The 144,179-nt window shown below is 36.7% G+C and overlaps 4 protein-coding genes and 1 long non-coding RNA gene across 5 annotated transcripts; 4 read left to right on the top strand and 1 right to left on the bottom strand.

Annotated features, from left to right (window-relative positions):
• Positions 1 to 20,386: 20,386 nt before the first annotated feature.
• On the top strand, positions 20,387 to 28,379 carry LOC129752679 (mucin-2-like). The gene is made up of 2 exons (XM_055748446.1): positions 20,387 to 20,638; positions 26,124 to 28,379. The coding sequence occupies exons 1-2, from the start codon at positions 20,387 to 20,389 to the stop codon at positions 28,377 to 28,379; spliced, it is 2,508 nt and encodes an 835-aa protein (XP_055604421.1).
• A 6,274-nt stretch (positions 28,380 to 34,653) lies between these two features.
• On the top strand, positions 34,654 to 35,783 carry LOC129755934 (uncharacterized). Its single transcript, XR_008739354.1, has 3 exons — positions 34,654 to 34,827; positions 34,892 to 35,282; positions 35,344 to 35,783. It is a non-coding gene; the product is annotated as an uncharacterized LOC129755934 (long non-coding RNA).
• Positions 35,784 to 50,438: 14,655 nt separating this feature from the next.
• On the top strand, positions 50,439 to 101,431 carry LOC129755933 (mucin-2-like). Its single transcript, XM_055752639.1, has 6 exons — positions 50,439 to 50,649; positions 96,147 to 97,560; positions 97,635 to 97,824; positions 97,882 to 98,288; positions 98,349 to 99,764; positions 99,816 to 101,431. The coding sequence occupies exons 1-6, from the start codon at positions 50,647 to 50,649 to the stop codon at positions 101,063 to 101,065; spliced, it is 4,680 nt and encodes a 1,559-aa protein (XP_055608614.1). The 5' UTR covers positions 50,439 to 50,646; the 3' UTR covers positions 101,066 to 101,431.
• A 4,847-nt stretch (positions 101,432 to 106,278) lies between these two features.
• On the bottom strand, positions 106,279 to 107,084 carry LOC129752678 (nuclear pore complex protein Nup205-like). The gene is made up of 2 exons (XM_055748445.1): positions 106,761 to 107,084; positions 106,279 to 106,701 (listed from the first exon to the last, which is right to left on the bottom strand). The coding sequence occupies exons 1-2, from the start codon at positions 107,082 to 107,084 to the stop codon at positions 106,279 to 106,281; spliced, it is 747 nt and encodes a 248-aa protein (XP_055604420.1).
• Positions 107,085 to 111,121: 4,037 nt separating this feature from the next.
• On the top strand, positions 111,122 to 114,917 carry LOC129752677 (uncharacterized). Its single transcript, XM_055748444.1, has 2 exons — positions 111,122 to 112,409; positions 112,483 to 114,917. Exons 1-2 carry the CDS (start codon positions 111,122 to 111,124, stop codon positions 114,915 to 114,917), a joined length of 3,723 nt encoding a protein of 1,240 aa, XP_055604419.1.
• Positions 114,918 to 144,179: the final 29,262 nt, after the last annotated feature.

Genomic DNA, 144,179 nt, shown 5'->3' with positions numbered 1-144,179 from the left:
TTTAAAAACATGAAAAAACTGGACATGTACCAATTTTTTAATAAGTCATTATTGTGGTTGTACTCCATTTACCCGAAAACCATTGCCCAGAATGAAAAATCCCCAGATTTCCAATCGCCAGAAAGAACCATTCCCCAGAATTTTTTTCCCCAGACGAACCATTCCCCAGAAAAATTTTCGCCAGAATGTACCATTTCCCAGAAATTTTTTCACCAGAATGAACCATGTACCAGAAATTTTTTCGCCAAAAGGACCATTTCCCAGAAAATTGAAAACATTTATCCTTACTAGAAATTAATTAAAAAAAAAAAAGGAATTGTTACAGAAAAAAATGGGGTTTCATAACTTTATTCTTTCGCAACCAACGAGGATGAAGGGGCTGAGGCGGCACAAAGCCGCCGAAGCTCCCAAATCCGAGGAGGCCGCCGACCCGCCGTCGGAAGCGGCGGCCCTAAGACATTGGTCTAGGTCTGCCGGGGCTTCCTAGGTCTGCGTGAAAGCTAGGGGTGATCCCTTAGCCCCGTCCGCCACGCGACAGCGTGAAGGACAAAGCGTCTTTCAAGTTCGAACGCGCAGCGTGAGGAGTCGGATACCAAAACGGTTTTTTAAAGGACCATGGTAAGCATTGAATCAATTAAAGTACCCAAACCATAAACAAAGCACAATATTGGTTCTGAAATAAATTTAGTTGGAAAATTTCAAAGTCTTAGTTTCATTTAAAAAATCATTTTGAAAAAATTAATTTCGAATCATATGAAATATTCAAGAATTCATTAGAAAAAAAAAAACAAATAAAAATACTAGGGGAAAAAATCTGGGATTTGGCCATGCTGGTAAATGTTCCATTCTGGGGAAAAAAATTCTGGGAAAAAAAATTCTGGTAAATGGTGCATTCTGGGGAATTTTTTTCTGGGAAATGGTTCATTCTGGGGTTTGATTTCGGGTATTTGTCATTCTGGGAAAAATTCATTCTGGGCAATGGTTTTCGGGTAAATGGGATACAATCATTATTGTTTATGCTTCATGAAAAAATATTGACAGTTTGGTCTAAAAGTTCCAAACATATAGGGTTGATTTTTGAGAGAAAAATATGATATAGTCTTAACGTGATTCAAAACTTAGATTTTTTTTTTCAAATGTGTAAAAAATACGAGCGATAAAGTACTAAAAATCTAGTGTTTTAGCTCTTGCGGTTATGCAATTTTTGAAAAATAAAATGCTGTTAACACCAACGATATTTTTTTTTCGTAGAACAAAAGTTATTTTCAGAACTTTTGCGAATTTCTGAACGAAAAAATAATCGGGCTTTTAGATGGTTATAAAGATTGCATAATGTCTAATTTTTTAAAAGACTGTTTATTTAATTGTCATATAGTTAAGCTGGTTGGTTTTCGCTCTGTTGGGTTTATTTTCAGTTTCACAACGATCTTATTGTTTTTCTTGTGTATCTTTTATAAGAATTGTATCTATTTTTTAACTTGAAACTTGGTTTGTTATTTTGTTCACATTTTTTTAACACGATTAGGTTTTTTTTTTAATTTATGCCTATCCGTTATCTTTTTTTTTTTCAAATTGAAGGATTTTTTTTGAGAAATCAGATCTGAAAAGAAATCTGTATTGAAAAAATAATTTAACGCCAAAAACTATGTTTAATCATGCTCGTTATTGATTGTAATTAGGCTTTTCATTCATCATTACTAATTTGTAGCATTTAATTCAAATTTGGATTTTTTTTTCAACTGTGTTTGTTATAAGATATTGTCATCCAACAATAGTTTCAGGAGAGTCAGCACCAAACACCAGATGTGGCATGAAAATGTATGTATGTATGTCGGTTATCCATCATGGGTGCACGGATTCACAGCAGTTTCTGCTTAAGCATGTGCTCACATGCTTTCTTTAGATTAAATATTAAGTTCGGCAAATCTCCAATGCAACGCTTACACCATATCCGGACCCCATGGCTTTGTATGAACTGCTATTGAGTGAATGTATTGCGTGTGTTGATGTAAGTATATTTTAGAAGAACGAGTCAATCAAGCGAACTAATTCACTTAAGCGGGCCATAGACTACACAAATGGCCTGTACAAATTCGATGATTCCACGACGATTGTTTGATCTATGCTCGCCCACACACTATACAAACATATTTCACGCGAACACAAACGATTGCTGGTGAAAACAGCAACAGCAACAAAAAAAAAACCATCTCCACCCCGGCTGGGAGGATGCTTTGTACAAAATATTTCGATCCCGACCGAATTTACTCCAACCGTTTGGGCGCTCATTCAAGCAGTGCCATACACTATGCAAATCGTGTTTACAGCGACAAAATTTCATCGAATTTCATCGCATTTGTACAAATGTTGTGTAGTCTGTGGCCCGCTTTACAGGTATTCCGGCATCCGTGTATATACCTGGCCAGCTGGCAACTGATTGAACATTCTTATTACTTAGTCAATTATATGAGGAAAAACATCTTACCTGTCAGCCACCTATAGGATTTGAACCCAAAAGTTTTCTTGCCGATACCGAGAGTCGAACCCAGTACGCCTGGCATACCAAAACCAGACTTGCGTCAGCCTATCCGCTAGACCACATCGGCGCTTCCACCAGATGTGGTACGAAAATGCTCTTAGAGCAGTTTTGATTTTTTTTTTTCGGGTATATCCAGATGAGGTTCTGATTTCGGAAGCCAACCCTTGCCAAGCCTTGCTAGTTTTCAATTTATTTATAATGGTTTGAGCAACCACATGACAAGTTTTGACCTATGACCAACACTGATATATTATAAACATTTTTTTATGATTACTTTAACAGTAATATTTAATGTCTGGCAGCACTGTAGGACTGTAGTTTTGATTTTCAAAAAAATTACCTGTTTTATAGAATAAAAATGCAACATTGATGATACCAAACAATTGAGAAAAGTGGTTAAATAGTATCCGAGATTTTGATTTTACTGTTACCTTTCCATTGATTAAATATGAAAATATATGAAAAACTAAAAGCAAAGCTTAAATTCCTGTAACTTTTTTCACTTGCACAAAAATGCTTCAAAATGTTCTTCACAGTTGTTATTCAAGTTAAAATTTTGACGCACTAAAGTTTCTGTGGTTTTACAGTGTTGCCAGAATTTATTACGATAGAATTGAGGAGAGGTCGACAGAATAATTTGATGCGATTGTTATTCGGCAGTTCAGTCAATAAATTTCGAAAACGATTTCTTTAATTCAAAATAATCTTCAATAAATTCAACAAATTCAATAGTCGAAGATTTGATTTGAAATCATAGTTTCATTCAGCTAAGATGTTTTTAAAACCATTGATTATAAATGTATTTGATCTTTAATCTTAGATATTAACGTAGACATTTGATATTCTTACTTACATTCAGATCGTATCACGTTAAGTTTGGTTGCCTATGTGGAACTTATTGTCCACTATTTTGCCCAATTCTCCCAATTGTTTATTGTGTCGCACTGTGAATAATCGAGAAATTAATTTTCTTTATTTAAAACCTATTAAAAGTTCAAATATTAGGGTTTAAATTTTTAAAATTCTTACGATTGTTTTGAAATGACAATTTATATAGTCCGTTATATTTGGATGCCACGCAGTGAGACGTGCTAACGGTCGTAATTCTCTCAAAGTCTCACGTCTCATTGCTACACCGTCTGTAGGTTTAAGAGAGATCCAGAGCGCCGAAACTGGAAAACAAAATAAAATCACCTACCTAAACCGGGCCACAGACTACACAACATTTGTACAAATGCGATGAAATTCGATGAAATTTTGGCACTGCTTGAATGAGCGCCCAAACGGTTGGAGTAAAATTGGTCGGGATCGAAATATTTTGTACAAACCATCCTCCCAGCCGGTTTCTGGATGGTTTTTTTTGTTGCTGTTTTCGCCAGCAATCGTTTGTGTTCGCGTGAAAAATGTTTGTATAGTGTGTGGGCGAGCATAGATCAAACAATCGTCGTGGAATCATCGAATTTGTACAGGCCATTTGTGGAGTCTATGGCCCGCTTATATTTGCAACCACCAACCAGTGCATATCGCGTTATCTTCAACTCGTCCGAAACACCACCGCTGGGTAAAATAATAAGTTCCCCCAGAGTGGGAAAAGTAAAGTGGAGTGATAGTGATCCCCTCCTGAAGTTAGAAGCTAGAACTTTACAGTCCGCTAGCTAGTACGTTATCGAACAACGATTAACAAGATCTGATCGAAGTGGTATTATTTTGAAAATGGATACCAATATGGCTACCAAGAGATATGACGATATTGCAGCGGCTTGCTGGATATTTTCAACATTTTTCTCTGGATTATTTCTGTAGTGCTGTTTTTTGAGAGAGTGGAATATTGACTGAACTGCCGAATAACATCGCATTTATTACGATTTTTAGAAAATAAATTTCACTTTTTCCATACAAATTTTAAGGTCTTTTAGGTTCGCCTTTGAGTTATCTGAATTAGCTAAAACTTTTAATTATCATTGATTGGATCAAGATTGGGGGGTGGAAGGTAGGTTTCAACAAGTTGGGAAATAAGGGCCATCCTAATGTTCAAATTACAATAAAATCTTCCAAATCCTTGATCGATTATTCTAAATATTTGTTTACTTTGTTTTTTCAATAAAATTTTCATGCCTTCGGATACAAGATGTGACCCAATTTTATTAGCCAAAAGATACTTTTATATCAACAACATATTATTTAAGACGGTTATAAGGGTATATACGGACGATAGTATAAGGGTATATACGGGCGATAGTATTGGCGAAAAATTGGCCTCAGCCATAACCTCAAACTTTGATGAGCTGACGGCCTCACCAGTGATGCTAGGTGCGTTACTAAAATCAGTATTTGTTTGTTTTAAACTAATTATAATATATCTGAATTCATTAAATTTTTTAACAATCAACAGCTAAACGTTTGAATTCATTACGTGGCGTCTCTAAATAGATGAAGATAAGCCATCTTTCGCTAATGAATTTTCAAGGTGAATTTAAAACATCTGACATGTACTGCTCGGTAAATTAAAAAGAGTTGTTTCTAACTAGTAAACGAATGCAAAATAATTCACTGTTACAAAAAAAGCAAATTAATGAAAGCCACGTTTATGTTGACTATGAAAATAATAGCCTGCATGCTCGGATTATTTTCAATATATCCACATAATTCGCTACATCGTTTAAGTGTGCGATGCAGACAGTTGTTATTCAGTTCAGATAAATGTTGCGTTTAATTTCATATTCTAATAACAATCTACGGGAAAGTTGCAAATTCTTAATACTCATGAAAACGTTTTTCAATAAAAATGCAATTAAAAAAATATAATCATTTTCCAAATATCAATGCACTTGGCAGCCCTGAACACCCAAAAAAATCAAAACACGAGCATCTGTGTGTCGCTTTTCCACAGGGCGATTTTGTCGATATTAGTACCGCAAAATCGCGTTTATCGTGCGCCCTTCTCAAAAATTGATTCTGTTCTCCCATGGTTTGAGGTTAGGGCTGAGGCCTTCTGCTAAGGTGGTGTTCGTGTAAAACTGTCAATATATCCTAATTGGCGAAAAATAGGCCTCAGCCATAACCTCAAATTTTGATTTGCTGGCGGCCTCACCAGTGATGCTAGGTGCGTTACTAAAATGGGTATTTGCTTGTAAATGAATGAAGATATGCCATCTTTTGCTAATGAATTTTCAAGGTGAATTCAAAACAACTTATATATGTTTTATCTTATCTACTGTTTGGTGGATTAAAAAAGAGTTGTTTCTAACTTCTAAACGAATGCAAAGTCATTCATTGTTACAAACAAGTAAATTAATGAAGCCCCGTCTATGTTGACTTTGAAAATAATCGCCTACATGCTCTGATTATTTTAAACATATCAACATAATTCGCTACATCGTTTAAGTATCGATACAGTAAGTTGTTATTTGGTTTAGATAAATGATGCGTTTAATTTCACATTCGAATAGAAATCTACGGGAAAGTTGCAAATTCTCAGTACTGATGAAAATGTTTTTCAATAACAACGCAATTAAAAAAATGTAATCATTTTTCAAATATCAATACACTTGGCAGCCCTGAACACCCAAAATATCAAAACACGAACATCTGTGTATCGCTTTTCGAAAAGGCGAATTTGTCAATATTAGTACCGGGAAATCGCTTTTATCGTGCGCCCTTCTCAAAAATCGATTCTGTTCTCCCATGGTTTGAGGTTAGGGCTGAGGCCTCCTGCTAACGTGGTGTTCGTGTAGAACTGTCAATATATCCTAATAGGTGCATTTAACAGCCGGTTGAAATTGATTCTAATTCAAACAACGAATATTCTAACTTCCAAAGGAAAAAAGATTCCCAAAAAAAAATCTTAATGTGCATGTCAAGTAACTAAATTAACGTACTAGTAATCTGAAATGGTCAAACAAATTGTGCTTTTTATAACTCACCCCCCGTTTGGAGACCTGAGGTAAGCCGATGAAAGCCTGTTGAGCCAGAGATAGATTCAAAGGAAAACACGGACCAAACATGCCGGAGCAGGTCGCGTCTTCTTCAATTTATGGCCGTTTGTTGTGGGTTTTGTGCGTGTGTTGAAATGATCTGGTTTTAGTTTATCAATATGGAATAAATTTTTTTACCTCCCCCATTTCCATTGCTCTGCGGAATAATTGTGTGAACTGAATCATTAGTTTGTTTCTTTGCAAGTTTTTCAATCAAAACTGGTTTTATTCGAACAATTCGAAAAAGTTGTCTTTTTTAGATTACATATATTAAATAATATCATAACAGTTTTCTCATACTATTAAACACTCTTCTGATCTATTAAAATAAGATGATCTCCAGTAAGAAATACTGCTGGGAAATTTTATCTAGGCCAAGGCTTTCGTCCGATAAATATTGCTACGAGTCATTGAAGTTCACGCCCAAACCGTAAAGTACCAACCAACAAGTGTTTAAAGGTTTCCGCGCGTAATTTCAAATCACTTGGGCTGTTGGAAATGCTTGCCCACACAGTTCCTTACTTTCCTAAGTAGGCAAGTCAATGCGGATGGAGTCGTTCAACCTTTAGCGACATTCTTACTAGCGTTTCTAGGATGGTTTGGTTTATTGCTCTGGCAGAGATCGACTTAAGCGTATGAATAGGGGCATAGGAAAAACAACTTTAAAAATGTTTGATGAAAATTTCTCAATAGATTTCTTTCCGAATATACAATAATCATATGGTAAGCATGAATTTCTTGCAGATGCAAATTTTCTTATTAATATTCATTTTTTCGCCCATATCGTTGAGGCATTTACGACGGTGTGATTTTTGCTACTGAACTGATAAGGAAGCCAATGGCCGAGCCACTCTGGCAGCCGTTGTTGAATTGAAATTTTTCTTCTAATGTTTTCCGCCAAGGTCGAGCAAATATGTATTTTACGACCGTTTTTGGGCATCACAACTGCGGCAAAAATGAAAAAAGAACATAAAAATATGCCCAATGCAACCTAACGGCTTGACTTCGTTCGCCTAAGTCAAGTTTGTGTGGCTTATGTCATTTTGGCAAAAGATAAATATTGGCTCACCGTCGCCTAATCGATTTGAGCGCGCTCTTCTTCCACACAAAGTAGAGGGTACTGAATGTTGAAGAGTCCACCAGCTCGGATCGGATCGAAGCGCGGAGCAAAGGTCGAGTTTGTGCATGCGCCCTTTCGGGTGTTTGGGCACACCTTAAAATAAGTGCCTTCTTTAGCGGGCTTCTAAACTGTGATGGCCAATTGACTGTTTGGATGCTAATTATCGGTTGATATTTGATCGGGAGTGAGAAAAAAAAATCGACTCATCAAATGCTGCAGAAGCTACAAATCTTTCGAACGACTATTGTGTGATAATTCAATTAACAAGATCTGAAGAGTCTGAACACAACAAGTAACCAATTAATACCTGAGTAGTAAAACAGTCATTATACTGGTTTCGCAAGGGTTCGACTTTGTGATGATTGTTGCTTGGAAGATTCTGAAGAAGCCTGGCAGGAAAATAAATCAACTGTATTTTTTCAATGATTCGTTCTTAAGGTTGAACTAACTGTTAAGAAATGACTACTAACTGTTCCGATGGATATGTGTACAACTATTTACTCCATCTGCAACAATATTCAACGGGCCCGAGGTAAACCACCTAATGTTCCAGTGAGGGATGTGTTGGCTGCGGTAGACCTAGACTATATGTTCGAATTATACCTTTTTCTTAAATCTATCGATCTCCGCGTTTAAGTATCCTTTTCTTCTTTTTCCTTTTTCTGTTTTTGTCTATCGTAGTTCAAAATAATGAACAATGAACTCAATACTTGAATCCTTAAAACGGATAAATAGACAACAATGTGAAAAAAGCTCTGTAAATTAAACTTAAGAAACAGTTGTACAAAAAAATGGTCTCTCGGCTCCTTTAAACTATATGGTTAGGGCCGTTTCAAATAAACGAATTGTAAAAAAAACAATATTCAAAGCAACTGTCGGACTTATAAAAATAGCGTTATGCATTGAAAAAGGAAAACGAAATGTCTTGCAAAATTTGAGTAGGTTAAATGATCTTGCGGAACTATTTACTTTTCCTAAGATCTAGGCAATGCTTGTTTATGAATCTTATCGAATTGTTGAAAAAACACTTTCAAGCACAACAACATACAAGCTTCGTTTTTTTTTGCGAAAATTTATCAAATGAAATTATGTTTTAGAAGCTTTAAATACATACACCTTTTCACCAATCTTTGCTGACTTTAAATGTCAATATATGTAACCCTTAACCGTTGTGAACTTATTCTTAATGACTAAAATGGTAGAAAAACTCATAAAAAAGCATTAAGGGAGATAAGCGCATAACGAGCACCTAGGGCATAATAAGCACCTTTTTTCTACAAAAGTACTTATTTTCTTAAACAAATTTTCATGAGGATTTGTTTCGTACTACCTATAGTATTAATTTCTCACCAAAAAAGAAATATCCTTTTCATCTTTACAGAAATATTAAATAATAACCAGCTAGGTTCTCAAGTGACAAAAATATTATAATTTTCGAGAACCACCATATAAGCTTTTATGGCCTTCAAATCATATTGATCTAAAATGTACGCACTGCAACATGATTTACATATTGTTTCTCAATTTTCACTATTATAACATTTTTGATTTTTCACTTTAATCCATTTTAAAACACGTTTTTACTTAAATTTGTTGACTTAGGGCGAACAGGGCACTATGAGTAAGGGCAAGCTGAGCGTTTTCTGCCGTATAATCTAGCAAGGAATTCAACTCCATGACGTCAACTGAATAATAGAGCTACAGCTTGACTAGTTTCATCTGTCGATTTGGCCTATTGGTAAGGTGTCGGAGAGGTAATCAGTAGACTCGAGTTCGATTCCTGGTCGAGGGGATTTTTCATTTCACATACCATTCATGATTGATTTGTTTGATTGTTACATTATACGGCTAGTAGCATCATCTGTCAAACAAAACTCCAGAAACATAATGTATGAGCCTGTCATTGTTTATTGTTTATTGTTTATTGTTGCTTTTAAATCGTCTGACATAGTTGTCTTAATGATAAAACCTTATTTAAGGTTACATAAATAAATAAATTGCTCGAGCGATGATTTTTCAACTATTATTTCTCAATTCGTCTCTTAGATAAGATTCAATACGACGTTTAAAGGTTGTGGTACATACATTGAAGTCGAAATATAACAATCAAAATCATCAAATTCTACAGAAAAGTGTTGAAATAAAATTAGAAAAATGATTTCAAACTAATCTGAACTATATAAATTTGTCAATATTCGATTGAAATCGAATCGCTCGGCCCCCATAATTCGTCGTAATTTTGCGACAGGAATAGGAAACCGTTTTGCAAGAATTGGAATTAGACCGGTTCATTTTTACTATTTTTTGCTGACCACAGTCGGACTCATAGAGAATGAACATAATTGATTTCAAAGTAATCACAACACAATAAAGTAATTTTGTTTATTTTGAAGCTAGGAACTAGATGCGCTGGGAGATAAGTGCAAAAAGTCTTTTTATATTAATAAATTACTTGAATGTATTCAGCATTGCTTAGAATGCATGGTTTTAAATGAACATAGAATTGATGGCTTTTTTAGCTAAGGGGTTGGTGTTTTACAAATTATTTACTACCAGTACCGTGCATAATTTAATAGACGTTTGAGTGCACGCAAGAATACCTCCAACTTTACAAATTTCTATCGTTCAACTCCAATGACATTGTTTCTTCATAATTTTATATTTTAAGATTTGATTATTTTTGGTTCGATTATCTGATGAGACTAAACCTCTCTCAAGTATTTGAAACATTAGATACATCAATTATATGAAAATTAGACTTTTTCAACTTCTCTCATTCAAACTGCAATATCTTACATACGACCAAACGCTTTGCTCTACAGAATGTTCACTGAGAGATCCTTGAAAATTAAAACTTAAACTTCTCCAGTTTTGAGAAATTCTTTAAATGGGAATCAATAACTACTCGAGGAAAAAAAATCAATTCCTGGACCGATAACCTCGATTTCCATTGAATTTGAATTTGAAATGACAAGAGAATTTAGATGAATGAATCATTTAAACTTTGAAATGAGAGTTCACGAGTCTCTGATTTGGATCTCAATACAAGTTTGGATAAAAAAAATCGGAAGATATGATTTTTTGTACATAAAGTCGTTCAAAATAAAACAAAATCGAACCCCTTTTTTATGCTGATTCCTACCATATAATGCTTGCTTATGCTTATGCTTATGATACGTACACAGCCAGATCTTGTCAGCATCCCGGTGAATAGTGAAAATACATTCACTATTCATCTTATCAAGGCCGGGCCCACTGTGCAGTATTGGACGCAGAGACGACTGGAACCAGGGGAGGAAGAAACGTGGACAACAGTACCATACGTTCCCATGATTATTTGATATTCATTCGTTGGGAGCATAGATGCTAAGATATTTCTATGCTCCTTGGTGTTGGGCCTTGCGATTCTTCCTTCAGGGGATGGAAATGAGGTTTTTCTACATAAAGTCCAAAATTTAACAATACAATAATTAAAGAAATTCTTCTTTAACCATCATACACTGTTTAATTTTTAATCCCTGTACCTTCATCTCAGGTCATCGACCATGGTTATAGCGCCATTGCTCGCTTTTGGAAAGATTTGAAAGAGCAGAGAAATTATTAATACAGCGCCGAAATCCTTAGGATTTTTCCATTCTAAAAGATTTCAGCGCCAAGAATAATACATACACATATGGACATTGATATAATAGAAATATTTTTCTTCCTACATTTGTCATCATTAACAAAAATAGTTCCTAATTGATCATTGTTCATAAAAAGTTGAATAAAGAGCTAAAACATAGATATCGTTAAAATATCAAAAAATTCTTTGTTGAAAATTAATAATAATAAAATATGAAATGCACAATTGTTTCGAATTTACAAATGTGTTACGTAAATGAACAAAACGTTATTATTCACTTTACCCTACTTTACCGCTTAACATCTGATTTGTGGGCGACTATTCTACTGGTTGAAACTGCAATAAAATATTAATATTAACATATTAAACGCCATGTGCCAATCATGCTTTTCAAGGGATGAAGGTGAGCCGCGGCATGGCAATACGCTGAAAAAAGCTGTGATTAAATGATGCTGTTCATTTTTTTTTGTGAAAAGGTACATATATGGAAAACATTAAGTGCATTACAAGTTACAAATTAGAATAATAAACCAGCCTTCATTCGAGATGCTGAAAATAAAGATTTTTTTTAAGAATTTTAGCTGAGATTCACCTTTTAACTATCTCCATTAAATTACTATCCCTATTCGCCAATCTGCATCGTAGACATTTCGTAACATTATCCAAAAGTCGTTTTTTGAATAGAAAGGAGCTGGCAAAAAATGAATCGGATTTGCACTTTTTGAAGAATACCTAGTTATTTACACCCTATATAAAATATACAAGCAAAGCTGAGCATTTTTTCCATTAAATAACGTTATGATTTATTTTTGAGATTCTCACAGTAGGTATATCGGAAAAACAAATTCAGAAACGAATCAATGATTTTTTTTTCTTTTTTCAAAGATGTAGAAAGAGAAAAAAACCAATACTTTCATGCAAAAAACACGTAAGAAATAACTCAACAATATATTCAAAGCCGTTATTAGACAGTTTTATTAGCAGAGGCAGTGTATTGATTGATTGAATTGATGATTTTTAGATATAGTTATATGGTGTCCACCACAGATGTTGGAATATATTTTATTCCATGGTTTCCAAATATATACATAATTTTTTAATTATATTTAAATTTAGCATCCTAATACATCCAATAAAAGGTTGACGTGTATTTAGTTAATAATAAAATTTTCGATACAATAAGCAAAGATAAATATTATGGGTAAAACGAGTAAATATAATTTATGTATTGAAATTTTGAATTCTTATCAATGAAGCTGAAAGAAATTTTTTGTGAATACACAATTATTAAATGAAGCTAAAATAAAATACAATTAACGGACGATGCATAGTTCTTTCGTAATGTTGCTTTCAAAATACCAAACCGTTCAGGTTATGCTCGTTTACATCTTGTCGGCGGGTAAAGCTGAAAATTTTAAAACATTAAAAAAAATATAAAAAAAATATTTATGTCCAAAACTGGTAATGGCAATCGAAGATAGCTGAAAACACTGAAAAAGAATTTAAATAAATTAGGACTCAACTCTTTCAATAGTTATTTTCATGGAACATAGGGTCTTGATGTGTTTATCCTAGATGTTACTAATACTATTAATTTCATTTATGATAACATAGGGCATACAGTCAATTAATATGAAAATATTATAAGTATGAACATTTTAATATAGTAAACGTAGTATTTGATTTTGTATATGACGAGATAGATAAAGCATGTGATAGTTTTTTGAAAATGTTTTTAATTTTTATATTTCGAAAGGACGAAAAAAACACTGAACAAGATACAATAATGCTATATTGAACGGTCCTATCAATTAAATTGTCGTCATTAAGATCAATGCTTGTTACATGACTTTTTCACCCTTCTAAAATGATAAAACCAAGATATCCAAGATTTGTAAAATAGTCGAATAATTTTTAAACTTAAGCAAATCAAATAAACATTGGACCTATTATGGGTACAATTATAGGATTTTGTAAACACATGAAAAGAAAAATGTTACTATATACATGAGCAGGGCCGTAGGAAGAACCGACTCATGGGGGGGGTTTTGATGACTGATATTTACCTATGATTTTTTGTCCAACGAAAACGAACAAAAAAAATAAATCAAAATATGTTTGAAACTATATGATTATTCATTTTAAAATAATCATTAATAATTTGCGTATTAAATCGTAACCATAGAAAATTGGTCCTTTGCCTAAAGGGTGAGCTTATTTTTCTATAATGAAACCTTTAGAAACAAAATATGGAATTTGCCTTCATTGATGGTTAAAATTCTGAATTTGTTCAAGAGTCTGGTAGATCAGAGTTATTTGATTTGAGCATAAAATAAGTTCTTTTTTTTTTCGGATAAAATTTGCTTGATGCAAACTTGAACTAAATATCTGATTTTAATTTAAAATTTGGCTTTAAAAAAAACTACAATATTAAAAGTGTTAAACAATACACCGAGAAAATATAGAATTTCGTGCAGATTTTTTAGGAGCAGATCAGGTACATGTTTCTTTAACAGTTCCTTTCTTTTCTTTCAAATATATGTTCATAAAGAATCAATCCCATAATGATTTTATTTTAAATATAATTTATGATATTTCACTTAAAACAAAACTTTAATAATTAACTGAAAATGTACTTTATATTTGTAATTTTCAGCTGAATTCTGTGTACAAACTAATTCTGATTAGAAAAAAAATGAAATCTGGAAATTTAATTGACAAGCAAATTGACATGAACTTAAACATGTTCTCTTGAATTCCTCAACAATTTTATGTTTATTGAAAAACTTATTCACAAGCCAAATCTTTTTCTGAATTTTCTGCATTCAAAAATTGATTTTTGAATTTGTTTCCGAATTTCAATACGATTTCTAAAATGTACAAAACTATGATTTCCGAATCTTATTTTCAGATCAGAATTTTATGAGCCAATCCATCATTCATGAATCTTTTATTTGAACATTGTAGTGCTGGTTTAATCTTTATTCATTACTTCAAATATTTATTTTTAAATCTGTTTTGTAGATCTAAATTAAAAAGTGAATTTCGAATGATGAATCTGAATCTGAGTTTTCAATTTTGAATCACCACTTAGAAGCTTTAAATGTTAAAATTTTGTAAAAGAATAAAGTTTAAGAACTTCGAATTTGAATATAAAACAAAATTCTTCTTTTATTGGAAATGCATATGATTTTCGAAAAACATGATTCAAATTGTATATGAAATGCATTTGAACCAGGATTTCAAAGCAGCTTATCATTCCTAATTTGTTATGATCATTCGAAATCAAGAATCCTAAACATGATATAAAATTCGAAATACGTAAATATGTAGAAATACAAATTAGATTATGGGAATATGGAACCAGAACCTCCAAAATGGGTCAAATTTAAAATTTAATATTCAGACCTGAATTTCTATGATAAGGTTGCAGACTTCCCAATTTTAACCGGGTTGGCCTGGATATTTAATATTTTTTTTTGGAAAAGTCCGGTCCGACCCTGTTGCCTGGATTTCATTGGAATAGCCCAGATTTTGTCGGGGTTTATTCTCATTCTCATTCTTAAATCAAACTAAAAAAAATGTGTTGTAAATTTATTTTTACTTATGCGTTCAAAATTTTTGAAGCAAAATTTAAAAAAAAAATTATGAAAGGTTTTCTTTCTTGATTTTTGATAAGTTATTCCTAGGCTCTGAACAGAATAGCCCGGATATGTACGGATTTTGGTCGACAATTTTGAAATCAATTTCCCGGATTTTGCCAAGTTTTTATATAAAACAGCTCGGATTTTTCCGGCCTGGATACGTGCTGAAAAAAGTCTGGCAACCTTATTCGATGAACGAGTGAGAAGATTTAGAAAAAACTGAAGCAGGATTTTAAACTTGGGATGGGTTTTTGAGGTTTTGGCATTAGTTTTTAGTCTAGATTGTTGCTCTTCAATAATTTTGCTCTATTATCATAATTGGATTATGAATTAAAAATGTTAAGTGTAAAGTAGAATACCTCGCTTGATTTTTTGGATCCTCATGGGGGGGGGGGGGGGGTTTAACCCCCAAAACCCCCCCCGTTCCTACGGCCATGTACATGAGCATGTTTTACAAACAGATATTTTAACTTAAACGTTCGTTAAGCCTATTTTATCTAGTTGAATATTCACCAACAGATTCTATAAAATAGATCCTTGAATTTATTTTGGAGCAATTGCTTACCACTCAAAAAATTTCATTTCAATCATTCATTTACTGAAAGCTCTCAAATACTCAAATCTGAAACAGTTGAGGTTCTTTACTTTCACAAACTAAAGGTCATATTTAATCAGTTGTTTTGAATGCACAAACAGTAAAATGAAAAGATGGAAATAAACTCATTCTAAAAAATATCAACAATACAGCACGACACACCAAGGCGACCAAACAACCAAAATCTTGTTAAAATTCCTACTGATGGCACTGAACCTCATACCATACCTTACGGCAACCCAAATCTTGAAGTGTAATATCAATAAATAACATACTTCGCTGCCGAAATAATAAATATGTATAGGAAAAAGATACACATATGGTTTCAGATTAAAAGTTTTTATAGAGCTAACCTGCCAATGACCATCCGTCCATCTAGTGTGGCATAAAAAAAAACAAAAACATTTTCAACATAGCTCACTCCAGGCAATTCACAAGTAACCCGTATCCCATCTTGGCAGTTGGGCCTAATAAGAATCAATACAAAAGAATACTTAGCCTAGTTTTGTCCGTGCCATAATCCTTCGGATAACGTTCGAAAACTCCCGTCATGAACAAGCAAAACATTTAGCTGCTTATTCCCTCCGTTGTTTTTTTTTTATGCTGATTCCTACCATATAAGTTTTAAAACTTGACTCATGTTTGCTTCATATTTGATAAATTTTGACATATTACAGTTTGAATGAAAAAGTCGAAAAGTTTTATCGCTCGTAAAAAACTCGAATAGATGAGCTGAACCAGTCTAATGCGCATTACATGCATCAACGTGGAGTTGCTTTGTTTCGATACCCTTCGCTAGGGTTCCCACATGTATCAGAAAACACATGTTGACAAAACGCAAATGTGATTCTGCCTCCCCTCAAATGTCCTACTATTCAGTCTCATTACGTAGAAAAACATATAGTTCTATTAAAAATGTTGATGTTCTTTAAATATGGGTAGTTTCTGTGTAAATTTGTGCATTGTAATTTGTGTTAAATGTCTGTATGAATGTTATGAAATTTTATCTTACAGACAAATCCTGGATCATGGCAGCCCTGTCCGTTGGAGAGTGTGTTGGTAGAAAATACATTTGCAGGGTGGATTCAATTTGTAAGGTCTAATATTGTGCTGCCTGCAATTGCCTTAGCCAAGCAATGGTACCTAGCTACAATAACGCTACCTTGAGATTTCTTGGCAAGACCATTTTATTGTGATTTAGAGCTCATTCCAACTTGGCCGTTATTCTGCGCGGTTGATCCGTGCGAAGTAAATAATAGCATTTGCATGAACCGCAACCGCAAAATTTCAAATCTATACCTCATGAGGGAGGAATAGTTTGAGACAATTTCGGTATAATTGAATAGAAGGTATAATATTTTGCTGCCTGCAGATGCATTAGCCAAGCAATGGTAGACCTGTTTACAATAAAGCTATCCTAGTTTCATGGCTTATTGCGACTGGTTACTTGAAAGAACTTCTGCTGTTATCCTGTGCGGTTGATCCGTTCGATGTAAGCTAATGCCAATTGCATGAACCGCAACCGCAAAATTTTAAATGTATTTCTGAAGAGGGTGGAATAAATTGAGACAATTTCGGTCTCTTTGTACGACGGAATTAGGAACCTGGTACGACAATGAAGGAACTTGAATGAGGAAAATAAATCTCAAATTGACTAAAAAGTACATAATGGATTGATCTATTTCCTTCATAGTTTCATAAAACAGTATTAGAAATATAGTTCAATTACTAAACATCAGTTTTAAAACAACGTGGAAGGCAATTCTATCGAAATAATGAAAAAAGCTTCCTTAAGCCGTTGTCTTAGGGTCCTTTACCCTATGTAAGTTTTTGTATGGCATAAAAGTTTTTTCTCAAAATATGTGGTTTTGTGGATCGTTTTTTTTAAAGGAAATCATCGTTTTCAGAATGAAGAAAATGTATAAAAAATATCGGTTTGTCTACCACGCAAAAACCGTTATTTTGGTATTCGAAAAATGCACCGAAACCGGTAAAACCGGTTAGACCAACCTACAAATTATCCACCTCAAAAGTTAAATTTATCGACTGAATCATTTAAGTCACCTTAAATTAGGCATATTTTTTCTTAAACTTTAGTTGCAGATCGATGTTTCAATACTTAATATGCAAAAAACCTCGCGGGAATGAAAGGGTTAACAAGTAGAAATCGACATATGACCTAAAATAAGGCGAAAGTGCTAAATTTATATAAAACAGGTAAAAAAAAACATAATGATAAAATGTAAATTAAGATTGAGAAAAATAAAACAACATAAAACAAGATAAAAAGGTCAAACAAGATAGAGAAATAGTAAAACAAAATGAAACATGATAAAATAAGGTAAACCAGGATAAAATATGATAAAAGAAGATAAAACAAAACAACACAGATAAATAAGCAGAGGTAGAATACTATGTAAATAAAATAATATAGATTAACAAACAAAACAAGATAAACAAAATAAACATAATAAACAAGATAAACAAGAGAAACAAGAGAAACAAGATAAACAAGATGAACAAGATAAACATAATAAACAAGATAAACAAGACAAACAAGATAAAATAAGGTAAAACAGGATAAAACATATTTTAACTAGGTAAAACAAGTTAGAAAATGGCAAAACACGATAATAAATATATACCTATATAAATTTAAAAGAACTTATCATTTTAAGTAGGATAATACATACAAGTTATAAAAAAACAATTCAAAATGAAACAAGATAAATCAAACAAAACAATGGATCTTTTCTATTTGCATGCATGTTTTTGAAAGAAAGATCCCAAACTTTTGGCCGATACACCATACTAAGGGGTGATCTCAAACTTATGGACGATAACTTTATTGTCTATTTTTTAATCAAAAATACATACCTACATTTTTGCACAATTTTTTTTATTGTGTTTTGATAAGTAAAGAATAAGGATTCTCATGCAACTCAAATTTAGAAATTTAGTGCACCCTATCCCGAGATGATCGGTTTTGAATATTGAGTGCGATTTTTTGAAAATATTCTTTCTCTAGGTTCAGTTTAAGGTTCAAAACTGAAACATTATTTATGGGCAAAATACCTCCGAAACAGCTATTGATCATTATCTTTCAAATGAGGTCAGAAGATTCGCAATATGTCCTAAGACGGCTGAGATATGAACGATCAAAATATGCATGTTTTTTAGCGGGTAATCCCAAACTTTTGGCCGGCAGTGTAACACTATAGAATATTTGTACAGTATGTATTTCAAGTTAACAATTTTTTCAAAGACCACAAGTCATTTGGCTTTTGCGAAATATGTTAGAGAAGTTTTTTTTTCTGCGATTTAGTACGTAGAGTATAGAAATTTCATAGCAAAATATAGCATATTCAAACTAAAATCGAATCTCTAATATCTTTAACTATAATTCTGAATAAGTTGAAGACTTAAGACTATCAAAAAATTAAAAATGCTTTCCAGTGATGCCAAAAGTAATTTTGAGAGATCTATTTTATTCTATATTTAAATTATACAGAAGTTTTTTTTTATAATCACTATGCACATGAAACTAAAACATGTAATCCAAATCTGAATCGTTGTTCGATTTAAAAATAGTTTGCTTAATCTGTAACAGTTTTGTTTTAAAGATATTATTTTTTTCATGATTTAATTTGATCGTCTGATTTTTACTCGAAAATAATGTAATTTCCATCTTTGAATAGTCATGTAACCCAAATAAGAGCTCATAGATGAAAACTAAGATCAGATTCAAATTCTGGACATCAAATGTCTTCAAAATCATATTTGGTAGATTAAAAACGATGTTGCAGTGTTTTACGTTATTAATAATCGAAGTTGCGCGAATTGAGCAGATTGTCCTCCTCCAGCACAAAAACAACATATTTGGCTTTTGATCACTCCACCATTCCACGATTCCAGATCTAACCAAAAAAGAGCAACAACTTTGTAGGACTTTGGTAGTGGTTCTTTGAATATTTATGCATTCATTGTGTCAATCGTTATGTATCATTGACTAAATTTCAGCTTTCACAGATCGTCAGCCACCTCAAGTGCAAGATAACAATTTTTTACAATTTTTTCCTTGTTTATCTCCGGAACATCTAAACGAGACTTGGCAACAAAAATTTTCTGGCTGTAAGCTTGCCGGTGTTCCCTTAAGAGTTAATTTGAATGTTCTTTACGAAATTTCTCAAAATATTTTATGGCTACTTTTGGGTTCGGGACGAGGAATTTTCTTTCAAGTTTTATTTCGCCCATTAAATTGGCCACTTTTTGCCTTGTGCTGTTTGCTTCCTCGATCATAGTATTGAGAGGGTCTTTTGGCTTATCGTAAAAAGGCGCATTTAGCCCGCACGGTTTGAGGTTCGGCATTTTAGACAACACTTACAATAAAAACGTTTTCTTGAAAACCGAAGAAAATTTTAACATAAAAATTACTCCATTGTATAGAAAACAGATGCCTGCACACGTGTATATAGTTTTTGTACACATATTCGATGTGATATTTGATAAAATCAGTGTTCTGCTTAATAGGCGCATATAGCCCGCTCCTCCCCTAAATGCATTCCTCACACGGGCCCGTTGAAATCATGTCCCGAACCTTGTTGTCGTAGTCTTGCCTATCCAAAATCACTACAGCATTCCCCTTATCCGCTCGCGTGAAAATCACTTCGTGTTTCTTCAACTTGGCTATAACTTTTTCGGGGCCTACTATTTCAGATTTTGAACGGGGCTTTTTCTGTGCGGTTTTCGAAATGGGCGAAATAAAACTTGAAAGCAAATTCCTCGTCCCGAACCCAAAAGTAGCCTCATTGTATTGCCTCCCAAAAATCCATAAAAACCCAATCGCAATGCGGCCTATTTCTTCAAACATCTGCACACTAACCGAGAAAATGGCAGCGTGGTTGGTAGAAGAAATGCGGAAGTATCCAGTTAAGCACGGCAAGAGTGTTCTTAACTCTGTTGACTTAGTGGAACACTTGAAGGATTTCAAAGTGCGTCGAGGAGAGATTTTAGTCTCGTTTGATGTCTCCGCACTTTTTCCTAGCGTCCCTATATCGGACGCCTTACGCAACCTTCGCAGACACTTGGAGCGACGCCGAGCACCTCCAAACCAAATAGCAGCGTACGTCACCATAGCCGAGGTTTGTATGAATCAGAATTACTTCTTGTTTCGGGGTAAGTTCTACAAACGAACCTTCGGCCTCAGCATGGGAAGTAAATTATCTCCCCTACTGGCTGAACTTTTCATGAGTGACTTCGAAACAGATCTCGAAAAAAGAAACTTTTCCCTCGAGTTTGGTGACGTTATGTTGATGATATCTTCGCCACTGTAAAGGAACGGTATCTCCCGCAGACGCTTGAGATTTTGAACAACCAGCATAGCTCGATCAAATTCACCGTCGAAAAAGAAGTTGATGGGAAACTTCCTTTCCTTGATCTGTTAATTTCTAGAAAAGAAGATAATACAGTATAATTCGGAATTTATCGTAAACCCACGTCAACAGATCGCTACATTACGGTTGATTCAAACCACTTTGGTGCGCAAAAGCAAGCCGCCTTTCATTCGATGGCCCACCGTCTGTTCAACATACCAATGGAGAGCCACGAGTTTGAACAAGAAAAGCAAAAAATTTTGCTGGCTGGTGAATTGAACGGGTACGAGTTTGTCAGCAAAATCCTCCGAAAACATGAAAGAAAAAAGCTCCGTAGCAACGCAACCACATTCAAACCAGAAAGGGATGAATCCCAAAGAGTCAGCCTGCCGTACCACCCTCCACTGACAAACAGTATCCGTAAGATCCTCTCCAAACATGGTATGAAAGTGGCCTACAAAAGTTCTAACACTTTGAAAGATCGACTGGTTTCTCTTAAAGACCAAGTGCCACCGGAAGAGAGATCTGGAATTTATGAGATTCCATGTCAAAACTGCCCGGCCGTCTGTATTGGTCAAACCAGACGGAAATTCAGAACCAGAATTAAAGAGCACAAAAACGCAGTAGATAACAGCAGGAGCAACGAATCCAGAATCCAAAGCGTCACATTTAAACGCATGGGAATCCATGTTTATCACCACATCGGAAAGGCCACTTATGAACGAGGATGACGCTCCAATCATATCACCGCTTTTCAACCTGCTCAAGCCGAATTTTCAACAAACCGACCACCCTTCAACGAATACTATTGGATAGTATGAACATGTATTAGTGGTTTTCCTTCATCTAGTCAGTCGGACATCGTCCTGTAGATGGGCAACATCGAGCCCGAAACCGGTCGACAAAAAAAGGTAAATTTAATTCCTTTTTCCGTTAGTAAAAACGTTAAGTCTCGTGTCCTGTAATACGTCGTGTGTTATTTGTGTAGCATAAGTTTTTACGTTTAGCACAATCAGTAAAATGAGTAACTTTGAAAAATTCAGAAACAAAGGTAAGTCAAAATAACCAACTATAGAAACCGTCTATACGTCTGCGAATCTATATCTCAATATCCAAGGAAAGGGTTTTGTTAGTTGGGGAAAGGTAATAGATCAGAGTCCATTTTGGTGAATGGTGCGATCGAGTTTTCCTACACCTCCTCCTAGATTTTTTTTAAGGAAACTCCTATTTCTATTATTGAGGAATTGATAAAAAGTTTAAACGTATAAAATATGTGTTTAAATTTTTTTTAAACTAACTTGTTTTCCTAATTCTTGTTCCTGGTACACTAATGTGTTTTCAAAAACGACCCTTTAAATTGAAAATACTTCTATCAAACTTCGAAGAATATTTAAAAGGAGATATTTTAAATATAAAAGTTTTGTTATTGGATGAAGTGATTCTCCTTTTTGTTCCTTTTAATTTTTAATTTGTTGTGTAGGTTATGATAACTGAATAAGATCGTTTTTGGAAACTCATCAATGCAATTCAACTCTTTGCCTCATATAGATTTCACGATTGCACGGAGAAAACAAATCAATCAAAAAATTTGGTTATTCATCTCACATGAATCCTGTGAGACATTCACTCTCAAGTAGTGGATTAATATTTATGCTATACTTAAGATATGTTCACAATTCATTACGAAAAATAAAAAAAAGATGTTTCAAGATGAACCTTATTTTTTGAAATAATCGAATCAAATTAGCATTTCGGTGGCACTCCGTCAACATAAGTTCTTAAAGGCTCCTTAAAAAACTGTAATGAAACATATTTAAATGAATAAGTCAATAGTCAGATATTAGAAAGCTTATTGAGTTGTTATGTCCTGATATTAATAATTGATATATCTAAACAATCAATATTATATTAATACGAAATTTCACATATATGGCAGAATAAGAAACTGGAAGAAAACATAAGCGAAAATTTAACAATATGTTTCAAAACAATAAGTCAACAGATAATCAAGCTTTTGACTAAATTTTAACAAAACTACGTTCTCACTAAGAGGCACATTTTTTTTTAAAAATTTATCTACTTTTCTTTGAAGCAATTAATAGCTTTGAAACCTTAGGCGTCGTACACAAATTACGTAACGCAAAAAATCTAGAATTCAGACCCCCTCCCCCCCTAGGTAACAATAAGTAACGTTTGATAGGACCCCCCTTCTAAAGTTACGTAACGCTAAATACACCCCCCCCCCTATTCAATTTTAAAATTAAAAGTAAAAGTACACAAAGTAACGGGGGTTCTTATCTGGGCCCCCGTCAACGGTAATAATAACAATGGGCTTGATCTCTCCTTGATAACGCATGATCTTATCGAACTCTGGTAGTTCTCACGCCCTGTTAAAATCCAGTCCATTGGATAAAGCTGTTGATGAACAGTGTTTCCCTGAACGCACCTACTTAACCACCATTGACGTTTTCGTCAAAAAAAGTAATTTACAATTCTTTTCTTTGTGTTTTTTTTTCATTAATTTGTTACGTAACTGAACCAAGTACCCCCCTCCCCCCTATGTAACAGCAAGTAACGCAGACTCAACCCCCCTCCCCCCCTACATGCGTTACGTAATTTGTGTACGAGGCCTTATCGATCATATGAATAACAAATTTGCTTCGATTTGAGTGAAGAGCGAATGCGCAACATCTCTGTTTCGGGAATGCCGTATGTGAATTGTGGTGGCTGAATACAGGAAAAATATACCATTGTGAACTATTCATTAACTTTAGACGACTATGACTTTACACAGTGTATTTCCGATAGCACTGGAGATCAGGGACCAAAATAATAAATATAACTCAAGCGGCGATAATCTTTATAAATTAAATAAAAATACTTAGCTTCTTACCACGGCCCGCTTCTTCGGATATGTTCCGAAATGGAAGTCGTTAACCATAGTTTTCAGCATATATTGGCACTGTAGCCCCTGCTGTTTCCCGCTAGGTTCAGATTCTGGTTCTTTTCAGTGACGTTAACGGGTAGTAACGGCGTGACATCCCATTTTCTGCCCACTGTGGACAATTTACACCATAATTTTCTTCACATTTCAGCATTTTCACAAATCAAAACAAATTTTCACGAGACGAAAAAAAAAACACGTACGTCACCGGCAAGTCGACGCCTGCTCTCAAAAAAATTATGTTTTAAAACTTACAATATTTTAAATATAGTTTATTATTATTATATGAAAAACTTCATAGCAAAGGGTGCAAGAAAATGTTTACTACAACAGAATTGAGGTGAAACCGGACACCCATAGTCATTTAACACAACTTTCTACTATGATTGATAATGTGCTTGAGTTTTTTTTTATAATTATTTGAAATATTCAATTTATGACATACACGCAATCATCAGCTATGCGAAAATGAGGTGATTCCGTGTACCCATGGTGAAAAAATATTTCAATTTTATAAAAAAACCTTCTCGAATGAGTTATTGAACGATATCAGAAGAAAAATGCTAAAAATATTGTGTTATAAAAAAATCCCCTTCACCAGTCATTTTGACTGGTCACGGTCCGAATATTCAATTTGGAGATCTTTCTAGTGTTAGTATCATCAAAATTTGTCGAAACGGACACTTTTCGAAAAGCATTAGAGGATTAACGTGGTTTTCGGAAATAATAGCGATTTTTTCGCCGATTCTATTTACAAGGTTTGTTTCCTTCGTGCAAAAATGACCTTAGTGTTTTGAAATACTGAAATAAAATTTGATTCAAAAATCAATATTGAAATTTTCTAACAAGGAGATGCGTTAATTATCTAATTTTTTTTTTCAATTTATAATTTTATTTCTTTAACATTTTATTGTACTTGTAAAACTTGATGGATTTTTAACTGTTTAATATCGAAAAAATCCGTCATCGAGTTTGTTAGATTATTAAAAAAAATGGTGATAAATTTGGGCCGAACTTGAGTCGTCATTTAATTTCGGGTCATGTTTGAACGCATCTACTTTCTTATGAAACTTTCCTTTCAACATCGCCTTTAGTTTTGAATTTTTGTAGTAGGCCGCACTCCATCGTACCATCATTTTGAAAAGTCAAACCTAATCCAAATTGCAAAATATTTGGAAACTATGATCAAAGCGATTAACTAATGTAATTAAACTTGATCTTTAAATTCTTAAAAACGAATCGCATGGCACCTCATATCAAATCCACCACAACAAATAACAGATTCATATCGCCGCTAAGATGGGTCTAACGGTCTCCCCACGCTCAAGGTGCCGATCATAAACATTCTGATGTTGCGATCGCCCATTCAGTGTCTGATTCTGTTAAATGTCAACCATCCTTTCCTCAAAACGCGTGCTTGCCAGCATCGATTTGAAGATGCGAGCCCACTTCTGAACCGGTAGGTAGGCAAAGAAAGTTGTTGTCACCCATCTTTACTGAAAACAGTTTCAAAACATGCATATAGGTAGTAGGTTGATATTGGATTGACGATTGCTCTGAAAATGTCAGTGCATATGATTTTGTTTTCCAAACTGCATTCTACCGATCGTGATGATCGGTTCGCCTTGATGATCTATCGTCTTGCTAAATAATGGTTGGAGCTTCATTTTTCCGCTACGAGAGAACTGGTTTGATTAAGGTGCAAGAAATTAGACCATAAATTTCCATGTCATCCAACATATTAGTTTTAGGGGGACAAAAAATAAGATTGTCGCAACTTTGATAGCAAGAAATAGAACCTCTTTTGGAAAGATGCTCCGTTTTTTGGATACCGATTAGAGGTAATCTTCTATGAAACGCGCCGTCTAGAAGACGCCAGACAGATCGGGCTAGAATGTTCGTCCTTGTGCGGAACTTGGTGCGTTAGATGCGGAACGGTATCCGAAAAAGATGCAAATTTGAACGGTTTTCGGAAAGATTTTTTTCGTCCGCTAGAGGTTTTGGTGCTGGGGAGAATTTATTGAAACAGTTCGATTTAGATATTCTAAACATGTCTGCAAAGATCAGGGATATCGTCTTCGTTTCGGAAAAAGAGGCTGGGACTGTTTTTGAAGGACTCGTGTAGAATGAATAGAAGTATATATAAAAGAACTGGGTCAGTACGGTTATTCAGTCACAGTTCCGATTTCGGAAAAGTGTGTCGGCGATCCGGTGGATCCGGGGATAAAAAAGTGAAAAAAGGAATTAAAATGGTACATCAAGGTTTTAAATAAATAGAACAAGTTCTTAAAGTTAAATTGTATGTTTCAGAAAATCAAAATGTTGTGGTTGTCGATAGTACTATTGGGTGTAGTGAAAGCTACGTCGGTTCTAGGTCCAGATGGATACGAATCCTCCAAACCATCAGTGCCATTTTGTTCAGAAGGATCAAGTGATGGAAACTGTACTCCTGAATCTACGAACAACGACGTAGTGTCTTTGGTGTGTCCAGAAGGCGGAGTTTGGCCGGATTGTAATTCGGCTCCAGCGATAGTGACCCAGCCAACTGTCAGTTCAACTTCTTCTGATTCAGAGGCAGTTTGTGCAAACGGTGGTTTAGGACCAACCTGTGAAGTACCAAAACCTATTACACTGATCAGCTGTGCTAATGGAGGAGTTCCTCCATTTTGTTGCCCTAAAGGAACAGTCGGGCCATACTGTGAGATGCCAGGAAATGAACCACCTCCAACAATAAGTTGTGCTAACGGAGGAATTCCTCCTTTCTGCTGTGAAAATGGTGGTGTTGGACCAGAATGTGAAATTTCGATACCATTTGGTTGTGATAACGGTGGTATTCCTCCATATTGCTGTACAAATGGAGGAGATGGTCCAAACTGTGCTATCCAACAACCCACTAGCTATTGCCCGGGAGGTGGAGTTCCGCCTTACTGCTGCACAAATGGTGGTCAAGGACCTTTCTGTATAATTGTTCAGTCAGCCTTTGAATTCGCTCCCTCTATCGAAATTGTTTATCACCCCACTTTGTGTCCACATGGAGGAATCGGGCCTAACTGCCAACAGCCAAGTAATCCCCAGCTATTGGTACCTACATCTTGTCCATATGGTGGACAACCACCTTACTGCTGCACCAATGGTGGATCAGGACCAAATTGTGAACTTCCGTTTATACCTACTGCCCCTTCACAACCGCTCGTTTCTCCACCTTCCTCCGTTCCATTACAACCAATAGCTCCCCAACAGCCACTTCCGTTTATACCTACTGCCCCTTCACAACCACTCGTTTCTCCACCTTCCTCCGTTCCATTACAACCAATAGCTCCCCAACAACCACTTCCGTTTATACCTACTGCCCCTTCACAACCGCTTGTTTCTCCCCCTTCCTTCATTCCATCACAGCCAATAGCTCCCCAACAGCCACCAGTAGTTCCTTCATGTTCCAACGGCGGTAGTTTACCATTCTGTTGCACAAACGGTGCAGCTAATCCCACGTGCGAGATTCCCTCCGAACCTGTTATCGGTTGCACAAATGGCGGCGAAGGACTCAACTGCCTTCCAACTGGTTTATCAAACAACGAATACTTACCTCCCCATGAACACTCCAACGAATGCCAAAATGGAGGTCAACCACCTTACTGTTGCACAAATGGTGGTGAAGGTCCTGGTTGCTTCATTCAAACTCAACGACCTCCAACTACCACAACACCTCGGCCCACAACCACCACAACCCGTAGAACAACAACTACCCCTCGTCGAACAACAACTCGTCCAAGAACGACAACTACCCGCAGAACAACACCCTTCACAACTCGGAGAACCACAACAACCCGTAGGCCGACAACCACAACTCGTCGCACAACAAGACGACCCACCACAACCACCACCCGAAGACCTACAACAACCACCCGAAGAACCACCAGAACTACTCGTCGTCAGGACAACTACTTCACCACAACTCGGCCCACAACTCGTCCTACAACCAAGAGACCATGTCCCTTCGGAGGATTCCCCCCATATTGCTGTACCAACGGAGGTCAAGGACCTAACTGTATCATCGCAACAACACCTAAACCCAAACCTCCGTGTCCATTCGGAGGCGTTCCTCCATTCTGCTGCACCAACGGCGGTATCGGACCAACCTGTGTCGTCCCCACTCAACGACCCCCGAAGCCATCGAAACCATCGACCTCGTTCGTCTTTTCCACAACTCCAAAACCCAAACCACCCTGCCCATTCGGGGGCGTACCTCCCTTCTGCTGCACCAACGGTGGAATCGGACCCACTTGTGTAGTTCCAACTCAACGACCTCCGAGACCATCGAGACCATCAACTTCGTCCGTCTTTTCGGGATGTCCCGCCGGAGGAGTACCTCCCTATTGCTGTGCCAACGGTGGACAGGGAGCCAGCTGTAGCAATCCGAAACCTCCAACGACCTCGGCATCTTTTGGAATCGGTAGCAGTTTCTCCGGGGCGGATAACGGGTATCTTCCGCCGAAGCAGGAAAGTCAAAGCGGTGGACAGTCTCATGGATACAGCTACACGGCCGGCAATCCACCGTTTATTTTCTAAAGTTGTGATTTGTACATTTCAAGGTTATTTAATGATTTGTGCACTAGTATAAGAAAATATTATAGAATAAGCTTATGTTGTTGATGATTTTGGAAAACGATTAACCGAGGAATTGCAGGTTGAAGTAAACATATTTTTGGAGAAATGAAATTATATGTTTATCTGACAATTGCCATAGATTGCTCGGTTTAAATCTAAGGATGGAGTATGCATTTCGATTGATATTTAATGATCCAAGAAGCGGATATGTTTTTTTCGTTACAGAATAAAGCAGGTCTCTAGTCACATTTATATACTGTTTACTCTCATTTGTCTAAAAATCCGAAAAGATCCCATTTGCGTTGTACAGTACGGTTTTTTACACTGGTTCCGCGGTTTTTAATTGCGTTAAAAACCGTGTTAACTCCCGAAAATCGTGTTAAACCTGTGCTAACTTTTGAAAACTTTCTAAAACTAACTAAAGCTTAATTTTCCTCCACACACTGTTACGATGTTACTAATGGGTTTCGATAAAAATCATATCTCATTTAGTTCATTATTGGAATTAATTTCTTTTAACCAACAAAAGTGCTACAAGCGGCCGGTTTTGGAACCAGCCATTTTGATTCGGTTGTGAAGCTGTGCGTATCGGCTTTGATCTGATCAAAAATCAGAGAGCCGATGTCAGTACTGAAATTCAGTTCTACCACAGAGAACAGACGTACAAGCTAGCCCACGTAACTTGTGTAAAAGTTCCAACGCCCTTTTTGAGCCAATTTTTGTTTTTTGGCTGGGCCACCAGATGTCTCCAAACACACCAAAGTGAACTGTCAAAACAAAACTGAGAAAATAATACTAAAATGTGAAGGAGTTTTTAACAGGTCGTATGAGCTACTTGGCATGTTTAAAGAAAATCGCTTTGAGTTTCGTAACACATTCGTCCCGTAGCTTTAAAAATGAATTCTAAAATTTATCCGCTATTTTCTTCAAACTTGCAAGAAGAACTAAATTTTGAACAATGAGATGCAAATGAGATACGTGAATGAAACCTGCTTGGCATGCCTAGAATCAGTATTGCTGGGTGAAAATGATCGTCAAGAATGTCCTTATTTGACTGGACATAGCCGATGCTTCCTCTGACTTTGATAACCGTTCAAGAAATGCGAAAGCTTGATCCCAAAGTTGTCAGTTTTTCTCTGCGTCAGTAGTACTAAAATAAAAAATTAAAATTTTGCCGTGTTAAAAGTTACTCTAGTTGTATTTATCAAGCAATAAATGTAAGCCGTTCGTTTAACTGAGATATTGGTCACTTTATTCATGATTTCATATACGATTACGCCGTTTCGAAAACCGAGCCCTTTAAAAGTTGATTTGTAACTTTTAAACGGCGCAACAGATGGCACTGTTTCCAGTCAATTTTTAAAGTACTTTTCTGATGATAGCTTTTAAATGTTTACACACTTTTCTGAAGACTTTTTGTTCGAGCTTGTACGTCTGTTCTCTGTGGTTATACCTAGAAACATGCACTTGTGTGTGGGGGCAATGTTCGTGTAAATTTGAGGTTGATAGCCTCGATCACAAGACTCAAGCTTCTTTTCTCAAATCGATCGCTCACAATAAACGAAAATTACCGAGTTCGGTAATTTTTTTACCGAAATCCTAACATGTGTAATTCGTTAAACTGTTCGGTAATTTTTTCGGTAAAAAATTGATGAAAATCGGTAAATGTAGAATCGATTTACCGATGTTCGTTTATTTTTTACCGAAAAAATTACCGAACAGTTTAACGATTTACACATGTTAGGATTTCGGTAAAAAATTTACCGAACTCGGTAATTTTCATTTACTGTGCTGGATGAGGCAGACGAATCTGCAGTGTGAATAACAAATTTTGTTCTGAAGAACTATTCTGAGAAACTGAACTCATATCAGATCAGGAGACGTTTTTGCTTAAAAGGTTAAGACTCCGAGGAGTCCGGATGGTTCTGAGAAACTGGGATAGCGTTAAACCGCTATGCCCTTTTACACTTGCGAGAAATTTTAAGATCCTGATGAGTGTTGGTAATTTACACAGGTTACATTACTGAATGCTTTAAGGAGGTATGAACTTCAATCGAATGTTGGATTTGAATTTACTTTGAGGAGCAATGCATGCACTGTTCGGTTTTGGATGGTGATATTGGTACATCAATTTTGAGATGTGTTGAGGAAGAACAGAACAAGAACATTAAACTTGTTCTGATTTTAAACCCCTTCTGGTCAGTTGTGATTCCTTGTTCGATGATCCTCGTAGTGGGGGTCTTTCAACCCCAAATTATCATGAAGCATTTGAATTAAGAAATTGGTTGGCACGGATGCAATGGTAATTTTTGTCTAAATTCAAACATAAAGGGCGAACACGAAATTATAGCGACACATTCAACAGGGCATTACTTTTTTCCATTGGGTAAAAATCTACCAAGTTTTGCACACTTTCTCATTGATGTGCATTGTTTACATCCCTGTCAGGAACGTTCGCTCAATCGGGCCGATTGCAAAACAGACATGGCGGCACTCGAATTCTAGCGGCTAGAATTCGATCGGTTTTCGGTTCGATTTCCATCCGTCTGCTCGATTGCTCGAAAACAGACGATATTTTTCGCAGCGCTGCGATGAACAAAACGAAACACGAGCAGTTTTCAATCGCAGCAACCCGGGTACTTGTTTTGCTTTTGTGGCGTGATTAGTGTGAATTGTGTGTTTGTCCCCGTTCCTTTTTTGACATTTCCGCTGTTCCTGCTCAGAAATGCTTTGAGCGGTATAAACAGAAGAAGCCATATAATATTGAAAGCAAGGTATGTTTTTTTTATTGAATCCTAAATAATCAAGTTTTATTTACATCATTTTCTAGCAAACAGAAAACATCGACCCATGCAAACAAAGCTTCCAAGGAAATGTCCACACGGTACGGGCTCTGGTGGAATGTCATCCCGGATATCGTATCCGGATCCCGGACACGCTCAGAGGTGGTGGCTTCATTTGGATTACTTTTAATCAGTTTTCGGTGTGTTCTTTTCAAAGTGGAAAGCAAGGTGAGTACCGTTGTCACAATTATTTACTATTTGCTTATTAAACTGATATTTTTCAAGATTTAAATTTTAATTCTTTTGGATCCAATCTAGATCCAAATTTCTAAAATGTACACACCAACAATTTTCTAAAATTAAACGTGCCAGAAACGCTTCAGCACCTAATTATATTTTGATCTAATCCAGATTCAATCTAATTTTACATCACATTGAATCGAAACAACAAACAGATAAGGTCAAAAAAGTAAAAATGGAACATGGAACTCAAAATTATGCCTCGAACGATGTAAAATTGTATGCATAAAACACAATTTAGAGTTATAGATGTTAGTATGTAAAATTGACACAAGATGACATCTTGTTTTGCTCGCGCAAATGTTTACGTTTTTCGTATTTGTGTTTGCAAACCAAATATGTAAATTCGGTTCGCGATCGGGATCTTCCGCTGCAATTTTCAGTTTCCACGCGATTGAAATAAACGAATACCGCGGTGTCGATGCTACGATGTTACCCATTAGGATCCGGACTCTTTTTTTTTTTTTTTTTTATTAATTAATCTATCTGGTCTCTTGTTGCCATTGTTTGACCAAGCTTAGTGAGAACTTAAAAAAAAAACATTCAAACATTAAATATCAATCTTGGCCGACTCGATGAATTCTGCGATGCTTTTCATAATTTTCAAGTTCACGTTTTTCAGGATAGTCTGAAGATCGGGAATCATCCCTTCGGATATGATAGTTTGCCACATATTTCTGCGTTGACTAGGATCCGGACTCTTTTGATACCGTTCACCCCCAGGTGGTCAATAACCTTCCAAATGTTTTCCATAACGGCCTGGGTGGGTAGTATGATGGGAAAATTGTAGCAGAGATTGAAGAACTAACAATTTACAATGTTTCTCCAAAGCCTGCACCGATTGGTGTTGTTACTTGTTACCCTTTGCAATCAACCCCCGGAATTAAAAATGCGACGAAGAAACCAAATGTCGACTGATTGGAACCGACCGTTATTTGGAATAATCACGGACGTTTGTGTATCGTCTTCCACAATAAGGATCAGAAATTCAAGGTGAGTCGGGATTCAATTTAAAAAAACTGATGAGAAAATTCTAATTAAAATTTTTGTTTTTAGAAACACCTGATCCCGGCCTTCGTGATGGACTACTGCCAAATAAAGTCTGCTCTGGAGATGCTCGCGATCCAAGCACGCTTCGTAACCGGGTGTGACAAGCGCGTCCAATTATTCACATCCAAAAGCCTCGATGATAAAAGTCATCCGTTCCGGGTTTTGAAGAAAATGCGAGAAAAGCCCGGGGAAGTCGGTGGTAAGGGTTTCTAAGGTAAAGTTGAAATGTTTGTATTTTCTTTCGGCATACAAGAATAATATTTCGGAGACACTCACAGTTAGCTGAAAGTTGGTACCTTTAAACCAAAAAAGCACTAGATTTAGTAGTATTAGGTATATTTGAAAGAAAAGAAATTGATTGATAACAACCACAGAAATCGAGGCGCCAAGGACAGATGGGTGCAAGTGCCTCAATTGTCAATGCTGAGTGCCAAACTATTCTGCTTTTTACATTATTAGTGCAAATTTCGATTTGATAAACTAATTTTTGATTAAAAAAAACTGAAAATATTTAGGACGTAGAGAACATTTTTTTCTTAAAACTTACATTTGATTCCACTTGTAACTCTCTATCCATAAATAGCACTATTTCGTAACTGTAAGATTAGGATCGGGATTACAAACCTCTTAGATTCATCCCAAAAGTAGACACATTTTTAACGCCGTCAGTTTTATCTCAAATCAATAGCGCCTTTGTGTATACTAGGCAGGTATTGAGTAAACACTAAACAGGCTATACGAAGACGTATTCGTTTTAGATGGAGAACCAAAAAAAATTGATATATATATTTAATTGATTTATAAGAACAAAATACGCTATTGAAATATCATGATTTCACGAAACTACGGAAACTATTGTTTTAAATAATTCTGCAGCTCAAAGGAAACTTTTGAATTTCCAACTTCTAAGAGTAGTTCTAGAATGATTTGAAGTAAATTGATTCTATGAAATTTCAAATCAAGAATACATAATCAGGTACATAAGCTGAAAATATGTAACTAGATTAAGGTTTTGAAAGTTGAATGTCGTGAAGTATTATATCAAAACTGCTTATTATTCTTCCATATTCGCGTTTACCATTTTTGCATGTTTAAAGTTAAACTTTTAAATAACGATGGCTATTTAATTATTTTCATTGATAAATCATTTATCATAAATGTAATTCAGTATTCACGAAATTCAATAATCGCTTTAGCTAGGTAGAATACAGTTAAAAAATTACTATACATAATTATGTCTATTAAAATTGTCCTTAGTTCTAAGTCAAATTCTGTAAGGTTATCTAACTACACAGCAAAAAAAAGTTATATTCACACGACACCCAATTCCATAAACGATGTAAAACTTGCCCGGGTAATTGAAAATCAAACGGCGTTATGCGTCGAAAAACACGTGATTTTAAGCGAAAAGCAAAGTATACACGATTTTCAAGGTTTCTCACTTTATTATGACGGGTCGTCGACCGAGATTCATACGACAAAGCTAATACTAATAATTTTATAGACTAGATGTACCTAAATTCAAAGTTGGAGCTCAGTTTAGTGAAAAACAACAGCACGAATAGTTTAAATTCAATATGTATCGATTTTCAACGATTTTAGACAAAGCGGTATACCTAGGTGCAGACATTTTCATTTGTGAGCAAAAAAAAGGATATTTACATATTTATGTGAAATCCATCAATGATGTTTTAACCCTGGAGCCACGGACCAGCAACGATGTTGTGGTTAAAAATAATTCCACTGACGCATCATTCTGTACCTTCGTAATTATTTTGGATGCTATTTTAAGAATTCTTCCTAGTTTACTACGTTAACTACGTTAATTACTACCTCAAAAAAGGATCAGATGGCGCCTCTTTGTTTACTCTAGTATCTTTACCTAAAATAAAAAGCTCCAAAAGCTCACTTCAGAAAGGTAAGATAACTTTCAATTAGACGAATGTTTTTAAATCATGCAGTTTCAATCGTATCGTGTTGTTAAATTGCAATTAAATTGCAATAAATATTTAAACATGTTTTAAAGAAAACTTTTGCTTCAACTCATAGGATAATTCTTAGTTACGTCGTTTTCAAATATAAGGCTAGAATTTGAAAACCAAAACAAACACTTGCGGAGAAAACAAAAACCAGAATTGAGCTCCTCAATAATTATTGTTTTATTTAAATTACCTCTTCGAAAACAGTGAAAAGATACTTAAAATCTAAAAAAGACTGAAAAGTCCCTACGCTTTATTACCTTGGCCGGAGCTCGACGACTTTCAAAACCCGTGATGGTGAGTTTCACAGCAAAATTTAAGGTGTTTTATGATATCTTCATTCGTTTCAATGCGATTTCAGATGGATGAAAACGAATCAGTTTTCTCGAAATGGAACTTAGTTAAAACTATTAAATAGGTGTTTTAGGCTGCTAAACATTACCGGGAAAAGTTGTGCAAGTGGAAATTTTCTTCGTTATAAGCAATTGAGTTTCGATTCTGGAATCTCTGCCAAAATAATTCTCTACGCTGTTGCTCGTCAGTCATCGGAAGCAGTCGAATGCTTCTTCAACAGGTGGCTTTCGACAGAAGGTCTGGAACTGCTGCTGATAATCCCCATGAGACTGTCGTGCAGGACTATATGATTGAGAAAAATCGTCATAATGTCCGTTGGAAGCGAATCAAAATCTTTAGCAAACCCGAAAGATTATGCTGTGTTTGACGGTTGACCTGTTTGGAGCCCACTGCCACAGGTAAGATTTGATTAATTTGGTATTTATTGTTTTTAGAATTTTTGTTTTCCTATTTATGTAGGTTGACTTATAAAATTTCGGAACTAGGACAGAACGCATATTTTACCTGGAGAGTCGTTTAAATGGAAAAACGTTCTCGCTGGAACGCTTTTATGCATAAGAGTCAATAGCAATAACTTTGAATATTTCTCTATCTGCTGAACTGGTGGATGGTGAACTGGTCTATGTATTAAGGAAATTTGCAGCGGACACAGAATGGCTGTTAGCGAAAATGATAGTGTAATTGGAATGGATCGAAATGATAATTGATTATCATCAAGGATGTCTCTCTTGGATAAGGCAGATCATAAGTCAATGTCATACCGGTTGTTTTAACTAAGAAGTGAAGAATAGTTTAAAAGCTAAAATTCAAATTTGTATTGTAAAATTGTGTATTTGAAAAATAGTCAATTGCATAATAATGAACAGAAATAATAGTACAATATTTAGAAAGCTTTTTTGACCAGAAAAAAAAACAATATGTTTGATAGAATTATAAAAAAAATAAACAAATACTACATAACAATGAAACAGTAAATTAATTATTGTTTTCAAAACTAGTTATTTTATGATGAAGCGTTAAATCTTAAAAAAAAATTACAATTTGTAATATGAATTCATTTCATTCCTCATGGTGTAATTTTGTAAGTTTCAAGTAAAATCCAACGGTTTAATTTTTGCTATGTAAAGACGATCTCAATAAATCAAATTTATTAGGCTATTATTTAATATAAGCTATTATTCGAAGCCTGAAAAATTAAAGAAAAACAAATGAAAAAATAATTTGTAGTTTTTTGTTAAAAACCGAAAAACCTGAATGAATGGCAACCATGGTAATCGGTCAAGAAACGGTTTGAAAAACCGTTCGGTTTCGGTCTGAAATCGGTCCTTTTTCGCATGGACGCTATTGCAATCGGCCCAGAAATAGTTCCTAAAATCGTTCGGATTCGGTCCGAAATCGGTCCTTTTTTCGGATGGATGCTATGGCAATCGACCCAGAATCGGTTCGAAAAATCGTTCGGTTTCGGTCCGAAATCGGTCCTTTTTTTCGGATGGATACTATGGCAATCGGCCCAGAAACGGTTCGAAAAATCGTTCGGTTTCGGCCCGAAATCGGTCCTTTTTATCGGATGGACGCTATGGCAATCGGCCCAGAAACGGTTCGAAAACCAGTTGGTTTCGGTCCGAACTCAGTCATTTATTTCGGAGGGACAATGGTAATCGGCCCAAAAACGGTTCGTAAACCGTTCAGATTCGGTTGGAAAACGGTTCGCTTGTTTTGACATTTGATCTGCTCGAACTGGTTGAGAAAACTTATCGTCGTCCGAAAAAGTGTTTCATTTTCGCGCGATTTTCTACTAAAGTCGGCCCGATTTCTTATACGATTTCGGACCGATCGAGCAGATGTACGGACAAAAATCGGGCCGATTTCGGGCGATTTTTCCTGACTGGGATGTTGTCAAACTCGAAGTCGTGTTTTTCGATTCAACGAAAATGGAAGTGAACCAACGCAAGTCGAGAAAACAAATTCTTTCCAAACACCTGGAATTTTCTGACCTATCGCACCGGCAGTTGGGAAACATATTGAACATTCACCAATCAACCATCTCCAGAGTGTTGAAGCGGTTCCAGGAGCGATTGACGTTGGACCACGGCAAAGAAGCTGGAAGAAAACCGGGACCGAAGAACAAAAAGACGGAGGGAAAGGTGAAGCGAATGATTAAAGCACATCCCAATGTCTCAAGCCGTGATTTGCAAAGAAGAGAGCTGGACTACATACATACAAGGTACAACTCTCAAACCACGATGAGCGAGAACAATCGACGGCTAAAACTTAGGCACAGAAGCTCTATGAGAAGATTCTGACAAAATATGGCTGCTGTGTGATGGACGACGAAACATATATAGAAGCCAATTCCGGGGTTGGAGTTTTTCATCTGCAAGAGCAACTTCGAAGTGGACAACATATTTAAGAAGAAGAAAATGTCGAAGTTCGTCTCCAAATATCTCGTTTGGCAGGCCATTTGTCTTGCGGAATGAGGAGTGAGCCTTTCGTGACAAAGGGCACAGTAAATGGCGAGATCTACAAATCTGAGTGCCTCGAGAAGCACCTTTTTCCCTTCTTGCAGCAGCACGAAGCAGCTCTGCTATTTTGGCCAGATTTGGCATCATGCCACTATTCTAAAATTGTCGTGGAGTGGTATGAGACCAATTCTGTCCATTTTGTTACAAAGGACATGAATCTGTCAAACCGTTCGAACTGTGCCCGGAGGAGCAGTACTGGGCAATAATATAGCGGGAACTTTGGAAGAGCAAGAAGACATTCAAAGACGAGAATAACATGTTAAGAAAATGGAAAAAACTGAAAAACTGGTACCGGATGACACTGTTAAGACTTTGATGGAGGACATCGACCGAAAATACGTTCAATTTTGCACTGAAGGCTCCATGGACTAATTTTTCTTTAGATTTTTGAAGTAAATGTATATTTAAAACTATCCTGAAATTTTGGTTTGATTCTAAACATTTTAGGAAAATTGGCATGACATTTTCGGTGTTTATTTAAAAAATCAAATTAAATTTCTTTTTCAAGTTTAATTAGTATAAAATTCAGGAAAAATATTCAGTTAGGCTTCCGCTTTTCCAAATCCGAATTGCCGGGCCTTACGCTTTACCCCTGCCATCAGATTTTGTCCAGCCACCTTGTCCACCTTCTTCGCCGCAGAAAGCCAGTTTGCCTTGAACTGCTGCTTGTCCTTAGCAGTTTTTTTTTATCTTCTTTAGGTTCCGCTTGACAATAGCCCAGTATTTCTCAATTGGGCGGAGCTCTGGCGTGTTGGGAGGGTTCTTGTCCTTGGGAACCACCTGCACGTTGTTGGCGGCGTACCACTCCATGGCCTTTTTACCATAATGGCAAGATGCCAAATCCAGCCAAAACAGTACGGAACAACCGTGTTTCTTAAGGAAAGTCAGCAGACGTTTATTCAAACACTCTTTCACGTAAATTTTTTGGATGACAATGAAAATGCTGCTTTTCAAGCCACAGGTACAGATGACTTGCCAAACCAGATAATTCTTCGCGAACTTTGACAATTTCATGTGCTTGAAAATATCTGCTACCTTTCCCCTTCCTTTTGCCGTATAAAACTCCTGTCCGGAAGCTGCTTGTAGTCGACTTTGACGTAGGCTTCTTCGTCCATTTCCACGCAGTCAAACTTCGTCAGCATCGTCGTGTACAGCCTCCGGGATCGTGCTTTGGCCGTCGTATTTTGTTTATCATCGCGATTTGGAGTCACTACCTTCTTGTAAGTCGATAGTCCGGCTCGTTTTTTGGCTCGATGCACGGTTGTAGACGATACACCCAGCTTATTTGCGGCATCTCGGAGAGAGAGGTTAGAGGTGTTCGGGTTTTTTGAATGCAAATTTTGACCGTTTCACCTTTTAACGTCGATTTTCTTCTGGATCCTGTTCAAGATCACTTTGTAGAGTACTTTGAGGGTTGCACTCGGTCAGGTCTCCTTTCTTCGGGACCTTTACAAGGACACCCTGCATCCAGTCGGCCGGGAATGTTGCAGTATTCCAAATGTCAGCGAAAAGACGGTTCAACATTTGTGCTGACAAGGCAGGGTCGGCTTTGAGCATTTCAGCAGAAATGCAATCTATTCCAGGCGCTTTGTTGGATTTCATGTTCTTGATTGCCGCTTCTATTTCAGCCAGCGAGGTCGCTTCCGAGTTGACGCCATTTATGCGACTTACTGTTGGCGCCTCGAGCTGCCGGTTCTGTTGGCCATCGTTATTTGTGACTCGGAAAAGTTGTTCAAAATGCTCAGTCCAACGCTTGAGCTGATCTGTTCGATCTGTCAGCAGCTGACCTGCTCGGTCTTTCAGCGGCATTCTTACATTAGTCCTTGCACCACTGAGGCAGCGAGAAATATCATATAATAATCGGATATCTCCATTGGCGGCGGCTCTTTCCCCCTCTTCGGCTAAGGAGTTTGTCCAGGCTCTCTTGTCTCGTCTACAGGCTCGATTAACTGTCATTTCTAGTTCCGCATATCGTAAGCTGGCGGCTGCTTTGACTGACCCGGTACATGCCTGCTCAATTCCGACTTTCGCCTTTCTCCGATCATTGACCATCCTCCAGGTTTCATCCGACATCCATTCACTTCGTCTCCCACAAACTTTACCGAGAGTACCATGGCTCGTCGTGATAAAGGCATTCTTGATTTTACACCACTGTTCCGTCTGTCGGCAGTTCAGAGGCTCGAGATTCAAGCTGTTCAACGTATGACTTTTTGACCTCTGGATTCTCCAAACGGCGGACGTCGTATTGACATCCGACTTCCTCCTCTCGCGGCTGGACACGCGCGACTCTCAGTCGTATCTCACCAAGGACGAGGTGATGATCAGATGCAATGTCTGCGCTTCGTTTGTTGTGGACATCAAGAAGGCTCCATCTCCATTTTCGGCTGATGCAGATTAGACTGGCCCAAATTTGTATGGCATGATTTTTTCAACGCGGCACCTCCTGGGTTGGTGCATTTAGGTGAAAAAATGACTTTCTGAAAGTTTCAGGTCATTTGGAAGAAGCACGAGCTGGCGCAAAGGACTTGAAATTTGTATGGAGATTTTCGGCAAAATGTATGAAAAATCGACATACTTTCGCTCGTTGTGTTCTAAACTATTTTTCCAGTATGCTTGAAAGCTCAGAATTTCAGGAATTGTAATTCAAACAATGACAAACAAGTTTGTAGAAGATTGTGACGCGATACGAGTTGACTGTGATGAGTTATCCGCAACTGAATGTGTGATTTTTTTCGCATTTCATTGATATATCGTGAACGGTGTATGGGCTAATAATCGCACTAACTTGATCGCGTCGTCGCACAATGCAGCAATTTATAGTTTTTCAAACCTTTCTTGAATATTTTGCAAAGTTTTTTTGTTATAAAATAAGCTACAACTTTGCCGAAGACACAAACTTTCTATCTGTAATTCTCATTGTGTGACAATGCGATCAAGTTAGTACTATTAAACCACCTATGCACCGTTCACGATACATCGATAAAATGAGAAAAAAATCACACATTCAATTGCGTATAACTCATCACAGTCAACTCGTATTGCGTCACAATCTTCTAAAAACTTGTTTGTCATTGTTTGAACTACAATTCCTGAAATTCTGAGTTTTCAAGCATACTGGAAACATATTTTAGAACACAAAGAGTGAAAGTATGTCGATTTTTCATACATTTTGCCGAAAATCTCCATACAAATTTCAAGTCCTTTGCGCCAGCTCGTGCTTCTTCCAAATGATCTGAAACTTTCAGAAAGTCATTTTTTCACCTTAATGCACCAACCCAGGGGGTGCCACGTGGAATATAAGGATTTTTTTGTTATGGGCCAGTCTAATGCAGATGTGGTCAATTTTATTTTCTGTTCGGCCATCTCGGGATACCCAAGTGACCTTATGTGCTGGTCGATGGGGAAATAGCGATCCACCGATCACCATGTTGATGTTGCCACAAAACTCTACAAGCAGCTCTCCGTTTTCGCTCATCCGCCCTAGACCATGGCGCCCCATGATGCGCTCAAAGTCCCGATCTGTTGAATTGTTACAGAAACTGAGAGAAGAAATAACCAAATTGAAACTTTGGAAACGACTTTTAGCATGAAAACACGGACTAGAACTGGAACTTGGAATGTTTTGACCCTTGCCCAGCCAGGTAAGCTGGCTCAACTTGCTAGAGAAGCTAACCGCCTCAAGCTAGAGATATTGGGACTGAGCGAAATCCGTTGGCCTAACACTGGAAAACACAAGACACTGCCCGGGCAAGTATTGCTTTACTCCGGCATACGAGGAGAACACGCTACTCGGGAACGAGGAGTTGGTTTCAGGAGTTGGTGCATTAAAAAATTAGTAAAATGCAAAGAGGTGAAGAAGATTTTTCTGGAAAAGTTGACCGTCACCTAATAGTGAAAAGGTAATGCCAATTTTTTTTAAAAGAGTTTTTTTCGTGATGTTCTTTTTAGTTGAACATCTAAAGATTATAAAATTTTATAGATGGATGAAAAGTTTAAAGTAATGAAAGATTGTGAAAGTGAACGGGTAGAATTTAATTAGAAGCATTATCATCACATATTAAATTTTTGTTCAGCACGGGCTCACTACTATGAAGAGGTAGATACAGATAGAGTTGCATCTGATAACAAACTGAGAGGGCTACACATCGATAGATGTGTTTCTGAGTTAAAGGGAGCTAATCTGAGCGATCACATATCCTCTTTTTGTTCGCACTGCAAGTTTGCCGCCGGCCGTGGCCTAGAGGATAGCATTCAGATCTTCTAAGCCAAAGATCGTAAGATCGAATCTCGGTCACGGTATATACAGTACTCTGTCTGTGGGCTGGTGGTTTCAGCATTAGTAAGATGCCAGCCATAATACCCTTGAAAAATTATCGCCATAGAGTTAAGTAAGCTAGATCTCTTCGAAGAAGCATGAAGTTTCACTGAGTTACTATATGTGTGTGTTCGTTTTTTAAATTCTACCCTCTCATTTTCACCATCTTTCATTTCTTTCAATTTTCTATACATCTATAAAATTTCATAACCTTAAGATGTCCCTACTAAAAAGGACATCACTTTTCATTGATAATGCCGATAAATTAAGTAACAAACATACATTACGGTGATTAATCTCTCCATAAAGTTGTTTTTTTGTTTGTAACATAATCTAATTCCTTTTTAGATACCTATGGGCAATGAGCAGCAGCGGGCGTTATGATTCTATCGGTCGGACTTTTAACAATTTTTTTTTTGTTTCATGGTCATGGCATTTTACGACCCTCAGCAAGTCTTGGTCATGAGACTAAGAAAATCGGTTGCAATATATGCGTTTTATTAAAAAAAAAGCATTTTATTTAGAAACAGAAATAACAATGGAAGCCATCCTAGTGGATATTAAGTAGCCATTTTTGTGGCATCGCATAATCTGATGGTTGGCTTGATCGTATTTTCGGGTCAGAACCAAACAGTCATATGTATACTATACATTAGACTGGCCCAAATTTGTATGGGATGATTTTTACAACATTTTTTTCAACGCGGCACCCCCTAGAGTGGTGCTTTTAGGTGAAAAAATGACTTTCTGAAAGTTTCAAGTCATTTGGCTGAAGCACGAGCTGGCGCAAAGAACTTGAAAATTGTATGAAGATTTTCGGCACAATGTATGAAAAATCGACATACCTTCACTCTTTGTATTCTAAAATGTGTTTCCAGTATGCTAGAAAGCTCAGAATTTCAGGAATTGTAGTTCAAACAATGACAAACAAGTTTGTAAAAGATTGTGACGCGATACGAGTTGACTGTGATGAGTTACCCGCAATTGAATGTGTGATCTTTTTCGCATTTCATCGATATATCGTGAACGGTGTATAGGTGGATTATTAGTACTAACTTGATCGCATTGTCACACAGTGGGAATAACAGATAGAAAGTTTGTATCCTCGACAAAGTTGTAGCTCATTTGATAACAAATATCTTTGCAAAAAGTTAGAAGAAAGGTTTGAAAAACTATGAACTGCTGCATTGTGTGACGATGCTATCAAGTGAGTGCGATTATTAGCCCATACACCGTTCACGATATATCGAAGAAATGCGAAAAAATCACACATTCAATTGGGGATAACTTATCTCAGTTAGTTTGTATCGCGTAACAATCTTCTACAAACTTGTTTGTCATTGTTTGAACTACAATTCCTGAAATTCTGAGCTTTCTAGCATACTGGAAACACATTTTAGAATACAAAGAGTGAAGGTATGTCGATTTTTCATACATTTTGCCAAAAATCTTCATACAAATTTCAAGTCCTTTGCGCCAGCTCGTGCTTCGGTCAAATGACCTGAAACTTTCAGAAAGTCATTTTTTCCCCTAAAGGCACCATTCTAAGGGGTGCCGCGTGGAATATAAGGATTTTTTTGGTTATGGGCCAGTCTACTATACATAGATTGAGGAAGAATGACCTTAATGGGTTAAATGCCTATATAAAAAGGAAAAAAATGTATATTAACGTATGTTCTAGTAGACGCACAATTTAACTAAAATATTTATCGCTTTTTCTGCGTGAATGGCAATGATTCAAGGTAACTCAATTCCACTACATAACCTGCGATGAGTTATTCAGGGCTAGAAGTTGGTCATTTTTTAGTAACTTAGTCACTTTTTTCAGACTGGTCACCCAGATGTTATTTATTTTGAAATCTGTTCACTAAAGTCAAATTTTTTCAATGATAACTTTACAACTGGGCTAATTTTCAATCATTTTTGTCATGTCACTCGTGCCAATACACGCAATAAGTATTTATCAGATTTAACACTAGATTAGCGTCAATTTGACATGTTCCTTTTTTCCTTTCGATGGTGGAAAATTCACACGATCGCAATTTGATAAATGACTCTGACCCAGTAAGGAAGATGACTGTTTTGCCTTGATATATGACTCAAACTTGAACATTTTCTGGTTGGAAAAATTGAATTTAAACATAAATATATAGATATGTTCTTCCGTAAAACTAGTGTTAATAACCGCTAAATACGTAGCATATTTGCGCGACGTCGTTGCTGCGAACTTCGCAAAGCTTAAAGCATTATGAAAACTAATACTCACCACATTTGAGTGCTTTAAGCTCCCTAAAATATGTATATGTCATGTCATATACTATATCATGATGAAAACGAGTGCTGAATCTAAAAATAGCAAAAAGTATTAGAACATTTGAAAATGGCATGGCAGCTAACATTTACCGTGCTATTAATGTTTTTGGTTGAATTGAATGGAACATAAACTTGTGAAAGTGACTCAATCGAATCGAAAAATCAATTATTTTATCAAAGTTTGCATATTTTCAGACATTATTCTTTAAAAGATAGATTGGTATGAATTAATGATTTCAAAACCTGTTTCAGTTATCTCTCCAACTTAGTGCAGATTAGCTTATGAATTTTCTGTAGTGTTCTGAGGAACTTCTGAAATGTGTCCATAAAAAATTTAGACGCTTTTGTCAAACTTCATAAAAAAATTTAATTTTGCTTGATGTCTCATTATTATTAGCAAATATTCTTCAAGTTAGTTGTGAATTAACTTCTACGTAGAATATTATTGTGAAACTTCTGCGCTTTTCAATGTGATGTGAGCTATTCTCAATCTTGAATCAATGTGTTGTCACTTTTCTATGAGGATCTTCCAATTGTTGCGTCATGAATTTCTCTATTTATCTGTCAATTTTTTTCAATATTGATCCAAACTTAACCTAGAGCAGGGGTGAGCAACCGTTTTAAGCAACGGGCCACTTTTTTTTTTAAATTCTTTCGGCGGGCCGCATTAGAATAAAATTTAAGTAGGTAATAATAGTTTGCATAGATTTACGTATTTTTTTTATAATGACAATTTTTGGAAAACGATAAATAAAACGAATAACGAATTCATGTACTTGCATAAACATTAAGGTTTATCTTTCGATAATTTTAATTTTCAATGTTTTAATGTGATTTTAAATGTTAAGTGAATATTCTATTTTTTGCAAAAAGGGAACATCATTTGCGTCCCTTTTGTTTATTAAAATTGAAAAATTTGGTAAGTCTTTCTATAGTTCGTAAAAAGATTTATACCTTTTTCTAAAAAAACCTTTTTTTTCGAATCGATGTGATGGTATTTTTCGTGATCACTTTTACTTAAAATTTTCAAGGAGCTTAACTATAACGAATTTTTTCTGTGCCTATTTCGAAAAAAAAAATTTACAATTCATTTGACGTGAAGCTTCTTTTTTTTTTTTTCTTAAAACGGGTGTTTAAATAAGTAGTTCCGTATGAAATCATTGCACTAAGATGTTGGCAAGGTTTCAAAATTTAATAAAAAATCATAATATCACAGATTTTTAAACAGATTTTTCTATGTTACAGTTTACATTTTTGATTCAGAAAATATTTACAGATTTAATAACATTTAAATTTAATTAAAATACCTTTGGGATAGGCTTTTGAAGGCTGAATCATGGAAATCTTATGACTTAGGTAATGTGGATTGACAATTTTAAAGATAAAAAAATCTCCACTTAATAAATTTTTTGCATGATTTGCGTATGAATTTTTTAAAAATCACACAACACAAGGCAACAAAATTCACATTTTTTCGAGGTGCCAGGAATCTCAGAACTGATTTGGCTTATTCAGGGGCGCTGAATCCAAATATTACATTAGTTTTTTTTTGTCAGCTCTAGTTTTCGAGATAACTTTAAAAAATTGGTAAAAAATTAATTATTCAATTTGTGTACTTTTTGTGACAAAATTGTAAATACAAATACTTTTTGACTCAGTGATCAACTTTCCTGAAGCTACGAGCACCAATTTTGAATAAAAATTGAACTTAATTGAATCTTTGATATTTTAAAAACCATAAGATAAATCATTTTGTAGTCTTCAACAAAGTTGCTGATTAAATTTAAATTTTCAATATTAAATATTCAATAACTTTCTTTATTGATTCCAGAAGAAGTAGTTATCTTATTTTTGGAATTTCTGTAAATTGTAGAATTCAATATTTTGAAAGCGTGGAATCTCTATTACTACAATATCTTGGCAATATCTGAGTCCTTGATTAAATGAAGGGTAGAGAATTTATTGAAAATCAGCTTTTGGTTACTATGCAGGATTATATTGGTTTATCAGTTACGAAAGATCGATTTTACCCAAAATTGATAAATTTAAAAATTTTCACATGCCATATCACCGAAACTAGAAGTGATATACGAAATCTGAGAAATGGTTTGAATTCAGGACGAAAAAATCTGACAAAACCAGTTATTGAAACAAAGGCACCAAAAAAACGCAGTTCGCCTGTGTAATCGTTACAAACTTTTTGCGTTGAATCACAGAATTGCAGATATTGATATATTCAATAAATCAGAATTTCTGAGTCATGTCTATAAGAAATCTATAATCGTTCATCACAAATTTTCGTGATTTCCATCATTAATCAAGAACAAAAATATATCACTTCATCATAAAATTTTAACTTTGCTTAAAACGAAAAATAATGACTAAACTAACTCTTTTATTACGGTTTTCAAATAAATAATATTGCGTCTATGGCTTTAAAAGAACCCAATAAAAGTCTTAAATCCTACAAAAAAGTCAACAACCTGGATGGTTATGATGGGACAAATGCAACTGCAAATAAATGACGCGAATTACAAGTTATTAATATTTTTTTTTTATTAAGAAGGGATTCCTACTTTAGGATCATTAACAATCGATTGCAGAAAAAAATCGTAGAATAAGTTTAATTTGAGGTAAGCTTCGCGGGCCGCACAAACATATCTCGAGGGCCGCATGTGGTCCGCGGGCCGCGGGTTGCTCATCCCTGACCTAGAGTCTATTCTTTCAACCTTTCGTCAAAGATGTGCTAGTTTCTTATTTCAGTACATTTGTAGAATTTAACTTAACATGAGTCTTCTTCAACTGTGTTACTAGCTTTGAAGAAAATTTGATTTTGTAGGGTGAACTTGGAACATTTTTAAGTTTTTTTTTTCGAAGAAAATGGATAAACTCCAAGTTTCCATCGGGCTCAGTTGTCGTTGTCCTTCGGGTACGATCTTCTAGTACTCCCCCAATGGTGTTTCAAAACTTTAGGATTCTGGCCAACATATGCCTTTCTATTAGTGAGGCCAAGAGCCTTTTAAAAAACTTATTTTCAACAAGCAAAATTGTCTTGGAACTGTTCTATAGGAATATTTGATACCACTATTAAGTAACTTTTCGACTCGATCTAGCCACTATTTTTACCCTAGTTTTACTTAAAAGTTACTATTTTGCCCTACTTTTTTGCCTCATGGTCGCTTCTAGCCCTGGTTATTCATTTCAACATTTTTTTATTCTTTTTTTTTTTGTTTTTTACAAGATTTTAATCATTTAGGATGATTTATTCCTTAACAATGTTTTATTCAATTAAAATTTGAATTCCTTGTGAAAGCAAATTTTTCATTGGATGAAATTTAAATTGAAAATGAATTTGTTTTCATTTTGATCTCACTTTTTTACTTTATGGAAACAAATGAAAACTTAAAGATGCTTTATTATGCTGTCGTACATAATTCAACACCTTATAGTGGCATCATTCACCTATCAATGCTATACTTTGGTCTTGTTTTGCCATCGGCTTTCATAATATTGATGCTGTAATAAAACTTAATTTTGTACGATACTAAATAATAATATCATTTTGCAGTGTTCGGCATCGCTAACTGAAAAGTTAGCGGCGCTAATTAGATCGCTAACTCGGTTAAAGTTAGCGATCGCTAATCAAAACCGCTAAATGTTGCGTAAAATTTATCGATCTATAGGTAAGCGCTAATCGCTAATCGATAGTACAAAGTTTTGAAATAGATTAGCAAAACACAAATTTTGCGGCCATCTTTAATTATAATATTGACTTGAAAAATTGTTAAAGAATATCAATAGGAGCAGTTTTCGAACTTGTTTTGTAATATTTCTGGCCATATCAGTTGCGTCAGTTTATTTTAATATAAGTTAGCGTATTTGGTGGAAAATAAAAGAAAAAGCTTTTGAATCACATTTTTCAGAATATTCACCCGATTATCTTTTTTTTTACATCAGTTTATGCAAAGATTCTCTTTAAGTTTTGTTTTGTCCGAAATAATTTTTCATCTTTTTTGACAGTAATACAACTCAAAACATTGATTGATTCATTGACTTGTTTTGTTCTGGAAATTTCAATTTTTCACAACTTTTTCATCTCTTTTATATTCAAAGAAGGCTTATTCCTACACAGTAAATTTTTGCCTCGATTTCCAGCAAAAAAATTGCTGGAAACGATCAGCAATCCAATTTTTTGCTGGAAACCAGCAATCGGTTTTCTGATTGCTGGATTTTTCAGCATTCGGTTGTGTTTTTGTCATTTTTGCTGAAAACCCAGCAATCGGGTTTCAAATTGCTGGACTTTCCAGCAATTGATCTAGTTTGCTGGAAAATCAGCAATCGAGTTGTCAAATTGGAGTTTGTTTGTTTTCGTACGCTGAAATGGTGAGAATTTATGTCACAAACTTTGAATAGATTAATCAATTATTCTTATTTTCCTCTATATTGTAGCAAGCAACCATGGTTTTCAGACATCAAGTCAAGGGTGAGTTTTTATTGGATAGGTAGATATTTCATGAAAGATACTAATCCAAACTCTATTTCAGGTGGTCAACACTTTGGCACAAAGCTGCCGCCCCAGAGCAGAGCAGGTGCTGTTATAAAAAAATATATAGTTTTGGAAATAAATACCAACAGGAAATAATTCTTATTTATTGCTCATCATAGGCACAGCCAGTATTCAATATTCGAATTGAAATATAAATTTGATTCCAAATACAGCTGAATGTTTTTAAAAAAATAGCTGGTTTCCAGCAATCTGGATTGCTGATTTCCAGCAATTTGAATTGCTGGAATCCAGCATTAATGTTTGCTGATTTTTCCAGCGATTCAAATTGCTGGAAATTTTGCTGGAAAGTCAGCGGGACAAAAACCAGCAAAATTTTGCTGGTTTTCAGCAAAAAAAAATTGCTGTGTATGATTGCAGTCAAAATCGAGATCGAATAGCTTTCGAAATCAATCTTTAACGATAATTTGAATACCTGATTGGATTCAAAATTTTAAATTTGAATGAGGCTGAATTTATGATCTATAAGTCTATGGCCTAATTAACACTTTAAAGATGTAGCGTTTTTCAGTTAGCGGAACTAAAAATTAGCGGAACTTTCTTATCCGCTAGCTGAAGAAATATTTAGCGAGAAAATATATTCTCTAACCGAAAGTTAGCAGACTAATTAGCGATTAGCGGATTAGCGTTTTTGTGCCGGACACTGTCATTTTGGCATCGATAGCTCATTTTGGTTATTGTTTGCTATCGATTCGGGCATCAATGTCTGCTCGGGGAGCATAAGAGTGATAGAAATTTAATCCTCATAACAACTTGAGCCACTCTTGGATTTGATATTTTCTGATTGTGTTTAAGTTTAAGATTTTTTCTATCACGCTACATTTGATCCCGAACTCTCATTACATTAAAATTTCAATAAAAAAATATTACTTGTGCTGTTTTCATTTTTTCCAGAACGTCGAGACCGAAAACCTTTCTTCATCGGAAACAGGAAGCTCCACATAACAAACAAAAAAGCCCACACACAGCGCGATTCAATCCTACTTAATTGACGGGGCTGTCAGTAGCCGCCAATCAATCCGAACGGGGAAAAATTGGCGCCCAACTGATCGATTGCACTGTTGCTAATCCTCCAGAAGCAAGATGAAAGATGATCAATGAACTTCCATCTTCATCTTATGTTTGGAACTCCAACGAAAGCAGCACCTGTCTGCCTGTTGTCGATCGGCTGAACGTGTTCTCTTGCCGGCTGCCGGCGGCCAAATCTCATCACAAATTAATGAAGATGATCGGATTAGCATCCGAAAGTGGCGTGGCTTCCTACCTACCGAGTTGATGATCGAGGAACTTCTGTTGAATCAAGAAGCGTTGAGAGCTGGTCGACCGGCAAAAGTTTTGTTACTCTCGCATTGGGGGTTGTTTTGTGTTTGTTATCTTTCTTGAGCTTGAGAGCGGGGGTAGTTTGTTTACGTTTCAGGGGTGACTTCTCTCATTGGCTGATCTCGCTCTTGAAAGCTCGTTGATTCTGAGTTTCCGTTTGAGCTTTTGAGGCTAGGATGTGGATGGATGACTGAGGAGTTGTCTGCCGGCGTGTCTCTGAGAATGATCGAGCACGTGGTTTGTTTTTCTAAGATTGTGCCGATCGTGGGGGTTGCTGAGCGAAAATTCTCTGCTCTGCTTCTCTTTTTTGAGGGTTTTCTTCAATGGGGATCTAGACTGAAGATGATCCGTCCACCACCGACTAGGGGATGATCTCTGGAAAGGAAGCTGGGCGGTTTCGCGCGTTAGGAGGTTAAAAGGGGGTGATATTGCTAGCTAGCTTGGGCTTCTATAAGGAGCTGGTCCAAAATCATATAAATATATCGGCTCAATGGGCGGCTAGCCGCGAGTCTGTTGGTGATCGTCGATCGGGTGCAGTGCAGTTCATCAGAATTTCCTTAGAGGTTTAGAGATTGGGTTTTTCCTTAGAGAGTATCGCTTGCTCAAGTTCTTAAGTGTTGAGTGTTCTGAAGTGATAGAAAAATAATCGGAATAAGGACTGTCCTGAAGTGTGCTGAATTTGTGAATGTTCCAGAGGGTCGCTTAGTGAAAGCCAACGATCAGAGAAAATGGTGAGCTAATCAAAATATTACCTAATTTGTGGTGAACTTGAAAAATGAACTGTCCGTCAAAAGCGGCGGAAAGTAAAAGTGACATTCAACCTGGAGAGACGAACTCTTATGGACGCAGTATAATTTGTCGTGATTCAGGGGAGTGTTCCGAAGGTGAAAAATGAAGCCAATGAATTTGTGGACATTTTTGGAATTCACGCACCGCGAATCTCAGTGACATTTAAGGGGTGCAATTGTTCACTTTTTTTTTGGGACAAGCGAAAAATGACATGGATAAACAGTACTTATGGATTGCAGCGCCTTATTTATGCTAAGCAGCTTCCATCGTTGGGTGGGCAGATTGTGCCGTGGCGAATTTTTGTGTGTCATATGCCAGGTGACGATCGATCGATCGAGATAAGCCTGCCCGCCCCAAAGTGTGTCAGCAGAAGTACCGAGGTACGCCTTTTCAAAAAGGCCGAAGATGCAACAGCTTCGCAATAATTGAACGAACTTGCAAGGGACTGATGCGATGTGTCAATGAACAGCAACGGAGAATGATGAATGAACTACGATCCGATTGAAGCCCCGGGAATCGACGCCGGGTTCAGCGTTGTTAAGTTGTTTGAGGAAAGATCAGCGAGAGAGATATTGGCGGCCCCATCCCGCCGCCGTTGTGATCGATGTGTGATATTTTCACACGGGGAATGCAAATTGCTGTAATAGTTGGTACCTAGTACTATTATAGGTACCTATAGAGTGGATTTTACTTAAGTAACTGAATCGTTATAGTGAGGGTGGGTGATGTCATACGGACGACACACAAACGCATTGGCAAGGATTACCGCATGCATCGGAATGGAAAATGTCAAACTACAATACCTCGTCATTTGTTACGGGGAAGTAAAACGGAAGCTGATTCACTTCACGTTCTTGAAAGTGATAGTTTGAATGGGCGAGCTAAGGTATATTTAGAGTGGATATTTGTTCCGTCTTTTTCTGCAACCAGTGTCAATATTTCACGAGAAATTGAACTATTTGAAGTTTTCGTAAAAAAATCTAGAAATTGAGCCCCTTAGAGTAAAAATGATCAATTTTAAGTTTATAATGCCGTACAACCATACAATTTTAACCTTTGTTTTACGAAAGATTCAGATTTTGGGAATTTAAATCATTGAAAAAATGGGTAATCGCCCCGGGCTCCGTGTAGAAAAAAAATTGTTTGGTTTTCCAAATATCTAAAATTTAAATGATTATGTGATGAATTTTAATCGTTAGAAAAAAGTTTTCAACAAAAATTGTTGAAATAAATGTATGATGAATCTATGGACATTTTTTTTATTTTCGTAATAAAAACCTATCCTTAAGAAACTGGATTTAACTTGTTGCTTAGTTGTTTCAATTTTTTTCTTATAATAGGGGAAAGGTTTCTAAAATGGGCTTATCAGGTTAAATGATCCTACGGTCGTTTGACGAAATGGCTGACAAGACAACATATCTAATAAATGCATTTTGAGGGTAATACGCTTTGAACATAAGGCAAGAAAGAATTTTATGAATAAATCAACTCAAAAAAAATTAAAAATTCATACAAGGGTTTGATACCTTTTGATGTAATATTTTGACTTTTAAAAATTATACGTGAAGAAGCTCAAAACAAAAAGTTGGGTGGTTTTTGTTTCTTATTCAAATGAAACTTAGAAGCCAAACAAATTTAAGCTTTTATGATGATTTCATATTGATTGTAAAGTGGAATAACAGGGTGTTTCTATATGCCCCTATCATGTTTGTAAAATGCCGCTATCCTAAAATAACAGGTTAAATAGAAAAAAATACATAATCTTTATCATAAAATCTTCGAATTTAAGCTCTTGTTAACACTTTAACACGTTCGTCGCCACGCTCATTTTGGTAGTTTTACTAGCCGGGCCCAAAAAAATTTTCAGAGAGAGAAAGCAAAGAGGGAGAACTCCCATATTTGAAACGTTTGGCGAAGCTGAGCGATAAACTCAAGTATGAGAGCGTCACACGCTTTTTGATGTGACGGAGCCCCCCAGGAAATACACCCGTCACCCGAATATGGGTGCCGTGGCGACGAACGTGTTAAGAGAGAATTGAAGATCTCAACACAGATTTGATAAAGTTTTTCTTATGGATGGACTGCCTCCATAATATGGCAACCCTAACTTTTGTTTTATTCTGTAAAATAATAACAGAAGTAGATTTTTATAAAACTTCAGCTTTATCGTATGAAAGTTATCAGTTTCTAACACTTCCAATGAAATTGTACGAAAATATTGCCAAAAAACCGAAATTTTGCCTAAAACATAAATAGGCGCATTCAGCCCGCACGGTTTGAGGTTCGGCATTTTGACAACAGTTATAATAAAATCGATATCTAAAAAATGTAAGCAGATTTCAACATAAAAATTACTCCACTGTATAGAAAACAGATGTCTGCTCATGTGTATATAGTTTTTGTACACATATTCGATGCAATATTTCATTAAATCAGTCTGCTTAATAGGCGCATATAGCCCGCTCCTCCCCTACTGCTTTATTTTGATACCTTGATTTTTTGAATATTCTTAAAAAAATATCTACTAGTTTTCTCAGATGCTTCATAATCAACAAGTTAATTTAATTAAAAATGGTCATAAAACAAATTTTTAATCAAGTTTGATTTAGGAAATTAACTTCAGTACAAAATAAAATTTATAGAAAATTCAGACATATTAACTTAAATTTCAGACTGACTAAGAAAAAAAAATTTGGACAAAATTTGAATTATAAATTTTTTATTTAACTGGAAGTCGCAAAATTTTATACAAAAAGAAATCAGTACAAAAAAGTGTTTTTTTTTTAAATTCAAAAATTTGTTTCTTATATTTATATCAGTTCCCTGAAGAATTATTGAATTTGAATTCTAAATGATAACATAAAACAAAGCTCACACGTTTTGACCTTCAAGAAGCTCTTCCTACGGTTAAAATCTCAATTTATTTATTTTTATTATAACTGTTGAAATTTTGGATGAATAATTTGTGCTCAGAACTGCAGAATTCCAAAATGATTTATTTTTGAATATTAGAGGCAATTATTAATTTACCCTAATTGCCAATCGTCGCACAGATAAGCACACGATTTCAGCAGAATTCGCTCGATTTTTTGTCGATTGTATTCATACAGGTTTGGCCGACAAGATCCGAAAGTTCAAGTGTTCGAAACTGACATCAAAATTTAAAAAATCTTTAAAAACAGGTTGTTTGGGCCAAATGCTGCTCGGGAAAAAAATGATATCGTGCCTTATGTTGTTCCATTTTTTTCCAATTGTTTTACATCTAATATGCCTTCTAAAGGCTTAACCAACATACGGATTAAGAAGTTGGTATTTGGCACCGGAGCTTATTATGAGAACATCTAGTAGAAATGCCATCCAATTGGGAGTCGGCCTCTTTTGGAGGGGGTCATTCATACAAATCATCCAATGCACAGTAGAAAAATTAAGAATCGAAATCCCTTAAAATCGAAGCCACCGTTCTAAGAAACCGGCATTAAACTTATCTTCCGTGAAATTTTCTGGAACATTCAAATCTACTGTAAGATTTGACCGGAGCTATCTGAATAAAGTGTAACTTGACCTTTTTAACCCAGCAGTGAGCTTTTTTTTCCTTAATATGTCCAAGCAACATGAAATCAAATTTTATTGAAATTCCATCGTACTGAAAGGTTCTAACACTTGAAATATTTTATAAGGGACTTTTAAAAGATAGAAATATAATAAGTCGTGATTTGTGTTACCCCTATTTACCCGTATGAAGAAAATGAAAATTTATAAAATAGTTGATTTATGTTTCACTTCGATGTTTTTCGATTTTTTCAACTTGGTTTACAGTCAATAACGCCCAAAGTTTCAGATTTTTTGACTTATTTATGCTCAAGTGCAGTTTTGTATGGGAATTTACCATTTCAAAATGTTGATTGATTAATGTACCCTTTTCATAAAAGTGGGATTATTTGTAATCAATGTAACTCCTAAAGCATTTCATTAATCTTCATGAAAAATTAACATCAAATTGAAAAAATTTCCAAAAGAATTTCAGCTTAAAACTTTTTTGATCAAATTCAGTTTAATGAAATTATTACTGTTCTTTTCGATATCTGTGCTGCAGCTCAGGAATGTCAATCAAAGGGATCTTTGGTAACATTACTAAATTATGGTTTGGCACAAAATGCAGAGTTTTCAGCATAATCCTTGTTAAACTTGATCCTAAATCTGCAGTATGACAACAACAGATGCGTTTGACAATCAAAATGTTACCCTATTTAGAGTCTGTTTTGGGGTTAATTGTTTAATTTCAGGAACCACATTGATGTTCTGGTACTAAAAATTTGATTCGGAGCGATTGTAAGCGATTTGACAGCTGTTTCAGTCCTCTGGATTGAAAATGGCTATGATATCTACTCTTCCTGAACTCGGGGGACTGAGATGAAGGGAGAAAATACGTCAATGATCACACAATTTGTGCAGCCAATGAGTGAATTTGTGATAATTTGTGGCAATTTGTTAGAGAAAATGAGAAGGTTTGAGTTAAAATGAGAGAAACCAGTGCTCAGAAGATAATGAAAATGTGCTAATTGTTGCAATTTGTGAAGCAGTTGTGGAATTTTGATCATTACCATTCCAAATGCAGAGAATTCTCTCTCGATTTCAATCCCTTTTCTCAATGTTCCGTTGTGCATGGCTTTAGTACGACACGGAGGATCCAGTGTTGAATGGTTAGAAGCATTGGTCTTGGAGTTACCCTCAAATCCAAAAAAGTTCTGGAAATTTGTGAACTCCAAACGGAAGGAGTCCGGGCTTCCAGCTACACTCCAATTAAACAACCGTATTGCCAAGTCACCTGCTGAAAAATGCTATCTTTTTGCGACGCACTTCGCTAGTGTTTTTTCAGATAAGTCGCCATCTGCCAGTCAATCGAATGCTGCCGTAACACGACTACCTGTCGATGTGCTCGATCTGGATGTTTTTGCTGTTAGCGAGGAAATGGTTTCAGAAGCTATCATTAATTTGAAAAATTCGACTTCAGCCGGACAGGACGGAATACCGGCGTGCGTACTGAAAAATTGTCGCAATGTACTGGTGAAACCTCTTACGCGTATTTTTAATCAGTCTCTAGAACAGCAAAAATTCACTGCCATCTGGAAAAAATCAGTTATGTCCCCAGTATACAAAAAAGGTGACAAAAAAGATGTTCTTAACTACAGAGGTGTCACATCGCTAGCTGCCTGCTCGAAGGTATTTGAGAAGATCGTCAACAATGTCATGTTTTCAGCTTGCCGGAACTGGATCTCTGAGAACCAGCATGGATTTGTTCCTAAACGCTCGGTAACTTCAAACCTGATGGTTTTCACATCCTTCTGCATATCAAATATGGATGACGGCAAACAAATCGATGCGATACACAGTCCCCCCACAATCATTAGTCACTTAACGTATCCCCCCACCACAAAATGTTCATTTATTCGGGTGTTAGTAGACCAAATATCAAGCATTGCATGAATTTCAGTCATTAAATGCTTCATCTTCGAGTTCAAATATGTTTTTCATTGAAATCTTGTTTAAAAATAACATAATTTACCGAAACAGTCAACGTTTTTCAAAACCACAATTATAGGTCAATATTGAAGACCGTAACAATTATGAGGCAACACCCGAAAATCACCATGGAAATCATCATGTTTCTGGCAAACATTCAGGGGCATTCTTTGATAGTATAAATTCCAGGGGCATTTGGGTAGAGCTATAGCAACCAAGAAATGTTTTGCTTTGCTAGCAAAAAAGTGACCCATGATTGTGTGAAATTTGGTAGATGCTGTAACAATTATGGGTCAATTTTATTTTGCAAATTTTATTTAAATTTCACATTTCATTCGCTCTGTTTCATTTGTAAAATGTTAACTCGTCCTTTGTGCTTATATGAGACCCATTTATTTTGATGGAATTTTTGAAATACCCGCATAAGGGGCTTAACGGTTCAAGATGTCAACCTTATAACATTGGAAATTTGTGCGATAGTTCAACAGGTAATAGTTAACGTATATGACAAAAACTATTCAAACAGCAATTTTCTGTTATCAAGCGCACACTTAATATTTTTAATGCATTTTGATGGTACTATCAATAATTTAAAAAAATATAATATGGAATAGGGTGATTTGCCAATCGTTGTCCCCTAACCCATTGTTGCACAGCATGACTTAAATTGTCAATATTTCAGCTGTTTTTCAACTTTTCCTCAAAAATAATACCGAATCGTGTAATTCGGAATGTTTTCTGATGAAATGGGGCTTTTGTGATATTTTCTGCTGGTAAGTGTGTATCTTATGACAGTTTTGATTTTTCTTGTTTTTTTTCGCGCGGTTTTTGTGCTAATTGTTAACAAAAACCTTAACATTCCTTCTACGGCAAATAAGGTTTTACGTCAGAACAAAACATTTTTCGTATCAGTTTTCTATACGAAACGTTTGTTGGACAATTTTAACACCATGATTTTGAAAAAAAAATTATGATTCATACTTAACCAGAAAATATGTTGGATCGTGCAACAATTGGTCCGCTCAATATCCTCCTGCCCCATTGTTGTACATAATTCCGCTGTAAAATTTGTTTGGAAATTTCAAATTTATTAATTCGTAAACCTCCAATAACTTTGTTTGGTTGTTTTTACAGCTAAAAATAGCAATAAAAATTTTGGAAGCGATTGATTAAGTCCTGAATTATAACAACGTGTTTTGAATTAGTAAGGAGGCTTGTACGGAAAATCCAAATTTTCATTCGAAAACCATCAGAGATGTACTGAAAGTTAAAAAAACATTTATTTGTATATTTAAAATATTTCTTGGTTCTTGCAATGCATTGCATGTGAACAAAAACTAAACCTATCTTGTACCCTAGAAATGATATTCGTTGTAGTACAAGAAATTCAAAATAGGTAAATATTTTTTTTAAATTTTAGTGTTTTGACAGCTAATTTTAAAACTGGTTGACTAGCTGAAAATAAGAATCGCATTATACTGCTTTGCATAGCTAATAAGTTTGATGATTTAAAACTTTCGCAAAAACATGTCATGAAATTATTGAAAGCTTCAGAAAGCAAATCCTGCAATTTTACAATACTTTTCAATGGATCACAAATTTTTATTTCGAAATGCTTATTACTTTTTTCATGAAATATTTTGCTTCTTCTCATGCTGGCAAACAATTAATCTTAAGAATGGGAAAAACCAATAATTTGAAACAAAATTCATTTCGAACTTATTTGAATTTCTTGTATATGCGAAAAGTTCTTCTTGCATACAAATTGTCATACAAAACTGAACACGTTCATTGACTACATGCAACTAAAACAACTCAAATTGTGTATTGATATGGCATGTTTTTTTTTTTTTTTTGAATAAGTGGATATTTACGTCCACTTAGAATTTTCACATTTTTTGCCTCAATTTTGATTTTTAATAATTAATTCTATAATTCAAAGACACTTTATATATCCATAAGTATATTTCTTCTATTTTTTCAAATCTTAAAAATGAAGTTTAGACCATTTACTCAACATTTTATGTAAAGAATCTAAAAGCTGTTCTGAAAAATAATTGTTTCTCTTATCTCGTGACGACAAATCAAAAAGAATTTTATTCCATGTCATCAGCGATCCCCTTGATATTGTTATGAATATTGTCAGAATATTGCACAGGAGGAAAACTACGACCCTTAATCCCAAAAACTAGAAGTCGAAGGTTGGAAGACCCGAAATATTACTTATCTGACGTGCAATTTTCTCAGGAATTCGAATCTGCTGTCGAGTTGCCGTCACTGGAGATATCTATGTGAAGCTTTATTTGGCCCTTATCATCCAGAAAAATAAACAGTCATAGCTTTTGTAAAACTTAATTTAATTCAAAACAGTTTTTCAGCCGGAAAACTCTTGGGAAGCATTTCTATGTGATGTGATTGTTTCCTGAAGATTGATGAAATGCTACAGAGGTTACATTAATTGCAAATAAACTCACTTATATTAAAAAGATATTTAAATCAATTAGCTTTTCGAAAACAAAATTCTCATACAAAATTGTATATCATGAGCATAAATCAGTCAAACGATCTGAAACTTTGGGCGTGGTTGTGTCCATTTTCAAGTTTTAATTTGAGATTCATTATGTAAAAATCGATCGACTTCCAAGTGAGTCCTTAAACATTTGTTTTATAAAATCGCATCTTCTTCATAAGAGTAAAAGAGCGCCAAACAGATCACGTTCTCTAATCTTTTGACCTGTTAATAGCCACTTAAAAATTAAGCATTAAATACCTTTCAGTTCATTCTATGGGATTTTAAAGACATAAAATTTTATGTGTAGGACATTTAAAAAAAAGGCTCAACACTGGTCAAATTATGTTATTTAACCTCCACTCAAATGGCTTTGGGTAAATAAAGAGGTGGGTTTGAGTTTCTGAGAAAACTTCACATGTGATAGATGCTATTCCAGACACTCAAACCGGCGGCTTTGTGTTTTTTTTTTGGGCCCGAATTGGAATTGGAAAGTGCATTGGACTGTTTATATGGAACACCCCCCCCCCTCCCCCTCATAAGGGGCCGTCTAAAAATTAGATTGCATTTGAACTAGAAGTTCTCATAATAAGCTTCTGTTAAAAAAAATCAGCCTATTCGACCTCATGGTGACTGATTTTCAAAATGTGCAACCATTGGAAAAAATCGGACAACATTATGCACGACGCAAAATTTGCCTGTGCAACTATTGGGCAAAGACAAGCTGTTTTAAATGATTTTTTAAATTTTTATGTCACTTTTTTCAAACGCTTGAACCGTGGGATCTTGTTAACCAATCCTGTATGAGTGCATCGACAAAAAAAATCGAGTGAATTTGGTTGAAATGACTAAAATACAGCATAAATACCAAAATCATGTGCTTAGCTGTGCAACGATTGGCAAATCACCCTAATTTCAATCAGTTCACCAGCAATCAGCTGTTCAAAAACTCGGTGACTAATGATTGTGTGTGACCCATGATTGTGGGGGGACTGTATACCGATATTTCGGCGGCGTTTGATTCTGTAAACCACGATATTCTGCTGAAAAAACTGCATCGATTGGGGTTTTCCGAACGAATGTGCGCGTGGATTAGAAGCTACCTAACGGATCGCCGATTGGCTGTTAAAATTGGTTCTGCTGAATCCTCTGACTTTATTCCAAAGTCCGGGGTACCCCAAGGCAGCAATTTGGGTCCTTTACTGTTTACGCTGTTCTATAATGACATCAATTTGTTGCTCACTGGGTGTGGAGTTTTGCTGTATGCGGATGACTTAAAAATATTCCTAGTCATAAACAGTCAATCTGACTGCCTCGAGTTGCAACGCTTCTTAGACACAGTTGTGAACTGGTGCGCTAACAATTTACTTGTTTTGAGTTTTGCGAAATGCTGTATTATCACATTTGGGCGCAGGAAAAATCCCTTTGTGTATGATTACAATGTTATGGGCGAGCAGTTGCATCGTGTTGAGGAGATTAAGGATCTTGGCGTTTTGTTGGACAGTCAAATGACTTTTAAGCGGCATTACTCTAAGGTACTCGAGAAGGCTAACCGTATGCTGGGATTTATCATACGTCTGAGCAAAGAATTCACAGATCCGGTCTGCTTGCGAGCTCTGTATTGCTGTCTGGTGCGATCAATACTGGAATCCGCGAATCTTGTATGGTGGCCTTTTGAAGCCGCATGGACAGCACGTTTTGAAGCAATTCAACTTCGGTTCGTACGTTACGCTCTTCGAGAGCTACCTTGGGAGAATCCTTTGAATTTACCGCCCTACGCACAACGTTGTGCCCTGCTTGGACTTCATACGCTGTCGGATCGTCGTTCCATCGGTCAATCGCTGTTCGTGGCAAAAATTCTTCGGAACGAAATTGATTGCTCCTGGCTACTTTCTCGATGTAATATTTATGCGCCAGAACGAACTCTACGAAATAGAAACTGGTTATCTCTGGAACCGAGAAGTACGCGTTATGGAAGCAACGACCCTCTTCGTTCAGCAAAAATATGCTTCCTTAGTTATTATACTATCTTTGACTTTCATGTATCCACTTTAGCCTTTCGACGCCGTATTGAATCTGAATTAAGTGTTCAACAACGAAGTTGAGTAAAACTATCGTGCTTTGTACAACTAACATTAAGATGATCATTAAGACACCCATGTCAGATGATTTTATTTTATATAAATAAATAAATAAATAAATAACCCCTAAGAGGTCCTTCCAGTGACACAAGTTCAGAATTTTTCATGAAAAATTCCATAAACATTTTCGCGGTTTTTTGCTGAAGAATTTATTTGCGGACTCTCTTTGAGCAGTTGGTGATTGTGAAGTGGATTAGTTGTAAAAATTAAGGCATTAGCGAAGAGAACCCTGTTGAGAGTTTTAGTCGCGAGCATTATCGAATAAATGTTCAACTTTCTGAAAAAAATTTATGGAGGTCTAAAGAGGGTAGTTTTTTTCTTGTATTGTTTTCGTTTCAACCAGGTAGCCAAGATTCGGAAGAAGGTAAAAGTTGTTTGATTAATTCGATTTGATAATACAGACTCCGTTAGTTTTTTCGGCAACATTCGATTTTTTCAACATCCGATTTTGGTAAAGGTGCTAAAATCGAATGGTTTTTTGGAACGATAATACCTTATAGTTTTCGCTATAACAAGACTAATATAATTTAGACTAATACTTTACATTCGTTTAAATGGTGATAAAATACAACAACAAAACCAAAAGTGTTTAAAAATGACAAAAACGATGAAAATTATGTAAACCTAATTAAAAACAAATACAAACAAAACATTTAAATTTACAAATATAACTAAAAAATGATGAAGAATGAGAAAAACAGCAAACATGAAAAAAGCAAATAATTAAAACAAAAAGAGAGCCAAATGCATTGAAAATATGTTACAAAAAAAAAATAAAATCGAATAAAAAAAGGTCAAACCTAATAAAAAATTACGTAAATTATAATAAAAATATTTTTTTTCAGCAATGAATTAAAAAATAGTTGGGAAATTTTTTTCTATTTTGGCAACATAAAATGTTCGAGCGTGTTGCCAAAATTGAACGGGGTTTTTATGTAAGAAAGCTGTGAGTATTTTCAAAAAGTACGGGAACTTTATTGTCTGTCACCCTATATAAGAAGTGTATTCAAGAAAAAATACAACACTTTGTTTTGTGAATGACTTTTGAATGCATGGAGGGAAATTGATGCCTGGAAAGTTACCTGGTAAGGTAATGTTCACACATTAGACTGAGTCGATTTGGGGTCATTTTTGAATTTCTCAAACCCTGGGGTCTTGAAAGCTTCGTTTTGGCCCAAAACTCATCCATGATTTTTTGCAGAATTTTTAAGTAACGTTTACATGAGTAAATTTGAACTTTTAGGTTTGTATGGGAAAATTGAATATTTTGTACTGAAAAATCAACATCATTTTTGTTTCTTCTGTTGAACCGAGCCTGCTAATGATTTTTTTGCCAATTTATAAATTTCTTACAGGAAATTTTCCGCTGAACAACTTTGTCGAATATCATAACTTCGTATCTTTTTAGACAAAAAAGTTATTAGCTCATTAACAGGTGTATGTCTTTTGGCATTGATAAACAAGAAATTCAATTGACACCACTGCTGGGTGCCTAGCGAAGTATTGCAAGACCACTTTCCAAGCCATACTTCGTGGGGCACAAGCAGTGGTGTCAATTGAATTCATGGTTTATCAATCCAAAAAGACATACACCTGTTAAACAGCTAATAACTTTTTTGTCTAAAAATATACGAAGTTATGATATTCGACAAAGTTATTCAGCGGAAAATTTCCTGTAAGAAATTTATAATTTGGCACAAAAACCATTAGCAGGCTCGGTTCCACAGAAGAAACAAAAATGATGTTGACTTTTCAGTACAAAATATTCAATTTTCCCATACAAACCTAAAAGTTCAAATTTACTCATGTAAACGTTACTTAAAAATTCTGCAAAAAATCATGGATGAGTTTTGGACCAAAACGAAGCTTTTAAGACCCCAGGGTTTGAGAAACTCAAAAATTACCCCAAATCGACTCAGTCTATTCACACATGCCAACTTTTGTGAGGTTCTGTCAAGTGGTTTTTGAGACAGCGTCCTATGAAGAGTTTTTTCGACTTTCATTTTTGAACAACACCTGCGCCATGTGTAATACTTACTATGAAGCATCCTTTTTTTAAATCAATCCTATTTTTAATTGTGTTTTTTGTTTCCTGAAGCTGGACCTTCAAATTTTCAATTTGGTTAAGTTATAACAAATGTAGCCCATTGTCCTCCATCGGCACAAAAACAACATATTTGACTTTTTAACGCTCCACCACCGTTTTCATGTAATGGCACGATTGCACGAGTGCTTTTCAGAGTAATCGGTCGTATTTGGAGGCAGTCTTCTTTGTATTTCTTGCCATTCATCGTGTCAACCGTTTTGAAAGACTGAGTAATTTGCAGCTTCCACAGATCGTTAGCCCCCTCAAGCACTAGACATTACAGCCAGCAGTCTAAATATTTTGCGCACGATTTGACCACCGTATATTGTATATTTTACTCGTGTGCAGTTTTTCTACTTTGTAGATATGAAGTCAGGCCTATTTATGAGTCAGCTTGACGAACCAGTCAGAAAAATTTGACTTCTTTTTATCATTTCCTCTATTTAGATTTTCGGATCGATCTTGAAAAAATCTCTCACATTCCTCTCACTTCATGAAATCAATCATCTTCACTATTATGTAAATTTTTAGCTTGTTATTGAATTCTCTAGGCCATTCAGAATGATTTGCTATGTGAATATTGGTCGAATAGTTGATTTCCAGCTGCTTTGGGTCTTCCACTGGAACTTTTTTGTTTTTTTTCTCGATTCCGAAATTATGTCAATGATCTTCAGTATTGAACGCTGCACACAGGAGTATTTCACCCAAAAACCTGGCCAAAACTCATAATTTAAATTTCATTGGTTACTTTTATGTCAATGTTTATTTGATTCTTGAATAAATTTAGCACCATGTACCGGTCAGTTTTTTGACATCTTATTTGTTTATAAGCTGTTGTAGCTGTCCAAACTTTAGTATTTTTATGAGATAGAATTTTTCTACAAATCGTTGAATCAGCGCGACTACGTCATGTCAATGAATAAAATTTTCTTAAGTGACTAAAAATAAAAATTTGAAATGGAAAACTTCAATGGAGGGATATTTAATAATTTAAATTATAATAGACAAAATTCGATGACTATAGAGACAGTACGCAGTGCTTTGAAAATTCTTCTATTAATTTTTTGTTTTAAACGTTGATTTTTTTTTACAAATTAGTGTTTTTGTTTATGTTCCCAGCAAGTCCCGGCAAAATGTTTGATATCATTTGAAAATTGATAACTTCAGTAATCATGTGCAAAAGAAAAAACTCGCGCATTTTTGATATTTTCAAGTTTGAAGTTTAAAAATATTGATAGATTTTTTCCACAAAAAAGTCACCTAGGGCTTCGTTTTTTTTTGAATTAATGCTCATTAAAATTTATGTTCTTTTTCAAATATTTTCAAAAGTTATTTAACTTTCAAAAACAAATAAAAAAAATCTAGATTTTTTTGAATTTTACATTTTTTCTAACCTGGATTATCTATCATGTTATTTATAAATTAAGGGTTGCCTTTTTTTCGAATACACTCCTTATAAAAATGAATTTCTGTCGAAAACTGATCGAACAAATTGTACCAAATTCGGCTAGGGAGAGTAATTGGGATATGTTTCTATGAACAACTAGCTGACCCGGTGTGCTTTGCAACACCTTTCAAAAATTATTTGAATTTTTGGTACCAACTTGGTTATTAAAATTTCATTTATTTGCACAAAATTTTCAATTCTGTGTTTAAACCATTCAAACGGTTTTTCAAAAGAAAATTGTAACTTTTTTTTATATTTTTAATTTTTTTTTAACTCGTGTTTTAATCCTTTTGCTAAGTTTATAAATAATGCCAAAATATAATATTTTATTTTATATATGGAATCTTCGCTGTCCCTATTTAATGTGAAGAGGGTCTCAAACTATCATAAAAATATTTTTTGTAACAAAATAACGTCACAGGACACTTATTTTACCTATTCGTTCTCGAATTATTATTCAAATAGTGAGAGTGACCTCCTTTACCATTCCTATGCCCTGATGGAAGGAAGGGGGTCTCATAACATCAGAAAAAAACTTCTTGTATAAAAATACGATCTCATCTTATATATGGCTACATTCTCGATAAGTTCTCCAGATATTCAAAAAATTTGTGACCTGTACACAAATATACTCCCATGCAAATTTGCTCCATTTTCTCGATTAGTTATCGGAATATTGAAAAAAATGTATGAGTGACCCTCTTCCCACTTTTTATCAATCCACTGAATGGAGGGGGGAGTGCTAAACCACCGGAAAAACATTTCTTGTGCTCGAATACCCTCTCATTCCAAATTTGGATTCGTTTGCTTTATTAATTGTCGAGTTATGCTATAATTTTGTATCGGAACCCCTCTTCTTACCTATACCTTAACTGGAAGGAGGGGATCAAGGTCAAACATTCCGTGTATTCAAATATACTTCCATGCCAAATTCTGTTCCATTTGCTCGATTGTATAATTGTTCCCATGTAATATTTGGTTCGATTTGTAAGATAAGTTACTGGGTTATGCGAAACAATCGTATGTGAACTCACGTCTTCCTAACTGTATCCCCAATTGAAGGAGCAAATAAGCAATCAACCATTTTACGTATCCAAAAGCTTTCCCATGCCAAAGTTGTTTCCATTTGCCCCCCACTCTCCTTCCTATCACCCACTACTGTAAGGAGGCAGTAGGGAAAATGCTCACAGAACATTCCTTGTGCTTAAATACCCTCCCAAGAAAGTAGTAAGGAAACACCCTGTAAGGGAACACCCTCCTCCCTTAAGATTTTCCGACTGGAAGAACAGTGGGTTCTCAAACATTTTTCGTAATCGAATACCTTCCCACGCCAAATTTGGTTCCATTTGCATGATTAGTTTTCCAGTAATGCTGAAAATTTTAAAGGAGCCCCCTCCCAACTTTCTTTGTACTCACTGGAAAGAGGGAGGGGTACCAAATATTCATATAACTATTTATCGTACCCAAACACTCTTCCAAGCAAAATTGGGTTTCATTTGCTCGAATAGTTTTCAAGTTATGCAGTAAAAAAGGTATGAAAGCCCCCCTACTTCCTTCCTGTATCTCCACTGGAAGGAAGGAGAGGTCCATTTCTTTTATTCCACTACCCTCCTATGTCAAATTTGGTTCCATTAGCTTGATTAGTTCTTCAGTTATGTAAAAAAATGTATGGTAGGCCTCCTCCCCCCTTTCTATCTCTCCACTGAAAGGGGGAGGGGTTCCAAATATTCTTTGAAACATTCGTCGTACTCAAGTACCCACACATGCCAAGTTTGGTTTGATTTGCTTGATCAGTTCTCGAGTTATGAAAACTTATTACTTTTATATGAAAGACATCCTTCCCCCCTTCCAGGAAAAGGGAGGGGTCCAAACCATCATAGAAACCTTCTCCGGCCTCCAACACACTCATATGCCAAGTTTCACGCAAATCGGTTCAGTAGTTTTCGAGTTTATAGGGAACAGACAGACAGACAGACAGAAATTCATTTTTATATTTATAGACTGGAGCCCATCTTTTCTTCCAGCGTAGGACAGAAAGGGGGAAAAGAGCTGAGATAATGTTGTTTCAAAATAATCTGTTTCTTAAATGGAACCTTAATCCCGCACTTTGATTAAATATCATAACACCTGTATTAAATCGGCCACGATTCCCAGCTTAGATTTTACGAGCCCGCTTGACCCAGTTATGGAATCATCTGCCACATCACGAGTCTAGCCTGCAGCAGTCGAATCGAGAGTCGCCTGACTAGACGGTGATAATTTTTCAGACCAGATTCACTTTCCTTTACTCGGTGGACTGAGTTCTGGGTACTTTCGCAGATGGCTAGGTACCTACCTATACCTAACGACAAGCCTGCGGCCAATGAACAAAAGCAAAATCATTCAAGCTGCTTCTCAATCGATTGTTCGATAAGATGGTTCATTCTCACCCATTAATGTGAAGTATTTTTAACCCTTTGAAGCATTGATTAATCCCCTGGAAGACAATGATTCAAATAGTCTCTTATTTCTAGTTTTATTCGCGTATATTTAGATCATAATAAATTATGAGTCTTTGTGCCATATTCTTGGATGGATATTTTTTCCGAAAAATTTTCAGACCTATTTCAACCCAAAAAGCATCGTCATAGCTAAGAAACTTAATGTCGGTACATATTTTAAGCTTTTGGACGTTTTGTGTCATCTTTCGTTGTAAAAACAAGTAAAATAATTTACCCCCCATGACCATTTTAAGCTTTTGGACGTTTGTGTCATCTTTCGGTGTAAAAAAAATGTAAAATAATATACCACCCCACGACCATTCGAGGAGCTGGAAAGCTACTTAAGTACCATAACATCGTTGCATTCTTGTGGGGGAGGCTCTAGTAGGTAAGATGACTTCAAAGTTTTTGTACCGTAATTCTTACGTCCCAGCGTCAAATCACCGCGCTGCCGATAAATTGTCGTACTTTTTCAATTACCATCCATCTTCCCGACCACCCTCATCATTCACCGAACGAACGATCATTGGTTTTGGTTGATCGCTGGCTTTGACTCTTGGAGACTTCATTGAAGGAAAAAAAAAACAAAGGATCCCATACCCTGTTTCGACCGATATTGGGTGCCGATTGAGCAATATCTGGTGATTGATGAAGTGGTGACTCTCTGTGAGCACCGCGAAGAAGAAAAGTTCAAAGCGATCACGCGTCGTCTGTTGTTGTTTCAGGCGATTTGTGGCAAGTTCTGAGCGGGAAATTTTCGCTTTTGCTTTTATTGTTACCATCGATCGTTTGAGTCTCTCGGTTCAGGTAAATGTTACAAGATGGAAACCAAGCAAAACCTATGCAGGGGGATGCTGTGGGAAGGTTGAATGGGAAAATGTTGGTAATGGGACTAGGAGTCTCTAGGTTAAATAATATGTTTGTTTGGGATCGGTAATTTGTTAGGACCTAGTTTTGACCCAGCTGCTTAAGTCACGCTCCCTCCATTCAATTTGTAGTTCGTTTGTACCTCTGAAGATGATTTTGTATTTATTTGTTCTTTTTTTTTTCATATTTTCATGGTTTTAATTTTCTTGAAAACTTCTTCAAAAACTTTTGTTGAATTGTTTATTACAGCTACCGGAACATAAATCAAAAACTTCCTGGTGTTATCATGGTGAGGTCAATTAGTAGTTGTTTAGAATATCGGCATTTTTAATAGTTTTCTATAATACCAAGTAACAAAAGGGAAAGGAAACGATAAATTGATTCGTTCGATCGTGATGAACGTTCACAGCGATCATGGATTGTGGAACTAATAATTTTAATCGAAAATATAGATCCATAAGATAACATTATGATCATATCCTCATGATTGGTCATAGTCACATATTAATTTTCAAAGATATGATCATAAAACCAGTAGTGACTAGCATATAATAGAACTATTTTGACTGAGTCATCAATCTATTAACTTTATTCTGCGTCTAACAGCCATCATCAACGCTTAAAAAATAAATAAATTGATGTTTTCCCACTAAAGATACCATTAGACATGGGGACATGACGATATCCCTGACCTAGAAGATCGCTGCGCTGCTGCAAGACGACAACAATAAAGCCATCAGCATCCGTCCGTTTTTGGGGATGCAGCTTGAAGTTTGATGTCCGAAAATTAAATGTACATACATCCATAGCTACGTGTAGGAGCTCTGAGTACGTGCGCAAATAAAGTTGTTGAATTTTCGTGTACCCAACCCGTGATGGTCGAGTAGATCGAAGCGCTGTGTTTGATGGGTTTTTTTTAACTTTTTTTTTTTTTTAGTTTTTTTTTGAATGGTAGGGGAGATGAGGGCATAACGAGCACCCGAGGCATAATGAGAACTACGCTTTTCTACGAATGTGCGTATTTTCTTAAATAAATTTTCATGAGGATTTGTTTCGTACTTCCTATAGTATTAATTTTTCACAAAAAAAGGAACTTCCTTATCATCTTTACAGACATATTTAAAAAAACTAGCTTGGTTCTCAAGTTACGAAAATATTATAATTTTTGAGCACCACGAAATAAGCTCTTATGATCTTAAAATAACCTTGATCTATAATGTACGCACTGCAACATGATGTACACATTGTTTCTCTACGCAACCTTCAACTGATGATTATTAATCAATACTAAAAAACTTAAAAAATATGGAAATGGACAAAACATTCATAGCTTGGAATTCTTGCCTATGGAACCTGTTTTGTAATTCAAACTTAGTTAAACAATTTTCACTTTTGAACACTAAATTTCACATAAAAAAACAACTCAACTTTGCATTTAAAACAATAATATAAATGATGGAAAATGAGTCTGAATCACCATTTTAACTGCGACTGCAAAGTGAAGGTGATTAAATCAAATACCGTAGTAGTACCGCAGACGGGGGGAGGTTTGATTATTGCTTTTATTCATTTTTTAATATTTTAGAAAAATTGTAAAACATTTTCTGGGTAATGGACTATAAAGCATATTCCTGCAGGATGTTTTAACGACATCCCATATTCTTCAAAATAATTCTCGCGTGAGCTTTCATTACGTCGTATGAAACAAAATGTAAACAAATAGTTTCATTACATAAAATACAAAAACTGTCATAAACTAGTCTGTACATTTTTCCATTTAGAATATTTGTAGTCTGGACAACATTTTTTATATGTGAAATACAAATTTTTGGTGTTTTGATAGCTTTTGCAGCTGTTTTCTGTGAATGTTTTATACGACGTTATGAAAGCTCACGCAACAATTGTTTTGATTCTAATTAGCAAAGAAGGCAAACAACATCGATTACAATAATTTTTTGTTGAGTCCAAACTGCTTATGGCATTTTTTTTAATACATGTATGATCAAATGATGGACCTAGGATGTACTTTATTTGTAATCTAATTCTTATGTTTGCTACCTCAAGCGCAAGGTTAAAAATCAAAGTATCAAATTGAGTAATGTTTAACGTATACATGTGTTTTGTTATTTTCTCATGAATTTATAGGTAATCAATACCAACCGTTAGAAACCAAAAATCCTTAAATTAATTGAACCAATTGATCGTCAGTATTCATTTGCTGAATATTAACCAAACAAAGCTTTAGCTGATAGTAGTTTATCACTATAGCCTAACTCCTGTGTTCGTTGCAACACATCCATTAAAGGGAAATTCAAATAATATATTGTAGACAGGGCCGTAGGAAGAACCGGCTCATGGGCGGGGGGGGGGTTTTGATGACAATTTTTTTCCTTTAATATTTGTGCTTGAACAATGCATACACAAGTGAAAAAATGTACATGTACTTAGTACAAATGGTTCAATTTAAAGTTATTATGCATGAAAAGTTTTTAAAATTAGTCCTAGGAGATATTTTTTTTAAATGAAGCTTTTAAAAATATAGGTAGCTGTGATATAGTTCCGTTGGTAAATCAGTTGCCTTCTGAGCTGATGTCCGTGAGTTTGAGCCCGAGAGTAAACATTGAACACAGTTGTCCCAGAACTCCCAGATAAGTGATAAAAGTCACGAGTAGCACAATGATATAGAAACGATTATCATAATCGAAACAAAAAAAAAGGATTTTGAACGCTTCATTTAGAAAAAAAACTTTTTTATTTACTTACATTAGGGAGCTAATTCTTTTGAATCAAAAGCATAACCATTTTAAGCAGGGCTGAAAATGTATCAAATATTCAACAATAAAAGTAAAAAGTAAGGTTTACTGTTCAAATAAGGTTATTTTCTACTTTTGTAAACTCGATTTTAATTTAAGATTTTAGTTAGAACCTGTGATTTTAAAGAATGAAGAATCTGCAATAAATGTAAATAATGTTAAATAAATTTCCAGCTGAATTTTTACCTGAGGATAAAAAACAAGTTAAACAATTATCATTATTTTTTTTTAATATTTCAAAATTATAATCCTGTGATCCCGTAAAAATTTAAATCTAAATATTAAAAAAAACAGATTCTTTGAAATGAATCCAGATCTAATTTTTTATGTGTGATTTTCATCAGGTTTGTGTTTCCAAACTGACTTTGATTGAATTATTTTTAAAACCAAGAATTAAAGTTATGAAACAGCGATCTCTTCCAATTTGAATACTTAATGAAATTTAAACATTGATATTTTAATATTGATTATAAAACTTGAATTTGAGCTAAATCTGGATACAAACCTGGAATACTATTTTCTAGTCTGAATTCAGCATTTTGAACCAAAAATCAAAACCTTAATCTAAATTCCAGATAACAAATCCTATGAATTTGAAACCAAAAAGCGAAATTTGTATCAGAATCCTTAACCAGAAATCTTTTATTTGATTCTGAATTTATGGTTTTCAATATGATTTTATTCAATAATTTATTCGAAATTGAACGTGTAAATTTAAATAACATATTGAATGATGAAATTGCTTCACATTTTTCAATTCTGAACTTTCTTATGTTTCAACTTTGCATAAAAATTAAGGATAAATATATCAGACCCAAACCCAAACCCCATATTCCGAAATTTAAAAATTCATCATATTATAGATTGAAATGCATCACCAAGGTTCAAAGCAGGATTCTATACCAATCTGAAAATAAAGAACAATAAACTGGATACTTACTAGATTTTTTTCAGCAAGTATCCGGGCTGGGCAAATCAAGGCAATTTTATTTCAAAATTTTGCGAAATTAGGGCATATTGTTTCATAATTTTCTCAAAAAGCCGGCCAATATACAGGCGAATTTCGGAATTATTTCATTTAAATACAAAAAAAAAAAAAAAACTCGTGGAAAACTGTTTTCATTTAATTGAACCACATCAGCCGATTCAGAATCTTATTTAAGGTTTCCAATAAATCGTTTATGTATATTTTGACAAAATTCGTTTAAAAAAAATTTGGATGCAAGATAAATAACTCTTATGACTCAATTGAAATTTTCGTTTGATTTTGCAAATAGAGTGAGTAATTTTGGTCAAAATCCGGATTATCTGATAAGCTTAGTCTAACTTCATTGAGATTCAATATTTGGGACTGAATTACTATCAAAAATTGAGAAATTTTTTGAAAAATAGATGTAAATTGTGAACCTGGAATGAGATTTTAGTCGATATTATTATACTATAGTTACTCATGAATCATTTAAATTGTTCATCAAAATCTGATTAGAAATATCAAATTTGTCTTGGAATTTTTAGACCTTCATGGGGGGGGGGGGGGTTAACCCCCCAAACACCCCCCCCCCCCCCCCCCCCCGTTCCTACGACCATGATTGTAGATAACATTCTTTTCTCAATTACTAGTATTCTGTCTGCAAATTGATTTTTTTATGATTAAGATGAATGCAAAACGAAAACAATGGATTTCCGGGAATTCACCACCTCGTGGCACTCTTCCCTAAAAAAAACAAACATCAGAAAAGAAATCTCTTGAAATTCGTATGCAAGAAAAACAATCGTAGCAGCATCCTTTAAAATCTGTGGCCCCTGAGCCAGTCCGTCTTTTTACCGGTTGTGGCCGAATAAATAAAAAAAATCTCAAAGTAGCAGCCTTTAAAATCTGCGCTGTCTTCGTCAATCCATCTTTCACTTATGGTAAAACCATGAACAAACAATCGTAACAGCAGCCTTGAAAACCTGCGCTACTTTTGCCAATCCGCCTTTTTACCGATGACCGAATTATAAACAAACAATCATTGCAGCAGCCTTAACAATTTGCGCTCTTTGTGCTTATTCTACAAACTACGCCATTGCCGTGATTTTACGATTCTTACTAATCTCAATTCAGAGATTCACTCAGACACTTCTGTTTTTGACATTTCGCGATTCCGGTTTTGATTCCTTATTTTCCAACTCTACACGCTGAGGAAGCAAAGCAAACATTTGGGTCATCATTTCATTTTCATTCACACGGTTTAAGCCAGGCATGTCAAACTGGGGGTTTGGCGGTTTTGGTCAATGCGGCCCGCGTAGCCCCGTCTTTCACAAAATTCCCTACTACACAGAAGTACGTTAATATTATTTTATTTTTGGAAATGAAAGGTGAACCTGTTGAACATTTTTAAGCAGACGACTGGGTTCAGGATTTGGCATTTGACGTTGATCTCACTGGCCACCTGCAAGATTTGAACTTAAAGCTTCAAGGAAAAGAAAAAAAAATCATAACTACTTGAGTTGAAAGTTACGGTTATGGATCAACCAAATTTCCAAAGAAAACCTTATGCACTTCTCTACGTATCAAGAACTGAAAAGTACAAATGAGGCTGCATCATTTGATAAATACGTACTTCACCTAGAATCGTTACTAGATGAATTCAAAAGCCGCTTTCGTAACTTTAATTCATACGAGCAAGAATTTTCGTTGTTTGTATCTCTATTTTCGTTTGCTCCTAAAAACGCTGCAGATAATTTGCAACTAGAGTTCATAGAGCTGCAGTGCGATTCTTTATTTAAAGCGAAATACATTGAAGTGGCTGTACTAAAATTTTACAGTTATTTGCTTGAACGCTACGTTGAGTTACGTAAATTTGTTGCCAGAATTCTTGCTATGTTTGCAAGTAGCTATCTATGTGAACAGTTTTTTTTTTTTCAAAATGAAAGCTACAAAAACACCTCATCGTTCGAGATTATCTGATAAAAATTTATCATTAATAATGAAAGTGTCAGTGACAAATAAACTTCAACCTGACAATAGATATAGGGCTAGGTGGGGTAATTATGAACAAAGTAACTCAGTTTTTCATACTATCAGCACAAACAAGCAGCTCTTTAATTTTGGAATTCTGAAAAGTAACCAAAAATGAATGGCTGGTTCCCTTCTTTGTTTTAAGATTTTTTTTCTAATTTTTAAGTTGCAGCTTGTGGGCGTAAAACGCTTGTTCATAATTACCCCCTTGTCTATGAGTAATTATGAACACTGTAACGATTCTTGGTATGTGATGACTTTTGATATTGGCTTTATTCCTATTGCTTTGTATCCTTTATTCCTGTAGCATTGTACTGAGATTTGTTGATTTTTTAAATTTACTGTTAAAAATTGATTATATTATTTTAATGGCATTGCGGCGAAATGAACTTCTAAGGTAGAAATGTTTAAGTCATTAGGAAGAATATAGCTGGATAGATGAAGCGAGTGCGCTTCGTAGAGGAAGTGAAAAGGTGGTGAAGAATGTAAGCGGAGGGCAATTTGTGTAGAAAGCTCAAAACTGATCGGGTAAACTTTTGCTAGGCTCACTGACTGACTATGTAGAGGAGGCGAAGCAATCGCAGATCCTCTTCACAGTCAGCCTAGAGTGGCTTAGGTGTATTCTATACACACCTAAGCGAGCAAAAGAATACCCGACAGCCGCTTACAAGAGCAATCTGAAATGCGTGCAGAATCTAGCGATGTATGATTTTTCGGGCTCTCGCTTAGGTAGTTTGCTACTTTTGTTTTTCGCATCTTATCTACCTAGCGTGCCTTACTTTCTGGAAGTGTCGCAAGACATTTTTATTAACCCCATTTCCCACCCCCCTTTTTTGCCAATGAAATCTATGATTAAGATTTTTATCGCCGATATAATTATTGAAATGCGTGCGCTAGATTCTGCACGCATTTCAGATTGCTCTTGTAAGCGGCTGTCGGGTATTCTTTTGCTCGCTTAGGTGTGTATAGAATACACCTAAGCCACTCTAGGCTGACTGTGAAGAGGATCTGCGATTGCTTCGCCTCCTCTACATAGTCAGTCAGTGAGCCTAGCAAAAGTTTACCCGATCAGTTTTGAGCTTTCTACACAAATTGCCCTCCGCTTACATTCTTCACCACCTTTTCACTTCCTCTACGAAGCGCACTCGCTTCATCTATCCAGCTATATTCTTCCTAATGACTTAAACATTTCTACCTTAGAAGTTCATCTCGCCGCAATGCCATTAAAATAATATAATCAATAATTATATCGGCGATAAAAATCTTAATCATCTTAATCATTACTGTTAAAAAGTTATTGGCTATTTTCAGTTTTACATAGCTGGAAGGCATCTTTTCAAATAATCACAGATCCACAATTCTAAAAAAATATGAAGTAATATTTTAGGCTTATCTTGAAGGTTTGGATGGTTATCGTGATTTCGAAGATAAAAAGTAAATTTCAATCACACACCAATGCAGAGAAAACACGTGTTCATAATTACCCCGCATCTTGAAAAGCATGGGGTAAATATGAACACTTCTTTGTGCGTGGGTGGAAATTTTTTTCATCATAAAATCATATAACACCACATGGAGCATCAATTACCAAACGTAAAACTTTCAAAAACAACATTTCATCTCCATTCACATTGACGAGGGAGTCAATTTATATTATAAGACACGTCTGAAAACGATTTTTGTTTCTCAGAGACATTATTTTATTTTAATAATTCTAACTACAAAATTTATACAGTTAGGTTTGCAAGTTGTAACTGTAACTTATCAATAGAATGACAGACTATCACATTTGATCAGTTTTGAGTCCCTACTATGACCCTAACGGCGCTTACGGCGTTTGTTCATAATTACCCCACTTAGCCCTTATGCATTATAATTTAAGAATGTTAAACATTAAAAGCTTTCATAAAAATTTAACGCAAAATTTCATTCCAAGTCTACTTATAACCATATTCCATTTAATTGTATCTAATCTTCGCGAAACTAATATGTTATGTTTTCTAAATGATTTTGGCTGCGGCCCTCTACGTCATAGAAAATTTCTAATGCGGCCCGCACAATTAAACGAGTTTGACATGCCTGGTTTAAGCAATAGTTTTCAGCTCAATTTTAGGTTAAAAAAATAAAAAAGGAAATTAGTAGTTAAGAAATAAGATTTTATTAGTATAAAATAATGAAAAATCAATCATTTTGTTTGTTAAAAAAGAAATATTGAAATAAATTAATTTAATGTCATATCGTAAAATTTTAGAATAGCTAAGAAAAAAGTATGTTTACAGGAGAATTTTCCTATATTAGATTCTTCTGTTCCTGAATAGTGTAGTCGTACAACTATGTGCAATTATTTAAAGCTTCCGGTCGAAATAACACCAGAAACTTCCGGACAATCGATTCGGCACATTCGAATTCTTTAGAAGGTTCCACATTTGTACATTCGATGGGACTTTTTGTTTCAACCAGAAGCGCTAACCCGGAATGTTAAATGCAAAGTGGGTTGGTCCAGAAGAAATGAGTTGAAAAAAGGGTTTAAAAACATGTTGCAACATCTTGATAAAAAAACCATCTTTTCGAAATTTTAAGAATTTTCAACTTTCTGTTCATCCCTGGAGAGATAACATTCTAGAAACCAAAAAATGCGCTTAATTTAGTTCACAAAACGGGAATGGGGTTTTGGCTATCCTCAAACTGAGTTTTGAGTTAAATTTCTTGACCGTGCAGCTACACGAAAATTTTAGCCGCACCCCATTTCTCGTGCGTAAAATTTTGTGAACAGGACGTGCGAACTGTCACCATAAAAGGGGAACATTATTTCCAATTTCATGATATTTATTTATTTTTTTTATGAAAACAACAAAATCTTGCAGCAAAAACTATTCTTAGCAGTTTTTTTCGCTGATTTTTGGCATCCGGCATCCGGGTCGCGATAAGACCCCGTTCAGGACCTCCGTTGGTTAACATTCTAATGGTTAACATTCAATGGTACATCCTGTTTCCCAGACATACGCAATGCTCCAGAACGTCACTATCAGGAAGACTTAAGAGAGCCTAACTGGAAATCGGGAAACTATGCATTAGCTCGTTGCGCCTGTTCCGGAATATAGATTCAATACTTGATGTCTTTATCGAAGAACCTATAAAGATAGAAACGTGAAAAAAAAACATGAAATAATTGCTCCCAAATCAACAAACAATTGCTTCAATCCGTTTTTTTTTTCAGTCAAATTTTGTTCAATTGCGCAGTAGTGATATAAAAACAAAACTCACCTCTTAAGCCTTGGACACGATTTCTTCGAAACTAGGAAATCCAGATTCCAGATCTTCCTTGTCCGGGAGATATTTCCTTGGCAGATGAATTTTCTTAGCCATTTGTGTTGAGTTGATGCTGCGAAAACAATGGCGGACCACTCACTAAAGTAAAATGCTCTGATTTTCAACAATTTTTTTGGTTTTCCGCCAGAAATTAAAAAAATGGTTGAAATTCAACAGTTCATTACGGTTGAAAAATAATAATCGAAGTTCTCGGTAAAAAACCATAAAACAGTTAAAAAAAACTCGGAAATGGTTTTAAAAAAAATTGAGCGTGTGGTAGTATATTCAAAATGTGCTACGAGTGGACTTGTTCTTATGGAGTTTTTTTTAACGAAATATAGTAGCTCACTAAGCACGCCTTGACCGAGAAAAAAATTCCGCATAATATTTCTTACATCAGCACATTTTCTCCCGTTTGTAAAAAACTAGTTCGCTAACATTTCGACAGTTTTTAATCGATTATACTCCTGAAATGAATGAAACCACATACCTAACTAACTAAAAAAATGCTCCTTTTTTCCAAAAAGAACGTGTCATAAACTGACTCTCAAACCCTGGGGTCTAGAAAGCTTCGATTTGGTAACGTTCACATGATTAAATTTTAATTTTTTGGTTTTTATGGGTAAATTGAATATTTTGTTCTGAAAAATCAACATAATCGGCAGAACAACTCTGCTCAAGACCGTTCTTTAAAAAACAAAAACCCAACAAACATATTGGATCTCTAAATATGAAACTTGATATTTCCTCGAAGAGAATCTATCAACATAACACTATGTCAGGGGCGGTCCTAGAGTTGGCTCTTGGGGGGGGTGATTTTCCAAATTTTCAAAAATCAGTCAATATGAAGGAACGTAATATCTGGTGAAAAAACGATCATTTTGAAAAAGCGAAAAAATGGGGAGGGTGGCGAGGGTAGGGGGTGTTAGGGTTCCCACTTTCAAATGAGTACAGTTTGCACTGAACGAAATCAGATGCATTTCAAAAAATATGAAATGAGAGATGAATAATGATTAATGATATCTTTTAACCAACTTTTTCAATATTTATAGAACAACCCGAAAATCTTTAATATTCACAGCAAAAAAAAAAGTTAATTAAAAGAAAACTGTCATAATTTGTTTATCTGGTAGTTTGAAATTGTCACTTTCAAAGATCTTTAAAAAATTTCTTGTTATAAATGTCATTTTACAAATGCAAATTATACACACGTTGATGAGCTTTTGAATATTTTTTAGTGCTAGACCAAACAAAAAGTATAGTTTTGAGATAAGTTTTAGTTAACTATTGCTATGAACTACAAACTGATTAACGGTTATTAAATTTTTCATTGGAGTAATTTAATGAATAGTGATTTAAAAATTTCGTAGTATTATTTTCAATTTGGAAACACAATCCTCGTTCGAAATTCTGGTCTTTCGAATGTTAGCTTGATGGATTGCCGCGTTGCCGACTGATAAAGGAAAAGTTTTAATCCACAAGGGAAAAAATAAAACATTGGAAAACTGATTTTGGAAAAATTTTGCGTCCTTAACACGATTTTTTATTCATTACTCGATGAAGATTTAAGGGAAGAATGTTAATAAATGGTTAATTCCCAAAAAAACGATACAGATTTTGTTCCTAAAAAACAACGATTTGAAACAAATATATTTAATTTTTTTTTTAAATTCTATAATTTTGTCGTCCAGAAGTCACGGTAAATTACTCACAGTCTTCAGAAAAATTGATAATGAAGTTAGAACGTTTTTTTAAATCTTTTTGATACTGTACACTTTTGCTAGAAAGTGCACAAATTTTTTCAATAAATTATAATCTTGTATTTTCAAAAGTTTAATCGAAAAACAGAGCAGATAGGAAAAATACAAGATTGCATTCAGTACCCTTAAATAAGTCAAAGACAGTTTTCAAATTCCATGCACTTCGGAAAATGTGAATTTTGTTTCCTTGTGTTTTAATTGTGAATGCAGATTTTGAGTTTTGAAGATGAATTTGAATCTCTTTCTCAAAACACCAATTCCTTCATATTGAAACAGCTTTTATAAATAGTTTTCATTTCTTTTTGGCTCTAAAAACTCATAGGAAACGCAAAAATTTCAAACACTGCCCAAGTTTCTTCTTTTGATTTAATGTTGCTCTGGAATCTGTAGTGTTTAACGCATTAACGCATTAACTTGAATTTAGAAATCTTTAAAAAGTTTTTAAATCTTAAACTTTAACTATTAAAATTTAAAATTTTCATTTTCAATTTCTGTTTGGTAGTAAATAGTTGCATTTTTTTTACGGTTATCCATTATATGAATGCTTGATGTGATAGATTTTAAAGCAAATTAAACTAAATATGATCTTTTTTTTTTTTAATTTCTTAATATAGGTTATTTTGAAGTTTCATAATTCATATTTGAATGATGTAAAATCGAGGGGAAGACGAATTCGTGCAAGAGAATCTTTACTGTGATTCAAAAACTCAATTATTATTTTGCAATCTAATTAAGAATTCCTTGTAAACGCAAGTGGGAATAGTACTGCATTGGATTTGGGAATGATTTAGACATCACTTTGTGAAGATTTAAAATTGTCAATAAACCAACACTAAACAAAAGAAATTTATAATTGAATTTCAGATTCGTCTTAGCTATTTATATTGAAGTAGAGTTTTATTATAATATTTTGTCCCGATTCCTTCGGTTTTTAAGATATTTAGAATTACAAAGAAAAATCATAGTGAGCAACTTTCCGTTGCTGAATCTTCCTTAACAATGGATTTCATGAGGCCTTAATATGTCGTATATTACGATTGATTTTTTTTTGTGAAATATTGGTGTCAAACAGAAAGATTAGAAGGTACCAAAGACTGTCAATTCAAGTCACACGTTTCTAAAGTGTCTACTGGAAAACTGATCACTCCAATAATGGAGGATGTGACTTCAATTGAAATTTCTTACTAATAAGGCAATAAGATTTCTGAAAATTAACAATATTCACCCCCTATTTAACTGTTTCAAATTTGTCAATCCATTAAAATTCAAAACATAAAGAAGAATAAAGAAGCTCAGATTTTGAAACAAATACAAAAATTATCACAATTTGCTCATTTTGAAACAAATACATAATTTATCACAATTTGCTCACGAGGGATATTAGTGACAATTACCTTACTAAAATATTAAATAGATAAAAGGTTAGCAAGTTCAAAGTCAACACTTTAAGTAATTCAACAGAAGTTGATTGGAAAAATTCGGTTCAGAAAACTGCAAGTAACAGCTGCTTAAGTTTGGTAAACCGACTTTTCTTCAATTTTGAGCCTTTAAGTTAAAAGTAAACTTTTTCGATTATTAAACACCCCCACGGAGTGGAAAATTTTTGAAAATTCAAAAGCACATCTACTAGGGGAAGTTCAAAGTTTTTAAAGAAATTCGAGCGTTTACGGGTATTTTGTAACGGTTTTTTTTCCGCTTGGGGGGGGTGATCACCCCGATCACCCCCCACATAGGACCGCGCCTGCACTATGTCGTACATCCTTCGAGGATTTGATGGCTGGCATCTTACAAATGCTAACACCACCAACCAACAGAAAATGTCCTATGTATGCCGTGACCGAGATTCGATCTCATGACCGTTGGCTTAGAAGACTTGAAGGCTCATATATGTCACGGGCGGCGGCGTTACTTCGTATCTTGTTAGACAAAAAAGTTATTAGCTGTTGAGTAGGGGCATGTCTTTTGACATTGAAAAACAATAAATACAACTGACATCATTGCTGGTGCCTAGCGAGGTATTGCATGACAGACATGAGTATTTTGCTATCAACACTTTGCTAGGCAACAGTAGTGATGTCAGCTGAGTTTATTGTGTTTCATTGCCTGAAGGCATAACCCTACTCGAAAGCTCAAGTTTTTTTTGCCTAATAAGATACGAAGGTACAGTCTTCGACACAGTGGGTTTTTCAGAACATAATATTCAAGAACAGAATTGTCTTTGCAATCAAATTTCTTATTTTAAGTAACTTAATGGCTAAAGATTTTCCCAAAAACGGAGTTCATTTTTCGAACTTCTTGATTGATGTGTTCAACTCAAAACGAAAATTAAAAAAAAAGTAAGCTGAAATAGAAGTTCACAAAATTTTACATAATTTCCCCTTTCCTTTTTTTAATTTCTTTCAGGTTTTGGTCACTTAACTTCATCATTGTACTTTCATTGATTTTTGTTTTGTGATTTTTCTATAGTTTATTCCTTCCTATTTAAAATACAGTTTTTCTAAGGATGGCTAAAATTCAGCAAGCCGAAACGTAAAAAACTGTCTAAATTTATTCGTTAATCAGCTAATACTATTTATATTGAACTTGATTTTTTTTTCTTCTCTTAAATCGAATTAATGGTATTCCCTTTAATATTTTAACTTTTACACGGTAAGAATCTCAAAATTTTCATATTTGTTTAATTATTATTAGGTGAACATGTTCTTTTATGCCCCACCTAAGCGAATCGCTGATTTGCTATGTATTCAACGTACATTTTGTGTTTAAAACGAGTGCACTCGTTGAAGAAAAGTGTTTTTCACAAATGCTTATGATTTTTTATTACTCAAATTCATTTGCTTCAAAAACTTGACTTTCAAATACCATATTCAAAGCCCAAGAACAAATTTGTATTGCGAATACGCGCCGCTGAATATTTAATACGCGCCTAGCTGCCGAACATACCCGAAAGCAGCCGAAGACCAAAACACAATTATACTTACTTAATTACAGACAATTTGACAGAAAAGAAAATCAAAATAGACTAAACAAAATTAAAAAAAAAATGAAAAGTAAATTTTTTTTCTCTGAATTAACACTCAAAAAATAGTTGAAATCTTTTTGTTCACTTTTAATGAAAATTGGTCGATTTGAAAAATTAATGCATTTTTTCAGCATATTCCGATTGGCGCGATATAGCGAGCGCATGGGCCGTAATAATGGTATTTTAAGGAAAAATTCATACTTGCTAGCCATGGCCAATCACAGCATTTAGAACCAATTGGTAATATTTGCAGGGTTAGAGAGTTTCAGATTCTTCCAAAAACGAGTGGCGCGTACCAGCAACATGAACTTTCCCCCAACACAGAAATAACCATTCCAATTTCTCATTGCGTTGAAGTTTTTTTTTCTGGATTCCATGCCTTAATTGAAACGTCAAGTGTTCAAGTACTCAATAGAAACATTTATTATTCAAACTGCCAGTGTTCGGCACAAAAGCGCTAATCCGCTATTCGCTAGTTAGTCCGCTTACTTTTTGTTAGCGGTTTTATTTTGCCGCTAAGTTTGGATTGATTTATCGAATTAAAAAGTTCCGCTATTTTTTGGTTCCGCTAATTGAAGATCGCTAACTCCCATATATTTGTATCAATCTTTCAAATTCTTCGTGATAGAATATACTTTTTTTCATTAATCAAGTCAAAGTGACATTGTGCATCATTCTGATTGCTTGATTGGATTCATTGGAGAAATGCGTACTAGAATTAGAGAACAAATGTATTTAGTGTCATTTTTCTCTCTTTAAGCACTTTTTTTTAGCAACTTTTACAGAAGAAGATAACAATAATAAAGGTGTTAAACAATATAAAACTATTTTCAACATCTCTTCATCAGCATTTGTTTTCAAGTGGTTGAGCTATTTACTTTTCACAATACACTTTTTTAGAGATTTTACAGATCAGGTCATATAAGAATTAGATAAAATCACTATTGTAGCCTTCGTTTTAACTAAGTTCAAATAGAAATTGTATAAATGTTCACGTTTGACAAAGCTCTGCAAAATTGAAAAAGGGGAAAACAGGTTAAAGATTATAAATGAGGATTATGTAAAATAATGGCAAAACAAAAAAAAAAAAGGAATTGCTCAAAAGATTATTTGCAATAAAATTACTTACTATCTACTTTGCACAAAACCGATAAATAGAGTAAATTTTTAACCAAAATTTGAATTAAAAAAAAGAGAGATATAGCCCCCATTTTCCACATTCTGTTCTTTTGCTTTTTCTTTAATTGTTCGAAAATCGTTTGTATTAATTTATAGAACACAGAGACTCGTTAAAACTCCTATCTTTGACAGTTTTGGTTTGCTCATATAATTTTATGAAAATACGATCAATTTATCTAATTTTAAATTAAATACTTGAAAATTCATTAATCCCCCTTGGGGAGTTGGAAAAATCGAAAGGGGGAAGTGCGTGACTAAAGAAAAATTTGATATTTGTTGGTAAACAGTTAGCGATTAGCAATTAGCGCTTTAAGCTTAAAGCGATAACTTTTTTGGCACATTTAGCGTATTTAATTAGCGATCGCTAACTTTGTATGAGTTAGCGATTTAATTAGCGGCGCTAATTTTTCAGTTAACGATGCCGAAAACTGCAAACTGCTTATTACTTGATTATTATCTAATTTAATTTAAGGGGTTTTTAAATCATCATGGTCATTCCTCTTCCAAGATTGACCCTCAGATACAGCGTCAAGTACGTTTATTTATCAAAATGTCTGCAGCACGGGATCAGGCCTAGTAGATAAAGTACCGACGGTAGAGTAGAACCCGACCGAAGATGCTGGGGATCTCCTCATTCAAAATTTCGGAATCGTTCACCAGCCCGGTCGTCGTGCATGGTTTGGTTTGTCGATTACCAAGTTCGGCCAAAGTTTACTAACCAACCAGTCGGACAGGCATTTTAGGCAAAGAGAGGCCAAGAGGTGATGAGTTCAAACGTCGACCATGTGTCTACATGTTTTGTTTTTGAATGTTTTTATGCTTGCCCTGCTCAGACCCACACTGGAGTGATCGTGATCTTGTGGTCAAATCGCCCCTGGGGTCTCTCTAGAGATCTCCAACTGTATGTAGGAGGGTGAGCATTTTTTGTTTTTACTTTGAAGTCAATGGATTGGCCCGGGTGTGGTTTTAGGAGGTCTCCCAAACGGATTGATATTGTTTGGCCGTTTGATCGCCATCGTTTCGGTTGGACGAGTTAATGATCTGTAAAGTGGTTATGTTCTTAGGCGCCTAGCCTAAGAACGTATACAAATGAGATGTTTTCGGTTGTTTGGAAAACAATAACAGTTAGACGCAAGCGGAATGGGAAGTGCACTGAATAAAGACATTCGGAAGCACCACTGGAAACGATTGAAATTGTTCGCATTCGGTATGCAATGAATGGGGCATTAAACATACTTGTTTTATGAATTTGAAAAAAAAACTACCATGACGGAGGCCAATTCAATTTGTAATTTTTTTTTAAACTAAGGTCAAGGCATTTTTATAGTGATCTCAGAAGATCTAGTTTTTAAACTACGAATAAAATATCATCTAAATTAAAGGACAAATCTAGATGACTAACATTTTTTCATTGAGACATCACGGACCCCCACGGGAGTCATCTTCCCCTCAATCGAAGGAAATATTATTCAAATTTACGATTGATTGACGAGGTCATCGACTTTTTGCTTTCTTCTAAGATGCTAGCCTCTGTTTAAGATAAACGGCTTAGCAAAAAACCGGCTCAAATTTGACGTTCCGGCGCATAAATTACGCATTTTACGATGTCTAGTAGCGTCGTCGTTTGCTTCAAATGCTCGTAACTTGTGTTGACAATAAAGTTCATTGGTTTGACCATCATCAATCTGTCATCGATGGATGGCTGATCTGTATTGGGTAGTTTCGCATGTGTAGCCTTTTTTGAAGGTTGAATGGTTGTTTTTCGGAATCTATGCTAATTTACCTCTAAGCTGGAGGACTTGTTGCATCTTCTCGGATGCTGCTGAAATAAATTAACCGGTTTCGAAGGTCCTTCTCTGGGTAAACTGTGACATTTTCACGAACGGTACATCATAAAACTTTGATCCCAACGTCTGGGACTATAGATTAATTATCCAAAGAGCTGATTGATTTTTTTAGAGCTGAATTCAAGTCTTTAAAATTTTATTACATCAACAATTAATTATTTACATAATCCAAATCTGAGTAGAAGGATTGAGATATTCAGATTGACCATAAGATCTATTTCAATCTACAACAACCTTATTCATAAGTAAAATGCTGAACGGAAGCCATTTCGTTCAGAACTAATCGGAACCCATATCCTCATCTTCTGGTTCTCGACTTTGACCTTTTAAAAGCTTATGATCATTTTTTTTGCTGCGTTAGAGTCGTTCGAAGATGCTTGGATCATGTCCATTAACAACAATGTAGTAATAGGCAAGGTGGCTCTATGGAACGACATGATGGCATTCAATTCGTTACGGATAGTAACTAGGTAGCCTGTAGCAAGCTTGAACTCTCATTCAAGCTAGTATTGGGATTGTCTAAAAACTTGTGGAAAATACCTTTTTAAAATCAAAGAACAAATGTATTGAAATTCCATTGATTTCAAATCTGTCGATAAATGTTGATGGAAAAAAAAATTTTCAATTCCTCTTCATTTTTGTTGAGTAATTTTTGGGTTTGACAAAATTTGCCCGGATATTTCCCGGATTTTTGCTCATCAATTTTTTAAACGAATGCCCGGATTTTACCATGTTTTGATATAAAATTGCCGGGATTTGCCCGGCCTGGCTACGTGTTGAAAAAATTCTGGCAACCTTAACTTAGCCCCACTTCATGAAAGTTTCATGCATAATTACCATCGAATCATCCATTGGTCGCTGAGGAAATTGCCGATAAGAAGCCATCTTGTGCTACAGAGTAGATTGCGAATTATTATTCCAATACTCAATGGTTCCAGAACGATCAGTTGTTGGAAAAATATATTTTTGTAACACAATTTAAACATATATCATTATTTAATAATAAAATACTAGTCACGATCCAGAACCGCAGAAAAATCATAGCTTCACTTTCGAAATTTCGACAAGCTATAAAACGACCCTTTTTAAACGAACTCAAGCTTTTCGAAATAAGGGGTGATATTTACCCGTTAAAATGACAAATTTTTGACAAATCGTGAAGATTCTCATTAACGGGTAAATTTTACGCTTTTAAGTGGTAGCGTGTTGCACTTTTTTTGACAGTTTTCTGCGATGTCCGTGGAGACATCTCAGGCTCAACCAAAAAACATAAAATTGATTCCAAACGGGCCTAAGGACTACACAAGTTTTAAGGTTTAGCTTGAACATCTGTTCATCTGTGGTATTACGTTTAATATCATTTGATAATTAAATTTAAATTTATGAGTTGTTCAGCTCAGTGTTATAGAAAAAGTAAAGTAAATATCGATTAAACTCACATTTGATCCTTTTTTTACAATTTCTTTATTTGAAACGGCTCATACCTTTAGGCTTCAAGGAGCCAAAATCGATTTTGTTTGTTAACAATTGTTCTCTTAACTTAACACATTATGAGAGAAGAACGGAAGATAGAAAGGGAAATATGAAAATAAAAAAGTGTTGATACTTACGATTTCGGCGGATTCACATTGCTGCCGATTGCAGTAGAACCAAAACAATAGATCAATGATTGCTGATGACAGGTGCGGAATACTCGAATTGGATTTGTGGTAACATAACAGTGTTACCAGATATTCTGGGTAAGAATATCAAAGTTCGCATGGAGAAATGAGTACTTTCTCAGTTAGGGAATATAAGAAGTGGAAAGTGACAATTAGCTATCGCTAATTAATATACACCCAAAATTCAGCCTCTGTGCCAATGGCGTGTAGTCAATTTCATAGCATCATTGGTACAAGAAGATAACGCGATCGGTGCTGATTCGATTTGCTCCCACCGGCATTAATCTCCCAAGTTAACCGAATTGCGTATGTCTGAAAGAAACAAAATAAAAACGCTTTCACGTCCCTCCCTATCGCATCACAAGACGAAGAAGGATGGAAATAAATACCGGCCAACACCAGGCAGCCAGCGAACCAAGCACTGTGCGTGTGAATGTAGCAAAAGCAACAACAAAAACATCCTTCTAATTCAATCCCTTCAATCCACCGGCAAACAACCACGGCCGAGCTGTGCGTGTGTATGCAGTAAAAGCAACAAAAAAAAAACATTCCTTCAATTCAATTCGCCCTCAAACAACCACGGCTAAGCTGTGCGTGTGTATGTAGCAAAGCAACAAGAATATATTCCTTCAATTCACCGGCAAACAAGCACCGGCCAAGCTGCCCGGCTTTAGCAGCTGTGTATATGTAGCGTGTGTATGTAATAGCAGGCAGTAAGCAAAGCACAGTTCTCATTCAATGGGTTTCCCGTTTCCTCCACTCCCGTTCCCTTTCCCATTTCCATCACAAGACAAATGAATACCTTGAAAGGAGGCCAAACGCCGGGAAGCCACTGTCGTGCGTTTCTTTTGTGATTGATCGGTGGCAGAATGCCTATGACAAATATCCCTCTTCCTGCATGAAGCTCAAATAGTACACTGGTTAAGATGTCGGTCTGGCAAGATCATATGGTTGGTGATTTGAGTTCGATTCTCCCTACGGGCGCTGTGGTTTATATTTTTATTTTCTTGTTTCTGGGATGAATTATCCAATAGGAACGAAATCCCATAAAATGTTTTTCTTGTTTTGCTTGAATGTAGTGGTCATGCATCATTTTAGTTGGGAGCCGAGTCCTTATGCCAGTTACGGTTTTTCAAACATATCATCTTCGGCACAGTGCACATTTCAGCGCATTATCGGCACAGAGATGTTCCAAATAGGCATTGGATTTTTGCAACCTCTTCTATGGGTGTAGTTATATTCTACTGACTTCACAGACGAAACATAAATAAAGATAACTCTATTCCACCACTGAAACCTGGTTAGCAAGTACTCAAGTAGCCATCTCAGAGGGAACAACCAGCCAACGGACGAGCAAGAGGACCACCAGGGAAAGCCATCCAGCAGCCAGAGGACCGCCAGAGCAGAGACCAGCCAGCGAGATGTCCCAGGCCAGCCAGGAGGTTCCGCCAAAGGTCGAGTCCGGTGAGGTTCGCGGATCGAGAGGGTTACTCTCGATGTCGTCACGACCCGGTAAATTTGAATCAGCAGAGAGATAACTCAAATCGCCAGAGGGATCGTAACGATCTCTCTGGCGATTTTGCATCATCACATCGTTAGAGAGGAACACACCATACGCGTGCCTTGGGCGAGTGCCACGAATTAAGCTAAGACACGCCCTCCAGAGAAACACACGAACACAATCCGAATCGTGTTTGTATGTTTCCCTCCGAGACGCGTGTTCGCCTGCCTGAGAAGTCGACAGCTACGATTGAAAGCACACGCATTCGTATTTGTTGCCTCTAGGTATCTCGGCAGGACAAACCGAATGAAAATATTTGCGTTCTTGGAGTGTCGCCGGAGTTAACCGTTTTATTCTAAGTTCGGTGACTCAACTCTCAATTTTTTGCATGCTCTGTCGATTTCTGAGAGGACGCGCTTACTGGGGAGCCACGTTGCGGTTAGCAAGGGAGGAGTCCCAGGATCCACAACCGGGATGGTTCAGCGCGAAGGTCGGTAGGTCCACCGCAGTACAATTGGGTGGAACTTATAGCCGAGAGGGTTACTCTCGTGCTTTGGCTGTGCGCTGCGGTCAGCATACAAGAGCTGATCCAATCACAGCTGACCACCGGCGCGGAAGATCGTCAGCGCAGAGGCTATGAGATACTCCGGGTCAGCCAGATAGTGCCACTGGATTTCGAGGCTGCCAAGTCGGGTTCCGAGAGGGTTACTCTTGATGTTGTCACGAGCCACTCTGCGGTTACCAGCGTGAGTTCATTTCCGACGGCCGGGAGGAGGATTCTCAGGATCTGCAATCAAAATGAGCCAGCGTCGAAAGCTACAGATCCAGCCTGGATCGGAATTTGGAAGAAGCTGTTTGTCGAGATATGGGGCTATGCTTCAGTCAGCACGCGTGACCTCATACAAGCCAGCAGTTTAATATTTCTGTGGCTTTGGAGGTGATATTTTGGGCGATGGTTAGTTGCCAGCAACTTCAGCAACGCATTAGAGCCAGATCGGATACATGCTCCTGAACGTTGCTCTTCGGCTTTTTGAAGCGCTCGAAGCGTTGAAGCAGTGGAACGAAAGCCATGAAGCTGCAAGTCCAGAGGATTATTCTCGTTCCTGGTAGCTGCGCTGTGGTTAGCATGCGCAAGCTTTTATTCGACGGTTGGAAGATGTTTCGGGTGCTTCGGAGGAGGTGGTTTCGGCGACGGTTAGTCGCGAGCGCAGTCAACCAGTTTTTGCTGCGGATTCCAGTCGAGAGTGCAGATTCTTAAAGTCTTCGCGAAATGAAGGCTTTGAGAGAGAACGCGAAGAAAGTGGCAAGAAGTTGATGAAGCATCTGGACGTGAAGTATGCATTCATCACGAAGATCGTAAAAAGCGGTCAGCTTTTATTGAGACACATATCTACTGAGGATCAGCCAGCTGATGCGTTCACGAAGGCGTTACCGAGGGCGAGGCACAGCGAAGAAGTTCAGCATTCTCAATTTACGAATTGAGCGGAGGTGTTGAAACTTACGTTTTCCTTCCAGCGACCTAAACAGCAGCAACCGATTTCTGCTGTGAGCAGAACCAAAACATTGTTTGTTTTGGTTCCTCTAGCTATGTTCAATTCGCAATCGAGAACAATAGATCAATGATTGCTGATGACAGGTGATGATGATAAACGCGGTATTTATGTTTACATCATCACACGGTAAGGTGAGACTAACAAATTGGGTTCGTGGTAACACAACAGTGTTGTCAGATATTCTGGGTAAGGATATCAAAGTTCTCATTGAGAAATGAGTACTTTCCCGGTTAGGGAATATTTTTTTTTTTTTATTAGTTGATCACCCAGGTGGTAAATCCTTTTTACGGATTGCATTCCAAGGCACGGCGAGCCACCGCGTCCCCCCAGTTTGCTACTCTGGGTCCATGGGTGCAATTGGACGACTCATGATACTATGTACCTCTACGCCATAAAATCCACCTGGAGCCTCTTGCCATAATTCCCATGCAGACCTGCAACGAAGGCTATACCCGACATGGGAGACCATACTCGCGCAATGCGCTCCACTTCAAATACTCGTTTTTATACGTACTACACCAGCAATCATCGTCCACTCTTTGTCACGATTCACGACTCACGGGTTGGCAGTCCGTTCGCCGCTACTCGTGATTCGAGTCGCACACATTCTCGACTCTTCGAGACCCATCCTGAGGCCCATCCAATAGGCGCCACATATTACGGCACAAGGCCCCTCTGTCCATCGTGGGTCGGTCATATCCGCGAATCAGGGCTAGGACCACCCGACGCGCGAATTTGACCAACACTCGCTCGAACATTTGGTCGTCCCGCATATCGGGGTCGCGACTACCCGATACACGTTACGACCCCTCCTTCTTGCAACTGAGCACTGGTACCAAGGTGCCCAGTCACACCACGTTTTGTCACCCTCGGCACGCAGCCCGTCGCAGCTGACTGTACCAAGTGTGACGTGTAGTTCTCTTGGCCGTACATCTACAGGTGACAAGTCGGTAGACACGTTTCCACTCTGCACCACGGGGAGGTGGAACTACGTCGCAGAGCAAAGTTAGGGAATATAAGAAGTGGAAAGTGACAATAAGCTATCGCTAATTAATATAGTTGTATTCTACTGACCTCACAGACGAAACTGAATAAAGATAACGCTATCCCTCAACTGAAACCTGTGTTTTCAAGAAAAAGAATTATAGACGAAGATCGATAGCTTTTAGAAAAAGGTAGATTTCGAATATGTAGTCCTAATCTAGCACAGCTAGTACATCTCTCACTGGAACATGAGGTGGTTTTCCTCGGGCCCGAAGGGAGTCTATTAAATTACATTTGTTCCTTAATATTTCAAAACTCAAAGATTTAATACTTAAATTAGTCACCTTATAAGTATCTTATTCAATAGTTATCACTTTCAATTGTTATTGATAATTGAGCAGAAAATTTATTTTTATCATAAATCATTGATTTTAATGAAATTTCAAATATAAAATCATAGCTAAAAAAAAGCTTGTACAGAACTATTCAAATTATGACTTGCGTTCTGTAAAAATCAAGCACATTTATTGTTTCAATATGAGCTCCAAATCTAGCTGAATTTAGATCAATTCAAAGTTTTCCAATGTCAATTCAGAAAAATGAATTATCTTTGTTGCAAATCACCCATTTTTGAAGGACAGACTAAATTAAATGTCGGTTTTTGAAAACCACAAAAATCTCAATCCGATTGAAAAACTTTAAAATGGAATGGTTTTTAAAAATCGGATCAATAGTCATACTATATGCCATATTATATAGAATGCCCGGTTATATCCGGGTTTCCCCGGATATTTAGTACAAAATTATTTTTTTTTCTTCAAGGTTTTTTTTTCTTGATTTATGTTGAGTATTTCCTTGGTTTTGACAAAATTTGCCCGGATAAAGACCGGATATTTTGTAAACAATTCTGAAATCAAATGCCCGGATTTTGCCAGGTTTTAAAATGAAAATAGCCCGGATTTGTCCGGCCCGAATATGTGCAGAAAAAATTCTGGAAACCTCAGTCATATAGACCCTAACCGAGAAGGAAGGTTATCTATGTTTGCAAAATTTGTCAAAATGTGCAATGGTTTGCTTAAAATTTTTTAAACGACAGATTTTCAAAAATATCGCCATTGCAATTGGGTTTAACTAATTCATTAAGTTTATGAAGAATTTTTTTTTTCCTTAATACAAGTGATCGTTGCTAAGCATGTTATTTCTTGGATTCATTGAACCTTTTAAATTGTATGTATAAAAGAGTTGGACACTGTTGGGGCATTTGGAAGCACGCGCTCAGTCACTTCGACTTTGAACTTTCATAGCTTTTTACTCTGATAATAATTTTTATTCAATTTTTCTGCATAAGTTAGATCAACTATCCCACTATCATATCACAAAATTTGAGCTTTCTAATGTTTGTGTGGCTTGAGAAACAGTATTTCTAAGAAAATCAAATTTTTGGACTTTCATTATTTAAAATATCTTAGAAACTATGCTACACTTTTTATTGAAATGTTGCAGAGCGATTGTTGAAATATAAAGTTATAAAGTCTGAAGTTTTTGGAAAGTTCTATCGATAGGATCGAAAGTTTCGAAAGGTACAATATTTCAGACATGAACCTTAAGATGCAATTTCTATAGTAGAACTTTGGACGAATGTTTTCATTGGAAAATTATATTTTACAGGGCGACAAAAAAAGTCTGGTCACACTTTTTTGGGGTCGCCTGTAGCCTACACTTTGCATCTCTCTGGTGCCATCTATATGTCAAATGAAAGGGCTAACTTTGCTGCCCAAAGTGGCAGATTTTTGTTTCTGTGCAGTTTGTTTACATTGAGTTGTGAGCCATTGCAGAGTTAAGAACAGCTGTTATCGCTGCTCAGTTGGCGCGCTGATGACGGGATATTTTTTTCGGACAAAAAGCTGTTCGTTTTGGAGCAAACAGTCAATCGCCAAAATGATCGAGTTTGGAGTGTGAGCCTCCAGCAAGCTTCTATGGACAAGCTGAATGTTTCCGGTTCCAAAAAAAGACGTCAGTCTTGCTTCCAGCAAGATGGCTCCCATCCCACACCGCAAAGGTTGTTCAGGCGTAGTGTGAGGAAAACTTGACCGATTTCATTTCGAAGAATGAACGGCCTCCGTCGTCTCCGGATCTGAATCCAATGGATTATTTCATGTGGTGATACGTGAACGACTAAAAAATAACAAATTTAGAGCAATTCAAGCGAGTTATCACGAAATTCTGGGACGAGATGCCGATGGAGCACGTGCGCGCCGCTTGCGACGACTTTCCGAGACGTCTGAAGCTGGTTCGATTGGAGAAAGGTGGTGTAATTCCGAGATATTGTCTGTGAAGTATCTTTATGAGTTACTGAATAAAGCTATGAAAGCCAGATTCAGATTTTCTTCTTATTCTTTGAAATATTTTAATTTTCCTGTGTGACCGGACTTTTATGTCAGCCTGTAAATATTTTTCTTTGCCAGATAATTTATGGTGGATATGATTATGCTGCTGCCTGGACTTAGATTAAAATTAGATTCCTAGGGATCAAAAGAATTTTTATTCTCTTCACATTAATGAATATCAAATATTGTCAACATTCTTAATTTAAATATTCTTTATTCAAGGGTAATACGGTCAAAATTTGGTCAATATCAACTTGACGTATTTCTCCAATTTTGCATTTAAAATACCTGAACGCCCCTCATTTTGAAGGTGTGTGTGTAGAGTGTTGCTCCTATTTTGATTTTGGAATTCACTCTTCAGTTGTCAAAATGCCGTCGAAGAAAGAAGAGCAGCGTATCAAAATTTTGCTCGCGCATCGCGAAAAATCGAGCTACCAGGGACAGGAGTTTTATACGTCAAAAGGAAAGGGAAAGCTAGCAGATATTTTGAAGCACATGAAACTGTCAAAGTTCCCGAAGAAATATCTGTTTGGCAAGCCATCTGTACCTGCGGCATGAAAAGCAGCATTTTCATAGCTGCCAGGCCAGGACTGTCAACCAAGAAATTTACGTGAAAGAGTGTTTGAATATCTGCTGCCTTTCCTGAAGAAACACGGTTCTTCCGTACTGTTTTGGCCGGATTTGGCATCTTGCCATTTCGGTAAAAAGGCCATGGAGTGGTACGCCGCCAACAACGTGCAGGTGGTTCCCAAGGAAAAGAACCCTCCCAACACGCCAGAGCTCCGCCCAATTCAGAAATACTGGGCTATTGTCAAGTGGAACCTAAAGAAGACCAAAAAAACTGTTAAGGACGAGCAGCAGTTCAAGGCGAACTGGCTTTCTGTGGCGAAGAAGGTGGATAAGGTGGCTGTACAAAATCTGATGGCAGGGGTTAAGCGTAAGGCCCAGCAATTCGGATTTGTAAAAGCGGAAGCCCAACTGAATATTTTTCCTGAATTTTATACTAATTGTACTGGCAAAAGAAACTTAATTTGATTTTTTAAATAAACGATTTCACCGATTTACACGCGTTTTCCCTTGACCAAATTTTGACCGTATCACCCTTTATGTACGGATACGTTCTTATTTATTCTCATTAGAAACATATTAAAAATTAAACAACGGACATGATGATCATTGACTTTAATGTAAATTTGCATAAGTCATTAATATAACCAAAGTGGTTAACAAATTTTACACATGGTTTTTGATGTAAACTTGGGGTGAGCAGACGAAAAAAATTGCACTCTCACTGGGCAAGCCGATCTGAGGAGTTTTGTCATCCATGATAAACACAATCAATCAACAACGAATATTTTGAGCAAGTTTTAGAATAAAAATGAACGTTTATGGATGCCTTAAAAAGGCTTCAAATCTGCTGATAAGTCTCGATAAATGAATAACAATTCGAATGTTTTTCTTTTTGATTGTCATTGGAAAACTCCTCGCTTTTGCTAAAACTTGCCGATATTTCGCGGACTTAGGGTTGAAAAAGTCGAAATCAAATACTTGTATTTTGTGTAATTTTTTGTGTTTACCACCTTGGTGGAACTGATTTGTTTTAATTTCAAAACATGTTGTTGTCGCTGATTAATGTTCATTAATATCAGGTTTTTAGCCTTCAACTTTTACCCTGCATGCTAAATTTTAAACTGCAAATATGAAAAAAAAAATTGAAATTGTCGATAAAAATATATTTTCGAGTAGAAGAATGTCGACAAATACCCAGAGCGCCGATGTGGTCTAGTGGATAGGCTGGCGCGAGTCTGGTTTTGGTATGCCAGGCGTACTGGGTTCGATTCCCGGTATCGGCAAGAAAACTTTTGGGTTCGAATCCCATGAGTTGCCGACAGGTAAGATGTGTTTCCTCATATAACTGACTATATAATAAGAATGTTCAATCAGTTGCCAGCTGGCCAGGTATATACACGGATGCCGGAATACCTGTAAGTAAACTAGCCCACCTGATTGACTCGTTCTTCCAAAATAAACATACATCAACACAATACACTCACTCCATAACAGTTCACACGAAGCCATGAGGTCCGGGTATGATGAACGCGGTGCATTGGAGATTTGTCGAACTTAATAATCTAAAGAATGCATGTGAGCACATACTTAGGCAGAAACTGCGGTGAATCCGTGCACCCATGGTGGATAACCAACATACATACATACAGAAGAATGTCGACAAATACCCATTTCACCAAATTGACCAATTTTGCCTTGTCAAATTAGTTAATGTCCTCTATCAAATTTCACAACTTAATTAAAACTAAATATTTGCCAATAAATTTTATGTCCCATAGAGATGAATCGAACATAACAGTAGTCCCCAGCCACCTGTTGAGGCAGCCATGGGTCAGTCGTCAAATTAGCATTTAGATAAGGCAATTTCGCGCATTTCATCATGTCCATCCTCCCCTCGTGAAAGGAGTGGATGAGTTTGAGACGAGGAGCACGATCTTGGACGAAGACCACTGTCAAGGTCGCCAAGTTCCAAGTTCAAACGTAGACTCCGATTTGCGGAGCGCCTGAATGACGTTATGGGGGGTAGCAGGTAGATGATTCAAATTTGTCTAATACATATCGTCATCGTTTGTTGTCGATTCACTGAATTTAACAAACCAGATTGGGTGTGGGGTGTGTTGCATCGCCAATCGGATGTATTGCACCCTGCCAGCAGTGGCCATTAGGAAGGCGCGAACGGATGATGGGTCTATCATTTAACAGGATGACAGTCGGTAATTTACATACTAACTATATAGTGATGTCATTTTCGATAGTTTTCCATTGAAAGCAAATTAGACAAACGACAATAGGCATCAATCTTATTACCACCACTTGCTGTGAAGTTTGCAGTCCAAATAAGGAGTCCAGCTAGGCTAAACAACAAAAGTTAAGTAATAAGATGTGAACTGCTTTACAATAATCGCGTTTGCAGATGAAGTGAATAAGTCATAAGTTCGATAGTCAATAAAGTCGGCAGTTTCGTGTACTTTTTTGATTAATGGAATAAGAGTCACGGACGAGTGTCTTCAATTGTTTGGTCGCAATCTACGGAATTGTACGAATTTAGACATTCAATGTTCCATAACGTAAACTAATAATAATAAAAGCCCTAATGTCAAAAGTAATTCTAGAGCTTTTCCTAGGTTTTGGCAACAAAAATTATAACGTAAATTTATAAAGTTTGTTCGGTTCCTTTGAGTTACTATTGAACTGCAAAAAGAATCGATTGACTCTGCCAATAGTTTAAAAAAATGTTTTTTTTGTATTTTTTTTTCTACTCAGAGGTTTGTCATCATAAAATTTTGTTTTCTTCTATTCCAGCGGCTGCTAGTGCTAGTTCTAGCGCTAGCAACCTCCGGCTATGCGGAAATAACAACGCGGATAGGTCCGGATGGGTATGACTATCCCAAACCAAACATTCCTTTCCCGTCGCCGGAAAAGCCAGTTCAGCCCAGCACACCGAGACCTTGTCCATTCGGAGGCATTCCTCCGTACTGCTGTACCAATGGAGGCCAGGGGCCCAACTGTGTTGTTCCAACTCGACCGACTCCGGGACCTACAACACCTGCGCCTTGTCCATATGGTGGAGTCCCACCGTATTGTTGTACGAACGGAGGTCAAGGTCCCAATTGTGTAGTACCAACTCGACCAACTCCACCACCCGGATGTCCTAATGGTGGAGTTCCTCCGTACTGCTGTACCAATGGGGGTCAAGGTCCCAACTGCGTTGTTCCAACACGACCGACTCCAGGACCCACTACTCCAGCTCCTTGTCCGTTCGGAGGCATTCCTCCGTACTGCTGCACTAACGGAGGTCAGGGTCCTAACTGCATAGTCCCAACACGCCCTACTCCCGGACCAACAACGCCTGCCACATGTCCATATGGCGGTGTTCCTCCGTATTGTTGTACAAATGGAGGCCAAGGTCCAAACTGTGTAGTTCCAACACGTCCAACTCCAGGACCAACTATTCCAGTAGGATGTCCAAACGGTGGAATCCCTCCATATTGCTGTACTAACGGAGGTCAGGGTCCCAATTGCGTAGTTCCAACACGACCAACTCCAGGACCAACAACTCCTGCCCCATGCCCATTCGGTGGAATCCCCCCATACTGTTGCACAAACGGTGGTCAAGGACCCAACTGTGTGGTTCCAACACGTCCAACCCCAGGTCCAACCACTCCTACATGCCCATACGGCGGAATTCCACCATATTGCTGTACAAATGGCGGTCAAGGCCCCAATTGTGTAGTTCCAACTAGACCAACTCCTGGACCAACAACCCCAGCGCCATGCCCATTCGGAGGAATTCCACCATACTGTTGTACCAACGGAGGTCAGGGACCGAATTGTGTTGTACCAACCCGCCCAACTCCTGGTCCTACTACTCCGGCTCCATGTCCATTCGGAGGCGTTCCACCGTACTGTTGCACAAATGGAGGTCAAGGCCCTAATTGCGTGGTTCCAACACGTCCTACTCCTGGTCCAACAACACCTAAGCCTTGTCCTTTCGGTGGTATTCCTCCATACTGCTGTACAAATGGAGGTCAAGGCCCCAACTGCGTTGTGGCAACACGACCAACACCCGGACCAACTACTCCTGCGCCCTGTCCTTTCGGAGGCGTTCCACCGTACTGTTGCACAAATGGAGGTCAAGGCCCCAACTGTGTGGTGCCAACACGACCAACACCACGACCACCGACTCCCACGACGCCCAGACCTTGCCCTAACGGAGGTAGACTATCTTGAAAAAATTGCTTATACAGGAATAATTTTATTACTATTTTTTTTTTGAATTTTCTTCCTTAGGTGTGCCGCCGTATTGCTGCACAAATGGAGGATCCGGACCCAATTGCTACGTACCGGTGCCACCAGTTCCCCCACCAACCCGACCGCCACCACCTCGTCCTACTACTGGCGACAACGAATATCTTCCACCGTGCACGAATGGTGGCCAAGGACCGGATTGCGTTCTTCCTATAACGCCGCCACCAACCAGGTTAGTTATCCGTTTTCTTAGTAAAATTTCTTCCTACTAATAGTTTACCGAATTCAGACCCCCAACGAGGCCACCCACTAGCCCAACAGGTTGTCCATATGGCGGAGTTCCTCCTTACTGCTGTACCAACGGAGGACAGGGTCCCAATTGTGTTGTTCCGACGAGACCTACTCCTGCCCCAACAAGACCTACCGAAAGACCAAGCGGTACACCGTCGTTCTGTCAGAACGGAGGTGAACCACCGTACTGTTGCACCAATGGGGGTCAGGGACCGGATTGTGTCACTCCTACTCGACCACCTACTCGACCTCCCACACAACCCTCGGGTTGTCCTAATGGTGGAGTCCCACCGTACTGTTGTACCAATGGTGGATCTGGACCCAACTGCGTTGTACCCACTCGACCGCCAACAAAACCAACTCAAAACAACGAATATCTGCCTCCCTGCCCTAACGGTGGAGTTGGTAAGGAAGGAATATCGAAATTTGAAACCCTGTCAATTTAATGCATTCAAACAATTTCAGGCCCAACTTGCACAACTCAACCAGGACCAACACGTCCCCCAACAAGACCTCCAACGACTCCATCAGGCTGTGTTAATGGAGGAGTTCCTCCATATTGCTGCACAAATGGTGGACAAGGACCAGAATGTGTTGTCTCAATCAAACCAACACTGCCACCACGCCCTACTACTCCTACCTGTCCATACGGCGGTGTTCCTCCTTACTGTTGCACAAACGGTGGTCAAGGACCGAATTGTGTAGTTCCCACGAGGCCAACGCCAGGACCAACAACTCCAGCACCTTGCCCGTATGGAGGTGTCCCTCCATACTGCTGTACTAATGGAGGATCAGGCCCTAACTGCGTAGTTCCTACAAGACCAACTCCAGGACCAACAACTCCCTCAGGATGTCCGAACGGTGGAGTTCCCCCATACTGCTGTACAAACGGAGGGCAAGGACCGAATTGCGTAGTCCCTACAAGACCTACTCTACCACCACCAAGACCAACGACTCCAGCACCTTGTCCATATGGAGGAGTCCCACCGTATTGTTGTACTAATGGTGGACAAGGTCCAAACTGTGTTGTTCCCACAAGACCTACTCTTCCACCACCTCGACCAACTCAACCCGCGGGATGTCCCAATGGTGGAGTTCCTCCATACTGTTGTACAAACGGAGGTCAGGGTCCAAACTGTGTAGTTCCCACACGGCCAACTCCTGGACCAACAACTCCTGCACCTTGTCCGTTCGGCGGTATTCCACCATACTGTTGCACGAATGGAGGTCAGGGTCCAAATTGTGTAGTTCCTACCCGTCCAACTCCAGGACCAACAACACCTGCTCCCTGTCCTTACGGCGGGGTTCCACCTTACTGTTGTACTAATGGCGGACAAGGTCCAAACTGTGTTGTTCCCACAAGACCTACTCTTCCACCACCTCGACCAACTCAACCCGCGGGATGTCCCAATGGTGGAGTTCCTCCATACTGTTGCACCAATGGAGGTCAAGGACCTAGCTGCATAGTTCCAACACGGCCAACTCCTGGGCCAACAACTCCTGCTCCTTGTCCATTCGGAGGTATTCCTCCATACTGCTGTACAAACGGAGGTCAGGGTCCAAACTGTGTTGTTCCCACTCGACCAACTCCCGGACCCACAATACCTGCACCTTGTCCATATGGTGGAGTCCCACCATATTGTTGCACGAATGGAGGTCAAGGTCCCAATTGTGTGATACCAACACGACCAACTCCAGGACCTACAACGCCAGCAACTTGTCCGTTTGGAGGTGTTCCGCCTTATTGTTGCACAAATGGAGGACAAGGTCCAAACTGTGTAGTTCCAACTCGTCCAACTCCAGGGCCAACACGACCAACAATTCCATCACGTCCCACATCTGACAACGAGTATCTGCCACCTTGCTCCAATGGCGGTTACGGTAAGTTAACAATTAGATAATTTTGATCAATTATTGACGACATATTTGCAGGTCCCAGTTGCACTTCACCTACACCTGGACCAACCACGCCTACTGGATGTCCGAGCGGTGGAGTACCCCCGTACTGTTGCACTAACGGAGGTCAAGGGCCAAATTGCGTCGTACCCACAAGACCTCCACCGAGACCAACAACGCCGGCTCCATGCCCCTTCGGTGGAATACCACCTTACTGCTGTACTAACGGAGGGCAGGGACCAAACTGCGTAGTTCCAACTCGACCGACTCCGGGACCAACCACTCCCGCTGGATGTCCCAATGGTGGAGTTCCTCCTTACTGCTGTACAAATGGTGGACAAGGACCCAATTGCGTTGTGTCCACAAGGCCGCCTCCGAGACCAACAACTCCTGCTCCATGTCCGTTCGGAGGCATCCCACCATATTGCTGCACCAACGGAGGTCAAGGTCCCAACTGTGTGGTGCCTACTCGACCAACACCTGGACCAACGACGCCCGCTGGATGTCCAAATGGAGGAATTCCTCCATTCTGCTGTACCAATGGAGGTCAAGGCCCCAACTGTGTAGTACCAACCCGCCCAACTCCAGGACCAACATCTCCCTCAGGATGTCCAAACGGTGGAATACCCCCTTACTGTTGCACAAACGGTGGACAAGGACCTAACTGCGTTGTGCCGACGCGTCCACCTCCAAGACCTACAACGCCCGCTCCATGTCCTTATGGAGGTATTCCACCATATTGCTGTACTAATGGAGGTCAAGGCCCTAACTGCGTTGTTCCGACGCGTCCAACTCCAGGACCAACTACTCCAGCTGGATGTCCCAACGGAGGAATCCCTCCATTCTGCTGCACCAATGGAGGACAAGGTCCCAACTGCGTTGTGCCAACACAGCCTCCTCCACGCCCAACAACTCCTGCATCATGCCCCTATGGAGGAATACCACCTTTCTGCTGCACAAATGGCGGCCAGGGTCCCAACTGCATAGTCCCCACTAGACCACCTCCAAGTCCCACAACTCCCCAGCAATGTCCATTCGGAGGAATCCCACCTTACTGCTGTACCAACGGGGGTCAAGGTCCCAACTGCCTGGTTCCAACTCAACCTCCACGACCAACACTGCCTCCGGTGACCCGACCCCCGTCTCCCAGTTGTCCAGCGGGTGGAGTTCCGCCCTACTGTTGCACCAACGGAGGCCAGGGACCGAACTGTGAAGTGAAGCCATCTCATACGCTCGACGAAAATGGTTACCACTACGATCGTCCGAGTAAACCGTTCAACTTCTAGAGGGGAACTGGAGAAACCAAGCCAGAGCTATTTATTACATTGCCTCACCTACCATAAAATGTTCATAATAGGCCAATTGAATTCCAGCGAAAAGAGACAAACCCGTTCGTCATTTTGTGCATTTGTGTATAGTTATCTGAAAAGAAGCAAAAAAAAAAATTGGAAGCTTTCCATGATTGATGTAAAGTTAATTTTTATTAAAATGGGAGCTCTGTTTTACTTCCAGCAATACTCGTTAACGCTGTGCCCAAGCCCAAGGGTCTTCTAGGGGAGAGTGGAACAATGCGCTTAAATAGCGGCAATTGTTCTGAATTTAGAGACTAGCTAGCGATAAGTAAACTAAAAAATTTAATAAAAAAGATTAAGAATGAAATAAGTTGATTTTATTTACAATTTTGCGTATAAGTTTACTTAGACATTTGGGTGCACCAAAAAGAGGGTTATGTTCCGAAATCCAAATTTAGGGGGCTGAAATCATTCCTTGGTTTGCCAGAAAGTTCATCCCAAAATTCAGCTCATTTGGTTAATTCTAAGAAGGTCGCTCAACGAGCCTCAAGTTTTTTAACACCATTTGTTTCAGCGGAACTTCTACTTTCACGTAAGCTCATCCACCAGTCCTAAATTATGGAAAGTAGTGTAAATTTTGTATAGAAATCTATACAAAATTTACACTACTTTCCATAATTTAGGACTGAAAGAATCGCTTCCAAAATTTTTATTGTGTTAACAGTTTATCACCGCTGATTTATGATTTTTATTTAATGATTAATGGCATTTCGGTGAAGTATACATTCTAACAGGAAGAATAACGAATGAAAGTAATGAAAATTATAGACGCATAGATTAGATTAGGAAGCATGAAAGGTGTTGAAAAATGAGCTAAGAGCGTGTGTTGAGAAAACTTCTTGCCGTACAAGACCGATTAATTTTTTCGAAGTCTCGTAAACAATTACTTGCTGTTGAAAAAAAGCACTTAGAAACAAACGGTTTTTTTTCATGAATGTTCAACTTTTTTCCTTTGTTTACATATTTTTTTAAGTTTTAATTTTATTGTCATTTGGTGATATTTTTTTTATTTAGAAATACGAACATTTTCCATGAGTAAGTCTGCATGGGACTAATGGCCCTATCAAATAGATAAATTTGATGAATAAAGGCCATAGTGGGAGAGCCTAGGAAATTGTATGAAGGTAAAATTACACTTCTATTTTGAAGCTAGAAATATCTACCAATTTTTAACATTTTTGCCCCTAAATGTTTGCAAAGAAAACAAAGAAAAAGCAGTTTGGTCTTAACAAAACAAATCGATTTAATCGATGTTTTAAGCCTTCTTCGCTAAATGGCACCAAAATAATAAATATTATAAATATTTGGTTGTAGTCACTAATGCCGTATAATTATTCTGCATTCAATGATCATGCAATACTCCTTTCCTCAGAAAGTGCTACAAAAAAGTCACCCTTCTAAAAATATTCATGAATAGATGAAAATTGATCAACATTCCCCCAGTTTACAGTACTTTCTGTTTTGAACATTAGCCCAACATTGCCGAAATCACAGAAAAATCTCTAATCTCACATAATTTTGAACCAATTTTCTTCACAGAATCTGTGACACAGAACACAGAATTTTAGAAATATTCACAGATTTCACAAAATTTTAAAATTTTGAACGTTTTTTCAAAATTATTTTTTTTATGTCAATTCAAATTTTGGATAATTACACTAGTTTACAGCATTATTGAACTAAGTAAACCGAAGATTACTTTTCATGTGAAATCGGACGCTGATTCCGAAAATGAAATTAACCTTCCCATGCCGTTTTTTTTTTTTTATTTAATTAAAAAACCTTACAACTAATTTACATAATTATCCAGCCTGACATCCTAAGCTAACCTTTTTCTTTACACATACAATTAAAAGCAATTCAAACGATTTCCAAATTCTTTTTCAAACACTTCTCGATTCTCCCATCTCAAATTGCGCATTTCTCTTTTTAATTGGTACAATGAAGCATTCGGAAAAAATTTAAAGCAATGCGTCATTGCTTTGCTACAAAACCACAGAGCAGCCTTTTCGTTCTTATTATTCGAATCCACTTCTTTTAAGAGAAGATCTTCTAGATTATTAATTTTCATTTTACACCTTTTCCAGATCATTTCATCCAATCTGACACTTTTTTAGATTCTGTGCATTCAGCAAGCCTGTGATAATTATTATCAGCCATGGAGCACCTTTGACAATTGCCATTAACCAAATTTCCAACACCATAAGCAAAAAGCTTCTCTCGATTTGGTACAATATCGTTACAGAATACAAAAATCCTAGCTCGGTCCTCAGATGATAGATATTTTTGATGACAATTTTTCCAAACTATATCCCAGTTAATATGGGGATGATCTAATTTTACTTTTGGGACAATATTTTTTCTATTTAGTACAATATGACCCGAAGCGCACATTTAAAATCTCTTTATCATAATTCCAATATACTGAAGAACTTGGAATTTTGACAGACCAAGTATGTTCTATGAAAATAATGATCAAATTAACGTCAAAAAATTGAAATTTGAGTTTTGAAAATCAGTTTATTGGGAAATGAAATACAGCTAAGCAAAGCAAAAATTGGATATCGGTTTTTTAAAGTTAGATTTTTTTTCTACCGGAAGATCTGAGATAGCGGTCAAAACTTTCATTTGACCCCAACATATCTATCCACTGTCGGATAGATGGATTCTTGACAATTTCAAACATCAATGAAACACTTAAATACAGAAAAGCTGTCAAAAGTTATGAGCATCGAAAAAATAAAATTGATTTTTCGGACTTTTTACTTTCTGAACCAGTTTCTGATAACTTGGTAATACATATCGACTTTATTTTAAAATTTTGAGTAATAAGAACAAATTACCTACACAATGAATATAATATTATCAAAATCGGTTAACATTCACAGCCAGGAGAACGAAATCAAACTATAACTCAAATTTCCCCGAAACGGATATTTTGCGAACGGCATGGGAAGGTTAACTTAAATCTGAATAGGACAGTTTTTGAGTTATGCTCCAAATATGAAATTTTGGAAAAGTTTGAAAGTTTAATTCGAAATATCTTTCTTGCATATTGAAGGTTAATAAATTTGTCATCGATCATCTGAACTTGATTTTTGCGTATGATTAACAGTATTGTTGATATTAGTGACTTTATGATTATGACGGTTTTATGGTAAAGTTACCATAACTTCATCAATTTTCAACCGATTCTGATAAATAACCACTTGAAATCTTTGGTTTAAACTGATATTTAAGTTAAATAGAAAATCAGGTTAATTGATTTTTCTTAAATAAAATGTAAAATAGACGCTAATCGACCTGACTTTTGAATAAAATTGATTGAAAAAGCATTGCTGAAAACCGTCACATGATTTTTTGGTAAAATTACAGAAAGTTAAATTTTTTTTGTCAAAACATAGAAATTTTTCCGCCAACCTTGCATCAGCTTGCTTAATTTTCTTCACCAATCAATATCAACATGCGATCATTGCTAGCGGCTAGCTCTCTCGTAGAAATCAGGTAAGCTAATGCAGTAAAAATTTATATTTAGTGATTAAAACTAACAAACGACTTGAAAAAGATTGTTCACAAAATAATTTTGATTCAACTGCCAAATGCTTCAGAGTATCGACAAAAATATCGACTTAATTCTTTGGATACTTGTCTGCAGCAATGCACACAAGTTAAACTTGTACGACAGTCAGTTGTAAGCAAGAAAGCTCTTGCCTCGGTGTCTTTTTGAAGATCGACCGAACTTTCGTTGCTCGTTTGTCGAACTCGTTTTTTCTTCTCTCAAGCTTTTGAACTGGCTTTGAAACAACTTGTCAAAAAATCAGTAGGAATCCGTTTGAAATAGATTCGTTTTATCAAGATTTTTCATCGATGACCTTTTATTGCATACATAGGGCTTATATTTTCCACATTTAGAAATAAGATTCATATTTCAGTTTCCTAACTCAGATCCTTAATACAGTACCAAAAATTCGTCTCAATACTAACCAATCAGGTTAAATGCGAATTTTTAATAAAGGCATAATTGAGAACCTATATTATTATATTAAGCCACATTTTTTGTCATATTCATGCTATTTAACTACGAGTATACATAGATTTTTTGTTGAACCCATAATTTTGCTTACTCAACATCGATAACTACGTACAAATTAGCTTTTATGTGAAGTCGATTTGGCTGTAAAGATTTTTCAAGTGCATATCGCAAAAATAATTCAACAGATAGTTGATTTGGCTATTTTTTCTAGTCTACATAACAAAATCTAATAGTTAGTTCTCAAATATCACTGATATCCAAATATCATTGATATCCAAGACGAACAAGCAATATCTTTATTTGGTTTAAGAAAAAGTAAACGAAAAAGGAGGTTTTGCAGTTTTTTCTGGGAAAGTTAAGTCATCCAGTAGTGGAAAGGTACCTAATAGAACTAATTACTTTTCTAAGTTGCAGCGGCCGTACTTCGGATTCTCAGTCCGAAACAAAAATTGAGCTCCAGATTTCTGTCCCCAAACGCGTAAAAGAATAAATTATTTTATTTGGAAAACGGACATAACAATAGAGTTTTCCTGCTCAAATTCATTCATATTTCAAAACAACAATTTTCTTCATTCACGGTTACGGTTAAAACAGCCATCCTATTGGATTTAAAGTATCGTTAGTTTGGCCATATCCATTCTTGTGGCATCGCATAATCTCCCGGATCGGAAAAACGAACCGAAATCGGTTGGGTTTCGGTCGGTTCAACCCGTGAATCGGTTAGAAATCTTACGAGAAATCCCACCGAATTCGGACGGATTCAGTGCCCTGGTGAAACAACTTTCCTGACGACGATAAGTTTTTGCGAGTAAGCTGTCAAAACAACCGGGGCGTTTCAAGACGGAAATCGGTTAGATTTCCTACCAAAATATGATGGTTTTCCGATCAAAATTTGACAGTTTTCCGATCGAAATCGGACAAAAAATCCGAACGCTTTGCCCTGTTGTTTTTGTTGTTTTTCTGCCCTGATGTCAATTTTTGTTCGGATTCCAATTTTTTGGAAATAAAACAACATTATTTCTATGGATAATTTTAATAATTTTTTCTTGGCAATATATGTATACAATATTTAAAAAAAAATATTTATAATGCGCTAGAATTTTGTTCATGATTTTTATAAAATTTGCCCAATGGGGCAGATGATTGGCTGCTTCGAACGCCAAAAATTCGCCATCCTGTGATTTGAGAGCCCGGTACAGGATCTGTAACGCATGTAGGGAGGTCTCCTCGATATTTTTGCGTCCGGGGAATGGTGTGAAGGCTGGTGTGTTGACTTGTAGTAGGATGTGGAAACCGGGTGGGGAGTTTCCTTTACAATTGTCCCCCGTGGCAGTCCACTTTGAGCGGCCGAATTTCCTCGAACAACTCCAACGCTTGCCGATGATGTTTGGGTGGCCCAAGTGCTCGATTTTTCGTCAACACATCCAGTTCCAGGGGGACAGGTGATGATTAGTTCCCCCAAGGTATCGACGATCTTGTCAAGCAATCCATCGGCGACCAAACCATTCATGTAAGAGGTTATAACCTGGGTTATTTCCTGTGAATTTAAAAAATCATTTTAAATTTGCTATATTCGTTTTTTTTTTATATTATTACCTGTGACGCATTTGTGCACCAGCTAACACCGGTTCGCGCCTGGAAAAGCTCTTTCAAGCTGGCCACAAGTGACTTCCTTCCGGCATAATACAACACCGCGACCAAACTGCGCGGCAATCCCGGGTTGTTCGGCATCGGCTGCTGGGCCGTGGGTAGTTCAACGCATGAATTCTTTAGATTGACATAGTCAACAACCGACAGCAATGTCTCGATGTCGGCACAGTCTGCAAGCTTGTTGGGATCTCCCAAGAGTTGGCAGTTCTTGCCATCAACATTGATGAAGAAGGTATCGTTCTTGAGGATAACAGCCCGATCATACTGCATACTGCGTCGGAACATAATATTACATGGCTCATAGTTGCGTTTTTCGTCTTCGTTGATAGCGCCAGAAAGACAAACAGACAGCCAGCCACCCAGGTCCAAAGTTCTTCTAAATAACAGGTTACCTCATCCGCCATATTGGTTGGCAGATTTCCAGAATGATGACGTAGTTGTTATGAAAAATAGCGAGCATTGTATTGAATTCTACAGTTTTTCCATAAAAACATATTTTTGTTGCCAGTAACTTGTACGCCACTGATCTCAAATGCATAAATTCGACTTCCCAGATTTATGAGCTTCTTAAAAAAATACAATTTGGTTTGTGGTTCTGCATAAAATGCGAATTAGCCTCGGAAATATCTAAATTTTGGTGGAAATTGTAATTACTGGAAACTATTTCCAAGAATATTGTAAGCTTAAAAATGGAAAATATTGCAAGAGGACACGTCCAATAGTCCTAATAAATCATTTAACACGCAAATTTCGAGCTAATTATTATTAAAATATTTAATTGATAAATCATCTTTTCTCGTAACTATTTTCTTATTCGAGTTTTGGAATGATTCCAAGCCCTTTATTCAATATATTTCATACTGAAATCAATTGTTTCAACACTAACTTTAGTTCCTTAACAAAAATTACTGAACTTTTTTATGCAAATGACGAAAAACGTAGATTTATTTTTTTTCCTATGGAATCTATGAAGAATCTCATAACAACTACGTCATCATGCCCGGCGTGGGGGTACGTTCACGCATGATTACGGTACCCTATAATTCAAATACTCTGACCCAGGTCAGATCCGAGACACAGTTTTTCGATGGCTACTGGAACTATTTCTTTGGCGCCAGTTACTGTTGTTGCTGCTGCCGGTGCCGGTATTTCGATTGCTTGTGTGATGTTTCGAATGAGAGGAATAATGACCATCATTTCCAGTATTGCTGCCGGACCATTGATATGGTGCATTCGGTTGCATCGAAATTGTTTCGATCGTTTCGGGAAGCATAACCTCCCCGGAAATTTCTCCTATTGCTAAAACTTTTCCGATTTGCTCTAGTAGTGCTTCAGGACTTTTATCTGAATCGACACATTCGTCCGGTTCTAGCACCCCATCCGCTGCAGCTTTCGCCGGTGTAATGCTTTCGTTTTGACTAAAGTTACGAAGCTGTCGTCGAACTTCGGCCCGCAGCTTCTGACGGGCGTGAGTTTTCAGGGCAGTTTCATATTTGCTGTCTGGGTTGTTGATCATTTGCTTCAAACTGTATTTGTTCATCGTGGTCAATTGATTGATGAGCTTTCTAGTGATTTGTTCGGCACTACGCTCGATTGTCAGTAACGGTCGGATTCCTGTAGCAAAAGGATTCTCACGTTGTTCAGCCCGCGAAGCGTTAACGGGCTCACTGAGAGATCCATAAATGAAAGCTTGAAGCCAACGGCCAACGCCTTTCTCTGCGACGTTCCTCACATGAAACTTTCGGATTTAATTTTTGGTGCGCTCATTTTGGGTCAGCCGTGCTCGATCAGTAGCTCTTGGGCTGGGGAATTGAGTTGACATACAAAAAAAATGCTTAAAAACAACAAATCACAAAAATAAATCATAAATAACTACCTTCCTCCAAGGTTTGATCCAGCAGCAAAATAAGCTGCAGTTGCTCGGAAAGCACCCCTGGTTGCTGCAAATTGGTGAGTCAAAGTTCTTTGCTCAGGTCAAACCCAAAAATATAGTGTGCTAGATTGGGGGGTGCTTTGCGGCAAACACTCCTGCAGCCGGTCGATGATGGCTTTCTTCCACTGCAGCTCCAAACAAACGGAGCCTGTTTCGTGGTGCTGCTCCTGTAGTTCCTCCGAGAATGTTACTGCTTCGCTTTCCAAAAACTCGACAAAACTCTTTCGGATTTCATTTTTGGTGCGCTCATTTTGGATCAGCCGTGCTCGATCAGTAGCTCTTGGGCTGGGGAATTGAGTTGGCCTACAAAAAAAATTCTTAAAAACAACAAATCACAAAAATTAATCATAAATACCTACCTTCCTCCAAGGTTTGATCCAGCAGCAAAATAAGCTGCAGTTGCTCGGGAAGCACCCTCGGTTGCTGCGAATTGGTGAGTCGCAGTTTTTTGCTCAGGTCAAAGCCAAGCAGATGGCTTGCCAGATTAAGGGGTGCTCTGCTTCGGCAAACACTCCTGCAGCCGGCCGACGATGGCTTTCTTGTACTGCAGCTCCAAACAAACGGATCCTGTTTCGTGCTGCTGCTCCTGTAGTTCCTGACCACATTCAACGTCATCCTCCGAGAATGTTACTGATGCTTCGCTTTCCAAACACGAAACCCTGACGGATTTCATTTTTGGTGCGCTCATTTTGAGTCAGCAGTCCTAGGATTTACGTTCGGTTGACGCATTATGGAAGCGAGAATTTTCATGGAAACTAGAGCGTTCTCCGGAAGGAACAAGTTGTAGGTAACGTAGCGGATGACGTTGGTCCACTTTGGTCTTCATGCCATGCATTCATTCAATCTTCCTGTGTTTCGAGAGCTCGGTACAGAATCTGTAGCGCATATATGAAGGTCTTCTCGAGATTTTTGCGCCCGAAGATTTTTTTTTTCTGAATTTTCATCCTGTTGGATGATTCATTTCTAACGTCCGGGGAATGGTGTGAAGGTGTCGAAAAGGGAGTAAGCTGCGTCGATGATGGCCATTTCCTGAGGGTTGATGTTTCTGCTGAGGACTCTCTGTAGCGGTAAACTGTTTCACTGCCGTGGTTTTGCTCCTGTCTCAGATTATGATAGTAGCGGAACAGTGAATTGAAGAAATGGTCCCATGAAATTATGGCCGAAGCTCCTCCAGCTTTTTCTCCACCACCTTGTTTCAGCAAATTGAATGCGCTAGGCATGAAGCAGACTGTGGAGAGCTTGAAAGGCCAGCCACTTAATTTGAGGGGGGCGTCAAATTTTGACCGGCAACGAAAAATAACCGATCGTTTTTCAAATGATGGCCCGCCAAAACTGACAGAATTGGAATCGAAACTAAACTGATCGATTTAGATATCTGTCATTGTATGGCAGCGGAGAAATGGTCAGGAAATCCAACAGAATTCGAAGGGAAACGGGATAGATTCAAACTGGCAACTAATAGTTTGACAGTTATCGGTCCGGTTGCGATATTCGTTCCGATCCGGGCTGATGTTTGGATTGATTGAATTTTCGGGTCAGAACCAAACAACCATATTTATGTTCTAGTAGACGCGTAATTTAACTAAAATATCAATAATTTTACCCATTAAGTTCTGGCACTGTTCAATTACAACACAAGTGTCAAAATCGAATGGATTTTTGAAACAGCATTATTTTACATATTTAACAACATAATATTACATCTTAAAACAACTGTACTGGACGAATTTAATGTCCAAACAAAAAAAGGGGTTTTCGTCCTTAAATGTTTTTAAAATCCGAGCTACTCGCACGCAAAGCTGGCAAAATCGCTAAAATTTGCCAAATCAACCGTTACAAATTGTTCAGTTCAAATAACCATGCAAATATAAATACTTTAAAACTGTAAAACAATTACTCATCTGATTATTTGGCATCACTGGTTTGCCACTCTTCCCACCACACTTTGTAATACATACTCACTTCACTTCTGACCGTACGCGCATTCACACGTATCTTATCATTTGGTCCTTCGAACCGGATTAGTCGAAACGTGGTAAATATTATAATTACATATTATTAATTTTCGTTCTCTAGGAACTTACCGTCAACCCCAGGTTCAACCATCGAAGAAATCTAATACATAAATGAGCATTCAGCATTTTTCCATAAATACAACATGGCGGACCCTTGTTGAATAGTTCACTCATGGTACGTCATCTTGGAAAAATCGGGAATCGGCATGACTATAAGCTATCTGCAATTTGCACGCGGGTCGATGAGCGGAGTCTCGACAGCCGTCAAATTAGCAATTGGAATGGAGAGCATTATTAATCGCATAGATTACATGGAGATCAAACTTAAAAACAAAATTCGTTTTTTTTCTGACAGAGCCATGTCGGAGATCAATCAGGAAGAGCAACAATTTGTGGAGGCGGAGGAGGTTCTACTCACCGAAGTTGAAAACCCGGGAGCACACTGTTTGGTAGACGCAGCGGCGTCTACTGGCATTCAAGGTTCACCAATATTTGTCGTTCAATCTGAACTCGAACGATTGTTGAGTCAGCGCAACCACTCTAGTTCTAGGATTGAGCACATTATCGAGACTATAAATTTGTTTCAAGAAGACGCCATCTTGCTGGAGACACGTAGAGATATGCTCAAGCAATGTTACTCAAATTATGACACGGCCCAAAGTTCCCTGGAGCAATTGAATCCGGAAGAGTACCGCACTCGCGATTCAATTGAAATCAAATACATTGCCGGGCTAGCAGCCTTCGAGAAAGCGATACACAACAAACGGAAATCCAATATGGCGCCCAACACCCAGGTTGAATTTGCAAGATTGCCAGCCATAGACTTACCGACGTTCAATGGAGCTAGCGGTCAATGGCTGGAATGGATAGGAAAATTCAACTCCATGATTCATAACCGAGCTATTCCGAGTATTCAAAAATTAGAGTACCTCAAGGTATCCTTACGGGGTGCTGCCTTGGCTGTGATTGATTCGCTGCCAACGACGGAAACTAATTACGACATCGCATACGAGTTGCTGAGCCGACGGTTCAATAATTCGAAACTTTTGATCCAACAACACACTCGAGAGCTGTTCGAATTAAAAACGGTCGAAGTCGAATCCCCAACAGCGCTTAGGGAATTATTCGATTCAGCAAGGAAACATTTAAGATGTTTGGAAACGCTGCAGCAACCGATTCAGGCCTGGGACGCCATATTAGTCCACTTATTGTCCAACAAGCTAGACCATGCAACTCGAAGACAATGGGAGACTGCAGCGTCGGGTACCACGCCAGCTACGTACAACCAGCTGGAGGGCTTCGTTTTGGACCGCTGCCAGGTGCTAGATGCAGTTCCAATCAAGAGAAAGGTGCCCGTGGAAGGCGGATCAATTACCAAAAAGATCAAACCAGAATCAAGATCCTTTGTCACTCGGACTGACAACAAGTGTCAAATATGCGACGGACACCATTATATAGCAACATGTAATGGATATAGAATCAAATCAATAGCTGAAAAATTGCAGACTATCAGACGCTATTCACTTTGTTACAACTGCCTTTCAACCAACCACAGTGTTGAAAAATGCCGCAGTACCGGATGCCGCAAGTGCAACAAGAAGCACCATACTTCCATCCATCGCGAGAGTCGTTATAACGGAAACACTCGTGAGTAAATGAAAACCTTAACTATTCTTGTGAACTATATTTCTGATTCATTTTCAACTAATAAAAATTACAGAAATGGAGAACACGTATTATCATTTACCAACAGATGTTCTCATTCCTACGGCTTCTATATTAGTGATGGTTGCAGAGAAAACCATACTATGTCGGGTACTATTAGACACAGGGTCACAATCCAATTTCGCAACAGAATCATTTATTAGACGTGCCGGAATTGTTACTACACCAGCTCACATGATGGTGAAAGGGTTTGGTCAGAATGGAAGTTTAATACGCGAGAAGGCTATCATTAAATTCAAAAGTCGGAATTCGGATTATTGCCAATCAGCTCCTGTCTTCGTAACAAGCTCCATAACTGACCCAATTCCACGAGCTGACATCGATACCGATGATTGGAACTTGTTTGAAGAAAATTTAGCTGATCCTGAATTCCATCTGTCTAGAAACGTTGATATGCTATTTGGAGTAACTCTGGTGCTCGACATTCTAAGAAGTGGAAATAAACAAATAGGTTCCAAACTTCCATTACTTCAGAACACATCACTAGGTTGGATAGTTGGTGGAACAACTTGTAAGTTAACTGCTCATCATCAAGTATCCGGATTCATTAGTGACACTACGGCGGCCATTACTAGAACGTGGAACGAAGAAGAAATATCCGTTGAGAATTTATTCGTTACCACTACCACAAGAGACTCAAATGGCAGATTTATAGTGAGATTACCACTTAAGGATTCACATAAGCAACTGGGCGATTCACGAACTTTGGCCTTGGACAAGTTCCTGAAATTAGAAAACAGGTTTCAGAAGGATAAAGAATTGCATCAACAATATATTGCATTTATGAAAACCTACTTGGAATTGGGCCACATGAAAAGGCTGAACGAACGAGATATTGACTACGATAGTCCTCACTACTATTTTCCGCACCATCCGGTCTTTAAACTGGAAAGTAGCACCACTAAAATTCGAACGGTATTCAACGGATCTGCAGTTACTTCCAGCGGTTTGTCGTTGAACGATGTTTTACAAACGGGACCGACTATCCAAAGCGATTTGAGCAGCATATTGTTAAGGTTCAGATGTCATCCGTATGTGCTAACAGGTGATATCCAAAAGATGTTCCGACAAATAGTGGTCCATGAAACAGATCGTAAATTCCAACTTATCTTCTGGCGATTTTCTTTGGAAGAAAGGGTGGAAACATATCAATTGAATACGGTTACTTACGGTACGTGCTCAGCTCCTTATACCGCTGCCAGATGTCTGCAACAATTGGCCACCGAATTCCAGAACGAATATCCGGATGCATGCCAAGCTCTCCGTGACGACTGCTATATGGATGACATTCTAACCGGTCACCGCACCGAGACACAATTAATCAAAATGATTCTCGCTCGGGCCGGATTCGAACCCCACAAATGGGCATCGAATAAACAAACCATTGTACGAAACACTGATAGACAAACTGAAGTGAAAATTCTTGGATTAAACTGGGACACACTGAAAGATATCTTCACGTTCAATTGTCATGTAAACGTGGATACAAAAACAACTAAAAGATTAGTCTTATCAGAAGTGCAAAAGATTTTTGACCCTCTTGGTTTACTAAGCCCAATAGTCATCATTGGTAAAATCATTATGCAGGACATTTGGTCGGAACAGCTAGATTGGGACGACACCTTGCCAGATTCCATAATCCGAGAATGGAAAAGATTTTGCAATCAACTAATGAACATAAGTACACTCAGTATTCCAAGGAACGTTCACACATCGGGAAAGATTATTGAACTACACGGATTTTCGGATGCTGCTAAGCGAGCCTATGGGGCTGCAATTTATGTACGTACAGTAACTGAAACCGGTACAAAAATTAGCCTTTTGTGTGCCAAATCGAGGGTCTCGCCTAGTGGAAAAAAATGCAAACCAGAAGACACTACCATCCCTCGATCAGAGCTTAGAGCCGCTACCTTGCTCGTTGAATTTATGGATAAGGTAATAAGTGATCTAACCATCGATGTTCAATGCGTACACTATTGGACAGATTCCATGGTGGTACTGGAATGGATAAACAACACTACGAAGCAGTGGCCAGCATTCATACAGAATCGAGTGGTGAAAATCAGAGATAAATCTTCAGTTGCTTATTGGCATCATGTGAAATCGAAAGATAACCCATCAGGTTTGATCTCTAGAGGAACATCCGTGCAAAAATTGTTACCAACATCAATATGGTGGACTGGCCCTGAATTCTTGAAAGAACATAAAGATGCTTGGCCAAAAGAGCCAACAATTACATCTGCAGTTACGCTTATCACTAAAGATGTAAAATGTACTCAATTAGAAGCAGATATCTACAAAATAGGAGACTACTCGAACGTCCATAAACTGAAGAGAGTTGTTGCATACGTACTAAGATTCATTCAAAACTACAGGCTAAAACCTGAAGATCGTGTCAAAGGTCCTTTGAACGTGCAGGAGGTTGTTTAAATACCAATTTGGCAAAATATGATAATTTTTTAATTTATTTAATGCATTGCAGATTCGGCGAGCCAGTGACGATATAATCAAGGTCGTACAGAGGGAACATTTCAGTAATGAATTGGGGTGTCTTAAGTTAAATAAGCCTATTGCTAAGAGTAGTCCATTGCTTACATTGAATCCCTTCCTTGATAAGTCTGGGTTGCTTAGAGTTGGAGGACGCATTCAGGCCGCAGGAGTATCCTATGACCAACGGCATGCGATCATATTACCTTCAAAATCTAATTTTTCCGTTATGATAGTAAGAGATTATCATAAGGCTAATCTACATGCAGGACCACAAGCATTGTTATATGCGATTCGAACAAGATACTGGATACTTAACGGAAAAAGTCTTACCCGAAAGATTGTTCATCAGTGCGTGACTTGTTTCCGCAGTAACCCTAAACCAATAAGACAGATTATGGGACAAATTCCTGAGGATCGACTCAACCCCGGAAGACCTTTCAAATTCTGTGGAGTGGATTTTGGAGGGCCCTTCAATATTAAAGAAAATTTGGTACGCACTCAGAAGATGATTAAAGCGTATTTTGCATTGTTTATTTGCCTTCGAACTCGTGCAATCCATTTGGAGCTTGTGAGTGGATTGTCAAGTGCCGCGTTTATTGCAGCACTACCATTTACTGTGATAACGCTACGAACTTCACAGGATCGAGATCTGAAATGAAGGAACTCATGAGAAAATTCAGTGAGCAAGTAGAACCTGGTATTCAATCATTCTGCACTATGGAAGAGATAGAATGGAAGTTCATCCCTCCTCGCTCACCTTCCTTTGGAGGTATCTGGGAAGCAGGAATTAAGAGTGTAAAGTTTCACATCAAACGTATCCTGGGCTCTACAATGCCTACTTATGAAGAGATGCTTACTTTGCTAAAACAAATCGAAGGATGTCTTAATTCGAGACCGATTTCACCCATATCCATGGATGTTCAGGATCCGTGTCCATTGACACCTGGACATTTTCTCATCGGAGAACCAATAACATCTTTACCTGATGAAAATTTCCTGTTGACACCATCGAAACCATTATCACGACTTCAACAAGTACAAAAAAATGTACAACTATTTTGGCGTCGCTGGAGCCAAGAATATCTAAACAACTTACAACAACGCACAAAAAAGATGGCGAGTAAAGAACCTGATCTATTAGTAGGACAGCTTTGTTTAATCAAAGAGGATAATCTCCCTCCATGTGTGTGGCTCACCGGTCGAGTCATGGAGGTTCACCCAGGACCAGACGGTCGAGTGAGAGTTGCTTCATTGAAAACTGCCAAAGGTTTAACAAAACGATCAATTGCAAAGTTATGCCTTCTGCCCATTGAAAACTGAGATGCCTCGCGCCGGGGGAGTATGTTCAGTTCAAATAACCATGCAAATATAAATACTTTAAAACTGTAAAACAATTACTCATCTGATTATTTGGCATCACTGGTTTGCCACTCTTCCCACCACACTTTGTAATACATACTCACTTCACTTCTGACCGTACGCGCATTCACACGTATCTTATCACAAATGTAATTAAAGTGTTTGGGGAACGTTTGTCGACAGCCAGGAAGTCTGGATCGGGGGGGAATCGAAAACCGGAAGCCGCTGAGACGACAAAGAGAGTTGCCGGTAGTTTCAAGCGAAACCCCTAACTTCTCTCTCCGAGATGCCGCAAATAAGCTGGGTGTATCGTCGACAACCGTGCATCGAGCCAAAAAACGAGCCGGACTATCGACTTACAAGAAGGTATTGACTCCAAATCGCTATGATAAACAGAAAACGACGGCCAAACCGCGATCCCGGAGGCTGCACACGACGATGCTGACGAAGTTTAACTGCGTGGTAATGGACGACGAAACCTACGTCAAAGCCGACTACAAGAAGCTTCCGGGACAAGAAATTTATACGGCAAAAGGAAGAGGAAAGTAGCAGAAATTTTCAAGCACGTGAAACTGTCAAAGTTCGCGAAGAAATATCTGGTTTGGCAAGCCATCTGTACCTGTGGCTTGAAAAGCAGCATTTTCATAGCTTCCGTGACTGTCAACCAAGAAATTTACGTGAAAGAGTGTTTGAATAAACGTCTGCTGCCTTTCCTGAAGAAACACGGTTGTTCCGTACTGTTTTGGCCGGATTTGGCATCTTGCCATTACGGTAAAAAGGCCATGTAGTGGTACGCCGCCAACAACGTGCAGGTGGTTCCCAAGGACAAGAACCCTCCCAACACGCCAGAGCTCCGCCCAATTGAGAAATACTGGGCTATTGTCAAGCGGAACCTAAAAAAGACCAAAAAACTGCTAATGACGAGCAGCAGTTCGAGGCAAACTGGCATTCTGCAGCGAAGAAGGTGGACAAGGTGGCTGTACAAAATCTGATGGCAGGGGTTAAGCGTAAGGCCCGGCAATCCGGATTTGGAAAAGCGGAAGCCTAACTGAATATTTTTCCTGAATTTTATACTTATTAAACTTGAAAAAGAAATTTAATTTGATTTTTTAAATAAATGATTTCACCGAGTTACACGCATTTGCCCTTGACAATATTTTGACCGTATAACCTTTTAAAAATGAATTTCTGTCTGTCTGTTCCATATAGACTCGAAAACTTCTTAACCGAAACTTGGCAGGTGGGGTATTCTAAGGCCGGGGAAGGTTCCTATCATAGTTTGGAACCTTTCCTTCTAACAGGAAAGGGGAAGGAGGTCTTCCAAACAAAAGACCCAAACAAAATAACTCGAGTACCGATCAAGCAAATGGTACTAAACTTGGCATGGGAGGGTATTTGGATACGAAAAATATTTCATTGATTATCTGAGACCCCTCCCTTTTTCCAGTTGGGAGATAGAAAGGGGAAAGAGGGCCTATTTTATAATTTTTACATAACTCAAAAACTTATTAAGCAAATGGAACCTAATTTGGCATGGGAGGGTATTTGGGTACGAGAAATGTTTTAGTGATTATTTGAGACCCTTCTCTCATCTCAATGGGAAAAAAGGAGAAGGAGAGGGGGGCTTCCATACAATATTTTGTTTAACCGAAGAGCAAATCGAGCAAATGGAACCAAACTTGGCATGTGTTGGTATTAGGGTACGATAAATATTTCCTGGAATCTTTGGTATCCTTCTCTCTTTCCAGTGGGGATATAGGGAGAGGGGGAAGGGGGGTTCCTGTACATTTTTCACATTTCTCGAAAAGTGTTTGGGTAAATTGAACCAAATTAGACATTAGATGGTATTTGAATACGAGAAATATTTCTATGCTTACTTGAGATCCCTTCCTTCTAACTACAGAGATTTTTTTTGTCAAATTTTGCAAGGTTCTCAATACCGTCGATGGGTGTTTAAAATTAGACAGAAAATGATCGGATTTTTGTTGTAAATGTCATGTCAGAGTGATCAGTAGTACCACTCCCTTCTTCCAATGGAAAGATAGAAAAGGGAAAGGGAATACTTTACAATTTCTGGCATAACTTGAGAACTATTCAAGCAAATGGAACCAAATGTGATACGAAAAATAGTTATATGATTATTTGAAACCCCTAAATTTGTCCATTGGGGATATAGGAAGCGATGATACAATTCTTCGCATAATTCGAAAACTTATCTAAGAAATGGAATCAAATTTCACATAGAAAAGGATTATTGTACAAGAAATGGTTAAATTTTTTTTTGAGGCACCACCCTACTTCTAATGAGTTCGATGGTTGGAGGGGCCCTAATACAATTTTTTTGGCACAGCTTAAATATTAATCAAGCAAATGGAATCAAATTTGACATGGTAAGGTGTTTGGGTACGAGATCTGTTTAAAAGATTGTTATAAAACCTTCCGCCTCGCAAAAACGATAGGAGGGGGTTCCATATAGTTTTGATTTATCGATTAAAAACTTGTCATCTAATGGAACCAAACTTGATATGAGAGGGTTTTTTCGAACGAAAAAATTGGTACGATTATAAAAAAACGGCTGCCTCCTTCAAGTAGTGGGAGTGGGAAGAGGAAAGGGCACCTTTTAGCATTAATCGATCACTTATCAATCAAAAGGGTCAATCTTTTATGACATGGAGACGCTTCTTGTTTTTAAGGGCAAAGTAGGAAAAGAGACAAGTTATTTCTCATATTATTATCAAACTAATGGAACCACATACGGTAAATGACGTTATTTAAAAACCACAATGTTTTTATGGAAGTTTATGAGCCCTTCTCCCTTTGGAAGAATAGAAGAATCTATGCTAATAAAACATACAATTTGACATAATTATAGAACACATGAAACTTACAAACAAAGTTAAAATTTCAGATCTTTGGAAAAAAAATTTTAAGGTCAAGTTACACTAAATAAGACGCGGTTCTCACTTTAAAATAGTTGTTTCTGATTTATGCTGAAATTGATTTAAAATTATATTTACAAAAAAAAAACATAAAAATTTAGATAATTTGAATAAATTTCATTTATTTCTGCAAGGTGTCGCAAAGCACATCGGTTCAGCAATAAGCATATAAAACAAATAGAAATGACTAAAATTTTAAATATAATCAATGTATTCAACATTATATTAAAAAAAATAGTATTAAATGCATCTAAAACATGATAAAAATAATAAAAAGTCATTAAAATTTCCGGGAAATCACGTGAATAAATGACAATAACAACGCTTAACTTTTGGTAATAAGTAAAAAAAGTAAAGAAAAAATCCATTCGATTTTGGCAACACAAAGTGTTTGAGCGTGTTGCTTAGATCGAACGGGATCTGTACTTTGAAAAAAAAATGATAAGCTAAGCTTAAAGCATAAATAAAATGCAAGCTAAATAACAAAAAAACCAATTTAATCGAATAATAACTGAAAAAAAATGTTAACAGAACAACATGATTAGAGATAAAAGTCGGCACCATAAAACCTTCAAACTCTTGACAGATTAGCATCTTCAGGACTGCACAAAACATACACAAACACCCGGTGTCATTGCTGTTGTTGTTGAAGCTGATGGGTCTTGATTCAATAATACAATGTCCGCCTTGGACACATTCGAATTTCATGAAGATAATGGCTGATGTGGCTTCCAAAGTAAGGTAGGTAGTACATTAAACGATGTGTCCAAACAGAGATTAATGAAGTGTCAAAAGGTGACTTCTACACGGTTCGTTTTCCTGCTTCTTCAGGTGATTAGTTGAGATTCAGTGGGTTCAAACGCCAAAAAAATAAATGAGCTTGAACCAGTCTTTGACTCTTAATTCAATTAAAAAAAAACGATTTGAAAATTGAATAGGTACATATTTTGAAGAAATAGAAAAATATTTCAATCTCAAAAATTTAAATAATTTGAGTAAAATCACCAAATGAGAATGATGACTTAAGCCAGATTGGCAAAATTTATTTCCTCGTTAAATGGAGCTCATGATGAATGGTATTCAAGTTAATAGTACGCCTCGAGAATTCGCCCGTTATCGAAGATTATGATGAGGCCGATGAATCTTCTCTGGCTAGTTTCACATTTCGCCAAAATAGGAAGTGATCATTTCGATTTCCATTCTTCGCACTTCACACAATAAAGCGTCCTAGCGCATTAACCCAGTGGAAATTAATCTTCGGTTTATCTTTAATAAACTTGTCACTTTAATGGTCAACGATTTATGGATAGTTGCAGCGATGAATTTATTTTATCCAACCTGTGTGACTGGCAGAGACCTGAGCCTTTTGACCGAATCATAATTCGGTCTCATCTGCCGTTGAGTGATTTCGAATAACCCTACCCACTTACTGACTTCTTTAGTCAAAACAGAAACCACCATATCCAGAGACAAATCGATCCAATCAAAACAAAGCGATATTCTAGGTTCCTGAGAAGATAATGAACTCCCAACTGAAGGGGTGATTCTTCAGGCTAGCCGATGAACCAAACTTCGAACGAATAAAAGATCGATATCGCCTGGCAAGGACAAGGACGCCCGGGTGACGAATTTATGGCTTTCGTTCGATATGATTCTGAAGTGAGAAGATGAGTGTCTTATTTCACGCTGAGTACATAGCTTGAAGGTAGGTACCATTAATGGAAAATAGTTGTCAAATCTGGCGGAAATTGATGAACACCTTATCGAAATGAAATCCAGTTTGAGACTTATAGTGTTTTCGTTTATTGGCAGTGGCAACCGAGTAACCCTCGATAAATTCAGAAGTCCACTAGTTTTGCCCGAGATTTGAACCTCAAGCAGGCGGTTGCAATCCGTAGAAGTTTTCAGTGTTGGGGGTTAGAATAATTGTGAGTATAGCAACCATTCATTTACATCGTCCCGGGTGACGATTCTGTTTGTTTATTCAGGAAAAGATTCGCCCCGCGCCAGTGGAGAAAACGAAAACGGCATTAGGCAGGCTTGCGGTATTGAAAATTAATCAGTTGGACCCTTATCTAGAGAAGAGGGTGGCTTCGATAAAAAATTCTAACTCCTGAAACCATCAAGAAATGGAATGAAATGTACCAAAACATTGCAAATTTTGGTCCATTTTTGCAACTTTGAAAGATAGACCAATTTGTAGATTAAAAAAAAACTTTTCAAGAAATTTGAGTATAATTTTTTTGTGATAAAAATTTAATCAAATACCTACTCATAGAAGAAATAGCAAAAATGCAATGCCTATTTACCAATTTTGTGTGCCGAAAATGCGCTGAAAAGTGTACTGTACCAAAGACGATATGATTGGAAAAGCACTTCTGGCATAAAGACTCAGGCTCCCCTATTACATGGGTCACTAGACCGCTGCAAACTTTGTATGGAAGTTTCAAATTCTTAAATTTTTAAAACTCCCATACCTTTTTTTTATAACTTCTGCTGCCAGAATTAGCAATAAAAATTTTGGAAGCAATCCATCCAGTCCTAAATTAGCGCAATGAGTTTTAATTTTGAATGAAAATTTGTATGGAAAAACAAAATTATTCATTCAAAAATCCCCAAAGATGTACTAAAAGTTCTAAAAAATATATTTTTGGATGAAAAATATTCCTCGATTCTTTCAGAACAATCAGCATTTTCATAGCTTCCGGGACTGTCAACCAAGAAATTTACGTGAAAGAGTGTTTGAATAAACGTCTGCTGCCTTTCCTGAAGAAACACGGTTGTTCCGTACTGTTTTGGCCGGATTTGGCATCTTGCATTACGGTAAAAAGGCCATGGAGTGGTACGCCGCCAACAACGTGCAGGTGGTTCCCAAGGACAAGAACCCCAATTGAGAAATACTGGGCTATTGTCAAGCGGAACCTAAAGAAGACCAAAAAAACTGCTAAGGACGAGCACCAGTTCAAGGCAAACTGGCTTTCTGCGGCGAAGAAGGTGGACAAGGTGGCTGTTCAAAATCTGATGGCAGAGGTTAAGCGTAAGGCCCGGCATTTCGGATTTGGAAAAGCGGAAGCCTAACTGAATATTTTTCCTGAATTTTATACTAATTAAACTTGAAAAAGAAATTAAATTTGATTTTTTTCACGCGAATTGATGAAAAATAGGCCCGAAAAAATATTTTCAAATACTTGCATTGTGAATCCATCAACATGGCGTCATTTTGTGCCCTTCGATTTTGCAACCAACATGACGTTAATCAATTCAATGCTTAGTAGCTTTTTTCTGGTCAGATAAATGGCTAATAAGTTTTATAATGGTTTAATGATGACAACATAAAAAGCTTAAATTTGACGTTTCTTTCGCAAGCCAATCAACTACTACACGCTTAGGGTGAGTTCCTCATATCTGAGTTATTGATCATTAGTACAGTAAATGATGACAGACTTTTTGAATGAAAAGGGATTGGTTGTGAATGACCCGTGGAATAATCCATGAACTGAAGTCGACTTTAGTTATCTGAGGCCATCTTAAAATCCAAAATGGTAAGATGGTGGCTTCCGCTGAACTTTAAAATGTTGTAAATAAGTTAAAATCGCATGAAACCCCACCAATATTGGTATTGGGTAAAAGGGCTAAACGAGTAGAAGTCGAATTTCGCTATCTAACGCCATTTTGAAATCCAAGATGGCGGCATCCGCTCAACCACCAGCACTATATGGGTATTGGGCATAGGTCGGCAATCAGCGGCTCGCGAGCCGGATGCGGCTCTTTAGTTCACTGCTCAATATTATATATATTTGTTGAAACATACGGTTTTCGGATACTGTTACACAAATTCGTCGGACGATTCCGTTCCGGAACGACTTCGTTCCTTTCTGGGGAAAAACCAAAACCACATTGGTTTGCTTTGGTTTCTCTTTCCCTTTTGGTCAGTCAATTCGCATACTGAGAACAATAGCGTTTTGACAACCAATGATCATCGATGATGATGACAACAATACAAATGTTGTCATCATACACGATCAACTTAGCCAAAACAGCATGTGGTTCAGAGTAACCCATCAGTGGTGGCAGTTTATTCTGAGAGGATATCTCAAAATCCGATAGGAAATAAGAACTGATTCTGAGTTTAGGAATCAGTTAGTTTTAAGCGACAAGATGATAATCGCTATAAAATTAAGTTATTGTATAATAGACTGAGTCGATTTTGGGTCATTTTTGAATTTCTCAAACCCTGGGGTCTTAAAAGCTTCGTTTTGGTTCAAAACTTATCCATGATTTTTTGCAGAATTTTTAAATAACGTTTACATGAGTAAATTTGAACTTTTATGTTTGTATGGGAAAATTGAATATTTTGTACTTAAAAATTTCGGTTTCTTCTGTGGAGCCGAGCCTGCTTATGGTTTATGTGCCAATTTATAAATTCTTCAAAGGAAATTTTCCGCTGAACAACTTTGTGCAATATCATAATTTCGTATCTTTTAAGACAAAAAAGTTGTTAGCTGTTTTACAGGTGTATGTTTTTTAGCATTGATAAACCGTAAATTCAATTGACACCACTGCTTGTGCCCCGCGAAGTATTGCATGAAAAGTGGTCATGCAATACCTCGCTAGGCACCCAGCAGCGGTGTCAATTGAATTTATTGTTTATCTATGTCTAAAGATATACACCTGTTAAACAGCTAATAACTTTTTTGCCTAAATAGATACAAAGCAGTAATATTCGACAAAGTTATTCAGCGGAAAATTTCCTTCAGGAATTTTATAAATTGGCATAAAATCCATTAGCAGGCTAAGGCCGATGACATAGTGAGTGCGATGCGATGCGAATTGGCGGAAAATTTACGGACGCAGCCTATGCGAACTCGAGCGGCGGAACAAATTGACATCTGCTTCGCCGCGTTGAGTATGTCAGGTTTAAGCGATTCACATACATTTTCATCAAATGTGGTTCACCGCATTGAATCGCATTCACCGCATCGCATCGCATCGTATTCACTATGTCATCGGCCTAAGTTCCACTGAAGAAACCAAAACGACGATGATTTTTCAGTACAAAATATTCAATTTTCCCATACAAACCTAAAATTTCAAATTTACTCATGTAAACGTTACTTAAAAATTCTGCAAACAATCATGGATGAGTTTTGAACCAAAACGAAGCTTTTAAGACCCCAGGGTTTGAGAAATTCAAAAATGACCCCAAATCGACTCAGTCTATTGTATAAGGACTTGACAAAGGAAATAAATGATGTTTAACTCAATTCCAACACAAACCTGCGTTGTTTACTTCAACAATATTTTTGAATAAAATATTTATAAATTCGTGCTTAGGCGATAATTGAGTCTTGTGACCTGAAGAGAATTTCAAAATTGCATCCGCTGTAGGAACAAGCGGGATGTGGGGGATGTTTGGTGACTTATTTTTTCTTTAATGTTTTGCCAAAAGAATATGGTGAAAATTAAAAAATATCTATATATTTTTTGTTAATTTATTGATTAATTTAAATTTGTTGATTTATTCAACATTCTAGTAGATTTGTTTTTTTTTACGACGAAATGAGTGTTTTTAGGGAAACATTTTTCAAAAAATATTAAAGTTATGCTAAAACCAAATAAGCTGAACCATCTAAACTCTTGAGCTAATTCAAAGATTTCAACCATCGATGCGGGTATAGGGGAAAAGTTCATATAACGCCCCATGTGGCTAATACGCGCCACCTTTGTTTTGAAGATTCTGAAACATTTGAAGCCTGCAAAATATTACCAATTTGTTCTAAATGCTGTGATTGGTCATGGCAAGTATGAATTTTTCCTTAAAATGCCCCTGTGTCGTGATAATTTCACAATTTAGGTTTTTCGTCATTTTGATCTAAATTTTAAAACACTTTCAATAAGGTGTCACCAAGCAGAGAAAAACGAATAAGACAATATTTTCTGACACATCGATAGAGGAGAATCTAAACTATGATTTTATGCTAAAAAGTCATACTGAACTCGCAAAGGTATGCTTTTTATGGGTATGTTCTATCACGGCCCATGCGCTCGTTATAACGCGCCAATCGTAGTAGGCTGAAAATAGCATTAATTTTTCAAAAAGGCCAATTTTCATTGAAAATGAACAAAAAGTGTAAAACCATATTTTGAGCGTTAATTAAACCCAAAAAATCTACTTTTCATTTTTTTCAAAATTTTGATTAGTTCATTTTGATTTTCCTTTCAGTCAAAGTGTCTGTAAGTATTGGTGTGTTTTTGGTCTTCGGCTGCTTTCGGGTGTGTTCGGCTGCTAGGCGCATATTGAATACACAGCGGCGCGTATTTGCAACACAGTTTTGTTCTGTGGCTTTGAATATGGTTTTTAAAAATCAAGTTTTTGAAGCAACTATAGCAATTTGAGTAATAAAATATCATAGGCATTTGTAGAAAACACTTTTCTTCAACGATTGCACCCATTTTCAATACAATTTGTACGTGGAATACATAGAAAATCAGCGATTCGCTTAGGTGGCGCATAATAGGGCATGTTCCCCTATTGGGGCCTGGGGGGATAAGCCTGAAAAATATTAGGTACCCCTGTGTCGTGATAATTTCACAATTTATTTTTTCTTCATTTCGATCTAAATTTTAAAACACTTTCAATAAGGTCTCACCAAGCAAAGAAAAACGAATAAGACAATATTTCCTGACACATCGAAAGAGCAGAATCTAAACTATGATTTTATGCTAAAAAATCTTACTGAACACGCAAAGGTATGCTTTTTGTGGGTAATGTTCTATCACGGCCCATGCGCTCGTTATAACGCGCCAATCGTAGTAGGCTAAAAATAGCATAAATTTTTCAAAAAGGCCAATTTTCATTAAAAATGAACAAAAAATCTAAAACCATATTTTGAGCGTTAAATCAGCCCCAAAAATCTACTTTTCCATTTTTTTTTTCAATTTTGATTAGTCCATTTTGGTTTTCTTTTCAGTCAAAGTGTCTGGAAGTATTGGTGTGTTTTCGGTCTTCGGCTGCATTCGGGTGTGTTCGGCTGCTAGGCGCGTATTTAATACACAGCGGCGCGTATTTGCAACACAGTTTTGTTCTGTGGATTTGAATATGGTTTTAAAAAATCAAGTTTTTGAAGCAACTATAGCAATTTGAGCAATAAAAAATCATAGGCATTTGTAGAAAACACTTTTCTTCAACGGTTACACCCATTTTTAACACAATTTGTACGTGGAATACATAGAAAATCAGCGATTCGCTTAGGTGGCGCATAATAGGGCATGTTCCCCTATTAGGTGAAAGGGCTAAACGAGTAGAAGTCGAAGTATGCTATCAAACGTCGTCTTGAAATCCAAGATGGCAGATTCCAATCAACTGTAAAATTATTTTAATCATTGAAAACCGCATGAAATCCCCACATTATGGGTATTGAATGGAAGGACTAATCTAGAAGAAGTCGAATTTTGCTATCTGGTGGCTTTCGCTATTCGTTTCAAAGCTTTAAATTACTGAAAATCTCATGATACATCTACAATACGGGGTATTAGATGAAAGAACTAAACTAGAAAAAGTCGAATTTCGTTGCCCGACTTTATCTTGAAAGCCAAGATGGCGGCTGCCGCTCAACTGTAAAAGACTATAAATGACCGATAATCGCATAAAACCCCCACAATTTCGGGATGAATCATCCAAACGGCTAAAAATCATATTAAAAAACCCACAATATGGGTATCAGTTTAAAGCGATCAACGAGTAGAAGTCGAATTTGGCTATCTGACGCCATCTTGAATTCGAAGATTGCGGTTTCCGAATAACTTTAAAATGCTATAGATGACTTAAAATCTCCACAAGAGAAACCTAATTTCGCTACTGGACTTCACCTTGAAATATAAGATGGCTGCTTCCGCTAAGCTTTAAGAAACTGTTAATCGCTGAAAATAATATGAAACGCTCACAATTTTATCATTGGGTTTAAGAACAAAACCAGTATAAGTTGAATTCCTCTTTCTGAATTTATCTTAAAATCCAAGATGGCGGTTTCCACTGAACTGTAAATGACTTAAAATCGCTCGAAAGCTTTACAATATTGGTTATGGGTAAAAGGGCTTACCTAGAAGAACCAGACCCTGTTTGTTTTTTGGCACCTTTCACCTTATACCCCGTTTTGTGGATGTTCTATTAGATTTTCAGTAATTTATAGCTTTGAAAATCTTGGATTAAAAATGGCTTCAGATATCGAAATTCGACTTCTTCCAGTTATCTCTTCCACTCAATACTCAAATTGTGGGAATTTCATTTGATTTTCAGTGATAAAAGGAATTTTAATGCTCAGCAGAAGCCGCCATATTTTTTTTTTTTTTTTAAAAAACGAACACAAACACATACAGGATCTCAATGAAACTTAATGTTTCCTCGAAGAGATTCCTTTCACTTAACTCTAAGCGTACATCTTTCGAGGATATGATGGCTAGCATCTTACAAATGCTAAAACCACCAATCCACAGAAAGTGTACTATGTATGCCGTGACCGGGATTTGATCTCATGACCGTTGGCTTAGAAGACTGGAAGGCTATCCTCTACGCCACGGGCTGCGGATTCCAAGATGACGTCTGATAGTGAAATTCGACTTCTATTTGTTTGGTCATATTGTGGAAGTTTCATGCGATTTGTGTCACAAAACTTCAACAGTGAGATTCTCGAAACACGTCAGGTGGCTCATACGGCTTAATCAAAACAAACTCTAGAACTGTTCTTCAACGGAATCGCTTACAGGATAACGAAAAATCAATTTAAAAACTGCAGGGTTTGTGATAAGCAGCCAATTTAAATTTTATTGATGCCATTAAAATTTATTTATTCTTTTTAAGAAGATTTCTCATACAAAGAAGATTATCAAGGTTTGAAAAAATTAATCTAAGAGTATTTTTTGAGTTTTTAAAGGGCTTATCTCTAAGAGCAAAAACTGAAAAGTGTAATGGAACAATAATTGTGAACCTCTTAGAGTTGCAACAAGAAAAAAAAACCTTTTATTCACTAGAGATACGATCATCACCGCCAATCGATTCGAGAATACCTTGCTAAAGTCTGCTTCATTTAATATTGGAACAAATTCTTTTGCTCATTGTGGCGCTCCTAGTGGACGGATTTGGAAACTTTTTTCACCCACGTGTCGGGAAATTCATTACCTTTCACCATGTATTTATGTCATAACACCAAACGATAGCATTTAGTAAACAACCGCCATGGAAGCCGAACGGAGAGATCAAATTGTGCACAGTTTTCTTGAAAATCCATTGTTGTCGGCATCGAAGCTAGCTAAACAGCTTAAAATGCCCAGAAATACCGTATGGCGTGTTATCAAGCAGTACAAGGAAACATTGACGACGGCTCGGAAGCCGCATTCGAAGCGTCGGAGTGGAACTGTCGACCGGAAACTGCGTGGGAAAGTCATCAAGGCCGTCAAGAGGAATCCCAATCTTTCAGACCGCGATTTGGCCAATAAGTTCCAGGCCGCTCACAGTACGGTGCGACGAATTCGTCTCCGGGAAGGAATAAGGTCATTCCGAGCCAGCAAACAGCCAAATCGGACGCTGAAGCAGAACAATGTGGCCAGAATCCGTGCTCGAAAGCTGTACGACCAAGTGCTGACCAAGTTCGACGGATGTATTCTGATGGACGATGAGACCTCCGTGAAGGCGGACTTTGGGCAAATCCCAGGTCAAAAATTTTATTTGGCGACGGCTCGGGGGGATGTACCTGCAAAATTTAAGTTCGTGTTTGCGGATAAATTCGCCCACAAGTACATGATTTGGCAGGGGATATGCAGTTGTGGACAGAAAACCAAAGTCTTTCTCACTGACAAGACAATGACATCAGAAGTCTACAAAAAAGAGTGCCTACAGAAACGGATTCTGCCGTCTATTCGTGCCCACGACCGTCCAGTAATGTTTTGGCCGGTCCTCGCAAGCTGCCATTACAGCAAAACGGTTATGGAATGGTACGCAACGAACGGGGTCAGCGTAATACCAAGGACCTCAACCCCCCAAACTGCCCCCAGTTCCGGCCGATAGAGAAATACTGGGCAATCACGAAGCGGAGGCTTAAGGCAAAGGGAAAACTTGTTAGGAACATGACTCAAATGAAGAACTGGTGGAATCAAATCGCCAAAACGGTGGACGAAAAGGGTGTGCGCCGCCTAATGTGCCGTATTACGGGAAAAGTACGAGAATTTCTTCGAAACAGCAATGAATAATTTTTTAAATTTTTTTTTATGAAAGAGTAAAGAAAATGCTTCATTTGAATGAATGACAAATGAACAAATGAAAAACAAATTATGAATTCGTTAATAAATGACTGAACTACACGCAATTGTTTGTGTTCCAATATTAAATGAAGCAGACTTTATGCTAGAATTTGAATCGAGCAACTATTGACTTCTTGTGCGTATAATTGAAAGTTGGTATGTTTTACTCTTTGATGAAGATCTGTCAATGTTATTTATGACCATTTTATTGTCAGCAACATCGATTGAGCATGAAGCGGATAATGAACATCAACTCCATGAACGAGCCATTCAAATCACCAGCTGACCGACCTTTGCTCGAACATTTTTAACTTGTTGATAGTTCTCCAAACGATGGGTGCGGTACAATTAACTTTCATTGTTTTTCATTTGAGGGGTGGTAGGAAATTCTAGTTTTTTGTTTTCTGAAAAGAACTTCTGGGTCCTTTTGAGCCTTGATCAGTATCAATATTTCACGTTTATTTCTTGAAATAAATTTATTCTTTCAAAACAAGAAAACCTATTGTTAGTTAGTCCAACTTCCTAGCCATAAATATTCCGTCAATGTCGACACTCATCGATATCTCACTAGGCTCTAAATTGTCACAGATGGACCAAATCTCTTCGGTGACATTCCTCCGCATCTCGGATATTGTTGCACAGAAAATCGAAATCGTATCCAGTTGTCGTCGTTTTGGCCGCCATTAGTATTCCGGTGACCTTAAGAATGGGCCGATATCGTCTCGGAGATGCGTTACCGTCTTCTGTCTGTTGATATGCTAAATCGGTTGTGGTTTGTGATGTTGATGACCCCTCACGGGCTGTCATGCAATCCAGCGATTGACGAAAACCAGTTTATCGAATGGTTTCTGGTTAATTGCTTAAAAATTGAATTTTTATTACGTTTGATTACGAAATGATTATCAAGGGCTGCCCTTCATTAGTTTTTGAATTGGGAAGAATCCTTCAGTAGGGCACATCAAGTTATTTAATTCTTTGCACAGTTACCTAAAATATTTAAATTTAAGCCTAACTACATTTAACCTATTATTGGATTCTACTCAAAAGTCCATCCATCGACTCATATTTTGCCGATTGGGTGGAGTGAATATTTATGATGGGGTGAAACAAACAAAACGCGCGCCTCGTATTTATGGTAAATTCAAGCTCTCTATATGTAAGATCGACTTGGGGAAGTTTAAAGTTAAAATAGGTTGTTTAGAAATTGTATCGGAGTCTTTATAAAATGCGATGAACTTTGATATGTGCTTGCAATGTGCATGTAGATATTCATTTTTTAAATGTTCGATGATTTGTGGGCTCCGCGCATAACATTGCTGATTCTGGAAAAATGACTTATTTTACTAAAGTAGTCCAAAAATAAGGAGAAAAACTACTGTTGACTTTGAAGCATTACTCAAATGTTATAAATTCCGCGACGACGTTGCCATTTTTCAGATTCTCGCTGCGTATAGTTGCTACTTGTCGATTTTTGGCTTTTCACATTTTATCTATTCTGCTTATTGTGGACGTTTCGGCTTCTCAGTCAAATTATAATTTAGAAACAGTACATTTACTTAATGTCCTACGTTTCGGCCATGATCTTGGCCATCATCAGGGAAATTTTTAAAATTTTTTATTGTATTTTAAAATTATTATCTGTTTTACAATTGAAAAAAGTGTTCGACTTACGGAGTTTGTACTGTTTGTGTCTATTGTATTTCTTGTGGCTGATTTTTATTGGATTTTCCGAACCTATTTTTAAAGTAAATCACTATCAGTTTTTTATAACTTGTTTTGATGTAGTAAGTTTAGCACGTACCTGAATTTTTAATTTGTGTTTCACTACTTTTTTCAAACAAACTGTAAAACTGTACGGTATTTTTAATATGTCTGTCTCCTAGCGTTCACTTCTTGTTGTCTGTATTATTTTTATTATCTGTGGTTTTATGAAGTGGAGTTGGATTCTGTTGTGTTTTTCTGTTGTGATAGTATCTGTGTGATATTGGTTTGTTTATGTTTTGTTCGGATCAGTTAAGCTGGCGTTCGTTGTTGGAAGTATTTGGTTGGAGTTGTTTTTTCTCTCTCTGCGTATTTCCTTGTTGGAGAGAAGGCCTGCGTAAATGATACTCACACCTTGGACATCCTTGCGTGAGTTGACTGCATGCGGCTCAGTGGCAATGTGGAAACACTCTAGCATATCGAGTGTGTGGGGGTTGTAGATCCGATCCAAGATGTCTACGTTGTCTAGATTGAACCGGTGTTTGTAAGTGATACAGTGTTTTATAAGAGCTGTTTTCTCTCCCAGTTGTTCTATTTCTGGATTTGTATACTCACGACCAGCCATAAGTAGTTTTTCGAGACTGTTTACATTCGACTTGTGCCCGTATAAGCGCTGTTTGATGCTGTTGGTGTTTTTTTCCTACGTATCTCCCAGGGCATGTATCGCATGGAATGGAGTAGATACAGTTGTAGATTCGCAGAGAGAACAAAAAAGTTGTTCTCTCACTTGACCCAAGCGGAAGAAAGCAAAGTAACTCAATCGTCATCAAAATCTGCATACATGGCGGAATTTTTATCATATCCGAATTAAACCATTTAATCCGACATTGATTAACGATTTTTACAACCTTTTACTTGCGTTAGTTGGAATAACGATTCTCAGTAAAGTTTGTAATGACTTAAGTTATCATTTCAATGCGATTTTAACCCAGCAAGGGTTCTTGCTTTTGGCCAAGTGTCAGTTTTTAAACAGTTTTTTCTTGTTGTATTTTTTTTGTACTTTTTGCAAATGATTGTTTGTTATATGATTTTAATCGTCGTGATTTTTATGATTATAATTTTAAGTGGCATGCTCGGCGGAATGATAAATAGAGAGAATTTTTACTTAATAGAAATATGAAAGAAAGGTGGATAGACAGGTATTAGTGCGCCAATAGGAGAAAGCTTGCTGATAAAATATTGCTGATTTTGGAGAAATGATTTATTTTACTAAAAGTAGTCCAAAAAATGTGAAGTAAAGTTTATTTTATTGAATGAAAAGTTGTTTCTTTACATTGTATATCTATTGTAATAACTTTTTTATGAATTACTCAAATATAATAAACTCCGCTTAGCTTGATTAACTACTCTTTTCCACCTTTAATCGTTGAATCTGAAATGTCCTAGCTCAAAAGTTTAATAAAAATAATTTTCTAGACCCTTGCCTTTTCTCATTATTTACACTTCAAATTTCCCGATCGCAGGCTTGGCTCAGTAGAAAAAAGTTCTACATCGCCAATGGTTGCTAGTCCGTGATTGACCGATACTATCAATTATGTTTAGAGGTCAGAAGAATAAAACCTGGGAGTGGGAAAACAACATTCACAATGCCTAAAAGTTAAGCTTTCTTTAAACATCAATAATAGCGCCGGCCACGTCCTAGTAGTCAAGTGATAGATTTGAAAAGAAAGAAAGGGATGTAAGAACTAGTTTGTACTATAGAACAGAGGTCACATCTGCATAGCATAGCATTGGATTACTACCTGATCAGAAGAGAGAAACAAAATTATATCAATATGAGATATTATGATATTAATTTTTTTCCTAGCAAAAAGAGATACAGTTGCGTTCAGTCTTCCGAAAATCACTCGGAAGAAACGCTCATGATAGGTTTCTAGTTGGAAACATTCAAAGCCGATTGCTGCTGCCTGTTGTTCCCTAGAGAATCGGCAGAGCGACAATGCGAAGTCAATGTAAACAAGATTCAAAAGCGAGAGCGGACTCGCATCTAAGTCGATCTCTCAAGCTCACTACCTGGTGTATCAGAAGTGATTGAGACACTGACTGATACAAAATCCAATTCGAAAATCCACTCACTCACTCACTTAAACTCAATCAATGCGGCCTTGCATCGGTTCATACTGCCTGCGTACTTTCTGGCAAAGCTGCAGAAACATATGTTCATACGTACTGCCTGCGTGTTTGAATGACTATTTTAATCCTCCCCAACAACAGCAACAACAAAGCAAGATGTATCAGGCAGACAGCATTCGATCATCGATCAGTAAACGAGTGAGTGAGTGAGTGATTGAGCAAGAAAAGTTATTGACTGAAAAAAGAAACTGAAAATCGGGTAGCTCCTCACTCAGTTGAGAATTCCAACTGGAGAAGAAACGTCTCTCTTTCAAATTTTATTTCTTTGATTCTCGGAGCAGCGCTGTCGAACACAATCTTTGCCCCACTGGGAGATAAACCAACCGACAATTTAGGTTTTGCTTTCGCTGTTGAAAACGTTTCAGTGTCTCTCATGAGAATTGAGTGATATTCGGAACACTGCAGTGCACTGGTTGCGTTCAAAAAAGAATGAAATCGCATGAAGCTGCGCACCCACTTCCAACTTTGACAAGCTGCCATTTCTCTCTCGGTTTATATTTTTTCATGAAAATTTCACACAATCTAGTTCAACTATCCAACTAACACTCCAAAAAATTTGAAGTCTTTTCAATTACGAAAAACAAAGATACAGCTTTTCCCGTAATAAAGGGAAATTTGGAATTGCTTCGCTAAATTAGCTGTATCTTTGACAATTTTCATCTAAAAATCTTGAAATTTGGCTCAAAGATGTAAAAATGTTTGATCTAATATCAGGCCAAGTTTCGTTAAAATCGATGAACGTGATCAAAAATGGTGCCGGATTGAAAATGAAGTTCATTATCGCCCAGCAGACGATTTCATTCTTTTTTGGACGGATGTTTGTATGGAAAACATCGTAATCCATGTATTCTTGGTTTTTTCTTTCACAAAACCAAAATTTATCACAACGAATGTTGTAAATTGCTAAAAACTTCATTCGTACTTTATTTCGAAAGAGAAAAGAATTCAAATTTTTTGGAGTGTTAGTTGGATAGTTGAACTAGATTGTGTGAAATTTTCATGAAAAAATATAAACCGAGAGAGAAATGGCAGCTTGTCAAAGTTGGAAGTGGGTGCGCAACTTCATGCGATTTCATTCTTTTTTTGAACGCAACTGTATAATTTAGTACTCGTAGGATGTTAAAATATCTCAAATTATAACAAACAGTCCATGCAAGCATAAATAAATTATATCCCCATTTGATAGAATTATATCAAGATAATATCTCAATCAGATAGGATTAAAGCCGCCAAAAACAACTAATTGTATCAAAAAAGGTATAATATTTTTTTTCGAAACTATCAAAAAAAAGATTTTGATATCCAGGCTATATCTGAACGAGTGAATAATATATCGTTGAGATGGATTTGTGTATAAATTTTGATATGCTCTCCTGATCGGGAACACACATCTTGAATTGGCTGATACACAAGGTACAACTAATAATCAAGCCCATCCCAAGAAGCCAAAATGAGTACACGGAAAAAAATTGCGTTGCTTTTCCAAAGACGTTGTCATGATAATTTTACCATTTCTGCGTTATAGTATTTTCAACCACGCAAATTATAACAACAACTTTGTAAAAGTACACATGAAACATTATTGAAATTACTATGTACCTGGTAGTTTTCGATAACTGTCAATGTTTGTTGTCGAAAATACTATGGTCATGATGATTTCATCATAATTTCTATTACAACTAGCGTCCTCATATTAATTTCGACATTGTGGCACCAAATCATATCAACAAAACACTACGCACATGGTACTTTTGAAAACAAAACATATTTGACTCAAAAAAAACAGTGCGTACGCTTATTTTACTATGGAAAACATTCTTGTTGTTCATACTTATTCAGGATCATTAATCATCAAACCCGCGAGTAAACAAACGAATTTTGAGCTGCTTTCAAGTTTCATAACTTTGAAAAAATCTTTCCAGGGCATCGGAAGAACACACTAACATTGACCGACGTGTGTCGGAAGTGTCATAATGTATGCATGCAAATAAACAAACAAACATGCATAGTAATTTTACTATTCAAATCAAGCTCCTCGTGTATACTAATCTTTATCATAACACATACTAGCTTCATTATGAAACATATCAATTTTACTAGCACAGTGGTCGGCAACCTTTTGAGTGGGAAGAGCCAAAAACCTCAAATTTTCAAAATTTTGGAGTTTGAAAGAGCCACATTAAAGATATTTTTAAATTAAAAAAATCAAAATAAATGAATGATCAATGAACATTGGTTTAACGAAAATAACTTCAAATGCATTAGAGTTTTTTTTTTTTCTAATTCTTGGATTTTTCTTTTCATTCTGTTTCTGATTATCTTTAAGAACATGGATTCTCTTCTGGATCGTCAACTACACACATGGTTTGAATGTATATCAATTTTAATACGTTTGTCAAAAATCGAGTCAAGAAAGTTTTAAGTGCATATAAAATTATATAAATACTTTGCATGATGATAATGCGAAGGATTAGAACTTATTTAAAAAAGCAGAATGTTTATTATTTCTTCGGCAAAGACTAGCTTTTTAAATAACGAAGTAAAGAGAAATATTATATTATATTGAAAAGCTTTTCTAAGACACTCTCCAGATTTTTTAAATCCTTTCCAAAATCTAGAAGTAAAAAATCAACAAAATTTATTTAATCGAAAATTTTAATCTTCAAAAATTATGCTTCTGACAACTGGTAGAATTTTAAAAATTCATTACATCAAGCGAACGAGTCTTCAGAATTTTATGCATCCGGAAAATTTAAAAATCTCATTTCATGTCACATGTGATTCTTTAGTATTGTGCGTCAATTCGATGAAAACTATAAATTAAATACATTGTATATTCTCCATCAATGCTTGTCAAAGCTTAGTTTGTTGGAGTAAAATGTTGCTTGACTAGTATAAATCTCTAAAAATGAAATTATGTAGCCTTCATGTAAAATCCGTGACAAATCATAAAGATACAGTACAATTGATCTGGCAAAAATCAGTTTTTATCAATATTTTAAAAGTTTAAAAAAATTAATAAAAATAAATCAACGATGATTCGCAAATGGTAAAAAAAACCGTTACTGCAAATTTGTTCAAAATTTGTGTGCTTTTTGTGCATACTTATTGTGCATAGTTTTAAATATTTATGTTCAAAGACTCAAAGGTTTACATTTTTTTCAATACATTCTATTAAATTATTTCAAAAAAACTGCTTCAGGGCGAACATGTAAATTTAGTTATTGGAAACAAATATTTAACCTGTGGTGAAATTTTCAAATAGTTTTTCCGAATTGTAATTACGATTAATTCTCAATGATGATTCGAATTTGAAAAGCTGTCAAACTTTAGTTTGTTATTCTCAATTCTTTGTTTTGGAATTTTGTAGTTCAATTTCATGTAGATATCTAATCACTTTTTTAATCCGTTATTTATTGAACAGGCTTTCCAGAACTTTTCTGTGAGTATCCAGGCTGGGCAAATCCGAGCATTGGGTTTCTAAATTCAAAACTCAAAACCGGTTAATATCGGTGTAAATCAAACCAAAATCATCGTATTTTTTGAAAAATACAAGAAAAAAACTGAGAAATAAACATACGAAAAATGATTTTCTTTACCAAGGCACATCAGAGGCGTTCAAATCTTATTTAAAAATTTCAAATAATGCATGCGAATTTATTTTGTGAAATTAGTGGAAAATTTATGAATTTCATAAAAAATTGTGAATAATCCTGGAAAAACGGGGATTTTTTCCTCGATATATGGCAACCAGACCGGGCCTGGCATCATAAAATTTTTTCTTTGAAAATCTGGGCAAGCCCCTGATGAAGCGGTAAATTGGAATGCTGATGGCCGTAGGAACGGGGGGCGTTTTGGGGCTTAAACCCTCTTCCATGAGAGTCCAAGAAAAGCAAGCGAGGTTTTATACTCAACACTCAATTTTTGGTTCTCAATAAAATTTTGATGATTGAGTAAGGATATTCAAGTAATAAACTTAACTTAGAACTTTAGCATCAGTTCTAATTCAAGTCAAGTCAACCCACACTAATCCCAGTTTCAAAGTTCTGCTACAGTTATTCAAAATTTTCTCACTTTTCGATTGAAACTCAGTTCTTTATATTAAATTTTATATGAGAATCAATTCATTCCTACAATTTTGTTTCCAAACTGTCAAAATCATAATTGTATTTCTGTTTTTATATTTTGTTTTCTGTATCGAGTTTAAGATTTTTGATTTGAAATTTGAATAATTATTGGAAACATTTGATAGAAAGATAAAGTTTGAAAATCCGGGTTCATTCAAAATTTGATCCATGAATTTCCCAATGCATATGCATTTTCAAAATTAAAAAGGTTCATTTTCAGTATTTGGAAAAAAAGAATATTAGAAACCGTCCTGAGTATTTGTTTTGTTTTGAGATTAAAAATTCTTGAACTTAAATCTTATGCTAAATTCAGGTATAGCCAAGCTTTAAAATGGCCATTCACAACTGAAAACCCGGATCCAGATCTTCATTCGAAACTCATATTAAAATTCAGATTCGCAAGTCGGATGAAAAAAACTATCTATAATTATAGATTCATTCCTCAAGGCTTTAGAATATATTTCACATCTTGGTTCATTTTTTGATTCAGAATTTGAATTAAGATTAAGAAAGCATATTGATATTCGGAAACAGATTCAAAATTCAATTTTTGAATGTAGGGTCAGAATTTGGATTTAGAAATAATATTAAAAATTCCATTTCCGATTTAGATGGTAAATTGAGTTTTATAACGTTGATTGAAAACATAATTTAAAAATTTTAGCTGATGATCACAAATATAAAGCTAAACTTGATTTTATTTGGAAATTGGTTTAATGAAAAAAAAAAACTGATTTCTATTCATGAAAAAATCATCCACAAGATTTTTGCTTTGGAATTAACTTTAAATGTTTGCTGTTAAAGAAACATGTAATTTTCACGAGGAAAAATCTGCAGGGAGTTTCGTATTCTCTCGGTGTTTTGATTCGTTTATTTTCAAATAGCAGTTTTCAAGATAGTCAAATTTCGAACTCAAATATTGAATTTAGATTTGCAAGAATCAGACGTGAAAAGCAAAATTTTTATATTTTACTTTAGCTTTAAATTTTTTAAATATTTTTTCCATTGATGATTGAATCGAAATGGTTGATTAATTCTAATAAAATTCTGGAAATTGCAACTTATCAATTTTCATAGAGGGCAAAAAGTAATTATGAGTGCTTGAAATATAAAATATTTTACGTTGTTTGATAACAAAACAGAATCTGTCCAAAAGCTATTTTTTGTAAATGATAAACTTTGGTTTTCCTGTGTTTGTGTTTGATTGATTCAAAAATATACAAACGTTTGGAAATAAATAATTTGTTGATAATTTAATTCTGTTGTTTTAAAACAACAGTTATTCTTTGAATTTACAGTTAGTGGTAAACTAATTCTTGATTTCTATGCTAATGCTTCAAAAACAGTAAAAAGCAAAGAAATAGTAAAATTAGGCTTCTAAAAATGCTTTTTTGCCATTTGATCCTTTCCGCTTGTTCCTACAGCGGATGCTATTTTAAAATTCTATTCCTATGAAAAGCCGTGTCCCAGGTTATAAGACTTAATTATCACTTCTGCACGATCTGATAAATATTTTATTGAAAAATATATAATATTAGCGCAGTTAACTAAAGAGCCGCAGCTTTACATCAAAAGAGCCGCATGCGGCTCGCGAGCCGCAGGTTGCCGACCTATGTACTAGCATGAAGTAAAAATATGCATCATTTCATTGACAATTTTACTAAAACGCAGTCGAATTTACTATGCTCAGCCAAATGGAGCACATGGTAAAATAGCTATGTGTAAGGTATTATAAACAACAAAACATATTTGACTCAAAAATATGGGTGCCTGTTGTTCATTTAAACCACGGATTTAGTAGTTTTACTATGCTTTTTTTTTGTGTGTATCTGAATTCAATAGGGAACATGCTCTATAATGCCCCATCTAAGCGAATCGCTAATTTGCCATGTATTTTATGAACATTTCCTGTAAAAAATGAGTGAAGTCGTTAAAGAAAAGTGTTTTCTAAAAACGCTAATATTTTTTCTTTATTTAAATTCACTTAACTGCTTCAAAAGTTTAATTTTTTAAAACCTTATCAAAAACCACGTAAATAGCTAAACTGGGTTACGAATTTGCGCCGGTGTGTATTCAATACACGCCATAGAGCCGAACACACCCGAAAACACACTAATACTAAAAGACTTTTTGACTGGAAAAAATTAAAATGGACTAAATAAAATTTAAAAAAAATTAAAGTTAATATTTTCGGGCTGAATTAATCCTAAGCAGCGGTTTCTACACTTTTGAGCCATTTCCAATGAGAATTGGCCGTTTTGAAAAATTATACTATTTTCAACATTTTATGACTGGCACGTTATATCGAACGCATGGGCCGTGATAACCCTACCCATAAAAAGCATATTTTAGCGAGTTTAGTATGATTTATTAGCACTAAATCGTAGTTTAGAAAAAGTGTACAAACCGCGAAGAAATTCAATGTCTTTCCAAATGTGCTGTATCTTGTGTGTTTTTTTTCCGAGAAATCAAATGAATGCTGTTTGAGCCCCCGCACGCTTCGGAAAAAGGAGTTATTGGTGTTTTTACCCTCAATTTCCCTACATTTTTCAATGATTTAAGAAAAAAGTATGTTCGGACTGGAAATTTTGAATCAAATGGTTTGTATCTTATGTAATTTTTTCCAAGGAATCCAACGAAGCCTGTTTGAGCCACCGCACGGATTGGAAACAGAAGTTATGGCTGTTTTACCCTCAATTTCTCTACATTTTTCAAGAAGCTCAGGAAAAGCTCGTTGGGACTTGTAAATTTTGAACCAAATGGAACGTATCATGTCTGATTTTTTTTCGAGGAACAGGAGTTATGGCTGTTTTATCCTCATTTCCCTTTCATATTTTAAAAAGTTCAGGAAAACCATGATCGGACTTGAAAATTTTGAACCAAATGAGACTTATCTTATGCAATTTTTTCCGAGAAATCCAATGGAGGCTGTTTGAGCCACCGCACGCAGATACGTCCCAAAAGATTCAAAATTTTAAAGTCCGAACATGCATTTTCAAGTCCGAACATGCATTTTCTTAACAATTTGAAAACTGTAGGGGAATTGAGGGTAAAACAGCCATAACTCCATTTTACGAAGCGTGCGGGGGCTCAAACAGCATTCATTCGATTTCGCGAAAAAAAAACCACACAAGATACAACCCATTTGGTTCAAAATTTTCAAGTCCGAATAAGCTTTTTTCTGAAATAATTGAAAAATATAGGGGAATTGAGGGTAAAAACAGCCATAACTCCATTTTCTGAAGCGTGCGGTGGCCAAAACAGCCTTCATTCGATTTCTCAGAAAAAAATACACACGATTGGTCTGTTTTCGTTCAAAATTCTCTGGTTCAAATCAGTGTTTTTCTGGAATGTTTACAAAATATAGGGGAATTAGGGGTTAAAAAGCCACTATATCTTCGTTCGTAAGCTTATGCGGCGTTTGAAACTAAGTCCAATCGATTTTCCGGAAATTTTTACAAAAGGAAGTATATTCTCATAAATTTGGGTTATGTAGGACGAAAGATATTGAATTTCTTCGCGGTTTGTACACTTTTTTCCCCATTGTGCGTTGTATCACAAAATATTGTCTTATTCATTGTTTTCGCTAGATGACTCCTTATTGAAAATGTCTACATACATCGAAATATAGATAAAACTAAATTGTAAAATTTTCACAAATCAGGGGCATTTTAAGGCAAAAATCATACTTGCCATGACAAAACAGATTGGCAGTATTTTACAAGCTTAAAATGGTACAGTTAGTTGAAACCACGAATGGCGCGTATTAGCCACATAGGACGTTATATGAACTTTTCCCCTATACATTTCAAGTTTTGTTATTGAGGATTAGTATGGTACCGTTATGCACACAGTGTCAAGTCAATGTAATCATGTAGGGGTAATCTGAAACAGCAAAATGAACTTTTAAGGTGGAGAGAGCTCATACGGCCCTACCAATAAAGATGTTGTTTCAGAAAAGTAAGGGTAGGGTTATTTATGTTCTACTTGACAGATAGAATTGAAAATAGCACAGATAAACTAATAAAAATGGAAATTTTTTGTTCCGGCAGAGTTCATGGATAACTTGAAATGATGGGATCGATGCTGTAATTTATTAATCATCCTGATATCCTGGTTCCTTTGAAATGCCATTTCCGATCCTTTGAATCTCCTTCATTTCTTTTGTATAACAATTTCATATCATTGTCATTTTTGATATTTTTGTAATTTTTGTCATTTTTGTTATTTTTGTCATTTTTGATATTTTTGTAATTTTTGTAATTTTTGTAATTTTTGTCATTTTTTTCATTTTTGTCATTTTTTCCTTTTTGTCATTTTTGTCATTTTTGTCATTTATGTCATTTATGTCATTTATGTCATTTATGTCATTTATGTCATTTATGTCATTTATGTCATTTATGTCATTTATGTCATTTATGTCATTTATGTCATTTATGTCATTTATGTCATTTATGTCATTTATGTCATTTATGTCATTTATGTCATTTATGTCATTAATGTCATTTATGTCATTTATGTCATTTATGTCATTTATGTCATTTATGTCATTTATGTCATTTATGTCATTTATGTCATTTATGTCATTTATGTCATTTATGTCATTTATTTCATTTATGTCATTTTTCACGTTAAATTTCTCGCGGTCCTTAATGTGGTAAGACAGAAAGTTACTTCCATCAATTAAAGTTTCTAATAGCATCTCCATAACAAAAAATTTTTGCAAATAGTCTTCAGAAATACGATCAGAGTGATGAAACGCAACGCGTCGTCGTGAAAAGGTGTCCATTTTCCTATGTCTAGAACAAGGTTGTCAGACAAAACCGGGCAATTTTACTTAAAAACCTGTCAAAATCCAGTGATTTCGAAATTTTTTCGACCAAAAACGCGAGCAATAAGTTTTGTTTTGGAAGCCTAAAAAAAATTACAACGCAATTGGTTTTTTTGTTTGGTTTGCCAATTAAGTGAAAGAATCCGGGTAAAATCCGGGCAACCGGGCTGGGCCGGACTGTTTCCAAATTTTGTATCAAAACCGAGCCATCTGGCAGCTGTATGTTAGCATGATCCATGTTACAAATGTTCTCTGCAATGCATTGTGACCGAAACGCCTTCAACACCTTTTTCATTATCAGATCCCAAAGCGTCCATCTCGAAATGTTTGAACAAAATCATATCCAAAATAAATATTATACTCCACCAATCTTAAGAAGGAACCGGTCCAGATATTCGCACCGAAATCAGGTTTGGCGGGCTATCTTTTGGTAAACATCCTTAAGTAGATTCTTTTTGTTCATTTCAGTCTCTGTCTCAACAGTTTTTTTTTATGATTCAGTCGTCGTCTACCTTTAGTCAAAATCAAAATAAAATATGGAAATACTTTGGATCTATGTTTGGGCATTGAGCATGCCGGTTGAGTTATTCTTGATCCTATTACGTCATGGTTGATTGGTTAATATGCGAGATTATAGAAATGAAATCGCTTCTGGCCGCTCGAGAGCGCACCTATCTTGGTGAGATGTCATAAATGCCCAATGAATATCAATTCCGCTTATGGGCGGACATCAAGTCTCACCGGTTCATTCAAATTTTGTTTGATTAAATACCTCAGGAGCAGTAGCAGCCCATCGAACATTAATAAGATGATCACGTTTTTCGTGTAGCTTTGTGTAATAGAGATCCTTTTTTAGATTTATTACTAAGCTCGTTCAAAGCTAGTTCGAAGTTTCTATGGGTATTACAAATAACGACTTAATTTAGAATGGGAGCGTTTGAGCGTTTATACGATCATTTGTCAACTGTTTTCGTGTGACGGTTATTTTCCCACGATAAATCAACGGCAATTTTATAGAAATTGCAAAGTAAACTAAACTAATTACTACTCGTATGGCGACCGTTATAAAACGCTTACAATAGTCGATAACAATCCTATAAGGATAATCTAAAACCATGATTAAATTGGTCATATATCATTTTGAATACTCAGAAACCTTAATGTTGAAAAATATCTTCAGGAAGAAATGTTTTAAATATTAAAGTTTGTACTCATTACCATTCAACTTTAAGCTTCTTGTCTGTGTCGCTTATGACCGTAAAGTAAATATCCAGGAAGAGTTTATGAACACATGCATCTTCCGGATTCCTTAAAAACCTATTAAATCGAATTGAAACACCCATTTGGAGTCGTCCAATGGCTCTGGATGAAGAACAACTCCCTCTCGGACAAACTTTGTTCAGCTCCTAGGACATGAAGACGAAACCCGCGTCGAAGTTTATGACCCTCAGCTGTCACTAAAATAGTCGTCATAATTGCGCCACAGAGAGCAACAATTTTGTATTTCGCTGGATTCTCCACCTATTTCTGCTCCGAGTTGCTGCGCGGGAATCATCTTTATTGTTGTCATATGAAGCCACTTAACACAAGTTTTAGTGTGGCGCTCTAATCACGATTCCGCGTCTCTAATAAGACAATTTTCGTCATTACAGTCACATCTATGCATCTTCTGCAGTTGCCGGCGAGCGGCTTCTCAATCATCGTCGGGCAATTCCGATGGAATTTTACGATGCCACCCAGCTGAGATCTATCCGTATGA

The sequence above is a fragment of the Uranotaenia lowii genome, chromosome 3 (assembly GCF_029784155.1).
Source record: "Uranotaenia lowii strain MFRU-FL chromosome 3, ASM2978415v1, whole genome shotgun sequence".
NCBI lineage: Eukaryota > Metazoa > Arthropoda > Insecta > Diptera > Culicidae > Uranotaenia > Uranotaenia lowii.
This window is presented reverse-complemented; position numbering and strand designations above follow the sequence as displayed.

Bases quoted from the DNA above. Each gene is read 5' to 3' on its own strand.
- LOC129752679 (XM_055748446.1), top strand. From the start codon at position 20,387: ATGGCAGCGTGGTTGGTAGAAGAAATGCGGAAGTATCCAGTTAAGCAC. The intron at 20,639-26,123 runs GTTTGTATGAAT...TGTATGTTTCAG, and splicing joins CGTACGTCACCATAGCCGAG to AAAATCAAAATGTTGTGGTT.
- LOC129755933 (XM_055752639.1), top strand. The intron at 97,561-97,634 runs GTAGACTATCTT...TTTCTTCCTTAG, and splicing joins CAGACCTTGCCCTAACGGAG to GTGTGCCGCCGTATTGCTGC. The intron at 99,765-99,815 runs GTAAGTTAACAA...ACATATTTGCAG, and splicing joins TTGCTCCAATGGCGGTTACG to GTCCCAGTTGCACTTCACCT.
- LOC129752678 (XM_055748445.1), bottom strand. From the start codon at position 107,084: ATGCAGTATGATCGGGCTGTTATCCTCAAGAACGATACCTTCTTCATC. The intron at 106,702-106,760 runs GTAATAATATAA...TTAAATTCACAG, and splicing joins GGTGCACAAATGCGTCACAG to GAAATAACCCAGGTTATAAC.
- LOC129752677 (XM_055748444.1), top strand. From the start codon at position 111,122: ATGTCGGAGATCAATCAGGAAGAGCAACAATTTGTGGAGGCGGAGGAG. The intron at 112,410-112,482 runs GTGAGTAAATGA...TAAAAATTACAG, and splicing joins TCGTTATAACGGAAACACTC to AAATGGAGAACACGTATTAT.